Source organism: Pelobates fuscus, chromosome 4 (genome assembly GCF_036172605.1).
Source record: "Pelobates fuscus isolate aPelFus1 chromosome 4, aPelFus1.pri, whole genome shotgun sequence".
NCBI lineage: Eukaryota > Metazoa > Chordata > Amphibia > Anura > Pelobatidae > Pelobates > Pelobates fuscus.
This window is the reverse complement of record NC_086320.1, coordinates 58437924-58582102: the sequence shown is the minus strand read 5'-3', so window position 1 is coordinate 58582102 and position 144179 is coordinate 58437924. Positions and strand designations below refer to the sequence as shown.

Here is a 144179-nt window from a genome sequence, read left to right as displayed (position 1 = left end):
TGGCAGATTTGGATTGACACCTGTCCTCAAAACCCCTGATACACACTGACACAGAGCAGAATAGAGACTGTTCCCTGTCCACAGAGACCATGATACACACTGACACAGAGCAGAATAGAGACTGTTCCCCCTACATAGTGTCACTTGGCAGGTATGGATTGACACCTGTCCTCAAAGCCCCTGATACACACTGACACAGAGCAGAATAGAGACTGTTCCCTGTCCACAGAGTCCATGATACACACTGACACAGAGCAGAATAGAGACTGTTCCCCGTCCACAGAGACCATGATACACACTGACACAGAGCAGAATAGAGACTGTTCCCCCTACATAGGGTCACTTGGCAGGTATGGATTGACACCTGTCCTCAAAGCCCCTGATACACACTGACACAGAGCAGAATAGAGACTGTTCCCTGTCCACAGAGACCATGATACACACTGACACAGAGCAGAATAGAGACTGTTCCCCGTCCACAGAGACCATGATACACACTGACACAGAGCAGAATAGAGACTGTTCCCTGTCCACAGAGACCATGATACACACTGACACAGAGCAGAATAGAGACTGTTCCCCGTCCACAGAGACCATGATACACACTGACACAGAGCAGAATAGAGACTGTTCCCCGTCCACAGAGACCATGATACACACTGACACAGAGCAGAATAGGGACTGTTCCCCCTACATAGGGTCACTTGGCAGGTATGGATTGACACCTGTCCTCAAAGTCCCTGATACACACTGACACAGAGCAGAATAGAGACTGTTCCCTGTCCACAGAGTCCATGATACACACTGACACAGAGCAGAATAGAGACTGTTCCCCGTCCACAGAGACCATGATACACACTGACACAGAGCAGAATAGAGACTGTTCCCTGTCCACAGAGTCCATGATACACACTGACACAGAGCAGAATAGAGACTGTTCCCCGTCCACAGAGACCATGATACACACTGACACAGAGCAGAATAGAGACTGTTCCCCGTCCACAGAGACCATGATACACACTGACACAGAGCAGAATAGGGACTGTTACCCCTACATAGGGTCACTTGGCAGGTATGGATTGACACCTGTCCTCAAAGCCCATGATACACACTGGGGGGAGCTACTGTCCTCCCCCCCTCGGCCCCCACCCCTGCGCGGTGGGTGGGGGCCATAAATCACAATGGGGGGACCTACTGTCCTCCCCCCCTCGGCCCCCACCCCTGCGCGGTGGGTGGGGGCCATAAATCATAATGGGGGGCCTACTTTCCTCCCCCCGGCCCCCATCCCTGCGCGGTGGGTGGGGGGCATAAATCACAATGGGACGGACCTACTGATAGGAGTGGAGTATTGTTCATATCAGTTTAATACCTTCCGCGTCTCCTATCAGTGGACGTGTATATGGCAGCCATTTTAGGAACTGCACACCTGAGACCCGAGCAAGGTCACCTCTTTCAACAGGCGACATGATTTGGCCCTGTAAAACTATCCTGGATATTCTCTACACTTTCTATGGATATGGCATTGATTTATGTAACAGGGAGATGGAAGAAGATGCTTGGTCGGTCCTCTTACTTGAAATTTGGGGCACTGCGCGGGCAAGCTAATGTGCCACCAGATAGGAGTGGTGAGTTTAGTATTGTTCATATCAGTTTAATACCTTCCGCGTCTCCTATCAGAGGACATGTATATGGCAGCCATTTTAGGAACCGCACACCTGGGACCCGAGCAAGGTCACCTCTTTCAACAGGCGACATGATTTGGCCCTGTAAAACTATCCTGGATATTCTCTACAATTTCTATGGATATGGCATTGATTTATGTAACAGGGAGATGGAAGAAGATGCTTGGTCGGTCCTCTTACTTGAAATTTGGGGCATTGCGCGGGCAAGCTAATGTGCCACCCAGGGCCGGCCTTAGGCATTTAGACGCCCTGTGCGAAAAATCTTCACAGCGCCCCCCCCCGGTCATCCATGTATGCTGTTATGTTTGTGTTGTCTGTGTATGTAATAGTACGTGTGATGACTGTGTGTGATATGTATGCTATGTGTGATATTTGTAATGGGTATATTAACAGTGTGTGATATGCGTGTATTGGTTGTATGTGACACACACACACACACAGAGTCAGACGGCCATACACAAACAGGAAGACATCCACACACGCACAAGCAGACAGTCATACACACACACACAGGCAGACAGTCATACACACACACACACACGCAGTCATACACACAGACACACACAGACACACACAGGCAGACAGTCATACACACAGAGGCAGACAGTCATACACACAGAGGCAGACAGTCATACACACAGAGGCAGTCATACACACAGAGGCAGTCATACACAGTCACACACACAGAGGCAGACAGTAATACACACAGACACACACAGACACACACAGGCAGACAGTCATACACACAGAGGCAGACAGTCATACACACAGAGGCAGACAGTCATACACACAGAGGCAGTCATACACACAGAGGCAGTCATACACAGTCACACACACAGAGGCAGACAGTAATACACACAGACACACAGTGGCAGACAGTAATACACACAGACACACAGTGGCAGACAGTCATATACACACACACGCAGACAGTCATACACACACACACACGCAGACAGTCATACACACACACACACACAGACAAACACACAGGCAGATAGTCACACACACAGAGGCAGACAGTAATACACACAGACAAACACACACACAGAGGCAGACAGTAATACACACAGAGGCAGACAGTTATACACACACACACACGCAGACAGTCATACACACACACACACACACACAGACACACACAGGCAGATAGTCATACACACAGAGGCAGACAGTCATACACACAGACACACACACAGAGGCAGACAGTCATACACACAGACACACAGAGGCAGACAGTCATACACACACACACACAGACAGTAACACACACACACACACACACAGAGGCAGACAGTCATACACATAGGCAGAGAGTCACACTCACATGACAATCACACAGTTACCTGTGGAGTTAATTGTGGAGGCAGTGCAGCTCCTGGTGACTGGTGGGGAAGCAGGGACTCCTTCCTGCTTCCCCTGCAGCAGTTTTCCGGCGCTTTTAGCTCCGCCCCCGCCGCACGGTAAGCTCCGCCCCCGCTGCAAATTTAAAAACATTTTTTTTTTTTTTTTTTTTTTTTAAATCGGCTGTGCGGCCGCACGGCGCCCCCTGCTCCATGGCGCCCTGTGCGGCCGCACAGCTCGCACATCCCTAAGGCCGGCCCTGGTGCCACCAGATAGGAGTGGTGAGTTTAGTATTGTTCATATCATTTTAATACCTTCCGCGTCTCCTATCAGAGGACATGTATATGGCAGCCATTTTAGGAACCGCACACCTGGGACCCGAGCAAGGTCACCTCTTTCAACAGGCGACATGATTTGGCCCTGTAAAACTATCCTGGATATTCTCTACAATTTCTATGGATATGGCATTGATTTATGTAACAGGGAGATGGAAGAAGATGCTTGGTCGGTCCTCTTACTTGAAATTTGGGGCACTGCGCGGGCAAGCTAATGTGCCACCAGATAGGAGTGGTGAGTTTAGTATTGTTCATATCAGTTTAATACCTTCCGCGTCTCCTATCAGTGGACGTGTAAATGGCAGAGATTTTTAATTGTTGAATCACCTCCCCTTTTTAGGCCGAGGTGGGAAGATGCTTAGACCACTGGTATATTGGTGCCATCTTGGAGGATTTTTTTTTGGTTTGTTTTTTGAAGCCACAGTGCTGCACCAGTGGGCCTAAAAATTAGGCATGTACACATGCCTGAAAAATTTGGTATTGTTGCAGCCGCTGCTGTAGCAGCGGCCAGAAAAATGTTTGTGCCCTAAAACATGGCGGCTTGAACCCTAGTTGGTGGCGGATAAGTCACGCAAGTCAAACGTCATTCAGAGCTAAAATACAGCAGCGTGTGGACCATTTTTAGCCCAAGGCAGCTCATCTCATCAGGCCTTTTTTAATCGAATGTATCGCCCAGTGTCAGTCCCTTCGGGATCCATCCCTCATTCATCTTAATAAAGGTGAGGTAATCTAGACTTTTTTGACCTAGGCGACTTCTCTTCTCAGTGACAATACCTCCTGCTGCACTGAAGGTCCTTTCTGACAGGACACTTGAAGCGGGGTAGGCCAGAAGTTCTATCGCAAATTGGGATAGCTCAGGCCACAGGTCAAGCCTGCACACCCAGTAGTCAAGGGGTTCATCGCTCCTCAGAGTGTCGATATCTGCAGTTAAGGCGAGGTAGTCTGCTACCTGTCGGTCGAGTCGCTCTCTGAGGGTGGATCCCGAAGGGCTGTGGCGATGCATAGGACTTAAAAAGGTCCGCATGTCCTCCATCAACAACACGTCTTTAAAGCATCCTGTCCTTGCCGGCGTGGTCGTGGGAGGAGGAGGAGGATGACTTCCACCTCTCCCCCTGTTAGATTCCCGTTGTGCTGTGACATCACCCTTATACGCTGTGTAAAGCATACTTTTTAATTTATTTTGCAAATGCTGCATCCTTTCCGACTTGATGTAATTCGGTAACATTTCCGCCACTTTCTGCTTATACCGGGGGTCTAGTAGCGTGGACACCCAGTACAGGTCGTTCTCCTTCAGCCTTTTTATACGAGGGTCCCTCAACAGGCAGGACAGCATGAAAGACCCCATTGCACAAGGTTGGATGCCGAGCTACTCATTTCCCGTTCCTCCTCCTCACTGATGTCATTGAAGGTATGTTCTTCCCCCCAGCCACGTACAACACCACGGGTACCAGATAGGTGACAACGAGCACCCTGGGATGCCTGTTGTGTTTGGTCTTGCTCCTCCTCCTCCTCCTCAAAGCTACAATCCTCCTCTGACTCCTCTTCCTCACAATCCTCTTCCAGCGTTGCCGCAGGTCCAGCAAGCGATGCTGATAAGGCTGTTTCTAGTGGTGATGGTGACCACAACTCTTCCTCTTCCTCTTCACGCTCATCTACAGCCTGATCCAGCACTCTTTGCAGGGCACGCTCCAGGAAGAAAACAAATGGTATGATGTCGCTGATGGTGCCTTCGTTGCGACTGACTAGGTTTGTCACCTCCTCAAAAGGACGCATGAGCCTACAGGCATTGCGCATGAGCGTCCAGTAACGTGGCAAAAAAATTCCCAGCTCCCCAGAGGCTGTCCTAGCACCCCGGTCATACAAATATTCATTAACAGCTTTTTCTTGTTGGAGCAGGCGGTCGAACATTAGGAGTGTTGAATTCCAACGTGTAGGGCTGTCGCAAATCAAGCGCCTCACTGGCATGTTGTTTCGCCACTGGATATCGGCAAAGTGAGCCATGGCCGTGTAGGAACGCCTGAAATGGCCACACACCTTCCTGGCCTGCTTCAGGACGTCCTGTAAGCCTGTGTACTTATGCACAAAGCGTTGTACGATCAGATTATACACATGTGCCATGCACGGCACATGTGTCAACTTGCCCAACTTCAATGCCGCTATCAAATTTTTTCCGTTGTCACACACCACTTTGCCGATATCCAGTTGCTGCGGAGTCAGCCACTTTTCCACCTGTGCGTTCAGGGCGGACAGGAGTGCTTGTCCGGTGTGACTCTCTGCTTTCAAGCAAGTCAAACCCAAGACGGCGTGACACTGCCGTATCCGGGATGTGGAATAGTACCTGGGAGCTGGGGGGGTGCCGTTGATGTGGAGCAAGACGCAGCAGCACAAGAGGACTCAGCCGAGGAGGTTATGGAAGAGGATGGAGTAGGAGGAGTAGAGGAGGTGGCAGCAGGACTGCCTGCAATTCGTGGCGGTGTCACCAACTCCTCTGCAATGCCACGCATTCCTTGCTTGTCAGCCGTCAGCAGGTTTACCCAATGCACAGTGTAGGTGATATACCTGCCCTGACCATGCTTTGCAGACCAAGTATCAGTGGTCAGATGGACCCTTGCCCCAACACTGTGTGCCAGACATGCCATGACTTCCTTTTGCATTATTCCTGTGCATTATTCTAGGGCAAAAGGGAATCACAGCACCACGACCACGACGGCCCCTGCGGGGTGGCCTGCCTCTGCCTGTAATTTTTTTTGGGATTAGTGGTACTATGCGTGCAAGCTACTGTGAGACCAGATATGATTGGCAATGTGAACTGTAACAGTTCTGCAGAGCACACACTGTAGGCCTGACACACCCGCTTGAAGACAAGTAACTGCTATTCAATCTATAACAGTGAAAAACTAATTTTGGTTTTAAAAGCACGCTATAGAGACACCAGATATGATTGGCAATGTGCACTGGAACAGTTCTGGAGAGCACACGCTGAAGGAAGGACTGACAGAGCCGCTTGAAGGACACTGACTGGCTGCTATTAGCTTACACTAGAAACCTTTTTTCTTTGTAAAAGCACGCTATAGAGACACCAGATATGATTGGCAACTGTCAAAGCACGCTGGCAGTGTTGTGCAGGGCACACGCTGAAGGAAGGCCTGACAGAGCCGCTTGAAGGACACTGACTGGCTGCTATTAGCTTACACTGGAAACCTTTTTTCTTTGTAAAAGCACGCTAAAGAGACACCAGATATGATTGGCAACTGTCAAAGCACGCTGGCACAGGTCTGCAGAGCACACGCTGAAGAAGGCCTGACACCCAGACGCTTGCAGACAACTAACTGCTCTTCTATTACAGTGAAAAAAAATTATTTCTTTTAAATCTAAAGCTTAAGCTATTGTAAAAACAGATATGAGTGGTGGCACTGGGCAAGAGGGCACAGTATCCACTGTGAACCTCACACAGAAGCTGGCAGGCAGGCAACTGCTCTTCTATTACAGTGGAAACAAAATTTTGGTTTTAAAAGCACGCTATAGAGACACCAGATATGAGTGGCAACTGTCAAAGTACGCTGGCAGGGTTGTGCAGGGCACACGCTGAAGGAAGGCCTGACAGAGCCGCTTGAAGGACACTGACTGGCTGCTATTAGCTTACACTGGAAACCTTTTTTCTTTGTAAAAGCACGCTAAAGAGACACCAGATATGATTGGCAACTGTCAAAGCACGCTGGCAGTGTTGTGCAGGGCACACGCTGAAGGAAGGCCTGAAAGAGCCGCTTGTAGGACACTGACTGGCTGTTATTAGCTTACACTGGAAACCTTTTTTCTTTGTAAAAGCACGCTAAAGAGATACCAGATATGATTGGCAACTGTCAAAGCACGCTGGCACAGGTCTGCAGAGCACACGCTGAAGTAGGCCTGACACCCAGACGCTTGCAGACAACTAACTGCTCTTCTATTACAGTGAAAAAAAATTATTTATTTTAAATCTAAAGCTTAAGCTATTGTAAAAACAGATATGAGTGGTGGCACTGGGCAAGAGGGCACAGTATCCACTGTGAACCTCACACAGAAGCTGGCAGGCAGGCAACTGCTCTTCTACTACCAAGGAGCTTGTCCATGCTCTGGTAATTTCCCGCATGGATTACTGTAACCCTCTCCTGATTGGTCTTCCCAAAAGCCGTACTGCACCCCTACAGTCCGTAATGAACGCTGCTGCTAGACTGATTTTCCTCTCTAGTCGTTTCTCTCACACCTCACCCCTCTGCCAGTCCTTACATTGGCTTCCTGTATGCTATAGGAGTCAATTCAAGGTACTAACTCACACCTATAAAGCACTGAACAACTCTAGCCCCTCTTATATCTCCTCACAGATCCATAGGTATGTCCCTTCTCGGTCTCTCCGCTCTGCCCGTGACCACCTCCTGTCCGTTGTCCGCACTCGTACGGCCAACTCGCGCTTGCAGGACTTCTCACGGGCGGCTCCCTTCCTATGGAATAGCCTGCCTACCGCCATCAGACTCTCCCCTAGTCTTGCATCTTTTAAGAAGTGCCTTAAAACCCATCTCTTTAGGAAAGCATATGGCCTCAAGACTAACCTTTACCTCACATACCTGTCTCTTGCCCTCTCCTAAAGGGCAGTCCACCTTATTTGATTGCAAATTCCTGTCCTAATGTGTTTTACACCCACCTCCTATAGAATGTAAGCTCAATCGAGCAGGGTCCTCTTCAACCTATTGTTCCTGTAAGTTTATTTGTAATTGTCCTATTTATAGTTAAATCCCTTCTCATAGTATTGTAAAGCGCTACGGAATCTGTTGGCGCTATATAAATTGCTATAATAATAATAATAATAATAATATTACAGTGGAAACAAAATTTTGGTTTTAAAAGCACACTATAGAGACACCAGATATGAGTGGCAACTGTCAAAGTACGCTGGCAGGGTTGTGCAGGGCACACGCTGAAGAAAGGCCTGACAGAGCCGCTTGAAGGACACTGACTGGCTGCTATTTGCTTACGCTGGAAACCTTTTTTCTTTGTAAAAGCACGCTAAAGAGACACCAGATATGATTGGCAACTGTCAAAGCACGCTGGCAGTGTTGTGCAGGGCACACGCTGAAGGAAGGCCTGACAGAGCCGCTTGAAGGACACTGACTGGCTGCTATTAGCTTACACTGGAAACCTTTTTTCTTTGTAAAAGCATGCTATAGAGACACCAGATATGAGTGGCAACTGTCAAAGTACACTGGCAGGGTTGTGCAGGGCACACGCTGAAGGAAGGCCTGACAGAGCCGCTTGAAGGACACTGACTGGCTGCTATTAGCTTACACTGGAAACCTTTTTTCTTTGTAAAAGCACGCTAAAGAGACACCAGATATGATTGGCAACTGTCAAAGCACGCTGGCACAGGTCTGCAGAGCACACTCTGAAGTAGGCCTGACACCCAGACGCTTGCAGACAACTAACTGCTCTTCTATTACAGTGAAAAAAAATTATTTCTTTTAAATCTAAAGCTTAAGCTATTGTAAAAACAGATATGAGTGGTGGCACTGGGCAAGAGGGCACAGTATCCACTGTGAACCTCACACAGAAGCTGGCAGGCAGGCAACTGCTCTTCTATTACAGTGGAAACAAAATTTTGGTTTTAAAAGCACGCTATAGAGACACCAGATATGAGTGGCAACTGTCAAAGTACGCTGGCAGGGTTGTGCAGGGCACACGCTGAAGGAAGGCCTGACAGAGCCGCTTGAAGGACACTGACTGGCTGCTATTAGCTTACACTGGAAACCTTTTTTCTTTGTAAAAGCACGCTAAAGAGACACCAGATATGATTGGCAACTGTCAAAGCACGCTGGCAGTGTTGTGCAGGGCACACGCTGAAGGAAGGCCTGACAGAGCCGCTTGAAGGACACTGACTGGCTGCTATTAGCTTACACTGGAAACCTTTTTTCTTTGTAAAAGCACGATATAGAGACACCAGATATGAGTGGCAACTGTCAAAGTACGCTGGCAGGGTTGTGCAGGGCACACGCTGAAGGAAGGCCTGACAGAGCCGCTTGAAGGACACTGACTGGCTGCTATTAGCTTACACTGGAAACCTTTTGTCTTTGTAAAAGCATGCTAAAGAGACACCAGATATGATTGGCAACTGTCAAAGCACGCTGGCACAGGTCTGCAGAGCACACGCTGAAGGAGGCCTGACACCCAGACGCTTGCAGACAACTAACTGCTCTTCTATTACAGTGAAAAAAAATTATTTATTTTAAATCTAAAGCTTAACCTATTGTAAAAACAGATATGAGTGGTGGCACTGGGCAAGTGGGCACAGTATCCAATGTGAACCTCACACAGAAGCTGGCAGGCAGGCACCTGCAATTACATTACACAGGAAAAAAAAAGCAGCCTGATGTTATAGCCCTAAAAAGGGCTTTTTGGGGTGCTGTCCTTACAGCAGAGATCAGATGAGTCCTTCAGGATTGTAGTGGACACTGAATACCCTAGCCTAGCTATCAATTTCCCTATCTAATCAGCAGCAGCTAAACCTTCCCTCCTCTCACTAAGCATGCAGCTTCAGAATGAATCGAAAATGGATGCTGGGAGGGAGGTTGGAGGGTGTGGAAGGGAGGGAGTGCTGCTGATTGGCTGGAATGTGTCTGCTGACCGAGAGGCACAGGGTCAAAGTTTGCCCAATGATGACGAATAGGGAGCGGATCGAACTGCGCATGTGTCCGCCCGCCGCGGCGAACGCGAACACGCTAAGTTCGCCGGCGGACAGTTCGGTACATCACTATTTGTGTGTGATGAAAAAAAGTGCATTGAGCCAGTAAATGAGCCGGTAAATCTTATACTTTGTAAATCTACTGATAACTGAGATTATAAAAACTTCTAACAATTTTATTAAAAAAAGAGGAAAAGAGCAACACATTTATTCTTGGAATAAAATAACCTATACTTTTAAAGAAACGTGTTGCCATTTGGCTGTCAGCTTAAATCAGTTTGCATCTGCAAAGAAATACAACCTGGAATAATTGCTTATATTCTGGACAGTGTGCTTTTAACCTTTTCTACTATCATACAAAAAGATAATGCCACTTTGGTATAAAGATTGCAAGCACAATTAGCCTTTTTTTTTAGGAGGCGGCGAAATAATGTGCAATAATTCAACTTGCAATTCACTGCTCACTCCTGCCTCACTCTCAAGGTTAAAGGGCAGCATCCAGGCATCCCAGAATAAGCTGTTTTTAATTTAAACTTTATAGAACGTTGGTTAAATCACTTCCAACATCCCTTTCGACAGCTGTTCCAGAGTTTGTGGAGGTCATACCATACTAAAAACATGTTGAAAACATGGATCAGCTCGAGCCATGAGATCATCATCACATCAAGCTAATTGTATTTCTCTAGCAATAGGACCTAACAGCAACAAAGGTTAATTTAAGACCCCCATGGCTATCACAACAAAGAATGTCATTCTTATGACCTCACTAGGGTTATGAAGAGAGATCCCATTCGCACCATTCTAACCTATACTTTTGTTTTTAGATTCCGTGCAGCACGATGATTGCTATCAAATGATGTAAGTCATACCTGGTTGCACAGCAAGCAAGGAATGCATGTATCCCTGAACAGAGTCCTCAACTACCTGACAAACATACATATATCAAAGAAACAAAACATAAATGTTCTAAAGAAAAAATAATCACAAATACATATAAAAAACACCCAAACACACACAAACAAGGACACAGAGGAAAGTGGAAAAACTGTAATGTTCGGCCATAGAGATTTACTGTATTCAATGATTCTCTGTGGCAGAATTGTAGGCACATCACAGTAAGCACCACGCACACGCCTTAGGTCCCCAATGTTCCACTATGAGAAACATTGGATTGGCCCGTCATCCTGGACGAATTCACCAGAATGACGCAGCCCGAGGAGGAGGTCGCGACAGTACCAAGGGAGACTTGGCGCTGGAGAAAAGGGAAGTAATTCATTTTATTTTTATATTTCCTTTTTTTCTTTTATACAGGGGGGCTAAATGACAAGGGACATCTGGACTGTAGCCTTAGGGATACAGAGATGTATTTCTAAAGCTATTCCTTTAACCCTTTAAGGACCAAACTTCTGGAATAAAAGGGAATCATGACATGTCACACATGTCATGTGTCCTTAAGGGGTTAAGCAGGGCAATTAGATCAAACTATTAGTTGTAATTGGTTTATTCGTGAAAACCTCAACTAGCAAATTTGTTTAGTGATTCAGCTCATTTTAACCTGCAACCGAATGACCACTAAATAAAAATGCAAAAGTGTCTGATTTTGACTCACAGCAAACACTTAGTTAAAACTGCTTAAATTGGACAACCATATCCTATTCGACTATATTTTAACATTTAGTCCATACACCAGTCTTCTATCTTTCTGAGGTTAATAAAATAACTACTAATACGCTGGGTAATCATAACATCTAACTTCCAGGATGTACATGGAAACTAGTGAAAGCTAAATGTTTCCATTATTATCACTGATTATATGTTTTGATATTGTTATTAATATAATGGGGTCGTCAGTTGATCACTTGCCAGAGGGAGGGATGGCTCACAATCCAAGTTACAGTGTATCCAGTCAGTAGATAAAACTGTCAAATATCCTTTGATGTAGAATATTCACCAGCATGGCCCTGTACGCATGCATGATTGGACAGGGACAGGCAGCTATAGAACGATGAGTGTTTTGTAAAGAAATTAAAAAGTTTCATTATTTCGAGTTTTTAAAATGGTTTCCATGGGCACAGAAAAGAACCACTAATGACAGTGAAAATCCCAAACAATTTCCAAGATGTGCCAGTCTTAACAAACCATTATTTATAGACTATAGTCGCTCTCTAATATATTCAGAAAATATAGACATATACACTCTAATTCTACAATGAGAGAGCGCCATTATTTTAATTAAATTCTTTGCATTCTGAGTCTGATTCCTGGACCCAGGAGTTAACTTTTTAAACAGGCTGAAGCTATAAATCCGTGCCTTTAGCAAGCTGACGAGACATTGAAAACACATGTAATTATTTATATCGCTGAATAAATCCGTTTAAGTGCTTGTTATGACATACTGTTTCCTATGTAAGAATGATTTTATTGCAAATTCAAACTTGCCTATTCAGCTCTATAAAATGATATATGTTGCTTGTATAAGAAAAAATACATATTCCTAAAGTAAGAGAACATTACTAAAGCGTTTTGGTATGTTAACCACTTTTAGATTAAAATGTAAATATTAATATTGTTCTCAATCCAGTTCTAAGTTATTAATTCCCCCCCCCCCCCTAAAGCCATAGCGGAGCACAATAGGAAGATACATGATATTGGTGAAGATAATATTGTTTATTCAGTAAAAGTTAAATCATAATGAATTAAAAAAAACAAATTGTTAAATGTAGACTGTAAGAACTTGTAAATTCATTTGTAGCTATTTGAGCCTAAATGTCCCAATTTCATTTTCATTTCACTATGTTCTGATAATAATTGCATAGGCTCCTAATATAACTTGCTGTAGTGGTTATAGTGTATGGATGTGGTGTTATTCCTGAATTATGTTTTTAAAACTTCCACATTAACAATAACAAGTTTGAAAGGGTATCCATTGGTTAAAGGTGTCAGCTGATGGGCTCAGCCAATGAATGATATCCAAATACAGACAGAATTTATATTGCTATTGAGGAAGGGAAATGTCCACATTAGACATAGAACAGCATTCTAATTGTGGGCGGGTTCTTATCCGGGAGACCCTCAGGTTTGTATTAAACTGTTCGCAAATTATACAACACAGAACTTAAAGACAGCGCCAAGCAGGGCCGGCCTATCCCTTGGCTTTGCCCCTGATCTGCCTCACTGACTGTCTCCGAGTCATGCATTCATTCTATCTGCTTGGAATGCAACCCAAGCTTGCAAATATAATTAATTGTATTAATTTGTATTTATTTATTTAGCCATATACAACACAAATGTATAACCGTACCTCCCTGGTCTATCAATAAGGCCATATGTGTGTCTTTATCTAATAAGTTTAAAAAAAAAAAAAGTATAATATTAATTTGGGTATAGATTAATCTGTAATTTTGGGTAGATAAGTATCTGTGCAGTTGAAGAATTGTTTAATTTTATAATATAAGTCAAGTGACTGTAAGCTCGTTTGAGCAGGGCCCTCTTCAACCTATCGTTCCTGTAGGTTTTTTGCTATTGTCCAAGTTTATGGTTAAATCCCCACTCTAATAATATTGTTAAGTGCTACGGAATCTGTTGGCGCTATATAAATGGCAATAATCATAATAAGTGCTATGCAGCCATCTATACTGCACTATAAATAATTTACAAGCCCTGCTACACGTAGAAAGTGTACATTCAATACACACATTGTATACATTCACCATATGAAATGATGTCTGAAATATATATTTAACTGGGATAATAAAGAGAGGTTTCTTTAAAATTGGTGTAACTCTGTTCAAGGTATCAGTTCAGTGTCAAATGCTGTGTGTCTGGAAAAATGATTAAATGGACTCAACCAGCTTTCCAGAAACCAGCTCACTCAAAATGATTGGCAGACAGGACAGAGGTCTCAGTCTGGGGCTAGAGGTGGTCAAAGATTGGATCCACAGCTGTTCTAGAACTGTAAAACCCACAATGCTTTGTCAGACATAAAATTGGTAAGCTCAATTTTGATAGTCACTTAGTCAGCCATTCAAACCCCAATGTCACAGTTTAATGAAAGTTGGGTAATACAAAAAAGTAAATGCTACTTGCCTAGAAACTTGTTTTGGACAAGTTGTGGTGCCTTGAGAAGCTAGACTATGCTATTTGGGTATAATCTCAGGTTTGGCCAAATTGATGATTTTTTTTTTACAAGTGGTTTCTTAAAACTGCACATAATGATTTACTATGATGATGGGAATTAAAAGTGAATTTCAACTTAAATCGGCAGATCGGAAAATAGATATTTTTCAATTGGATATTTTGGCCTAAATAGTGCTCACTGTGATAAAACCAGAGGAGTGTATGAAATACTAAATGGTTACTCACATTTAATTGGGCAGACGAACTGCTCAATGATAGGGCGTAAGTGGTATAATCCACACCAAGGATGCTTTGGAGTAATATCTCTCTGGAACAAGTAAAACTCAGATGCCAGGTAGTAAAATAATAAAAATGGTAAAAAGATAAAGTGGCTAACTCACAACAAGGAAAGTGGCCAAAATACCATTATTAAAATACAGCTAGTTAAAATTTCCACAACGTGTTTCTCACCTTTTTTATCCACTCGAGAAAGCCCTAAGGGGAGAAACGAGTTGTGGAAATTTTAACTAACTGTATTTTAATAAAGGTATTTTGGCCACTTTCCTTGTTGTGAGTTAGCCACTTTATCTTTTTTACCATTTTTATTATTTTACTACCTGGCATCTGAGTTTTACTTTTTACTTTTCGTGAGTAGGACCATATAGACCTTTTTATTGGCTGCTACCTATTTGGGTCCGTTACAGGGTTTTATTGCACTATTAGATTTTCTTTTCTCTCTCATACGGATCCCACGAACCCCTTGATCCCACTACTCCATAGACGTCTCTACCTCAGATAGAACTGTAATTTTTCTCTCATCCTAAGGTTTTACTGGACTCTTTTTGGACTGTGCTTTATATATATATATAAATACTTTTGCACGATTTTCAAGACCTAGTGTGCTCCCTTCATTACCTATCTATATATATATATATATATATAAAGAATGAGGTAAGGGCTGCGCTAGTATACAAAGAATGATACTCAAAAAAACAAATTAGCCAGAATGAATAAACAGCAATACATAGACCTAGGTGTAATAGTCTCTATTAAAAAACCATAAAAAAGTAAGTAAAGCAAAGTTCATCCAAGTGTTAAAATGTTCAGTAGAAATTAAATAATAAAATGTTCAATAAAAATCGTAAAACCGTCTCACTGGTATATGGATAGGGTATGTGTACAATCCTCAGGAGTCGATCCGTCCGGGTTGTAGGTAATCCATATATGTGAAGATAAAAAACACGACAAACGTCCAATGGTGAAATATTGTAGCTCCAAAGGTAAAATAAATAAAAAGGAGGATAGTACACTCACATTTGGTGGAGCTAAGGCCAGCTCTGGGATGAAGGGCGCTTAGCGGTATAATCCCCGCTTAAGGATATACTGGAGAAGTGGGTCCGTCCGTCCGACTTTGGTTCCGTCGTACTCCACAGCAGGCCCGGACTGGCCATCGGGCACACCGGGCAAATGCCCGGTGGGCCGCGGTGGCCAGGGGCCGAGGCCGGCAGGGGAAGGTCCCATGATCTCCCCTGCCGGTCTATGCAGGGCCGGCACTATTCGAGCGCCGGCCCCGCTGTGTGCCATGGCGGGCCGGTGAGGAGATCAGAGATCTCCCTAACCGGCCCACTTAAAAAGACCTGCTGCTGGGGAGGAAGGGAGAGGACCCGGCGGAGCTCTATCATGCAGCTCCGCCGGGTTCCTCTCGCGAGATCGGGAGCGTTGCTATGGCAACGCCCCCGATCTCGCGAGAGTGAACTCTAGCCCTTAGGCTAGAGTTCACTCACCACTGGATCACCAGGGATCGTGTGCGACTGCCGGTCCCCCCCTCCCAGGTACCACCATGCCTGTCCCCCCTCCCAGGCTAAAGGTAAGAAGGGACGGGGGGGGATTTAATGCCTTCTTAGTTTTTTTTGTTTGTTTATTTACCCCCCCCCCTTAGTTTTTTGTATTTGTTTATTTACCCCCCTTAGTTTTATTATTTGTTTATTTACCCCCCCTAGTTTTGTTTTTATTTTATTTACCCCCCTTAGTTGTATTATTTGTTTATTTACCCCCTAGTTTTTTTTTATTTTATTTACCCCCCTTAGTTTTTTTATTTGTTTATTTACCCCCCCTTAGTTTTTTATTTTATTTACCCCCTTAGTTTTATTATTTGTTTATTTACCCCCCTAGTTTTTTTTAATTTTATTTACCCCCCATAGTTTTATTATTTGTTTATTTACCCCCCTAGTTTTTTTATTTGTTTATTTACCCCCCAGTTTTTTATTTGTTTATTTACCCCCCTTAGTTTTTTTGTTTATTTACCTCCCTTAGTTTTATTATTTGTTTATTTACCCCCCTTAGTTGTATTATTTGTTTATTTACCCCCCCTTAGTTTAATTATTTGTTTATTTACCCGCCCCCCCCCCCCCCGGTTTTATTATTTGTTTATTTACCCCCCTTAGTTTTTTATTTGTTTATTTACCCACACAACATTTACACACAGTACTCTCACACACATCACACTCAGCACTCTCACACACATCACTCACACACAGCACACTCACACACCACATCACTCACACACAGCACTCTCACACACATCACACATCATACACAGCACTCTCACACTCAGCACTCTCACACTCAGCACTCTCACACTCAGCACTCTCACACTCAGCACTCACACACAACACTATCACACTCAGCACTCACAACACTATCACACTCAGCACTCACACACATCACACTCAGCACTCACACACATCACACTTAGCACTCACACACATCACACTTAGCACTCTCACACATCACACTCAGCACTCTCACACATCACACTCAGCACTCACACACATCACACTTAGCACTCACACACATCACACTAAGCACTCTCACACATCACACTCAGCACTCTCACACATCACACTCAGCACTCACACACATCACACACAACACTCTCACACACAACACTCTCACACACATCACACAAAACACTCTCACACACATCATACACAGCACCCACACACACATCATACACCGCACCCACACACACACATCACACACAGCACTCTCACACACAGCACTCTCACACACAGCACCCTCACACACAGCACCCTCACACACACATCACACCTCACACACATCACACCTCACACACACATACTGCACCCTTCACATACACACACAACCCCCCTCCCCCGATACACTACATCACACACATACACAATACTCCAAACATATTTATATACATAGGCGTGCGCACGGGGTGTGCCGGGTGTGCCTGGGCACACCCTAATCCCCGCGGCACGCCTGTGAGTCCTGCAGGAACGCGTGGGAACAATGTTCCCACTGTTCCTGCAGGCACTCTGCCACCCCCAAATGCCCTCCTCATTCCCCCTGTCATGGGGGGTGAGGGGGAAGGCAAGAGGTAATGGACCTCCCCCTGCCGGTCTCCATCTCAGCCGCGGCGAGGGAGCTGTGTGCTGTCTGCTCCCTCTCGCCGCGCGCCGTTTGCTGATGCCGGAGCCGGAATATGACGTCATATTCCGGCTCCCAGCTACTGTAGACAGCTCGCGCGGCAAGAGGAAGCAGAGAGCACACAGCTCCCTCGCCGCGGCTGAGATGGAGACCGGCACCCGACCCACTGGACCCCAGGGACAAGTCCACGCCAGCTCTCCAGGTAGGGAGGCTGGGTGGACAATTTTTAATAAAAAAATTATAATTTGTGAGTGTCTGTGTGTGTGTATGTTTGTGTGTGTGTGTGTCTGTGTATGTCTGTGTGTGTGTGTCTGTGTCTGTCTGTGAGTGTGTGTGTGTCTAAGTATCTCTGTGTGTGTATGTGTCTGTGTGTGTGTGTGTGTGTGTGTCTGTGTATGTGTGAGTGTGTCTGTGAGTGTGTGTATGTGTCTAAGTATGTCTGTGTGTGTGTCTGTGAGTGTGTGTGTGTCTAAGTATGTGTGTGTCTGTGAGTGTGTGTGTGTCTAAGTATGTCTGTGTGTGTGTGTCTGTGAGTGAGTGTGTGTGTCTAAGTATGTCTGTGTGTGTCTGTGAGTGTGTGTGTGGCTAAGTATGTGTGTGTGTGTGTCTGTGAGTGAGTGTGTGTGTCTAAGTATGTCTGTGTGTGTCTTAGTATGTGAGTGTGTGTGTATGTCTGTGTGTCTGTGAGTGTGTGTGTGTCTAAGTATGTGTGTGTGTGTATGTCTGTGTGTCTGTGAGTGTGTGTGTGTGTCTAAGTATGTCTGTGTGTGTGTGTCAGAGTATGTGTGTGTCTGTGAGTGTATGTGTGTACGCGTATATATATGTGTGTGTCAGTTTGTGTGTGCACGTATATATACACGAGTGTATATTATTTTTTTTGGGGGGTGGGAATCTTGGGAGAGTTCTTACACTTTATTCCCCAGGACTCGACCCCTGCTGGCAGGAGAGATCTCCGGATCTCCCCTGTCGGCTCATGCAGAGCCTGTACTATTTGAGTGCCGGCTCTGCTCTAAGCCTCCATGGGCCGGCGGGGAGATCAAAGATCTACCTCACCGGCCCACAGCAGCATGGAGGGAGGCAGGAGAGGACCCGGGGAACTCTAGACAGAAGCTCTGCCAGGTTCCTCTCGAGATCTGAGCATTGCCGTGGCAATGCTCAGATCTCGCGAGAGTGAACTCTAGCCCCGCAGGCTAGAGTATACTCTACACTGGACCACCAGGGATGGCACATGGCAGCAAGGATCTCCCCTCCCTACATAAGGTAAGAAGGGAGGGGGGATATTTACCACCTTCACAATCCCTCCAAACATACAGCACACACACACACATACAGCACCCTCGCAGACACACAGCACCCACACACATAGCACACATACAGCACCCTCACACACACAGCACACATACAGCACCGTCACACACACACAGAACCCTCACAAACACACACACACAGCACCCTTACAAACACACAACACTCTCACACACAGTACACTAACAGCACCCTCACAAACACACAGCACCCTCACACAAACAGCACACTCACAAATACATGACACAAACAGCACCCTCACACACACAGCACCCTCACACACACATATCACACAAACAGCACCCTCACACAGCACACTAACAGGACCCTAACACACATACACAAACTCCCTCACACATGGCACACTACCAACACCCTCACACACAAACCGCACCCTCATCCACACACACAGCACCCTTACACACACAGCACCCTCACACAGCGCACTAACAGCACACACACACACAAACAGCAGTGTATGTGTGTGTGTATACATACATATATATAAATATACATACATACATACATGCGGCGTGTGTTTGTGCTTTAGGGAGCACACCCTAATGCAATAGGCTGCGCACGCCTATGTTTATATAATATAGCACCCCTCACACACACAGCACCCCTCACACACATACTGCTCCCCTAAACACATTACATTCCAGACACACACTACATCCTTTACCCAACTCTGGATCATCTACACACATACACACACTAGATCCCTATATACACTCTGAATCCGTTATATACGCACACTCACTAGATCTCCTATACACATTCTGGGTCCTTCAAACACACACTAGACTCCTATACATATATATATATATATATATATATATATATACACACACACTCTGGATCCCCTATACACACACCAGATTCCTTGTAAGCAAACACATACTACATCCCTAAACACACACTCTCTACAAACACTACATCACCTACCGTATATACTCGAGTATAAGCCGACCCGAATATAAGCCGAGGCCCCTAATTTTACCCCAAAAAACTGGGAAAACTTATTGACTCGAGTATAAGACTAGGGTGAGAAATGCAGCAGCTACTGGTAAATTTCTAAATAAAATTAGATCCTAAAAAAAATATATTAATTGAATATTTATTTACAGTGTGTGTATAATGAATGCAGTGTGTGTGTATGAATGCAGTGTGAGTGTATGAATGCAGTGTGAGTGTATGAATGCAGCGTGTGTATGAGTGCAGCGTGTGTATGAGTGCAGCGTGTGTATGAGTGCAGCGTGTGTATATGAATGCAGCGTGTGTATATGAATGCAGCGTGTGTATATGAATGCAGCGTGTGTATATGAATGCAGCGTGTGTATATGAATGCAGCGTGAGTGTATGAGTGCAGTGTGAGTGTATGAGTGCAGTGTGTGAGCGTATGAGTGCAGTGTGTGTGTGTGTGTGTGTGTTGCAGAGCCTTGGTGGGGGATGGGCAATTTTTTTTTATTATTATTATTTTAATATTTTTTTATTATTATTTAATATTTTTATTTATTTAATTTAATTTTTTATTATTTTTGTATTATTATTTAATTTCTTTTTTTTTATTACTACTAATTATTTTTTTTTTCGTCCCCCCTCCCTGCTTGATACATGGCAGGGAGGGGGGCTCTCCTTCCCTGGTGGTCCAGCATTGGCAGTTCAGTGGGGGGCTGTGGGGGCTGTGAGAGATGTTACTTACCTCTCCTGCAGCTCCTGTCAGCTCTCTCCTCCTCTGCGCCGTCCGTGCAGCTCCCTCTGACAGCTCCCAGTGTAAGTCTCGCGAGAGCCGCGGCTCTCGCGAGACTTACACTGGGAGCTGACCGAGGTGCTGAACGGACGGCGCGGAGGAGGAGAGAGCTGACAGGAGCTGCAGGAGAGGTAAGTAAACTCTCTTACAGCCCCCACAGCCCCAGTCTGTATTATGGCAATGCAAATTGCCATAATACAGACTATTGACTCGAGTATAAGCCGAGTTGGGGTTTTTTAGCACAAAAAATGTGCTAAAAAACTCGGCTTATACTCGAGTATATACGGTATACACACACTCTATAGCCTGTATGCACACACTTGCTACATCCCCTTTACATACATTCTCTACAGCCCCTAGCCACATATGCATTACATTACACCACAAACACAACATGACTAAAACCGACCTTATTACACAATACCACACCACAATCGGCTCACTCTACACACACGTAATACCACAAGCAGGCTCCAAACACATGCACAATACTCTTTCCTGGCATTTTTGTCTCCTGGCATCCATTTATAGAGACACCAGAGACAAGTTGCAAGGAAACACAGTGCAAGCATGTTATTAAATTTGCTTGCGCTGTGCAGAACAAATGCAGGGCTTTTTTCTCATGCTAGAGCTCTTTAGCAGAGTTATGCGTATGGTCTGCCCTGGAAGAGCATTGAACCAACATGCTCACTTTGAGAGGGGGCGTGTCTGTCATTAGTGATGACAAAACACACACCCTCTCTGCCCCGCCCCCTTCTTAGTGGGCCGCTGTGATTAAAAAATGCCCGGGCCGAATTTTCTTCCCAGTCCGGCCCTGTGTTCTATCAAAAAACCCTACCCCGTGAAAATTCCCTACCCTCGTCACTTCCGGTGACGCGGCCGCACCGGAAGTGACCTTCATCCAATGGAGGAGGAGGGTGTGCGCCGCCGCGCAAGCGCACACCAACTAGGTAGGGATTTTTCATGGGGTAGGGGAAATGAATGCAACAGTGCGCACGCGCGGCAAAGTACTCCCGTCGGAGGTACAGCGCGCGTGCGCACGAGTTGCAAGGGAGCGCTTCACAACCGCGCATGCGCAGTATAGGGGTAGGGAGATCTCACAGGGCTAATAGCCATCAAAATTCCCTACCCCTATACTGCGCACGCGCAAACTCTGATCGTCGGATTAAAGCCTCTCTCCCTTGCCACTAGTGCGCACGCGCGCTGTACCTCCGACGGGAGTACTTTGCCGCGCGTGCGCACTGTGGCGTTAATTTCCCCTACCCCGTGAAAAATCCCTACCTAGCCTAGTTGTTGTGCGCGTGCGCGGCGGCGCACACCCTCCTCCTCCATTGGATGAGGGTCACTTCCGGTGCGGCTGCGTCACCGGAAGTGACGAGGGTAGGGAATTTTCACGGGGTAGGGTTTTTTGATAGAACACCTGCTCCACAGAATATATATAAAACCAGCAATAGTGCTCTCAGTTGGAAAAGTAAAAGAATTAAAATAAAATAAAATATACTCACAATGGTAGAGCAGAAAATACTGCTCTATTGACACAGCACTGGTGCAATTATCCCCACCTATGGATTGCTTGAAACAGGATACAATAAAATGCCAGGGAAAAAAAAAAAAAAAAGTGTATATACAATAAAATAAGTATAAGATTAGTCCTATAAAAAAGGTAAACAAATAAAACTTGTTATTGCCTTAAAATACACAATTTAAAACCATTAACGCGTTTCACCTTTAAGGCTTTATCAAAAATAGTAATAGAACAGCATACCTGGCATGAAACAGTATTTATAACAATACACAGTGGTTAAAATTGGCACCAAAAAAACGATGCACCAATTGCAAACAAGTATTAAAACATATTTTTAAAACATACTTAAAACAAGTTGAAACTTAGAATATATTTACATGTTAAAAACGAGGCTTAAATATCGAAATATTTCAGTATTTTAAAGATCACGTGATCGGGGCATTGCTGCATGGGAAATGTAGTAACGAGCCGCGAGTGACACGCGGCTCGCTCGTAAGGATAGCACAGCCCCCCAGTAGCACGTGACCGGCATGTGGGAGCAGAGCTCCCAGGGAAATGTAGTCATGCCGTTCACTATGCACATTAGAAGGAGCGGTGAGCGGCTGACTAGGAACTACCAGTAGTCAGTCGCTCCCACCCCTTAGTGGCCAAACTATGGATGGTTTAAAGGACCAAAAAATATGTTTAATACCAAATACATGCAAAAAATAAGATCATGTGAATGGTGCCCCAAATGAGAAAAATAATTAATATATATATGAATACAACTTGTAAGAGGTATGAGAATAAAAAAAAAGAAATAGGGGGCGGAGCTAAGCAGGCAAACTGAATGGAAGCACATTTCATGAGCTCCTGCAGAATAGGCCCAAATTCTACAGATAACCGGCAACCGACTGTTACGATTCCCCTACAAACCTGCCAGTAGGCTGGGGGAAGCAACCGTGAACATGCCGGTACCAATCTTGAAGACAGACACGACCGGGAACCGTGGCAACGAACTGAGGCCTAGTGGAATTGGGGGGGGAGGGACGGCCGCCTTCCCGCCTGATCCCAACACTGACAAGCGAGTGCAAAACACGCACCCCCCCCCCCTATGGACCGGCGGGGGATATCCCGGTCCCCACCAGGCGGGCTGCCCCGAACCCTACACCAACAGAATGACACACTGACCACCATAAGAGACGAGGGGACGGGAGCGCCCAAGATGGCGGACAAGCGACGGCGGCCTCCGGATGCAGGGGACACCGGGCACTGCGCAAAAGACTCCATCACACTAATCTTCGAACGCTTCTGGGCCAAACTACAGGCACGCATACAGCCTGCGACACATGGCCAAACGCTACCCACAAGGGTAAGAGCCGATGGCGGACAGGAGAATGGGAGTCCTCCTCAGGGCAACTCTAAGAGCCCTGCATCTATCCCCCACATCCTGAGCCCTCCTGGGCTGAGAGCAAGTTGGGGAGTACCCCAGAGGCGCTGGCCACATAAGCGGAGAGGGGCAAGACGACACTACAAGCGACCGGATCTACCTCCCTGCAACAACCCGAAAGGGCCGATCCTGGACCACAAAGGTTCCCAGGCTCGTGGCCTACGAGCGCCAGCTCTCCCACAGCTCCAGGGCAAGAGGGGATTCCCACATCCGAGACACCATGGCACTACCCAGAAAAGACGGAACTCAAGCGAGAGGCCCAAACCTGGGAAGCAGCAGATAACCGGAGGTCACCAGGCCTGCAGCGAACAGACCAGCATTCTGGCACAAGCTCGAGGGATGAACCTCCTCATCGCCATCACAGCCCTAAGCGACTGTCTAGCTGTCTCCATCCACACCAGACAAGCAGGACTCTGCAAGGCAAGGCACCGAGGCCAGCATCTGATGAACCCCAGGGATAGCACGGACCTACCGAACCAAGGCATCGGCTAACAGTGCCACATGCCCCCGAGGGAGGTACTCGTGCCCCCCTCAGGACTTACTGCTACACTGCTATGTACTCACCCGTTGATACCCAGGCGGATGATCTTGATAAGCTAATGTATAACAAAGATTTCTAAAGGCATCCAGTGATATATTTTATCTATGTTATAACAGCAACCTTTATATATGTTGTATTGGTAACCAGCGATATCATACAAAATGTTAAAATTTAAATTTACACCAGTGATAACCCTCATGCGCTTTATATTGGCACCAGCGATATCTATCTGTATGCAACCTGTGACAACACATAACATGTCATGTTTTCAATTACGGCAGCCTTACCATCAGCCATAACATAGCCTACGTTTAACCATAGCTGCACGTTTAAGCCTGTAAACATACCAATTTGTAATTATTTTTGCCTAGAATTAATCTAAGTATAAACCTAACCAATGGAAGAGTACACTACACGTTAAGCAGGCTGCTAGCGTACAAGCGTGGCTCACTCCCCTGGTCGTACCTTTCACCCTTTCCAAGCTATCTTTAACTTGTACTAATGGAACACTGATCAGTCTGATCACCTTCACTGTTTATAACTTAGCTTGTTTCCTATTCTGACTCCTAAAACATAAAATGTGCAAAGTTTTTAAATGCCATACAAATGTTCAGCTATGTCTATATTTTTTGCTTGCACCAGCTATTGTGGCAGTGCAAACAAGTCTGTTATATCTGTGCACGAATAAAATAAAGATTTAAAAAAAAAAAAAAAAAAAATAATAATAGAATTATATAAATTAAAAAAAAAAATAGAATAGGATAAAATGAAGTAAAAATAATATAAAATATAATACATATCTATAGAGCATATGGTGTGTCATTAAAAATAAAAGTGTAATACATAATCTGGGAGAAAAGGAAAGAGGTAGATAAAAAGTACCATAACAACATGAATAATGTGCATATTTATAAAAAATGATACAGATCAAAATCTGCATTTAGACCTTGAGTTGCAAAGGTCTGTAACCTGTAGACCCATTCCATTTCTGTTTTTCCTAAAAAAAAATTATATCACCTCCCCTCCTGGGTAAGGTGCACTTTTTTTATCCCCATACATTTTAGCATTTTAGGATCTTTGTTGTGATTCAAGAAATGTTTGGATACAGAATGGTTTAAGTATCCATTTTTTATATTTCTGCAGTGCTCGCTTAGTCTAATTTCCAAGCACCTTGTGGTCATTCCAACATACTGGAAGCCACATGGGCATTCAAGCGGATAGATCACATTTTTCGTGTTACAGCTTATAAATTCCTTAACTTTGTAAGTGGTTTTGGTCCTATTTGAGGTGAATTCTGTAATTTTCGGTGGTAGTGTAGAGTCGGTGGTCTTACATACAATACATGTTTTGCATTTATAAAACCCTTTAGCTTTGGAAAAAATGATACTGAGTTTTTATATGGGATTGTTTTGGTAAAATTTTTAGTTAAAATTTATTTAAAATTAGGGGCTCCTCTAAAAACTATATTTGGCTTATCAGGAATAATTTTACTTTGTCGTCATGTTCTAAAATGTGCCAATGTTTTTTGATGATCTTTTTGATTTCTCTACTTTTGTTATTATAATTAAAGGTAATAGGGAGGGATATATAATTTTTTTTTAGTTTTTGTTTTATACTTTAGGAGTTTGTCCCTATTTCTGGTTTTTATCTCATTAATACTTTCTAATAGATCTGTTTCTAAATAATTTTTTTCCATAAATTTATTTTTGAAAATATCTGCTTGTTCATTAAAATTTTCTAAGTTTGTGCAATTTCTATGTAAGCGCAAAAATTGACTTTTTGGAGCACTATCAAGCCATGGTTTATAATGGCAACTGTTTTTGTCAATGGCTGTGTTAACACAGAGTTTTTTTTTTCTAAAGGTTAGTATGTATTTTTTCATTTTTTACAAATATGTTGAGATCTAAAAAATGTATTTGTTTTATACTGAATTCATGGGTTAAAATTATACCTCTGTTGTTAGTGTTAAGAACATTAAGAAAAGAAATAAGACTGTCTTCGGGCCCGTCCCAAATAAAAAAGAGGTCATCTATATATCTAAAATATGAGACCAGGTTCACCCTTAGATTATCTCCATCATAGATAGCTGAAGATTCCCAATCTGCCATGAATAAATTGGCATAGCTAGGGGCAAAACTGGTACCCATAGCATTCCCTCTTTTTTGGAGATAAAAAGAATCTAAAAACCAAAAATAGTTATTGTTTAAAATAACATTTATGCCTTCCAGTATAAAATCTATCTTTTTTTCAGAGATCCTATTTTCTTTGGTTAAAATGTTTCTAATGGCTTTGCATCCAATATTATGAGGTATAATTGTGTAGAGGGATTGGACATCACAAGTAACTAAAATAAAATTAGAATCCCATTTAAAATGATTTAAAAAGTTTAAAAGGGACATTGAGTCTTGTAAATATGATTTCATCTTTTTAACGGCAGGTTGGAGGGGAGTGTCTATGTATTGGGAAAGATTTCAGAGGAGCGAACCTATACCTGACACAATTGGTCTGCCAGGGGGATTTTTTTTGTTTTTATGTATTTTGGGAAGAAAGTAAATAACCGGGATTATTGGGAATTTTTTGTTCAAAAAGTTAAACTCGTGCTTGTTGAGAATACCTAAAGATACACCTTTATTTACAAAAACAGATAAAATATTTTGTATAGTCATGGTGGGATCTGATAGGAGTTTGTCATAGATGTCAGTATCGTTTAGTTGTCTATGTGCTTCTTCTATATACATAGCACTGGATAAAATAACCAAGCCTCCTCCTTTATCTGCTGGTTTTATAACAATATCATTATCTTCTTGTAATTCTTTAAGTGCTTTCCTTTCTGTATTTGTTACATTTTGTGAGTCATATTTATTTGTCTGTAGTTTGTCCAGATCTTTAGTAACCAATTTTGCAAATACTGTTAGTGGCAGGGCCGGACTGGGAAGAAAATTCGGCCCGGGCATTTTTTAATCACAGCGGCCCACTAAGAAGGGGGCGGGGCAGAGAGGGTGTGTGTTTTGTCATCACTAATGACAGACACGCCCCCTCTCAAAGTGAGCATGTTGGTTCAATGCTCTTCCAGGGCAGACCATACGCAGAACTCTGCTAAAGAGCTCTAGCATGAGAAAAAAGCCCTGCATTTGTTCTGCACAGCGCAAGCAAATTTAATAACATGCTTGCACTGTGTTTCCTTGCAACTTGTCTCTGGTGTCTCTATAAATGGATACCAGGAGACAAAAATGCCAGGAAAGAGTATTGTGCATGTGTTTGGAGCCTGCTTGTGGTATTACGTGTGTGTAGAGTGAGCTGATTGTGGTGTGGTATTGTGTAATAAGGTCGGTTTTAATCATGTTGTGTTTGTGGTGTAATGTAATGCATATGTGGCTAGGGGCTGTAGAGAATGTATGTAAAGGGGATGTAGCAAGTGTGTGCATACAGGCTATAGAGTGTGTGTATAGGTGATGTAGTGTTTGTAGAGAGTGTGTGTTTAGGGATGTAGTATGTGTTTGCTTACAAGGAATCTGGTGTGTGTATAGGGGATCCAGAGTGTGTGTGTATATATATATATATATATATATATATATATATATATGTATAGGAGGCTAGTGTGTGTTTGAAGGACCCAGAATGTGTATAGGAGATCTAGTGAGTGTGCGTATATAACGGATTCAGAGTGTATATAGGGATCTAGTGTGTGTATGTGTGTAGATGATCCAGAGTTGGGTAAAGGATGTAGTGTGTGTCTGGAATGTAATGTGTTTAGGGGTGCAGTATGTGTGTGAGGGGTCCTGTGTGTGTGAGGGGTGCTATATTATATAAATATGTTTGGAGTATTGTGTATGTGTGTGATGTAGTGTATCGGGGGAGGGGGGTTGTGTGTGTATGTGAAGGGTGCAGTATGTGTGTGTGAGGTGTGATGTGTGTGAGGTGTGATGTGTGTGTGAGGGTGCTGTGTGTGAGGGTGCTGTGTGTGAGGGTGCTGTGTGTGAGAGTGCTGTGTGTGATGTGTGTGTGTGGGTGCGGTGTATGATGTGTGTGTGGGTGCTGTCTATGATGTGTGTGAGAGTGTTTTGTGTGATGTGTGTGAGAGTGTTGTGTGTGAGAGTGTTGTGTGTGATGTGTGTGAGTGCTGAGTGTGATGTGTGAGAGTGCTGAGTGTGATGTGTGAGAGTGCTAAGTGTGATGTGTGTGAGTGCTAAGTGTGATGTGTGTGAGTGCTGAGTGTGATGTGTGAGAGTGCTGAGTGTGATGTGTGAGAGTGCTGAGTGTGATGTGTGCAGAGGCGGCTCTCTAATTAGGCAGTTTAGGCGGCCGCCTAAGGCCTCGCGCTGGCTGGGGCCTCGCGGCCGCCTAAACCGCCTGTTGGCAGAGTGTGTCAGGTCCTCGGTCAGTGACCGAGGACCTGACAGCAGGAGGGGGCCCGGCGGCTTGCCCGGTATGCTGCCGGGTGCGAGGCCCCTCCTGGCTGCCAGGCCGGCCACCGCAGACACTGGTCTGCTGCTCCGCAGTGTGCAGAGCTGCAGACCATGTGACTCGCGAGAATTGGCCAATCAGAGCGTTGCCGCGGGTTACCACGGCAACGCTCTGAAATCTCGCGAGATTACACGGTCTGCAGCTCTGCGGAGCTGCAGACCGGAAGTAATGGCCACCGGACCACAAGGGAGCCCACTGGACCACCAGGGAAAGGTAGGCTCTCCCTCCCCATCACCCCCCACCACCATCACCACCCCCAGCCGTACCCCCCACAGCCTCACCACCCCCATCACCAACCATCACCCTCAGCCTCACTCACCATCACCCCCCACCACCCTCAGCCTCACCCCCCCACCCTCACCCCCCACCACCCTCAGCCTCACCTCACCATCACCACTCTCACTCACCATCACCCCCCACCACCCTCAGCCTCACCCCCCCTACCCTCACCATCACCCCCCACCACCTTCAGCCTCACCCCCCGCCCTCACCATCACCCCCACCACCCTCAGCCTCACTCACCATCACCCCCCACCACCCTCAGCCTCACCCCCCCACCCTCACCATCACCCCCCACCACCCTCAGCATCACCCCCCCACCCTCTCAACCTCACACCCCACCACCCTCAGCCTCACCCCCCCACCCTCAGCCTCACCCCCCACCACCCTCAGCATCACCCCCCACCACTCTCAGCCTCACACCCCACCACCCTCAGCCTCACCCCCCCCACCCTCAGCATCACCCCCCACCACTCTCAGCCTCACACCCCACCCTCACCATCACCCCCACCACCCTCAGCCTCACCCCCCCCCACCATCACCACCCTCAGCCTCACTCACCATCACCCCCTCACCCTCAGCCTCACCCCCCCACCGTCACCATCACCCCCACCACCCTCAGCATCACCCCCCACCCTCAGCCTCACCCCCCACCACCCTCAGTCTCCCCCCCCCACCATCAGCCTCACCACCCTCAGCCTCACCCCCCACCACCCTCAGCCTCACCCCCCACCACCCTCAGCCTCACCACCCCCGACCACCCTCAGCCTCACCACCCCCCTCAGCCTCACCACCCCCCACCACCCTCAGCATCACCCCCCCGCCACCCTCAGCATCACCCCCCCGCCACCCTCAGCATCACCCCCCCGCCACCCTCAGCATCACCCCCCCACCACCCTCAGCATCACCCCCCACCACCCTCAGCATCACCCCCCCGCCACCCTCAGCATAACCCTCCGTCACCACCCTCAGCCTCACCCCACTCACCATCACCCCCTCCTTCTCACATCACCCCCTCTCACATTACCCCCTCTCACTCTCACATTTCTCACTCTCACTTTACCCCCCTCACTCTCACATTACCCCCCCTCACTCTCACATTACCCCCCCTCACTCTCACATTACCATCACCCCCCTCCCTCTCACATTACCATCACCCCCCGCTCCCTCTCACCATCGCACCCCCGCTCCCTCTCACCCCCGCACCCCCTCTCCCTCTCACCCCCGCACCCCCTCTCCCTCTCACCCCCTCACCCCCTCTCCCTCTCACCCCCTCACCCCCTCTCCCTCTCACCATCGCACCCCCTCTCCCTCTCACCATCGCACCCCTTCTCCCTCTCACCATCGCACCCCTTCTCCCTCTCATCATCGCACCCCTTCTCCCTCTCACCATCGCACCCCTTCTCCCTCTCACCATCACCCCCCTCTCATCATCATCACCCCCCCCCCTTATACACACACAACACACTTCAAGCAGCTACCCCATACACATAGGGTCTCAGACAAAAACGCAAACATGCTCACAGAGACATACATTCAGACACACAAGGATACTCTCTGTCAGACACACTCTCAGGCACATACACAGGTAGACAGCGCATCAATGTGTATATGTGACACTTTTTTGTTAGTGGGGCCTCATGTTTGCGTTTCGCCTAAGGCCTCATAAAGTCTAGAGCCGCCTCTGGATGTGTGAGAGTGCTAAGTGTGATGTGTGTGAGTGCTAAGTGTGATGTGTGTGAGTGCTGAGTGTGATGTGTGTGAGTGCTGAGTGTGATAGTGTTGTGAGTGCTGAGTGTGATAGTGTTGTGTGTGAGTGCTGAGTGTGAGAGTGCTGAGTGTGAGAGTGCTGAGTGTGAGAGTGCTGTGTATGATGTGTGATGTGTGTGAGAGTGCTGTGTGTGAGTGATGTGGTGTGTGAGTGTGCTGTGTGTGAGTGATGTGTGTGAGAGTGTGATGTGTGTGAGAGTACTGTGTGTAAATGTTGTGTGGGTAAATAAACAAATAAAAAACTAAGGGGGGTAAATAAACAAATAATAAAACCGGGGGGGGGGGGGGTAAATAAACAAATAATTAAACTAGGGGGGGGTAAATAAACAAATAAAACACTGGGGGGTAAATAAACAAATAAAAAAACTAGGGGGGTAAATAAACAAATAATAAAACTATAGGGGGTAAATAAAATAAAAAAAACTAAGGGGGTAAATAAACAAATAATAAAACTAAGGGGGGTAAATAAAATAAAAAAAACTAGGGGGGTAAATAAACAAATAATACAACTAAGGGGGGTAAATAAAATAAAAACAAAACTGGGGGGGTAAATAAACAAATAATAAAACTAAGGGGGGTAAATAAACAAATAAAAAAAACTAAGGGGGGGGTAAATAAACAAATAAAAAAACTAAGAAGGCATTAAATCCCCCCCCCCTCCCTTCTTACCTTTAGCCTGGGAGGGGGGACAGGCATGGTGGTACCTGGGAGGGGGGGACCGGCAGTCGCACACGATCCCTGGTGATCCAGTGGTGAGTGAACTCTAGCCTAAGGGCTAGAGTTCACTCTCGCGAGATCGGGGGCGTTGCCATAGCAACGCTCCCGATCTCGCGAGAGGAACCCGGCAGAGCTGCAAGATAGAGCTCCGCCGGGTCCTCTCCCTTCCTCCCCAGCAGCAGGTCTTTTTAAGTGGGCCGGTGAGGGAGATCTCTGATCTCCTCACCGGCCCGCCATGGCACACAGCGGGGCCGGCGCTCGAATAGTGCCGGCCCTGCATAGACCGGCAGGGGAGATCATGGGACCTTCCCCTGCCGGCCTCGGCCCCTGGCCACCGCGGCCCACCGGGCATTTGCCCGGTGTGCCCGATGGCCAGTCCGGGCCTGGTTAGTGGGGCTGTCTTCATAAAAGCAGGGTAAAATTTCGATTTTTCTTTAAAATGCGTATTTATAATATGATTGTCAAGAGAAGAAGAGGAAGGTAAAATTGGGCTATTTACAGTCTTGTCATTTAAAATTAAACTTTCTTCAGTTTTTTCACTAAAATATCGCTTTAAAGTGGCTTTTCGAACTAATTTATTGACATCAATAAAAGCTTTGAAAGATTTAAAAGGATTGGTAGGGGCAAATTTAAGGCCTTTACTTAAATTGACTTAAATGTATTTATTTATTTATTTTACCATTGGAGCTGCAATATTTCACCATTGGAAGTTTGTCGTGTTTTTTATCTTCACATATACGGATTACCTACAACCCGGACGGATCAGCTCCTGAGGATTGTACACATACCCTATCCATATACCAGTGAGACGGTTTTACGATTTTTATTGAACATTTTATTATTTAATTTCTACTGAACATTTTAACACTTGGATGGACTTTGCTTTACTTACTTTTTTATGGTGTTTTAATAGAGACTATTACACCTAGGTCTATCTATTGCTGTTTATTCATTCTGGCTAATTTGTTTTTTGAGTATCATTCTTTGTATACTAGCGCAGCCCTTACCTCCTTCTTTTTTCTTTTACCTTACCAAGGGTCTTGAGGGATTCCCTTTTAGGGTTGCAGCTTACATCCTTGTTACATAGCGCAGACTCTTCCCCCCTTTTTATATATATATATATATATACCTATTATTATTTTTATTGTTCTCTCTCTGTATGATATATCATTGTTTATTTCTATATTACTACTTGCTTATATTTAATTGTACATATTATCTCCGTGGTGCCATCTTTTTCTACTTCCTTATTGCTCACTTATAGTGAGTAGTGACTATAATTGGATCTATCTCTTATTTTCTTTTTTACATAGGCATGCCCCCTACCACCCCTAACCCCCCCTCCCCCCCCCAATATGGTCTTATTTGTGTTTGTGTGTGTGTGTGTGTGTGTGTGTTTTGGTTTTTAATTATGCATAATTTCAGTTATACATAAGGAAATGTAAGTACTACTTTTCCTTATGTAAAACGTGCAGGATCACAAAAGTTGACAAAAGGTGGCGCTTTAGTCAGGCTCCAGGGCCTTTTCCAATTTTGTCATTGACTGTTTCTTTCTGTACTTCCTAAAGTGGCACATCATGATCCTCATTACTGTCTCTCACGTGATCACGAGACTCAATGCTGAGGTCGGTGAAAGTTGCCAGATCCCCTGGGCATACGTGTGATTTCACTCACATGCCCAGGAAAGGGCACGGTATATAATTTCAGGATGCCGTCATCTTAGAATCTGTAAGTTGGTGGCACTGAGAAAGAGGAACCGGGTGGTTAGAGGGGGCGAATAGGGTGCTTAAGCAAGAGAACCCATCTCTCTATTGACAGTGCTGCTCTAAAGTCTAATAATCTTTCACATGAATCACCAAATGCTAGATATTATCTTTGCAGGTATTATTATTATTATTATTATTATTATTATTATTATTATTATTATTATTGGTATTTATATAGCGCCTGCTTATTCCGCAGCACTTTACAATAATGGGGAATATGTTGGTATATTGCATTTAAGAAGAGATGTAGTAATTTGGAAACTAAAAATTACTCATCAGCTTCCAATAATGCTCAGTAACTTTATTTCCCTGCAGCCACTTATTTTAATAAGCATTAGGATATATACAGAATGTATCCAGTACATGTACTTACACAATATCTCAAAACACAGCATCATCATAAAATAAAAACAATATGTTGTTTTTCCAAAAAAGTCATTTTTGATCACACAATACCTAATCTCAATGAAGTGGTTTGGGTGCCAGGTCCTTCTCGTTTATACGCCGTAATTTAAAACATTGTCATTCTGCAGGATGCATGAAGATCTTCCCTCTATAATATAATTTGGAGAAGCATTTGTTCTTTATGTAATGGAAATAATATGAACACACATTTTTTTTTTTAGAATTTGTATTTTGCCAGTTTCAGATATAAATATAAAGACAACTTTAATACACCAATACTGTACCCAATACATTGTTTGTGGTTCATCATTTGTCAAAGCCTTTAATTATCAGGAATCGTGTGCAGACTCCTGTTGTTCTGCGGTCTGGTACCCAGACTGTTTCTGTGTCTGTACTCAACCTGTCGGAGATGGAAGGAGGTATCTGCATACATGGTGGGATTTATGGCATCAAATGGCAGCACTCATATGAGAACAAATACTTCTTCCTGGATGCTTACCCACTCTTCCAATTAGCGGCTTTATTACCTGCTTCTTGATGGTGGTAGTGAGGTCCCTGGTGACACTCTATTAGAAATTCATGCACGTACCTTCCTTTTGGGAATGGGTTTGCAGGTGGAGGAGCAGCGTTATCTTGAGGACCTAATTCCTGCTTCTAGAAAGAGTATGGACGGGTATGCTAGCATATGCACGCAATAGATTCTAACCACCTCTTCGGAGATCCTTACCACGTCTTCAGAGGTTGAATTAGTAAAAAAATTAATGAAGCTACTTCCCTAGAGATTTCTCAAACAAAGGCTGGGTTATTAACTCCTCAGAATAAACTGAATTTGTACAATAATTGATGATAAAAATGTACCAATAGGTTATATCTAAGGAAGGGAAAATTAATCAAGGTGAAACAGTGTGGCTTATCTTAAAAATGAGTCTCTTGGCAATCATAAAAAAAACAACATGATAGATTTGCAGACTGGTTAATATGTACACTGATTAGCCACATCATTGAAACCACTGATAGGTGATGTAATAACAATGATTATATTCTTACAATGTCACCTGTCAGGGGGTGCAGTATATTAGGCAGCAAGTGAACAGTCAGTTCTTGGATTTAATGTGTTGGAAGCAGGACAAATGGGCAAGAGAAAGATCTGAGTGACTTTGACAAAGCCAAGTAGTGATGGCTAGACAACTGGGCCAAAACATCCCCAATACAGCAAGTCTTGTGGGGTGTTCCTAGTATGCAATGGTTGGTACCTACCAAAAGTAAAGTAAGGAAGGACAACCAGTGAACCGGCCTGAAAGTCATGGAAACTCAAGGCTCATGGATGCATGTGAAACGAAGGTTAGCCACACAGAAGAGCTACTGTAGCTCAAATTGGTGAAAAACTTAATGCTGGCCATGATAGAAAGTTGTCAAAACACACAGTACATTGCAGTTTGCGAAGTGTGGGGTTGCGTAGCCGCAGACTGGTAAGAGTGCCCATGATGACCCATGTCTACTGCTGAAAGCACCTTCAGCATCGGAACTGGACCATTGAACAGTGGAAGAAGGTTGTCTGATCTGAGTAAACCTTTATTTTTTTTTTTAATTCAGGTGCATGTGCGTTCTTTACCTGGGGAAGAGATGGCAGCTGGATGTACTATGGGAAAAAGGCAGTGTTATGCTCTGGGCAATGTTCTGCTGGGAAACCTTGGGTCCTGACATTCCTGAGGATTAGAAAGGTTAGTGCAGACATTGTACACCCCTTCATGACAATGGTGTTCCCTGATGGCAGTAACCTCTTTTAGCAGGATAACCTGCCACACTGCAAAAACTATTCAGGAACGATTTGAAGAACATGACAAAGAGTTCAAGGTGTTGCTTGGCCTCCAAATTTCCCAGATCTCAATCCAACTGAGCATCTGTTGGATGTGCTAAAAAAAACAACAAATCTGATTCATGGAAGCCCCATTTCACATCTTGCAAGAGTTACACGATCTGTGCTAATGTCTTGGTGCCAGATACCACAGGACATGTTCAGAGGTCTTGTGAAGTCCATACCTCAATGCATCACGAGGGGGACCTACACGATATTAGGCAGGTGATTGTGGCTGATCAGTGTATCTTGTAATATTTATGCATGACACCCAATAAATATAAAAGAGAGAGGATTTTTGAGTAAAAAATCTCTAGCTGACTTATTAAACCATTCTTAATAACAAGGTTTGTTCCAGATGATTGTAGAATTCCACATGTTGGTGTAACACTTTATAAAAGGGTGGTAAAATAAGCACTCAGGTAATTATAGACCAGTGAGTCTCACATCTGTATTGAGAATTCAAAGTGTATGTCAAATTTAAGGACAATAGCAGAACTGAAAACATAGTTGACAATTTTTTAAGGTCAGCAATTTTGATCTTAAATTTGAATTCTCACTTTAGTAAATAACCGTGTAGGTCATTCCTTTGGGGAGAATTCTGTTTACGAGTTTATGGCAGGAACTGTCTTTTAATCATCACTAAAATATAAATGTAGGATTTAATTTTTTTTTATATAGAGCTAAACTAGATGTTGTAATGAATTTGAAACCAAACTGCAAAATGAAAACACATAATGCAGTGACTATAGTGAGTTTGGGAATATTTTTTTAAATCAACACATTTGGTTTTCAGTTTGCAAAAATTTGGTGTTTGTCAATAAACCCTAAAATGCTAAAGGAATACTATAGCACTAGGAATACAAACATACAGTATCCCACAAAAGTGAGTACACCCCTCAGATTATTGTAAATATTTATTATGTATTTTCATGTGACAACACTGAAGAAATGACACTCTGCTACAATGTAAAGTAGTAAGTGTACAGCCTGTATAACAGTGTAAATTTGCTGTCCCTCAAAATAACTCAACACACAGCCATTAATGTCTAAACTGTTGGCAACAAAAGGGAGTGTTGATTTAAAAAAATATTCCCAAACTCAGCTATAGTCACTGCATTTTGTGCTTTCATTTTGCAGTTTGGTTAAAAATATTTACAAAATTGTGAGGGGCGTACTCACTTTTGTAAGATACTGTATATTCCTAACGCTCTAGTACTCTGTGAACCATTTAGATGTTCACCCCCACAAAGGTTACCTATGCCTGCGCTAGGGGAATGGATGGGGTGTTAGAGGAAATCTCAGTTAGGGGTAACCCTAATGCAGGCAAAAAGTGACTAGTTTGAAGTGTATGAAACACATCAGGTCCCTCACTTGTAATAAAAAAAATAAAAACAACCTTTATTGCTATAAACGCAAATGATTAAAGGACCCAGGAAGCTAGGGGTGGCCTTAATCAGCAATGTAAGCACTGTCTTTTCTCAGAAAAGGTAGCAACATACTGGGGGGCCTACAGGGACAGGCATGTCCCAGAACTACTACATTAAGCTCTAGTGGTTCTGTTGCTTTAAATGTTTTGTTTCTTTAAATAGAGGCAAAATAATATAAATTGTGTCCATGGAACTCTGGGAGATAGTTTTGCTAACGGTACTCATTTTTAAGCAGGTTCACCTGCGAAATAACTTAGGCTGGTTTATGGTAAACACAAACAAATCTGGCCAAATATTTTATATAAATATATATAAAGACATATTTTATATCCTTATCCTTTTCTGATTAAACTGCAAGAAAATCACATTCTTGTTTTCTATATTAGCAATAAGTTTAAAATACATCTAATCTATGTTTATAACAGATTTCATTGTAGCACTATGACAGTTTGAGAAAGTAAGCTTGTTTGAGCAGAGCCCTCAACATCCTCTGTTCCTAGGCATCCAACTCGTCTTGTTGAAAAAATAGTCCACCTATTATACAGCGCTATGGAATCTGTTGGCGCTTTATAAATAATAAAAATAATTATTGAGGTATGTCACATGTACCCTGTGCAACAAATCTGTCGATACACTATCTACGGGTTAGTTTGGAATTAAAACTAACTGGCCAGTCATTTCAACCAGTTTGTGCCGGCACCATCAGACACTAATGACAATCCTGAATGCATTCAGTACTTTTAAAATTAGTTCTGAGTTCAGTACGCAGAGACCGTGCCTTCTGATTTCCCTGTTTCTCTTCATCCAAAAATCATTGCTCTGGCTCTTACACTTCTTTTTATGGAGCATGGAAAAAAAGCTAACAAGCTTAGAGCAAAGCCAGGAATTTTAAAGGTCTCTGAAAAACCCTTCCTATGTGGCTTGCAGTACACCCATACAGAATCACTGCCCTGCACCTGACTGCATGCTGGTATAATCTGTGGGGTTAACCCTTTTATTGGCAGACACCTCTGTCCACAGCTGGCCCAATGGGCATTGTCACCTTAAGTGAACTTTAATTTCTGGTCACCATTCTTTAACCCCCTTTATAACTTAATTAAAATATTTGGAATGTTGAATGCACATGTATGGTGTTGCTAAGCATGGCAGGTTGCCCACACCTTCAGCTGAGTTCTAAGTACCCCTAAGCAACCAGTGAGCTGTGCACTGTAGATAGACTGTCGTTTGATGTTCCAAATGGATTCTCATGGCCAATATGATCCTGATCACCAGATTTTTGTCCAGAGTGATTGGTGTTTTTTTCGTTTGTTTTTTTCCAAAGGAAGTTGTAGATCTTTGCTTTAATCTTTATTTACAATGGGCACTACTTAAAATCCTGTACTCGATTTTATGGCTATAACATGGAGTGAAATCCACAATAAAACAACATTAACATTTGGCAGCATGTTATCTAAGCTTCTTTGGACAGCCATGGATTACATCACAGGATTTAGCCTCTCAGTGAATTTGACAAACAGCCCACCCCATTAAAAAGTTGGACAGCACAAATAAAATCTGAGTATTGTTTATTTTCTCATTTCTTGTTGTGTTAGCCATGTACAGTGTGTACACTGTAACATTGTACTTCTCAGATATTAGAAGCCATAGGTGACAATTGACAGTGCTGCTTCTGTGAACTTGAAATTCTGTCTGTATACCCAGTAACACCCCAGACTGAGGCAGGCTGGGCATACTAGGGGTGTCAGTCCACAGGAGCCAAACAAAGTATGATTTTAAGTCAATGCTTTTCTGCTCAGCTCATGATCCAATGGTACAGAAATCTATGATTTGCTCTGTTTTTTGCTGTATTGCACTGTATTCATATTACTGGGAGTGCTGAGTATACCAGAGGAATTTAAATGATTGGCAGAACATCTAAAAAAAACATTAAAAAAATAGGAACACACACACCCCTCTTTCTGGCACTCAAGGTTACAACGAATGCACAAAGGGGGAAAGTATCCACCTTGAATGGTTGCACATGTTTGATGCTGAATCATACAAAGTTAAAGAAGGGTTAACCCTTTATGTGCTGCTCTTTGCCATTCTGAAGGTATAGTGAAAGATCTTGATTCTCATTCCAAGCACTGTCAGGAAATCCATAGAGCAGAGGACAAGTTATGGTTAAGTTCTGGGTGATGGGAAGTTTTTGGAAGTTGCCGTTATTGAGCACTGTGCTTCCCATCACTCTGAGCAAGCATCCCATGGCATGCAGGGCAGTAATGCTATGATGGAGGCAGAGCCTGCAGCTCCTACCTATCAGCTTGGCAGAGCCTGTCCTGTGTGCCCTGGTCCTCATGGAGAGGAGGGCGGGTCTTCCCAAGCATGGACCTTCCCCAGGGGACAGTCCTCCTTCTCAGGAACCCTGGAAGTTAGCAAGCAGCTCCTTCCCATAGGCAGCATCCACAGCAGCAGCAGGTAAGGGTAAGGGGGTCTGAGCTCTACCAGGGTGGGCTCACTGCAACTTTTTATCAGCAGGGAGTGGATGGGGAGCTGCAGGGTCTGGAGGGAGAGTGAGTGTGCTGCACTGTGCGCTCCATGTTCAGGGGCACAGTGCGCTGCAGAGTCTGGAAAGTGAGTGTGCTGCATTTTGCGCTGCAGGGACTGGAGGGATAGTGAGTGTGCTGCACTTTGCGCTGCATGTTCAGGATGGCTATTACTGCCGTGGCACAGTGCGCTGCAGGGTCCTGGGGGATAGTGCGCTGCAATGTACAGTAAACGGACACAGTGCGCTGCAGGGTCCTGCAATGTAAATGGCCACAGTGCGCTGCAGGATCCTGGGCTGCAGGATTTGGATGGATAATGCGCTGCAGGATCTGGGTGCACAGTGCTCTGCTGGATATCCATAGGCAATGTGTTAGAAGGAGAGAATGAGCAGCGCGCTGCAGCTGGCTTGACGTTTGCAAACTTTATACAACAATAGGCTGGCTTACTGTGCGTGCTGGGAGTTATATATGGGGAATAGCTGTGACAATGCGTGCTGCATGTCATTGACTTTCATTTGGCGAATTGCGCTGCACTGAAAAACCTACTTCAGCTTAGTTTTGGAGAATATTTCCGGATAAGCACTTTTTGGATCAATGCAGTAACACTGTTTACAATTCATTGCAAATCGTGGTTTAATGAATACATCGTGTATAATAAAAGGTAAATATTCTTAACATAATTGTTCTGAGTACCCATGAGGGTACCAAGCATCACTCCTATCACACACAGGCATTAGAAGCACGTGCCCGATGTATTGCTGCATATATGTAAACTTAATTATCAAATGCAGACACTTATCTGGTGCATCTCACTATGTGCAGCTATTGCATTAACTGGGTCTGTGCTGAATCAACATCGAATTATATCTCTGCAAATTCTAACTTTATATCACCCTTAATGGGTGCATCAAGTAAAAATAGTATTTATGAGGGCAGAGTTCTAAGGGTAGAGCAATCACTATGGCAACCAGCTGTTTGCTCCAGTTGTGCAGTTTGTTTTATAATATACAGTCAGTGGCCCCTTCATTGGGCACCCCTACTCTGTAAGGTAAATAGGAAATAGTGAATCATGTGGTTACAGACACTGTTAATGTCTGGGCAAGGGAGGGGGGGGTAAGGGTCTTCTCTGTAACTCTGACAGTAATATGATTATTGATGCCTCATATGGCATTTTCAGCATCTCACAAACCGCAGGCCCCCAGGGAGTTTCACTCACTACAGTCTTAGAGTTTACAGAGAACGGTGTGATAAGCAAATAATGTCCAGTGAGTAACAGTTCTGTGCATGAAATGAACTTGTTAAGGAGAAATGATGTGATGAGAATAGTCTAACAACTTATTTAAATAAACACGGATAGATACTCAAATAGCTCCTCTTTACACTAGTGATAGACATTGCTGTATTCACAATAAAGGCCTGCGCAAGGGGTGTGCCCAATGAGGAGCCAAATTGGAAACCAATAGAATGTTGTGCAGAATTTAGCACTTTGGAGGTCTGCGGGATATTTATTGAAGTGACAGTCCGTCATTATTTGTTTGTATTATTAAATTGTTCTAAAAGGAGTCTAAACAGTAACCGTTTTCCTCACTGTAAATTCCAACAGTTTTTGCAGAAATTTCATTTTTAGAAGACTGCCAAATTTAGAATGGCGAAATAGAGAAGTGAACAGTCTTCTGTTGGTAAAAAAAAGTGGTGGAAAGGTTGATAAGTCTATTGCATTGCAGAAGAAATTGCATATATTAAAAGTGACGGTTATGGCGCCAAAGAAGCCACAGATGGAAAAAAAACGACAAATTTAAAACATTGCGCTAAAAATTAGATATAAGTGCAGGCGAAACTGATAAATCTCTTCCCTTTGAACCCAGAAACGCTCCTGTTTTACCTTTGTAAATCTAATCTCTTGTGTCAGATTAAATATATTCAATATCTAGTTGTAGATAAATTGTGAAAATTGCTTTCGTATAACTGTTATCAAAAGTTTGTAAAAAAAAATATTTTTTACTTTATTAATGGAGTTCACAATTTTTAAGTATGATTTAGTTGTCAGTTTAAAAAATGCTGATTCTGATTAAATATTAAAAATGTGCCCTTTGTTAAATGAATATATTCTTGGGTGCACACTCTAATGGAATGTGCTGTGTCCACCTATGATCATCATATGGAAAATATGGAAGAAACTGAGTTGAAGCAGAGGTCCATACTGCGTTCCTATCCGCAAGACTACAGTGGGCACATTATAAAGGAAAACTAGGAGAAAAAGTGAAAAATGTTACCTGGTCTAAAAAAAAATTACTTTTTTTGGCTATAAAGTGCTTAAAGGGACACTTCGGTCACCATAACAACTTCAACTAAATTAAGTTGTTATGGTGCCTAAACTGTTCCTTTAAGGATTTGGTGAAAATCTACCCAGATCTTTGGATACATCCTGCCTTCTGTCAGCGCTACAGGGTATGATGGTTTTGTAATACGTGGACAACAGTTTCCTGGCCCATATTAGCCTCTTTTTTTTTGCCAGCTGAGCATCATTTTGAAAGCCCCAGTGTAGCTAAGCATGATCACTGACTATTTTGAGGCTCTATATAATTGGATACTTGCAGTGGGATAATGAGTCATGTCACAAAGTATGTATCACCTCAGCTGGTATCATGAACGTGGCAAAGAGTTCAGTGTACCATTACCACTGCCAGATCTCCATCCAATAGAGCACCATTGGCATGATATGGACACTAGGGTCTGAAACATATGTTTTTGGTTTTTTTTAATGTACAAGAATAAAATAGCCATGAGTCCTTAAGCAACATTTTCTTTCACTTGTCAAATTCATTCTTCAAGAAATATAGGATTATTTAAAGGCAAAAGGGAACCTACCCTAGTACTAAATAGGTGTAAGGAGTAAAGCAGGAACTGTGACTTATTGTAATTAGATAAGAATATGGATATTAGACATGTCTCATTCAAATACTTTATAAGACCTGCAATGCACTGGCATGATGGTGAATTCTGTATTGTACTAAAAATGTCTTCAAACTTTTATTTGCTAAAAAGGTGAATCTGCCATTTGTGTTTTACATTCCAAGTACTAGCCAGTTGTGAAAACCATCAGGCATTGAACACTTTAACTAACACGTTAATTCACTAAGTTCCAGATTGCAGTGATCTGAAAACAGCTTATCGGTGACAGATCAGAGTTAGTGTAAACGTTTATATTCCGTGACACATTTGGACAAGGTATCAGATGGAACATTGGCCAATAACGGAACAGTCTGTCTGCTTTCTTTCTTATCCATCACTGACTTGCTCTGATATACTCTGTCACACATCAGTTAGTGCTACATTACTACAGTTAATTGCAGAATGTTCTCTCCATTGTACTTGCACAGCTTGTGATGAACAACTAAGGCATTATCAAATAGTTAAACGCAGAACCACAAAAATGTTAAAGATCGTAAGAAATTCAATTTTAAGGAACTGAGAATCCAATGTAAACAAGAGGTACAGATCAAGTTTCAGCTGATGTATGTAACTCACCCATTAACATGCAGTAGGATGTGCTCACCATTATGACATTCAAGGGGTGAACGAGTCACCCTTATTTGTTAGCTGGTTAGTTAGATTGTAAAGACATTATGTGTTTGTTTAGGGGCCCTTCCAAATGGGGTGAGGATGGTTCTGGTCCCAGAGATGCTCTAAGGGAATATAGTTTTGTATGTTTAATTACAACTTAGCAAATGGGACGGGGGAGAGGTTGGAGTGAAAAAAGATTGGAGAATCCCTGGCACTGATCCACCCAAATCCGCCTACAGGAAGAAATCTTTCCATTACATCGAGATACAATGAATGTTAGTGGCAGAGTGAATAAAACTGCTTATACATGCTTTTGTTACATTGCCCATGGCATTCCGGAGTCATGGTTTTAGTAGCAACCAATGAATCCATAAAATTTTTATTTGAAAATATTAGTTGTCATAGTTTGTTTTTTTTTTGTAAGTGATACTACTTTACCAACCAATTGTTAACTTATTTTTATTATTTTCTAGTAGTCTTCTCTAATGTAGCCTTCTGTAAAGTGTAGTTATCTACTAAATTGGATATAATGGTTTATTGCCAAAGGAAGTGCAAATATTGTGTATAATAGCTAAATATTAAAAAGTTTGGCTATTTTTCAGTTTGGCCTAAAATTTGCATTTGCCTTTGTCAGTTTTCTGCAATTTCTGTGCCTCTGCATCTCTGTAGAGAGACTTAAAATCTCCTCCATTCAACCACAGTAAATAGCAACTTTTGTTGGTTAAACTTAATGGTTGCATTATATCAACCAAGGAGAGGAAAGAGGCCAATCAGAGCATACTAATTGCACTATGGTGATTATTTGCAGTCTGCAAAGCTTTGTATCGTAGAGCTATTTAAATGAACTTACTGTATAAGCAGAATAATAATGTGTAAAGTCTAAACATTTATTTGTGTTTCATGATAATACGTGGGCCATGTTTTGAATACTTTACTATGTTTTTTGTTTGTTTGTTTTTAATTAAGAAATATGGCAGTGTAGGTTAAATATCCTATTCCTAACTATACATTACAGTCTGATTTACCATGATACCATGACTCCAAAAAAGTTTACTTCTGGTAACAAATACTTTGGTCTTTTTTTTTTTTTTTTTTTTTTTTACATAGAATGTCTGTTTTTCCCAAATATCAAGCTGACTTTTAAACTGATCTTCCCGATGCTTTAAATCTACAGAAGTTTGTCAGTCTCTTAGCATTATACAGTAGCTCAAAGTTTATTAAATTGGATCATGGGGGATTGCTTTTATTGGATGGTAACTTTCATCACTGGGATCTTGTGTTTGCATTCAAATATTAATATGTTAAACTAATTGGAAACAGTCATGTTTATCTTCTTTTAATGCATTCACATTATATATCCCACTTTCAGACTATAGCAGGCATGTAACCAACTTGTAAAATATGGGCAAAATTGCTGATTTGGAAAAATTCTACATTTCAACTTTATTCATAGCTTAATTTTAGCCTGCTTTTTCTAATGTGGTTTTCAATTCAATGCAGCTGTGTGTTGAGTTAATAAATACCTCATAGCCAAAAATCTTACAGTACCACTCAACTTTTCACCTTCACTTCCAGAGCAAAAATATATGTCTTATTTATAACCTGTTGGCCAATTAATTATTCTGACCCTCGTGTCTACCTAACCTATCAAATTGTTTTTCAGTATAAACTAACACTTCCCAAGTATGTTTATTTACCACTGGTTTGATTTATGTATCGCTAACCTACCTATCTCTTTGAGTTGTATAGTACATACCTGATACATGCACATAATTATGGCAAAACTTGATAGACAAGCAAGAACGGTAGGTGACCATAGTTCGGCTCAAACAAATAAATGTCAAACAGCAAGTTGTGGTGAGTCGAGTCCAACTTTAAAATTCATGCTTAAAAGCTCGGAAAAGCTGGGGTCTTGTTTTACCCTTTTTTTTAAATTCAGTTTTGCTCTGCCAGTCGTCAAAACTTCACATTTCTTTCTTCACTGGATTTTCACCTACATTTTCATGTCATAGTTTAGTTTTTAAGGGATATGTTACCTTCCCATCTAATATTCAGAAACCTTTGCTTCAGTGATTGTCTGGTAATGTAAATGTTACGGAGTTGGTCGATAGGTGGGGACTGGTCGATCATTTGAGAAATAGAAGAATGGGTGTCTCATTTTTTTTTATTTATAAAGCAGACGATCTACTAAAGAAAACAAGACTGTGTGCCAGTTCTTGATGTAAAAAACAGGCAGTGGATGTAATTGGCTGCCAGTTAGAACATATAATAAACATAGCATTATATTCTGAAGAATAAGTGTCTTGTATTTGGGTCCACAAAGACATCGCATTTTACCTTCTAGAAGTAGCTTGCATAACCACAGACAGTTTGGGGAATTAAAGACATACCACCACAGTTGCAACGTCCATTAATATTTCTTAATGGTTAATGAACAAAGACAGTGGTTTGAAAGTTCAGTTTGTTGAGAAGGCTGCCATTCCTTGAAAATGTATTGCAGTTGTTGGAAAAATGATCCTGCCAAGATTTTTGGATACGTTGCTATGTAAGGCTTGGATCAAGCATTAAATGCTCCAAGATCAAACAAACTCCTATTTTAAGTAAAGTTTTACAAAATGTCTATTTTTCTGCTTGTATTTTGTGTTGTCTGTTACTGCAGAATGTAAACAAACTCAACATTAGGATTGTTAAAAGGGACACCTCCAAGCTCCTTGACCCACACAAGTTTACTGTAGTGGACATGGTGCAAGGACGCCATGGGTGTAGCATATGTGTTGTTATTTGTCAAACCAAATAAATACAAGCTTTTTGATAAAGAATCCAAGTAGTCTCCAGCCCCCAAAGAGCGCCCCTCACCTTCAGACATCTGGAGGAATTTGTAAATTATTATCATGAGTCCATAATATTTATATCACAGAGAGCCAATATCAGTTTAATTACTCTAAAAGGGTTCCTGGTGATTCAGAATGATCAAATCCTGCGTATCTATTCAAACACAGTGGACGCATTATGAGGAAGGTAACATGTTCTTATACAATGCCCCATGATATGAGGGTGGGCTCTTTGTTGTCTTGAAATCATTTTAACAAAATACAATCTGACTGTCCCAACAGGCTCTTTGCACTATAACCACTTCAATAAATTATGTTGATTATTTTGCAAGAAGTATCACTTTACCTTAAAGTATTTTGGAAATTCAAATGCTTCTGTTGAAAAAGAGCCTGCTCTCATACATTTTAACGGAAAATGAATTGTGTATAAAGCACAGAGGAGTGCCGATAAAACCTTATCCTTTTCTCTGCTTTGTGAGATTTTAGCTTAGAGGTTTTGGATTGACAGTATAATTTGCTTAAATTTGAGATGACCCAATACAGAGAGCTGCATAATGTTTAATGCAGACAAAACCATATTCTTTATTCCAAGAACTGACTTTTATTACAATAATCCAATAAGAAAGTTATCATGCTTTCTTTTTATAGCTGTGACACGTGGTGTAAATGGTGTGGATTATATTGTATGGGGTATGAAACGGGGAAACCATTCCTTTCTCCCCTTTTACTTTTTGGGTGGTGTAGAGCATGTTGTACAGAGGTTGGCTATTGGCATCATTGAGTAGTGGATATCCTCAAAGAATCAAAACACCAGTTATTAGCTGACACTATGAAATCCGTCCAACTGGTCTTTGTTTAGAGGTATCCTGGGGACATGAGTGTGCCTAAAAGGTCTAGACTCTATGGCCGCATAGCTTTAATAATTAAAGGGACACTGTAGGCACCCAGACCACTTCTGGGTGCAGTGTCCCTATTGCACTTAGTGCTGCAGTGTTTACAGAGAAACTGCAATGTTTACATTGCAGCACTAAGTCTACCAGACAGCCACTAGAGGGCTTCATGGATCCTAACGGACCATTGGTCCGGTATCTGACGCTGGACGTCCTCAAGCTTTTTCCCCCATAGGAAAGCATTGATTCAATGCTTTCCTATGGGGAGGTGTAATGAGCACGGCATTTGCCGCACATGCCCATTAGCGCCCGCTTGTTGCAGGACGTCTGACGGGCAGAGCGGCGACCCAGCACCAAGGGACATCGAATCTGAGATCAGGTAAATAAATAAACGGAGGAGGGCGAGGAAGGGGGGAGGCAGGGGGAGCGATAGTGCCAGAAAAACAGCCTTGTATTTCTGGCACTATAGTATCCCTTTAAGGTTCAGTCAAAAATTGTACTTTGTGTGTTAGGATCCATAACTGTTTTCCACTATTATCAGTTAATGAATCTACAAAATGTCTTGTAAAACATGTACAATCTTCTAGTGCAGTGGTAGTGCAGTTGAGTACCAAGGGTCTTCATTTTTAACACTCTATCAGGAATGTCCATCTAATAAAGATAGATTAAAAGACTTTACCATAATATGTGTACTGGTAGGCTGGATCTTTCCAGACAGTGAACGTGTATAATTATTATCTAATGTGAGATTATTATTTTAGGTGAAAAGATCATTTTCACAACATTTACTTTATTGTCTTTTTTCCCCAGCCATGAAACTCATAAACAACTTCATCTTCCTTTCAACGCTACTATTTCTGGCTGCAGAGGCAATAGAAAAACGTCAATCAGCAACTAAAAATGAGTTAGAATTGCAATCCAATGTATTAAGTGAGTACAGATGATTAGAAGATCATTTACACTGTGTTTTCATTAACTTTCAGTATCTATTGCGATTGAAACCTTAATGGGTAATTACTATACATGTATGTTCTTCGTCCTTTAAGAGTATGGTAGTATTGTGTTTCTAAAAATATAAGTTCCAGGTTACGTTGTTTGTGATGTTGTTGATCTAGTAATCCAGGGTCCAATAATCATACCCATAAACCATTTCTATGTGGATGGTAGGACACTAGACTATGTGTGTCAACATTTGCTGGTCTACTATAGGGAACAATACAACATAGGAGCATACTAATGATGATATCTTACTCAAAAGCACAAATGGCTACAATATGTATTGTATTACTGTATTTCTTATATATATATATGTATATATACACACACACACACATAATACATCAATGTAATTAAAAAATTATACAGAACAGTTAGAAGAAAGTACAACAACACATTGAACTACATATTAGTCACTTGGATCTCAACAATGAGGTAAAAGAAAAAAAACTGATATCACAACAAAAAAGTACTTCCCAATGTTTTGCAAGGCCGTTCTCAAGGAAGGATAACCAGATATTGGAGAAATACTCTATATAACAATTTAAAGAGACAGTATAGGCACTCAGACAACTTCATATCATTGAAGTGCTCTAGGTGCAGTGTCCCATTTTCCTTACACCAGCAATCTAAAACATCGACTGACGTAGGCGGAGAAGAAACCCTACCCAGCACAAAGGACATCGGTGCTGGAATCAGGGTTGAAAGGGCTATTTAACCCGTGGGACTGGGGGGATGCACGGGATGAAGGACACTATCGTGTTAGGAATACAGCTATAGTGTTCCTTTAAATAGTGGTGTTATTCAACACCTGTGGGAGTGGGTGGTCACCAACTAATTGATGGGTACAATGTGTCCACAAACCAAAAGGCTGTGGTCACAGAGAATCCAAATCTCTCAGATGTCTACTACATGGACAAATGTAATCTTACCAACATTGATGCAAAATCCAGTTCATGGTTCATACCACAGGTACATCCAACCTTAGTGATATATGCCACAAAAAAATAAGATATCCAGAATATGCACGAATATGATCAAGGCAAATCCATTGAATAAGGTCAATACTGTTTCTTGTACATAACATCAATACCAAATTACAAAATCAAAACTAACAATCGAAAAAAAGATATATCCAAATCCAAGAGATTTTCGAATCCCTACAATGATATACTGGAGTCCAAGGAACCTGTGTGCTGGGCGTGCCAGACTCCAGCCTTTGTAGTCACAGCACTCAGTCCATCATAAGATTCAATTTCTTCGATGGATCAGTTTATGGTTATTCTTAAATCAGCAACAATATACAATCTACTTATTATTAAATTATATAAAATATGTCTAAAACTTGCAAGCAGTAGATTTATTCTTATTTTTTTTATATATATTTCTTTATAGAGTTTTCACGTTATAAAAATCAACAGTAAACAATTAACAGTTGACATAACATAGATATATAAACATACATTATGGACTTAGTTTATAGTAATTGCAATGCTTATGTGTTTGCATTAGTCCAACATACCTATGACAGACATACAAATAAGACTATGAGAACGTACGGAGAAGAAGATAAAAAAATAAAAAAAAATAATAATAATTTGCGTGTGTCAAAAAGCCTAAAAAAAAAGAATACGCAATGACTTAAATTATAAACCACACATAATAATACATTAAGTAGGTTCCCCCAATGGTTCTTAGCCTTTCAATAGATTTCGGCCATGTATCTATTTCAGTTTTTTTCCAGTTTCTCATTATGGCCATTTTAAAAACAATTAAAGCATGAATCAAAAAGATTTCTGTGAGTTTTGGTAATTTCAGGGAAATTTAAATGCAGAAGTGCCATCTCTGGGGGCCACTGCTGTGATACGCCAACTAAATTATTTATTTTATTTTGAAATGTCTCCCAAGCCTTTTTAATAATAGGACAATGCCACCAGATGTGCATTTCATCTGCCTTATCGTAGCCGCAACGCCAACATTTTTGATTGTCTGGAGAGGAGAACTTTGCCATCTTTTCTGGAGTCAGGTACCACCTATTCATAAACTTAAAATGTGCTTCCCTGATATTTAGACAGTGAAAAGCAGGATATACTGTCTGAAGTGCCCTCTTTCATTCTTTCAAGTCTATCTCCATTTGCAGATCTTTCTCCCAATTAACTTTCGCTTGGGGAATAGCCGGCCTAAGGAGGAATCTAACTATCGATGCACATTTGGATAATGATTTGAAATGTCTGTCATTTTTAATTAATTCATTAAACTTTAATACTGGAATTGAAGCATACCTGAAATGTAAATTAGACAGGAGAAAACTTTTAATTCTAATATAGGTGAATAGTTGCTCATTCGGAAGTTTATATAAACATTGCATTTGTTGAAACGACAATAATTTAGACTCTTTCACCAAATCAGAAAAATGTTTTATACCAAGAGATTGACAGACTTTTATATCTTTATTTTCTATCCATATGGTTAAATAATGAATAGAGAGAGTTGGAAGAATATCATTTTTTAAAAGTGCTTGTCTTTTAAATTTACCCCAGACGTTTAGGAGAGGTTTTAATATGAAATTGTTATTTTCTTCTAAATTTAGTCTATTTATCCTTAAATGTATTGGCCAGAACAAATTAATTTTGTTGTATGGGTTTAAAATATCTTTTTTTTTTTTTTGATCTCATACCAGTTTTGTGGATTTTTAAATTGCTTTAACGTTACCGTGGTATGCATTAATAGCGCAGCTTGATGATAAATAAAAATATTAGGGATGGCAATCCCTTCTTGCTTCTGATGTAGGTATAATATATTTATTCCTATTCTTGGCTTTTTATTAAGCCATATAAAATTACTATAAATATTATTTATGGTTTTCAACCATAAAAGGGGCCAAGCTACTGGAATCATTCTTAAAATATAGATAATCGGGAGTATAAATGCTTTTACCGTATTTACTCTGCCCCACCACGATATTTCCAATGTGCGCCATTGATTTAGGAGATGGGTAACCTCCTTGATTAAAGGAATTAAATTAGTCCTAACTATAATATGGGGGTTAAATGGTATATATATGCCCAGGTATTTAAGAGAGTTTTTTTCCTGTTAAAGCCATATTTGTCATCCAATAGTTTGAACTCTCTACCTGTGAGATACATAGGAACAGCCACTGTCTTTTGCACATTCAGTTTGTAATTAGGCAGGTGACTATATTGTTGTATTATATCCATAAGTTCATTGACAGAGGTGTAGGGGGTGGCTAGAGTTAAGAGTGTATCATCCGCATACTGACTGATTTTCAGTTCCTGATTATTGATTTCAAAACCTCTGATTTTCTTATTTAATCCAATCTCAGCAGCTAACGGTTCTGATACCAAAATATATTTTTTTTAAAAAAGGAGAAAGAGGGTACCCCTGTCGGGTGCCATTTGTAATGTCAAACCAGTCCGACTTAATACCTCCACCCACAATTCTGCTTGACGGTGCTGAATATAATGCCATAATTGCTGTTAATATATATCCGTAGAACATAAGCATCCAATTTACTCTGTCATAAGCTTTGTCCCCATGTAAAGCTAGAGTGATGAAATGAGATTTGGATAAAAAAATGTTTTTCGTATATATTCAGGCGCTTTCTAGTGTGATTAGATGCTGATCTTCCAGGAATAAATCCAACCTGGTCTTCTGATATCAGATTTGTAATGACTTCTTTAAGTCTATTTGAAAGTATAGAAGCATACATTTTGTAATCTATATTTACAAGCACGATAGGTCTGTAGTTATAGATTAATTTGGGGTATTAGGTTTTAGAATGGGGATAATATTTGCTATCAGCATTTCTTTTGGGGTTTCTCCCGATGTCATAAAAACATTGTAACAGTCTAATAATCTTTGAACGATCAGATCTTATCTGAAGATTTTATAAAATATATCAATAAATCCATCAGGCACGGCGGCCTTATTTTTATTCATCTTATTAATGATTTGTAGAATCTCATGAGGAGTTTTTTATTTTTTTATTTAATTGAGCTAATTGATGAGAATTTAGTTGGGGAAGATGTTTACTTGCAAGATATTTCATTATCTGGTCAGGACAGCTTTTCCCAGGCAAGTTGTAGAGATTTTGATAATAATTTATGAATACTGCTCCAATTGATTTAGGATTTGAAAGAATGTTGAACCTTGTCTTATTTTACTAATAGAGTTACTATTTTGCCGGGCTTTAATTTTATTAGTTAACATTTTGTTGGCCTTGTTTCCTTTATAGTTGTCACGTCCCCTGCGCCTGCATACAGTGTGGACGCATTTTGGCTTCTTTCCTCGTTGTGTCACTTTCTGTGTCCCTGACCTTGGCTAGTATTTTGACTATTCTTTATTTACGTTAAGTCCGGCCATTCTAAGGCCCGGTATACGTTATCCTTGTTCATTGTGTATTACATATTTCTGTGTGTTGGGTCATATAGTAATTGTGACAATCATATACTGTGGTTTTCAAAAGTTCCAAATTCCTATTCACTTTTAAGAGAAGCATATCATTAATTTTTATTTCTATCTCTTTAATTTTATTAGAAATAGACCTAGATGGAGATAAATGAGTCATCATGCTAAGATAATCTAATTTGATATATAATTTAGATAAAGATTTCGGTCTGTTTTTCATTGTTTGCGCATTTATACTAATTGGATATCCTCGGATAACGCTTTTAAAAGCGCACCATTTAACAATTGGTGATGTATCAAAATCTTCGTTTTCTTTCCAATATAATTCTATTATATCAGCAATTTGCTCCTTATTATTATTTGACATAAGGATTTTATCATCCATTAGTGTCCTCCACCCTTTCTCTTAGTTATTTATGTAAATCTGATCTATCTTATGTTTATAAAATTTCTCATGGAAAAAAAATCTGTGATCTCTTATTTCTTCAATGCTACTTCTATGAATCGTTGTACTAAAAATGTGTATTAATGTATTAAGCCCTTAAGCCCTTTATACCAATTTAGATTACAAAAAACATAGTGCAACGGCACATAAGAAGAGAATAACAGGAATGTTACTTAAACAAAAGTTAATGAGAGTTCTATTAAGTTTGAGGAAGCACTCAATATATAACCAGGATTATCTCTTTTCAATCCATAGCTTTCCCTCAGCTTCCTGATCTTTCTCTCCTTTTTTCTCCTTTTATATTTTCCTCCAAGCCAAGGTAGAGCCTACTTATCAATAGGGACGGTCTTTATAGATAATAAGCATAATCAGAATACCATGCCTCAGCCTTCCCCTTCACTGCGTTCCCCACTTGTCTCAGGTGAAGAATGACGTAGTTTCCAACCTGCTCAGCAGTCTGCCTGATTCCTTAGAATGTCTGCAAGCTGACTGCTCCTCCCCCTCCCCCTTTTATTGCAAGCAGGGCTCCACCCTTAGGATCCACCGAACCAACCCTGAGTCCCCTGGTCGTCTCCTCCGACGTCTTTCTTATCAACAGTTACCAGGGACTCGGGGCCTCTCAGGGCATCAGAGTTTCCAGACACTCCAGGCACTGTATAGTATGGCGGGTTCTTGCTCTTGCACCGCTAGTTGCTCAGCACCTCACGGTTCCACCAACAAAGTTCTGCGGATTCTTGCGCTGCACCACTAGTTGCTCAGCCCTTCTCACTGGACCACCAACAAGCCGCTTATTCACTCAGCCTCGCGATGTACTCCTCGTGGATTAGGTGTGCGTAGGCGTGCCTGCATCCTACGTCATTGTTCCTTCCCCCCAAATCTGCTCAGCAGATTTATCCTTAAATCAGTGAAAATAGTCAAAGATTTTCTTTTTGCTAGTCAATTACAAATATAAAAAAAACATTTTAGTGAACTAAACCAGTGGCTCAATCTTTGATGGATATTCATTCTACATTTTCATGGAGTCAGGCCATCTCCTGCATCATGGCGTCAACTCGTTCCCTCCTGGCCTATACAAAATGAATTTCACCATAAGGGTTTAGGTTGTTTTGATTCTGCTGTTCGAGTTTGGACATGATTGATGGGTTTCAGACATATAACTCCTTTCCCTAAAATGTACATGTCACTACTCCTATTGCCTATAACCTTTAGCTCTTATGCTAATTGTTAATCTAAACCAAAAAATTATGTTCTAACCCATCCTTCCACCATCAACAGTAGACCAGAGCTCCCAATGTGTTCTCATTCTTTTTGAAGGCAGAATTTTTTTATTCTAATACAAATATGTGTGAAACATTGTAATAATATATATATATATATATATATATATATATATATATATTACAGTGGTGCATTATTCCTCAAATGTTTCAATTTTGTTAAGACTCTAAATCAATTGAAAAAAATAGTAATATATTATTTGTTTCAGAGTCTTAACTAAAATGAAACATTTGAGGGATAATGCACCCATGGTTAATTTATATATTCAACACTGGAATCTCTAGTTTGTATTCTATTACCTTCTAAATCATGTCTTGTACTCTTGTTGAAACCAGGAGGTTGTTCTCGGGGAAACAGGTTGAAAACATATTAAACAGACTGTTGCTGATTTATTGCAATGGTCTTTATTATGTTTGAAGTGCACACTTTTTTTATTCAGTCCGGTATGTAAATACTAACCGAGCTGTCTTCTACTCAAGAAATCCTATCACAGTAAATGTAAATGTTGACTCCGGTTTTATTTCATGAAAGGACTCTTTCTAGCAATTGCAGATTCTTGCCAAATGTTTTTGTTTTTTTAAATCATCTTACATCCTATTGGTAATACAGGTGTCTTCTAATTTTGGAAATGCTGAGCAACGATTAGGCTGAAGATTTTTCCGTTAAGAATGACAAATGTTTATTTTATGAATTATGTAGGTAAAAGACATCATTAGGAGATGTTTTACAGTAATTACAAGTCACTAACAAATCTTTTTTTTTTTTTACTCTTTTAAGAAGAAGGAACATTTTTAGTACAGTAAATATATTTTTCATACATTAATTCTGCTACCAGTAGGTAGTGTATTGAACAGTATATTTTTTATTATACTGCATATTATAGGCATACCCAAGGGCTTGGTGTGCCCAGGAACACCCTAATTATTCCAGTCCTCTATTTTGCATATTTTAGATTGCTTATATTTATGAAGAAAACTAATATTTTTAACCCCTTAAGGGACACAACTTCAGAAATAAAAGGGAATCATGACGGAATATTTCCGTCATGTGTCCTTAAGGGGTTAAGTACAGTTCCAATGCACACCCTCATGCCATGCTGGCCTTTTCTGATAATGAAGTATATTCTCTTCTACAGACCCCCACTTGGAGTCAAATAGAACCTAAGCTTAGGCATAAAGAGTTTTTATAGCATGTCATAGTCCTCCTCTTCCATTCGGCACAGTATATATCTTTTATTTGAGTTAAAGGGACACTCCGCACACCTAAAGCACTTTAGCTTTAGGTGTGCGCTTATTTAAATCCATGCATGTTTTTTATTGGAGTTATATCTATTAAATTGTTTTCTTAAAAAAAAAAAAAAAAAGAGTTTTCATTGGAGTGTTCCTTTAAGCTCTGTCAGCCAGGTTCTACAAAATTGTATCCACATTGAAGTGCAATAATTGCAGCCAAGATTTCAATATGTCTTGGTAGACAAACAGAGCGCACCAAATGTGCTGGGAAAAGAACGATCAAGAGCAGATTGGCTCAATTTAACTTTGGATACAGATACAAAAGGTTCTTTATGTTGCCTAGATATTTAGACCCTTACTAGTTTAACTCGCTGTTGGCTGACTGATGATGGGAACTCAGCAAGCCACCCGGTATATATATCTTCTTTCTAGATTATTTTGTTGCTCACTTAGAATTCTTCTGTTGCTCTGCTCGTTGGAATAAGTTATATTTCCAACAGAACATCCAGCAATAGAGGAAGCATACTGGACAGAATATGATAAGCCCGTGTTATTTTATTTCTTAACCCTATTGTTCTCTTCTGCAGACAGAAATAATAGCCTACTGGACTGGTAACAGAGCATACCATGGTAACGGAGCTTGTCATAAACCATTAATTCTAGATATATAAGCTAGCCCTTCACTAGAACACTGACAGCTTATTTACTAAAGGCTCCCTTGATAAAGGCAGTTTTGCCGAAACGTTGGGGGCTTTTTTGGTTGATCCTTGTCCTTCTTCTCACTAGGTCTGGTATGCTTTTTTTCTTTGTATATATAATTTATTTTGGGGTTTATTATTACTACTGTTTGGTTTCTCATATGGCTATTTTGGATATCTGTATTCTGTGATTCATACATTGTGCAGTCTGCTTACAGGCTTTTCTAACACCTGTATGTGTTATATTGTACTTTTTATTTGACATTTTATGTCTTTTTCATTCATTGATATAGTTAATGGGAGCCTACTATTGTGACCCATTTAATAAAATATTTTTCATACACATTTTGTGGTTGTGCTCCTTGTCTAAGTGATAGATATAATTCCGTTGGCCTTTGGGAATATGGCCTTATACGAGTGAGCACCCAGGATTAGACTGTTTATTTTTGTCTGATTATTGTTTTATATCAGCACTTTTGAGTGTGCCTACCTGTCTTAATTTTGACTAGCTTATTTACTAAACACAGAATTGTGGTCAAGTGAAAACCAAATGGCAACATTTAGGCAACTATAGCTGATTAGGGGAAAAAAAAAAATATCTACGTCTGCCATAATCACAACTTGGATATTTTATAATCAGTTTTGTAGTTTTTTTTTGTTTTGTTTTTTATCATTCTTTATTTTTGCATTGACAGACAATACAGCTTGTAAGCAGTACTTGGGCTTGTGCAAAAGCCGAGCTTCAAAAGGTACAATGGCATTTCAATGATACAGAAAGAAGATGATGGTTTTGTTAGAAATACATTTGATGTTCGGAAGCCCCATCTTTTCTTTCTTTGTTATTTTTCTTGAGGCCGCAGTTCGTCAATGTTTTTTAATTTTTATACAAACAATAAAAATTCAAAACCGGAAAACACCGTAATAGGTGTATTCCTTGAGGTAAAAGGTAACTCTAGAATTTTGGTATGTAACCTGTTAATCTTTTTTTTTTTTTTTTTTATTAACATTCTTTATTTATCGGTTTTGTGGTTATATCAATAGTCAAGGGAAGGGATACAGAGAGTAATAGGGGTGGGGGGTGGGGTGGAGTACCACAGTTCCATCCACTCAGGTTTGTACCGACGTAGGGTTCGTTATGGATTGTTGTAGTACAGCGGTGAATGTTGAAAATTACAAAGATAGCCATCAATCATTGATACCTTATTTATTTGCAGTTGTGGGTCTACGGTTGTATTGTCCGGTGCACCTTCAGTGCGGTGGAGTTATTGAGGTAGGGGAGGAGGGTCTGTGCAAGTCGCGAGTGCGGCTGGGGGTGGGGGTGTATGGTCCAGTTGAAGTAGCCCTAGAGTCCCGGTCTAGTGTGTTAGTCCGAGTCGGTCTTTTCTGGTGTGAGTCTCCGGGTTGTTACTCAGTGGTCCCCGGGTTCGGTGGGGTGGTCTAGGGATATTGGGGTTGGGTTTCGAGAGCTATCCTGTTGTAGCTCCTAACTTCGGGCTCGTCATTCTTCCGTCGAGTGTGGGGAACCACTGCTGGTGTCCCTTATGCACCAGTGATTTTGTAGTTTTTTTTATATTCAGTACAATTAGTTTTTTTTAGTGAATTTCAGATTTTACGAGAAAACAAGAGAACATTTCCAATTTGTCTATTTTGGCCTAAAATTTCTAACTCTATTGTCATGTCTCCGGAATTTGTGGTTTAGTGAGTACACAAGACAGCATTTATGGCTCGTGCTTTAAACTTGGCAAGTTGAATTCAGGGAACTATGTCCAGCTTTACAACTTTTCAACTGGCGATTTTCCTGAAATAAGCATAAAAAGCAATAAACCTGACAGTTACCCCCAGTATATACATTTAAACACATATGATGTTAATGGAGTTAATCACCAGCTTACTTATCTTGAGAGGGAAACATTTTGTTCAACTCCTTTTTATAGGGGAAAGAAATGGGATCCAAACGCTTTGGGCGTTTTCTCGGAAGTTGTTAAAGAGCTTTTAGAGCCATACACCTTGAAAACTCATCCATAATAGTTACAATATCTGCTCAGGCATTTAAATTATGTACAGCCAAGATTTTCATGTGCCTTGGTAGACACACAGAACACACCAAATGTGCAGGGAAGAAAACGATTAAAAGCAGATTGGCTCAATTCAACTTTGGGTTCATAAGTATAAAACCCATCCTTAAATTCCTGCCTTGCAAACAATACTTATAGTTGATTTCAGGGCTTTGTGTAAAAATGTTTCATTGTGTGTTTCACTGTATTTCAATTTAATCAATAACACACATTTGGCTCAACTGACCAAAACATCCTTGATAAGTACCAATGAGTTCTATTATAGATCATTAAATTAATAAACCAAGAGTTAACAAATACACGATACATCTAATAATAGAATGCCAAAATAATAATAATTTTATAGTGATTATGTGTTCTGAGACATATGGTTTTGATTCTACACGAAACATGAGATAATAGTTCACCAATTACAAAATAATGTGAATCCTTCTGTGTATTTCACAAAACAACACTTAGCCAATTTGTTTTTTAAATGAATAATATCCATAAAGGGTACATGTAACCAGCAATACAATTTGAACCTTCAAGGATCCCCTTTAAGCTTGAAAAATGTTGAATGACTGATTAGGATCAGCAGAGCACAATCGCATGTAGACTTTGTTAGAATGAGCCTCGTATTTGGCGACATCCCAAAAAACATCTTACTGCTTCTTTATGGTGTGTGTCAATGTCCTTCAGTCATGGAAAATAAATTGTAGAAATGAAATGGTTTTACAAGTATAAGGCAAAACAGACAATCCTTATGTAGCATGTGTACATTTTGCAACAATCACTTTAATGGTTTTCATAATTTCTACGCAGAATGCATAATGATAAGTGCAATCTTTGTTTTTTCCTTGCAGAAGAGGCTTGCCAAAATAAACCACTGGACCTGGTCTTCATCATTGATAGTTCTCGTAGTGTTCGTCCATACGATTTTGAAAAAGTGAAAGAATTCCTTATCACTGTGTTAAAGTTTCTTGACATACGGCCAGAGGCAACCAGAGTGGGTCTAATACAGTATGGAAGTACAGTCAAAAATGAATTTTCATTAAAGACTTATAAGAAAAAATCTGATATTGAGCGAGCAGTCAAGAGGATGATGCACCTTGCCACGGGCACCATGACTGGATTGGCCATTCAGTATGCATTGAACATTGCCTTCTCTGAAGCTGAAGGTGCTCGACCTTCTAATCAGTATGTGCCAAGAATCGCCATGATAGTGACAGATGGGAGGCCGCAGGACCCAGTTTCTGAAATTTCAGCGAAAACTAGGAATTCCGGAATATTAATTTTTGCCATCGGCGTTGGCCGAGTAGACATGACCACCTTGAAATCTATTGGAAGTGAACCTCATGAAGAGCACGTCTTCTTGGTGGCAAACTTTAGCCAAATTGAAACATTGACTTCAGTTTTTCAGAATAAGCTATGTGGTAAGACCATATTTTTTTAAGCATTTTTCAGTAATCATTCAATTTGTGTATATTAGTAGGCTAAAAAATGCAAAACCCTTAATTTAATGTTCCATAAATAATCCATGTTTCTAAATATGTGTGTAAGAACTATTTAGAATGGTTACATTTCCACTTATCAAACTATTTTAACTTAAGTCGAACACTATCAAATAGACATGTGCAATTCGTTTCGTTGTGAATGTCGGGCAATTCGGACATTTGGATATTTCCAAATGTCTGAATAGCTGAATTGCCGAATTTGCGAAGTTCCGAATTTGTGAAGTTCTGAAGTGCCGAAGTTCTGAAGCACAGTATTGCCAAAGTACTAACATACCTACCCAGTGGAAGAAGAAGAATGTTACACTGTATACAAGTTAAAATAAAAAGTATACAAACATAGCCGGATTCAGCTGTAAGCATTTGCAACACTTACAACAATCAAGTTATACACATTCATATAAAATGTAAGTTACTTAGCCAGTCAATGGAATGACAGGATTGAATAAGTAGATAACTGCCTAATTCCCACGGTATTAGGGAGCTATCTACTAAAATGCTGAAAAACCTAAATTGGTCTTTCAGACAAATTTACTAATACTAAGTAAAGAGTACTTAGTATTAGTAAATTATGCCCTGTGGCTGCTCACTGTAAAAAACACACATAAAAAAAACACGAGTAGGGGCAGATTATTTACTAATACTAAGTAATTCTTACTTAGTATTAGTAAATTTAGCTGAACGACCAATTTAGGTCTTTCAGCCTTTTGTTAGATAACTCCCTAGTACCGTGGGAATTAGGGAGTTATCTACTAAGCGGCTGCAAGAGAAGTCCCGAAATGCCGAAGTTCTGAAGTTGACGAAGTACCAAGTGTTGAAGTGCCAAAATTCCGAAGTGCCGAACCGAATTGCCCGAGTTCTGAAATGCCGAACCAAACCGAATATTTTCCACATGCACAGTAATGGACTTTGGTCCATTTGGATAACTCTCATATACAGGTTTTTGTTACAACCACTTTGGTTGTAGAAGAACATTATTTTTCAAACATGGTTTCCTAGTAGTTTTTTTTTAACAAATTGGCACAAATGTCTTTGCCTAGTGTTCTAAAAGTACATTTTTTTTTGTTACTTTTTTTTTTACAAATCAGAAACCAATATACCGGTAATTTACCTTTCTAAAGGTGACCTGATAAGAAAAAAATAAAATTAAACAGTAGAGTTATAAAACGGGTATATAAAACCAAGTCTTTATGCAGTTTGTCCCTAAAAATAAAAACATACTTTAATATATTGAATTATAAATATCATATTAAAATGGAAACTGGAATGTTATAGCAATGCGACTGAAATTTTCAGCATGTGAACTCTATGATTAATATTAAGTAAATTGATGATGTCAGTGTAGGTTTAATATGTTAACAACTTGGACTGTTTGAAGTCAATATTTTTGGTAGGAAAATAATTTAATCTCAAGTTCAGGGACATTGTAATGCATGAATGTATGATTTTATCGCATGACAATTCTGCTTATACTTTCAGCTGACAAAATTGCTTTATTTATAGCTTGACAGATGTTTTAAAAAATATATATTTTTTTATGTTTATCTGTCTGTCTGTCTTTTTGTCTGCCTGTTTGTCTGTCATTTCTGCTAGTCTTTTACGTTGCTGAATTATTATCATTATCATTATCTTGATTTCTTTAATCCCAATAATAAAGACTTCTCTCATGGCAATCATCTATGCCTATTTTCATGTAGAGTGTTGAAACCATTCAATTACCTAATTGGGAAATGCTCCCAAAAGTCAACATTTTACTTAGAATGCTCTTCATTGCTCAAAATGTGAAGTTCTAAGCTATTAGCCTAGGCTAAATGTTACTCGCCACCATGAAAGCTTAGAAACAGGTTTTAGGTTTTGATCCAAGGTGTTTTGTTGTTGTCACTAGCTCTCTAACTCTCCCCATATCACCGCTAGTTCCACCATCCACAATATCATTAGCTGTTTATCTCCAAATTCATTTAAAAATACACCCGAAGCACACACAGGAACCAACACAATGTAAGCACATGTGATAGGTGATTCTCACATTCAAATCTCTGTAGTTTGTTCTAAAAAAAAAGAAGCCCTGCAGCTTTCTGCAGCATAACTCCACACCTTAGCCATACCCCCTTTTTCCACAAAGCAGATTTCCTTATTAGATGTACTCTGGGTACATACTCAGCTCAGCCAATGAGAGATCAGTGTGGGCTAAGTTGCTGACATGACCCCTCCTACAGCCAATCACTGCCATCTTATTGTGTTACCCTTTTCTCTTTAGCCTTTAGACTTTGACATACAATGCAAAAAGTAAGTGTCTGTGCGACTAAGTCAAGTCAGTAGTGGAGTCCATACAAATCTCTTATTGGCTGAGCTATAATGTTTAAGTTTCAATCAGGAAGGTGTTTTATGAAAAAGGGTGAAGAGGCTCAGGGGCAAAGTCATGCTGCAGAAAGCTGCAAAACATTTTTCTGTTTTAGTTTTTTTTTTTTTTTTAAAAACATAACCAGAGATTTAAAAAAGATTTAAACAGTGAAAAAAAGTCAGAGCATAATTATGAACCAAAAACTTATCAGTATCCAATGCGCTTAAGTTATGTTGGTGTCCATAGTGTTCCATTAAAGCGTGGTCTAAGTCCCATGACCACTATAGGACACTGTAGTAGTTATGGTGCCAAATGTCCCCTGACTCTCAGGCACTTCTTGCCTGAGTGCCTCTTCATATATCTCAAATGTGGATGTCCATACTTCTCCATTTAATAATTGAATTTATTGGCTGAGATTAATTCTGTCCAAACAGGGGTGACATTGATTTATCTAATGTGAAAGGTGAACTTCTGCTATAGCTAAACATGAAGAAAGGGCAGGAGGGCCAAACTGTTCCAATATGGTTTGAAAACTTACCATGGAATGGTGTCAGGGGACTCCTGGCACCATCACCACTACAGGGAACAGTATTGGTTATAGAGTGTAAAGTGTCAGTTTAAATCTTATGAAGGAGTCCTCATTTCAAAGATTGATTGGAAACTGAAGAAGCATATGACATTCTGCCCTATGTGTTTGCGCAGGCCTCTTGCATTGCACATTTGTGATCAGGCTCACAAGGGAAAGATATAGGATGCCATAATATGACATTCTATTCTACGCTGTGTCAGAATAAAGATGATATGCAAAACTGTAATTTGCCTAGTTGAGAATGTTTCACTAAGCCGACTAACCTGTAATCTTATTTAATTTAATTTTTCCCTTAATTTTCACTTACCTGCCAGTCAGCCAGGAATGTGCCACAAGTTAACAAGAGGACTAGAAAGAAAAGCTTTTACTCTGCCAAGAGTTAAAGTACAGATCTGGATACACAGAGTTTTTACCCAATTCAAAAAATGTCTTTCCCTATGTTCTGGGACAAGACTCACATGCAAATTAAGTGTAATACAGTATGCACTCCCCATCTTCCTGTATAATTTAGCACTAGGCTAGTTGTTCGATAAGTTCAATGGTCATGGAAGTCATGAACACATTGGGTTTTTTTTTCATGCAAAAATGTACTTTTGTTTTAGTAGAGCTAAATGTTTTCTGTGTTTCGTTTTTCTCTCTTACGTTCATAAGAAAACCTATACTGTAATTACTGAACCCGTAGAAAGATTAGAATCTTTAAATTCTAAACTCCTTTACATATGATGATGTAACACTGAAATTCAAAACAACTACAGCTGATTATTGTTCTGCTGGTTATTTTAGTATTTAATGAACATTTATATTTGACATTTATTGATGCAAGACCCAATCTGATCTTAATTAATAATCAGTTACCTAAAATACATAAACTGCTGATAAAACAAATCAGTCTAAGAAAGTACATCATACGTTTTCACAGGTATACCCGCAAATTACAATCATGTACAATCACCAAAAAAATCACAATAATAATAGAAACAAAACTGTTGTTGCAACAAACAGAGATATCCATTAAACTATGAATTTCCAAGTATTACAAATACCGAAGCAAAAAAAAGGCTAATCTGGAGAAATTATCAAGATTAGTCCCAACTTTCACTCAGTCTTGACATTTGGATTTCATTCACGTAAATTCATAGTTTAATGAAATACCATATATCTGTAACAGCAATTACCCTGTTTGAACTAATAATATAATTGTGGGAGGCGGGGGACTTATGTGTGTGGCCACCTCTTGATTCTTATTTCTTCCATTACTTTTTCTTTTCTTTCTGTGTCCTTTTCCTGGTGTGTCTGTGATCTCTAAATCTGCTAGAATAATTAAACCTGAAACCATCAGTTGATTGTAGTACGAGAAAAAAAAATCTCATTAGAGAAAATAATGTGGTAAGTGTTCGAAGATATTCTCATTGTAAAGTAATATTTTGCTAACCCAAAAGTGGGCTTGGGAGGTCCATCAGAAATGTGTGGCTGAATTCTGACCACAGGCACAGTAGCATAACCTGAGACAAGGAAAACCCTTGAAATAAAATCACAACAGGGACGTCCATCCCTCTGCGTAGCTTCATCGGAAAAAGTTACATCAATAAATAGGAATGGGTCCTTAGAGACGTGTGGTTGAGTTGTTCTCTGGCGATAGTCCAAAGATTGGAGAGGCGATATGAACTTCAAATTGAATTACAAACACGTATCCTTATTCAACTTCTGTGAAATACACAAAAAAATATACTTGAAGTTATTCATAATTAACAAAATATGGGAAACGTTAGGAAAACAATCTGTCAACCGTGTATTCAGCGTGTAACCTCATTTGAGTAAACGCAGGTTGATTCATTAACCGTTGACACAGTTATGTGAACATGGGTTACTGTTAAAGTTTTAGAGTTTTCTTTTTTTTTTAAACGTTTTGGGATGCGATTGAGAATGATTACAAGTTTAAGATTGTGGGTTTGCAATTAGTGTTAGGGTTTGGTGTAGCATTTAGGTGGATTTTGGATACATTTTTAAGGTGATGTGTAATATTTATGGATATTTTTTTTAGTAGTATTTATAGTAAGGCGTAGTATATTTAATTAGAAGATATAAGGTTTAGGGATAAGATAGAGGCTACTATTTAAAGTTAGGCATTTAGTTTTTTTTATTAGTGTTAAATTCTCAGTCAATATAGTACTATAATGTATAAAGCATTTATCACATGATGAGCTTTGATTGTGTTGTTCAAGCAGTCATTGTTAAAGGGACACCATAGGCACCCAGACCACATGCTTAGGTGCACTATCACTGTCCCCTTATCCCTGCAATGTAAAACATTGCCGTTTCAGAGAAAATGTAACGTTTACACTGCAGAGTTAAGACTGTCTCTAGTGGCTGTCTCTCAGACAGCCACTACAGGTGCTTTCTGCTTTTATACGGAATTTAACTATGTGAAACGATTCGGGACGTCATCACACTTTGCATGAGGATGTCCAGCGTCTTCGAAATCCCCATAGAACAGCATTGAGTCAATAGCCTTATAGCTGAAAAGGCCACCGATATTAGGGTACTGTGATGTAGTGATGTAGTAGTGGACCTACCACAATATGGCCATATAGTGTAACTACATCATCAGATTGGGCATTTTATGTAGCCTTGTAAAATGTAAAACTGTGTTTTTGTGTGTGCGCTGTTTGTTTTACTGTATTTAGCCTTATGGCTGAGGGAAACTATAGCGTTAGGAATACACTTTTGTTAATGATGACTTCAATCAAGCAGCAAAACTAGTATTTCTTTAATGACATGCTCTCACCAGCCCATCAATTCCCCTCTTGTTGCTCTGACGTCACACCCTGAACTAACATTCTTGTCCTTGTTCATTTCTAGTGTATATCTCGACTCCTTTCAATCTCCCAGTGCTAATACATTTTAAGAAGGGATACGTTTTTGCTTTCATTTCCATTATCTGCTCATATGATGTCTGTAATACTACTGTGCCAAATCTTAAAGGGACACTATAGGTAGGAAAACAACTTTAACTTAATAAAGCTGCTTTAGTGTATAGATCATGCCCCTGCAACCTCACCGCCCAATTCTCTGCCGTTTAAGAGTTAAATAAATGTTGTTTCTGTCCATGCAGCCCTCGTCACCTCTCCGCTGGCAGTGAATCACAAAGCCTGCATGTAAAAAAAAAGGTTTAATTTTCAATCAGATGTTAACTCACATTAGAGATTTTTATCCCCTGCTCTGTAAAAGTTACTTTAATTACACGCAAGAGTCTGCTGCAGATTCCAGAAGGCTATCAACAGAGCAGGAGATAAATTGAACAGCCTGTTCAATAAATAAAGTTCAATAAATAAAGTTTAACCCCTTAAGGACCAAACTTCTGGAATAAAAGGGAATCATGACATGTCACACATGTCATGTGTCCTTAAACATTAGATATCTTATTACAATAAGTGTTTATGAAGGCTGTGTAATTCACAGCCAGGGGTGGTTTGACTTGTGCTGTATAAACAAAGTTATTTAACTCCTAAATGGAAGAACATTAAGCAGTGAGACTCCAGGGGTATGATCTATGCACCAAAACTTAGCTTCATTAAGCTAAAGTTGTTTTGGTGACTATAGTGTCCCTTTAACTTACATTTTACTGGGAATTGAGCTATTGACTTTACTTCTGACTTTCAATCACATTATTAAATACAACAAGCATAGATCTAAGCTAACACTTGTTTTGGTGTATATTTGTCTATATGCAAATGATTGTTGCCATGTATTTTTTGTTGTACCACAGTTGAGATCAAACGAATAATACTGCTTTTCAAACTAGGTGTGATTAACTGGTATATTGTATCCCTTACTTTGAAGAGTACTAGACTATATTCTCTCTTCCAGCTCCCCATCTTTGTGCCACTACAAATCATGGCTGTGATCATTTTTGCATCAATACACCGGGTTCCTACATATGTAGATGCAAACAAGGATACATTCTGAACCCTGATCAGAAGACCTGCAAAAGTAAGTCACAAACTCTTACATTGCAAAGTGCTCGAGAACAACATATTGTAATGAACTGAGAGATGCAGACAAAGTAAATACATAATCCATAGTGTCTATACCCCTCGGAACTTATTGAAATGAAGATTAAACCTCAATGTAGCTTTGGAAAAGAAACAGGGAAAAAATAAGGAACACTGTCTTCCAAATTAAATTAGTTAATCTAAAAATGATTACACTACATATTGAATGAACACTTGTACAGACTCCCCGTTGAGTGACGGGCAACAACCCAAATGAGTGTTGGAACACACACTACTGTAGGCTGTATAACAATTTCATTGAATTGGTTGTAGTGCCTAGAGTCCACTGGCATTGTCCACCATTCAGTGCTAAACTATCTTTGAGCAGTTTAACTCTTAATGAAGGACCCAGGCCAACCACAGCCTGGCCCCTTCCTTATGACTAAGGAAGAAATTATACTCTTCTTTCTAACCATACCAATTCATACCAGCAAAGGGCGCTGTGATAGACTGAAAGTAGTAAGCTGTGACTCTCAGCCAATCACAACTGCCCCTTGCTGCTTAGGCTCATGAGTAACCCAAACAGCACAGAGGGGATGTGGGCTGCTGGATACTCTCCTTTAGCATTATAACATTTAAAAATGGTTTATTGTTGAATGGAAGAATGACACAATGGAAGTCCAGACACTATAACCACTTTAATAAGATGAAGCAGTTACAGTGCCTACAGTGTCTCTTTAATAATGAAAAAAAAATATTTACAAAGAGCTCAGTTAAATATGGGACCAAAGCAGCCTTAGTGTCAAAACTGGGGCTCAATAGCTTCAAAAAAGGAGGCAAATGAGTAATCATTTATTTGCTACAGTTACAAATGTAACTGATAGGGTTATATATACAAAATTCACACAAAAACTGAATATTTAAAGCTATAGTAGACAGATAGCTGGGTGGCATAAATATATCTTGTGTTTTGGAACAGCCTTAGTGATTAATTTAACCACAACTGGTTAACATATAGGTAAATTGCATATATAAAATATAATAGATTAGGTTATTCACATTAGAAATAAATAAATAGAAAATCGAGTATTGGTTTAGTTATACCTGCATGATGGATTACATTTTATCCAATAGTGTAAATTCCAGAGAAGTGATATTTAAATCTACAGTTACGATTATTCTTTCAAATTTTGAGCGTTCGGCGGGTCATCCTAATTCAGTAACTGTGAATTGCCATATGACCAATTCACAAAACAAACGAAATAGACAATGGTTTAGTCACTTTTTAATGTCGATATCCAAGGCTACGTTTGGGTAGCCAGGTAGGGGGGAAAGAGGAACTGCGATCTCTACAGGGCACATTATAGGGACTTTTTACATGCTGCAGAAACAGCTTGTAATGCCTCGCATTTTATATATGCTTGGGGTAAGTTGTTTTATCCAATTTTTATGTACTATTTATGTCATGTTTCAGATAAATACTCTACTATTTGTTAAACAAAAAGCACCTGTTGCTGAAGGGATGAAATACCAATATTAGTGCATGCTATCATACCAAGCTGGTATTTAAAGGTTCTAAAATGAATGTCTCACACTATGTTCTTGGTAGTCGGCCTCTGGAGTTTATGTTCTAAAAAAGCAGGATAGTCCAATATGACATGGATTTTCCTAATTTTATTTTCTAGTTACAATTCTTTACATTAATCGATTGATCAATAAAAACTGTCTATATGTTACGTTAAACTTGTTTTGAAACTGTTCAGAGGTTCTTAAAATACTTTTGCATAGTAAATTCTTAACAGCCTAAATTATGAACTAATTACTGAGTGATAAAATCTGGTCTCTTCAAGTTACCCCACCTCTAATTTGCAAATATTTCATGACCACTAATGAACTAGTTTGGTAAACAGTGAAAAAGAATATTACTGTGAGTGGAAACTGCTGTCCTGTTTTTCTCAAACTATTTCACATTAAGTGTAAAAAATTGCAGAATAGTTTTAGAGCAATCAAGATGCACATTTCATATGATTTTGTCTTTTGAATGCTGTTTCATTTAGAATTAGATACCAGACACACCCTATTCCAAATACACATTCCCAAACACTTTCACAACCACACTCCCAGCAACATACTTCCAGGCACAAAAATATATCTACATTCCTGGTGCACTCACATATATACACACTCATACACTCGGGTACACACTGCCAGACATACACACTCATATACATACTGTCAGACAGGTATATTGACACAAGGACGTTGACAATACACAGTTGCAGACACACACAAATCTCTAGTCACACGCACACAGATGCACACACAATACTAGACATACAAACACACTGCCAAATACATATGCTATTAGATGCACACTGCCATAAACACAAAAAGCTAGACACATACACATTACTACACACGCACACAAATAGTTCAATTTATACTTTAGCCACTCTTCCACTCTCCTTGTTGCTTGCCATTTTATTTATTTATTACTGGCATTTATAAAGCACCAACATATTCCACAGCGCTGTACAATTAGGAGAGAGCGTACACTATACACAGATAAATACCAAAGACAGAGAGGGCCCTGCCTGTAAACTAACATCTGGCCGTTGAAGCTCTTTTATACAAAGTGTTTAGCTAGATAGCCCGTGAGCTTACATTCTAAAGGATATAATGGGGACTTGAGACAAGAGGTTACAGGGGGAATTTGGAAGTGATGGCTAAAAGAAGTTAACAGAGAGTGGCAGCTATTGGTAAAATATAAAGGGAATGAGGAGGTAATTGAGACAGACTCTCAAACAGCTGGAGGAGCATGCTATATATTTAGTAGAAACGAAGGTGGGCTGGTAGTGGTGAGAAAAAATTGAGAGATTTAGTATTGTTGGTTATGGGAGTGTGAGGTGAGTGAGGCCTGGAGGTTGCTGAAAGTTGCTGGGAGATGAAAAAGGGAGAGATTTAGTATTGTTGGTTATGGGAGTGTGAGGTGAGGCCTAGGGGTTGCTGGGAGGTGGGAAATTGAGAGATTAAGTATTGTTGGTTCTGGGTGTATGATTTGAAATATACATAGCAGGAATAATTGTGGTAATTGGATATTGGGCTGTTTCAGGGCTGTGAGCTCTATGTCTCCTTTCATTTTGGCTTCCTATTCACAAGCACTGATAAAAGGACGTCTTCCGTCACATCCTCCTAGCATTGTTGGGGCAGGGGGCAGACTATATTGCTTGGTAAGTGGCCCACTAGCCTGGATTTATATAATGTGGGCTGTTTGGGAGACATATTTATATCTCCCAGCTGTACCTCCTTATGAAGGTCCTAAAAGGAACACTCAAGGAACATCACATGCAAGATTTTATATGTTAGGACACCATCGAAAAAATAAATAAAACTTTGCATGTTTTTTTTAATTTCATATAACCACGATAAAACAGCAGTAAACATACAGGCTTTCTATTGCAGAATGTACAGCACTCACTCACAGCTTCAAATTCATAGACAAGATCAGTGGGATTTTTGTTTGTCATTTGAAAGATAGTTTTTTTTTTTTTATTGTTCTGTTCATTGAAAATAAAATTCGATTGGATGGAAATTATCACCAAACTACGGTTTATCCACTGATAACGGTGGGAGGATAGGATTAGCTGGTGAAAGGGAATATCCCTGAGAAAACTGGGGTTGTCTGTAAACAATTACCTTTTAGAAATTATGTTATTATGATACTATATAGATTTCTGAGCGTAAATCAGAAAAAATGCTGGTAATCACAATATATATAAATAAATAAAAAATACAAGAAGTAGAACTCAACATGTCACAGTGATACAATAATCACGATAAGATTATACTATGGTTTGTGGAACAGAACATATGGACAGTTTTTATGATACGCTGATTAATGTAAAGTCTTTTTCATTGAACAGGTATACTTTTAAAAAATCCACGATGACCAGAAGTATTTTGGTAAGTAGACATTGCAGATATTGGCTTTAAATGTGAACGGATTGATTTTATCTCTTGGCATTTATATCCCAGCAAATAAAGTTTGTTCGGTTTTATTTACTAAAATACTGATTTGTGTTGACCCACCAGATCTGAGACTTTCTGTTTTACACTGATTTAACACAGAGAGCTATCTTGTGTGACACTTGTGCCAAAGCCAACAGATAACTCAAAGTTAGCTATTGCTTGTCCTATTATTTTTTTTATTAAAAAAAAAGTTACAAGTTTATTATTATTTTTTTTACAAATAAAGAATGTAAATTAGTTTAACAACAGCAGTGTATATACAGCACATGTGCATTGACAGCATTGTTGAAGAAATATCTGAGTGCATCATGTGATAGCAAAGTCACACTCAACATAGAAGTGTGATGGATGTAAGTGCATTTTTGAAAATATTTTTCCGCTGCGCTGTACTTTATTGTAAACACTGCAACAAGTATTTACTGTAGTTAAGGGAACAAAAAACGTTCAGAGAAGTGATAGTTTCTCTTAAAATTTTTGAGTCATAATTTAAAAGAAATTTATTGATATTTTCCGTATGGAATATTTGTCCAATATTTGCATTTAGCTAAAAAGGTGCCGTTTAATAATAGGCACCATTTTAGCCAGGGGGAGGTCCGCTTGCCCCCGATATAAATCCAAAAGTATAGAACCACAGGCTACATAGTGCAGGGTGAAGAATAAAATATATTTAATTATGGTCGAGGAGACAAAACAAAGATACAGCATTTCGGCCATGATTAAGGTCTCACGGCCGCAATGTCGTATCTTGTTTTTGTTTTGTCTCCTGGACCATAATTAAATATACTTTATTATTTATCCTGCACTTTGCAGCCTGTGGCTCTATACTTCTGGATCTAAAGCAAATCAATTGCCCCCTTATTCTGTCTATATTACACTGATGAGTAGATGAGTACACGTTTATATATATTGTCTAACTATCTAATGCTTGTATGTTTACTATTTCACAGCTCAAGACTTGTGTGCATCAGAAAATCATGGCTGTGAGCAAATTTGCGTCAATACACCAGGATCCTTTATGTGTCAGTGTTACGAAGCATATGAGCTGAATAAAGATGGGAAATCCTGTACTGGTACGTCTTTCTCAATAAATAAATACATAAAAATATTTCTGCTTTGATGGCTCCATTCTTCACACTTTTCTATTAAGTAGATATATGATATGTCAATATTTATTTAATTTTTTTCTATTTAAAAAAACGTTATCAGCTACAGTTTTAAACTTATAATCGTTGAGATGCAGTAAAACATTATAGATCAAGCAGATGCAATATTTTTGGTTTTCATACAAGGATCTCAATCAATTTGGAGACATGTACAGCCGTGAGCGGACGATAGCAGAACAGCAGATTAGAGTACATTCAGGGAGGATTCGAGTAAAATCGTTATAACGGTTAAAAAATGCAAATATAATATATATATGTTATAGTAAACCCTTGAAAGCTGGTGATAGGAATGCTTCATTCTGCACACAGTTTGAAAATTAACTAATTTTAATTTGTTCACAGTTGTCGACTACTGTGCTTTGGGTACACATGGGTGTCAACATGAGTGCCTTAATAGTGATGACTCCTATATCTGTCAGTGTCGTCCGGGATTTATTCTGAATCCAGATAAGAAAACCTGTAGAAGTAAGTACATCTTATCAATTTTAATTCAGTTTAATGTTTAAATTTCAATCACCTGCTTTACTGAACCTCGGCTTGGAATACACATGACTTTTAGGGATGATAAAAAAAAATGTGTATTAGTGATAGATACAGTTGCATCCAAAATTATTCAACCCCCATTGAAAATCAGGTTTAATGTCAAAATTTACAGCAAAATATGTTCACTGCAACTCAGCTGTTTGCAATGAACAAATCAAACAAAAGCAATTGAAATAGCTCAACACAATGAACGCCTCAAGTGATTCCCCAAATTCAACTGCAAATGCAACTTATAATGACCTTTTACTTAGCAACCAACCTTTTGCTGTTATGACCAGCTGCAAACGGGATGCTTAGCCAGACACCAGTTTCTGGCAGCATTCCTAAAGAATCTTAGCCCATTGCTCATAAGCAATGGCCTCCAGTTCAGTAATAATCTTGGGCTTGCGTGCTGCAACCACCTTCTTCAAATACCAACAGAGATTTTCTATGGGGTTCAAGTCAGATGACTGTGATGATCTCTGTAGAATTTTCCAGGACTTCTTCTGCAACCAAGCCTTGATGGAATTTGAGGTATGTCTTGTTGGATGGACCAATGATGCCCAAGCTTCAGCTTCCTCAGAGATGGCATGATGTTTTCTCATGGACTTCCTGATGCTTCAATGAATCCATCTTGCCTTGCCTTTCGGATTTGTGCTGCCCTAGGCACGACGGAACTAGGGCAACCCCTAATTTACATTTGCCCCACCCATTCCTGTGAAGGCCACACCTCTTCATGTTAAAGACCAGCACACGCTTTGACTGACAGACACACACTCTCAGATACACTGACATACACACACACTCACTGGCGAGGGAGCGCTGATTTATGAGCCCTTCCTGCTCAGCTCCCTGCTCAGCTCAACTGTGACATCATATTCCTGCTCCGGGAATCACCTGGATCTCAGCTAGCCGCCTGCCCTGAGGCTAACAAGGCATTTGCCTGGGCATTTGGAAAGTGCCGGCCAAGGCAAATGCCTTGTTTGCCTTACGGCACATACAGCACTGCTCCGACATGCTCCAGGTTTCCAGTGCCAGAGAATGCGGAGCCACCGCAATGCTTAACTGTAGGCAGAGTGTTCTTTTCAGCGTATGCTGAATTCTTCTTCCTCCAGACATACTGCTGATCCATTGGGCAGAAAAATTCCAGTTTTGTTTTATTGCTCTACAAAACAGAATGCCGGGGGCGGGGCCTGACCGTCATGGAGGAAGGTCGCATCTCTAACGAGCTCCTCCATGAGCCTGTTTTACACAGCCTTCTGTGACCTTCCTGATTCGTAGACCGACGACCCGAGGATAGATTAAAATTGCCTGATCTTCTTGGCACTCCGAGAGACAATATGAGGCACATTGAGGGCTCACACAACCCTCCAGAGAGCGTGAGGCCTATTGCGTACCAAACAGGAGTGGCAGCCGCTCTCCCAAGTTCGAAGCGCATGGAAGGAGCCACCACAAAGCACATGCCCCTTTACCCCCCCCCTTTGGACCATCGGGGGTGATCCCGGTCCACCCCAGGAGGGCAATCCAGACCCAGCAGCAGCCTCCCTACCTCAAGCGAAGATATGCTCGATTTTGAACACAGGCTGGAGAGACACTTTGAAGCTTTTTGGCATAAGCTAGAAAGAAGAATGCGCTAAAACGCCCCCACAGCTACAGAAAGCAGATTGCCCCTGCCAGCACCACATGCATGTCAGCAGTCATCCGGGCTCCCTGTGCACAAGGCCCAAACATGGCGGCAGGTCAAACTGGGAAGCTCACCTAAACACATTGCACCTTAGCAATGTACACTGCAACGAGCCACAGCTTGGCCTCCAGAACAGAAGGGGGCATTACAGGAAGCCCTGATCCAGGTGTATGTCCTGTTCCACTACCTTCCACATCAGCTTGTTGGCCTGAAGAATTCCTCTGCAATGCCGATCCGGGTTCTACCCATGGCTGGCATTGGGTGAACTGGGACACATGGACTGAGCTGTACAGCACTCCTGCTCCCTCATTTTAAGCTCCTTAAAGTGAGGGGACCACGCTGTTATGTGATACTATGGGTCATTACCCATAATGGTGCACTGTTACAAGCAGTTGTTATCCGTTATTTGCTTTTCATTACTTTCTTTTCTTGAATTCTGGTCTGTCCTGTCTGTACTTATTGCTTTATTAATAGGGTGGACCTCCTGGGGAATCGCTATCGCATGAGGTACCTCATACATATCCTGCTATATGCCTCTTAATTCAGCTTGTTTATCCTTAAATGGTGTTTAGTCCTAGTGGTATACGCATGTTGCTTAAGCTTGGGGACTACTTGCGATAGTTAGAATCAGTCTACATGTCTTTCCTTTTACCTCTTGTTCACACAATCTATGACCTACACGAAGGGCAGCTTGCCATGATTTTACTTAAAGGGAAACTCCAGTGCCAGAAAAACGATCCGTTTTTCTGGCACTGGAGGGTCCCTCTCCCTCCCACCCACCAATCCCCGGTTACTGAAGGGGTGAAAACCCCTTCAGTCACTTACCAGGGGCAGCGACAGGTCCCACGTCGCTGCTTCCTCCTCCCCCGCCACTCCTCCTTCTGGTTACGTCGGCCGGTGGGCGAGACTGATCTCGCCCGCCGGCCGAGGAGACCTAATGCGCATGCGCGGCAATGCCGCGCATGCGCATTAGCGCACCCCATAGGAAAGCATTGAAAATGAATTTCAATGCTTCCCTATGGGGAATAGAGCGACGCTGGAGGTCCTCACACAGCGTGAGGACGTCCAGCGACGCTCTAGCACAGAAAACCTGTGCTATGAAGCAGGAAGTGTCCTCTAGTGGCTGTCTAATAGACAGCCACTAGGGGAGGACTTAACCCTGCAAGGTAAATATTGCAGTTTTAAAAAAACTGCAATAATTACACTTGCAGGGTTAAGGGTAGTGGGAGTTGGCACCCAGACCACTCCAATGAGCTGAAGTGGTCTGGGTGCCTGGAGTGTCCCTTTAACTATACTTCACATGTCTAACAAACCTAACATACTTCTAACAGATGTATTAGTTTTTTGCATAAGTGGACCTCTATGGCCAGACTTAGCTTATCCTCAGTCCCAACTAATAACAAGACAAGCTCAAGCCTGTTTCTTATCTGTTAATTAAATATTTCTTCTCATTTACTAAAAAAAAAAACAAATGTGCAGTACATTCAACATTTTATGCTATTTCACTACCTTTTGCAACCATCTACGTCTTGTATAAAATGTACACATCCTTATGTCAGTTACACTGTGCACAATCAAAAATAAAGAATATAAAAAAAAACAGAATCCCAAAGCTTCTGTGGCTTTTTATAGCATATTGGAGCCAACTTTTCTTGTGCTTTTGGGTCAGTAGCGGTGCATATCTTGGAGTTCTGACATGGACACCTTCTGCGTTTAGTACAGGACTTACTGTGCTCTCTGAAGACCACAGTGCCTGTTGCCACCAATTATTGCTGCGGATCTTTTGCAGTCACTTGAGGGTTTTTCACAACCTGCCTTCTCAGAAATCTGGTTGCAGCTATTGATAACTTTTTTCTGCCCCGTCCAGGTAGTGTAACCACTGTTCCTTCAACTTTGAACTTGCAAATTATTCTTTTAACGGTGTCTCTAGGAGCATTCAGTGCCTTTGCTATCTTTTTGTATCCTGTTCCTTGTTTGTGAAAGGCAATGATATCTTCTATTAATTTTGTGGACAATTTTTTTGACCTAGGCATATTTCTAACAAGCAGACAAATGTGACACTCAACAGACCCCTAGCCAGTTCAGGTATTTCAAGTGTTCCAGCTCTAGCACACCAGGTGCCATAGGCGTGCGCACGGGGTGTGCCGGGTGTGCCTGGGCACACCCTAATCCCCGCGGCACGCCTATGGAGTGATACCGGCAGGGGAGATCTCAGGATCCCCCCTGTCGGTCCGTGCAGAGCCGGCGCTATCTGAGCGCCGGCTCTGCTCTCAGCCTCCCTCCCCACCGACCCACATGCAGGGAGCGAGGCAGGAGAGGACCGGCGGAGCTATTGCCAGCAGCTCCGCCGGGTTCCTCTCGCGAGATCTGAGCGTTGCCGCGGCAACGCTCAGATCTCGCGTGAGTGAACTCTAGCCCTGCGGGGCTAGAGTTCACTCTCCACTGGACCACCAGGGAAGGATGGCAGCAGCAGGATCCCCCCTCCCAGGCATAAGGTAAGAAGGGAGGGGGGATAACTGATCTGCCCCCACCTCCACTGGACCACCAGGGAATGTAGCAAGGAAGGATCCCCCCTCCCTACATAAAGTAAGAAGGGAGGGGGGATATTAAGTAATGTACCCCCACCTCCACCCCCCACAATCACACACACACACACACACACACATACACAGCACCAACACACATACAGCACCCACACAAATACACAGCACCCAAAGACATACACAGCACCTACACATATACACAGCACCTAAACACATACAGAGCACCCACAGACATACACAGCACCCACAGACATACACAGCACCAACACACATACAGCACTGACACACATACAGCACCCACACACATACACAGCACCAACACACATAAAGCACCCACACACATACACAGCACCCACAGACATACAGCACCCACAGACATACACAGCACCTACACACATACAGCACTCACAGACACATACAGCACTCACAGACACATACAGCACTCACAGACACATACAGCACCCACAGACATACAGCACCCACAGACATACAGCACCCATAGACATTCACAGCACCCATAGACATTCACAGCACCCACAGACATTCACAGCACCCACACACATACAGCACACACACACATACAGCACACACACACACACAGCACCCTCACAAACACACAGCACCCTCACACACATTACACAAACCGCACCCTCACACTCACACAGCACACTAACAGTACCCTCACAAACACAAACAGGACCCTAACAAACACACACACAGCACACTACCAGTACCCTCACACACAAACAGCACCCTCACACACAGTACATTTACAGCACCCTCACAAGTGCACACACACAAACAGCACCCTGACACACAGTACATTCACAGCACCCTCACAAGCACGCACACACAAACACCCTCACCCACATAGTACACTACCAGCACCCTCACATACACATCACACTAACAGCACACTCACACAGCTCACACACAGCAGTGTGTGTGTGTGTGTGTGTGTGTGTATATGTGTATGTGTATATGTGTATATATATATATATATATATATATATATACACATACATATATATATATGCGGCGTGTGCTTGTGCTTTAGGGTGCACACCCTAATGCAATAGGCTGCGCACGCCTATGCCAGGTGCAGATAATGAAGCCTTTGGTCAGTTGCATCAGGAGTGCTTGAGACAACACCTGTTTTGCACATTTGTGCAGTTGTGAGGGGTTCTATTTAGGGGTTGAATAATTTTGAGATTGGAGAAGTCATTATAGGTTGCATTTTCAGTTGAATTTGGGGTCTACCACTGGACTACTACAGTGTCAAATTTTATGTAACATAAAATACATATTATTTAATAATTATTGTAAAAATGGTAATATTACATTGTAATTCACAATTATTTTTTAGGCCGCATTGTGTCACAAAAACACAATTTGCTGGTTATCTATAACTTTATTTATCTTTCTCTCAAGTAGCTTTCAGTACCTGATAGGAAGCTTCTAAGTGAGGGTGAGTTTGTGTTTCACCCATTATAACGCCACCCATTATATTACATATAATCCTATTACAGTTTTAGTACAGGTTGGTGTCTCTGTTTCCCTCAGAATGGATGAATGGGCGTTCCTTAAGATTAAAAATGGCCAAATGGTATCTCCCCTCAGATTTTTAAAATTATTATTCACATGAGGAAATTCCAGCCTTTGGTTTTGGTTGAGACCTTTCTTGCCAATAATTCAGTGGAACATTTTTTAATTCTTGTTCCCTTCCTTTGCCTGTCTTATAATTAGATTATCTTAATAGCCCCCTACCTAACTTTGATATGGTATCTGGGTAATTAGGTCTTTGATTACTAAACCCCCAGCATTTTGCAACCATATTTATCATCCATTAAACTTCTTTATAGCATAACAAACAATCCTTCTTGATTTCTGAGATGATCTGTGTGTTATGAAAACGTTTTCTTTCTCTATGGCTCACTCAGGGAATGAAGTACCATTAGCATTCAAAGAAAAATCAATTTATACTTTGTAAACGAAAAAGACATTTCTATAAAATGTTCGTTCCATGACTTACTAATGATGAAAACATCTGACTTACGATAAAAAGTGATACAGGGAATCATTTAAGAACAGGAAGCTATCAATGCAGAAAACTGTCGATTTCTTCTTTCCCCGTTTGTAGGACCAGATTATTGTGCATTATCTAATCATGGATGCCAACACGAGTGTGTTAATACCGATGAATCCTATTACTGTAAATGCCGCAGTGGTTTCTCTCTCAATGCGGACAAGAAAACATGCAAAAGTAAGTTCTGTTGATTAAGTTTAAGGTGAGCACAATAAACTAAAATGTATGATATTATAAATGTGCAGATTATGTTAAATCGTTTTCCAGATAAGGTGTATGTGATACTTTTTATATCACTATTTGGGTTATGATCTGAGTGGACCAGGATGCCAGCCATGAATATCACATTTTCATCGTGGCACAGCTCTGGTCTCATGGAGGAACTCTCTCTAATGGCGTACATAATATGACTGTGTTGTGTTTATATATTATATATAGTTAGTTTAAAAAGCCCATGAGTGCCTATCCCATATTGGCTCAATTATACTGGACCCTATTTGTATTAGTGCCTTGTTATGTACAGCAAATATTGGGATTGGGGTTTTACCTATTGGTTGTATATATATTTTTCTAGAAGCCCCATGCTTTCTATAATGAAGTAGTTACATTTGGGAGAACCAAACACATGGGCAAGTGATGAAACATTCTCGTACTGCAAACTGCAAAAATGAATGTGTTAGCCCAGTTCACTGAGGATAGACCGTTGGACCATTTTTATAGTGATTAATTTTAACTTAAAAAAATTCTAGCTTGTTTCCTATCTGTTAAGTCAGCACCGTGGTTTCAGTCTAGTTATAGAAAACATGTGCTTATCTGTATCAAATTATATTTTCTCATCTAAAATATCAGAATTTGGCAAGACACGAGATGCATTTTTTTTTTAACTATGAGTAAGTCTAAGTAATTGTATTATGTCTGCAATCCGATGTTGGTTGTTTAGCCGGTATAAGCAGTTATTCATTGACCCGTTGTTTGTGGTAGGGAGGCATAAAAGAGCAATTCTGGGGAATGTTTTAAAAGTGGAACAATTAGCATGAGCAAGAGAAAGCAACGTTCTACATATCCTGGCAATCAGACAATCTAGCCACTGTTACTGGGAATGTCACCAAGAAGAGGATACACACACACAATAAAAATAAAACAAAAAAGTGTCAATGAGTTAGTATTCTGAATATCATGTATGGTATTGGTTCTAACATAGCTGTGTCTGTGTCTTTCACTACAAACTGGCTCCCTATATCTTCCAGGAACAAAACTCCCCGTAATACCTTAATAACACCTGCAACAACACCTTACTTAAACAGTTTTCCATATATCTCATCAGTAGTGATGTCCCGAACGGTTCGCTGGTGAATATATCCTGGCGAACATAGCGTGTTCGCGTTCGCCACGTACGGCGAACATATGCGATGTTCGGTCCGCCCCCTATTCGTCATCATCGAGTAAACTTTGACCCTGTACCTCACAGTCAGCAGACACATTTCAGCCAATCAGCAGCAGACCCTCCCTCCCAGACCCTCCCACCTCCTAGACAGCATACAATTTAGATGAATTCTGAAGCTGCATTAATTTTTTTTATTTTTTTATTATTTTTTTTGTGTGTTTGTGTTTATTATACATTATCCTCCATAGCCAGTAACCTGTGTTTATTATGCATTATCCTCCCATAGCCAGTAACCTGTGTTTATTATACATTATCCCTCCCATAGCCAGTAACCTGTGTTTATTATACATTATCCCCCCATAGCCAGTAACCTGTGTTTATTATACATTATCCTCCCCATAGCCAGTAACCTGTGTTTATTATACATTATCCCCACATAGCCAGTAACCTGTGTTTATTATACATTATCCTCCCATAGCCAGTAACCTGTGTTTATTATACATTATCCCTCCATAGCCAGTAACCTGTGTTTATTATATATTATCCCCCCATAGCCAGTAACCTGTGTTTATTATACATTATCCTCCCATAGCCAGTAACCTGTGTTTATTATACATTATCCCTCCCATAGCCAGTAACCTGTGTTTATTATACATTATCCTCCCATATGCAGTAACCTGTGCTTATTATACATTATTCCCCCATAGCCAGTAACCTGTGTTTATTATACATTATCCTCCCATAGCCAGTAACCTGTGTTTATTATACATTATCCTCCCATAGCCAGTAACCTGTGTTTATTATACATTATCCCTCCCATAGCCAGTAACCTGTGTTTATTATAAATTATCCTCCCTATAGCCAGTAACCTGTGTTTATTATACATTATCCTCCCATAGCCAGTAACCTGTGTTTATTATACATTATCCTCCCCATAGCCAGTAACCTGTGTTTATTATACATTATCCCCCATAGTCATTTATCGTTGGACCTAGGCAGCATGATGTCTTAGGCCGGCCCTGAGAGTGAGTGAGTGAGTGAATAATATAATATACCGTATATACTCGAGTATAAGCCGAGTTTTTCAGCACATTTTTTGTGCTGAAAAACCCCAACTCGGCTTATACTCGAGTCAATAGTCTGTATTATGGCAATTTGCATTGCCATAATACAGACTGGGGCTGTCAGAGAGTTTACTTACCTCTCCTGCAGCTCCTGTCAGCTCTCTCCTCCTCCGCGCCGTCCGTTCAGCACCTCGGTCAGCTCCCAGTGTAAATCTCGCGAGAGCCGCGGCTCTCGCGAGATTTACACTGGGAGCTGGCAGAAGAGCTGACCAGACGGCGCAGAGGAGGAGAGAGCTGACAGGAGCTGCAGGAGAGGTAAGTAAACTCTCTGCAGCCCCCACAGCCCCCCACTGAACTACCAATGCTGGACCAGCAGGGAAGGAGAGCCCCCCTCCCTGCCATGTATCAAGCAGGGAGGGGGGCCGAAAAAATATAATAATACAATTTTAAAAATAATAAAATAATGAAATGAAATAAAAAAATAATAAGAAAAAATAATAATAAAAAAATATTAACATAATTAAAAAAATAATAATAAAATTGCCCACCCCCCACCAAGGCTCTGCATCACACACACACACACACACCACATTCATACACACACCACATTCATACACACACTTCATACACACACACACTGCATTCATACACACACACACTGCACTCATACACACACACGGCACTCATACACACACTGCACTCATACACACATACTGCACTCATACACACACTGCATTCATACACACACTGCATTCATACACACACTGCACACATACACACACTGCACTCATACACACACACACTGCATTCATACACACACACTGCACTCATAGACACACTGCACTCATAGACACACTGCACTCATACACACACTGCACTCATACACACACTGCATTCATACACACTGCACACATACACATACTGCACTCATACACACACACTGCATTCATACACACACTGCACTCATACACACACACACACACTGCATTCATATACACACACACACTGCATTCATACACACACACACACACTGCACTCATACACACACACACTGCACACATACGCACACATACACACACTACTCATACACACACGCTGCACTCATACACACACGCTGCACTCATACACACACACTGCATTCATTATACACACACTGCATTCATTATACACACACTGTAAATAAATATTCAATTAATATATTTTTTTTAGGATCTAATTTTATTTAGAAATTTACCAGTAGCTGCTGCATTTCCCACCCTAGTCTTATACTCGAGTCAATAAGTTTTCCCAGTTTTTTGGGGTAAAATTAGGGGCCTCGGCTTATATTCGGGTCGGCTTATACTCGAGTATATACGGTATATGTTCAGAAACATATTAGTAATATATGTAAATCGAGTTCATGCAAAGAGGGTGAAAAAGTATTAAAGAAAAACACACTTATTGCATCAAATTTACAAAGCCAAACTTTTAAAAGCTTTCCTCATTTCTTTTTCGGGATGAGGAATATATCGGTTGTAGACTGAGGATTTCCATCTGCCCAATATTTTAATAATATGCACTGGAGTGTCAGTGTTGAAGGAGACCGAAGCTGCCCCTATTCTAAATGAAAGACCCGAGACATGGATACAACCCAATCTTAGGAGTAGTGTTCTGATGTAGAAGATGAATTTAGCCGTAGTCAGAGGGATTCAGTGAGAGTAGTGGTGAAATGTGTGTGGCATGACTGAGTGTGGGTAAGTAAGAGTCAAGTATTTTAACTGGGCACTAGTTCTAGGTGGGATAAAGTGGTATAGCAGATGGATGAGTAGTTTGGTTAGTTTAGAGGTTTGTAGAGAAAGTATATAGTGATTAGTGATGTACCGAACTGTCCGCTGGCGAACAGTTCCCGGCGAACTTAGCGTGTTCGCGTTCGCCGCGGCGGGCGGACACATGCGCAGTTCGATCCGCCCCCTATTCGTCATCATTGGGCAAACTTTGACCCTGTGCCTCTCGGTCAGCAGACACATTCCAGCCAATCAGCAGCACTCCCTCCCTTCCACACCCTCCAACCTCCCTCCCAGCATCCATTTTCGATTCATTCTGAAGCTGCATGCTTAGTGAGAGGAGGGAAAGTTTAGCTGCTGCTGATTAGATAGGGAAATTGATAGCTAGGCTAGGGTATTCAGTGTCCACTACAATCCCGAAGGACTCATCTGATCTCTGCTGTAAGGACAGCACCCCAAAAAGCCCTTTTTAGGGCTATAACATCAGGCTGCTTTTTTTTTCCTGTGTAATGTAATTGCAGGTGCCTGCCTGCCAGCTTCTGTGTGAGGTTCACATTGGATACTGTGCCTACTTGCCCAGTGCCACCACTCATATCTGTTTTAACAATAGGTTAAGCTTTACATTTAAAATTAATTTTTTTTTTCACTGTAATAGAAGAGCAGTTGCCTGCCTGCCAGCTTCTGTGTCAGGTTGGATGCCTTGCCCATTTGCACAGTCAGTGCCACCACTCATATCTGTTTTAACAATAGGTTAAGCTTTACATTTAAAAGAAATAATTTTTTTTCACTGTAATAGAAGAGCAGTTAGTTGTCTGCAAGCGTCTGGGTGTCAGGCCTACTTCAGCGTGTGCTCTGCAGACCTGTGCCAGCGTGCTTTGACAGTTGCCAATCATATCTGGTGTCTCTTTAGCGTGCTTTTACAAAGAAAAAAGGTTTCTAGTGTAAGCTAATAGCAGCCAGTCAGTGTCCTTCAAGTGGCTCTGTCAGTCCTTCCTTCAGCGTGTGCTCTGCAGAACTGTTCCAGTGCACATTGCCAATCATATCTGGTGTCTCTATAGCGTGCTTTTAAAACCAAAATTTATTTTTCACTGTTATAGATTGAATAGCAGTTACTTGTCTTCAAGCGGGTGTGTCAGGCCTACAGTGTGTGCTCTGCAGAACTGTTCAAGTGCACATTGCCAATCATATCTGGTGTCTCTATAGCGTGCTTTTACAAAGAAAAAAGGTTTCTAGTGTAAGCTAATAGCAGCCAGTCAGTGTCCTTCAAGCGGCTCTGTCAGTCCTTCCTTCAGCGTGTGCTCTGCAGAACTGTTCCAGTGCACATTGCCAATCATATCTGGTGTCTCTATAGCGTGCTTTTAAAACCAAAATTTATTTTTCACTGTTATAGATTGAATAGCAGTTACTTGTCTTCAAGCGGCTCTGTCAGTCCTTCCTTCAGCGTGTGCTCTGCAGAACTGTTCCAGTGCACATTGCCAATCATATCTGGTGTCTCTATAGCGTGCTTTTAAAACCAAAATTTATTTTTCACTGTTATAGATTGAATAGCAGTTACTTGTCTTCAAGCGGCTCTGTCAGTCCTTCCTTCAGCGTGTGCTCTGCAGAACTGTTCCAGTGCACATTGCCAATCATATCTGGTGTCTCTATAGCGTGCTTTTAAAACCAAAATTTATTTTTCACTGTTATAGATTGAATAGCAGTTACTTGTCTTCAAGCGGCTCTGTCAGTCCTTCCTTCAGCGTGTGCTCTGCAGAACTGTTCCAGTGCACATTGCCAATCATATCTGGTGTCTCTATAGCGTGCTTTTAAAACCAAAATTTATTTTTCACTGTTATAGATTGAATAGCAGTTAGTTGTCTTCAAGCGGCTGTCAGTCCTTCCTTCAGCGTGTGCTCTGCAGAACTGTTCCAGTGCACATTGCCAATCATATCTGTTGTCTCTATAGCGTGCTTTTAAAACCAAAATTTATTTTTCACTGTTATAGATTGAATAGCAGTTACTTGTCTTCAAGCGGCTCTGTCAGTCCTTCCTTCAGCGTGTGCTCTGCAGAACTGTTCCAGTGCACATTGCCAATCATATCTGGTGTCTCTATAGCATGCTTTTAAAACCAAAATTAATTTTTCACTGTTATAGATTGAATAGCAGTTACTTGTCTTCAAGCGGCTCTGTCAGTCCTTCCTTCAGCGTGTGCTCTGCAGAACTGTTCCAGTGCACATTGCCAATCATATCTGGTGTCTCTATAGCGTGCTTTTAAAACCAAAATTTATTTTTCACTGTTATAGATTGAATAGCAGTTACTTGTCTTCAAGCGGCTCTGTCAGTCCTTCCTTCAGCGTGTGCTCTGCAGAACTGTTCCAGTGCACATTGCCAATCATATCTGGTGTCTCTATAGCGTGCTTTTAAAACCAAAATTTATTTTTCACTGTTATAGATTGAATAGCAGTTACTTGTCTTCAAGCGGCTCTGTCAGTCCTTCCTTCAGCGTGTGCTCTGCAGAACTGTTCCAGTGCACATTGCCAATCATATCTGTTGTCTCTATAGCATGCTTTTAAAACCGAAATTTATTTTTCACTGTTATAGATTGAATAGCAGTTACTTGTCTTCAAGCGGGTGTGTCAGGCCTACAGTGTGTGCTCTGCAGAACTGTTCAAGTGCACATTGCCAATCATATCTGGTGTCTCTATAGCGTGCTTTTACAAAGAAAAAAGGTTTCTAGTGTAAGCTAATAGCAGCCAGTCAGTGTCCTTCAAGCGGCTCTGTCAGTCCTTCCTTCAGCGTGTGCTCTGCAGACCTGTGTCAGCGTGCTTTGACAGTTGCCAATCATATCTGGTGTCTCTATAGCGTGCTTTTACAAAGAAAAAAGGTTTCTAGTGTAAGCTAATAGCAGCCAGTCAGTGTCCTTCAAGCGGCTCTGTCAGTCCTTCCTTCAGCGTGTGCTCTGCAGAACTGTTCCAGTGCACATTGCCAATCATATCTGGTGTCTCTATAGCGTGCTTTTAAAACCAAAATTTATTTTTCACTGTTATAGATTGAATAGCAGTTACTTGTCTTCAAGCGGGTGTGTTAGGCCTACAGTGTGTGCTCTGCAGAACTGTTCAAGTGCACATTGCCAATCATATCTGGTGTCTCTATAGCGTGCTTTTAAAACCAAAATTTGTTTTTTCACTGTTATAGATTGAATAGCAGTTACTTGTCTTCAAGCGGGTGTGTCAGGCCTACAGTGTGTGCTCTGCAGAACTGTTACAGTTCACATTGCCAATCATATCTGGTCTCACAGTAGCTTGCACGCATAGTACCACTAATCCCAAAAAAAATGACAGGCAGAGGCAGGCCATCCCGCAGGGGCCGTCGTGGTCGTGGTGCTGTGATTCCCTTTTGCCCTAGAATAATGTTTTCAGAAGCCACGTACCCTGAACTTGAAAAGTTCTGAGGACATAGTTGACTGGCTAACACAGGACATCTTGTACAGCCTCCGCTCGGAACCTTGACGCACCATCCTCCTCCAGCTTAGCTTCAGGCACCTCTCAAGATACCACTCACCCGCGTGCCGCCACCACCAAAACTAGCACCACAGCCGCTTTACTTGGTATGTCAGAGGAGTTATTCACAAACCCGTTTGAAGAAATGAGTGATGCGCAACCATTATTGCTAGAGGATGTAGATAACAGGGATATGTCTCAGGCAGGCAGCATTAAACACATGGAGGTACGGTGTGATGATGATGATGTTGTACCCGCTGCTGCTTCCTTTTCTGAGCATTCAGATACAAGCGAAGCGGTTGATGATGACGATGCATCCATGGATGTCACATGGGTGCCCACTCGGCAAGAAGAAGAACAGGGCGAAAGTTCAGATGGGGAGACAGGGAGGAGGAGACGAGTTGGAAGCAGGGGGGGGTCGTCGCAAGGAGCTAGTGGCACAGTCAGACAGCATGCATCGGCACCCGGGGTCAGCCCGACAGCACGCCAATCAACGCATGCTGTGTCCACCACCAGAATGCCGTCATTGCAGAGCTCAGCAGTGTGGCATTTTTTTTGTGTGTCTGCCTCTGACAACAGCGATGCCATTTGCAACCTGTGCCAAAGGAAACTGAGTCGTGGGAGGTCCAACACCCACCTAGGTACAACTGCTTTGCGTAGGCACATGATCTCACATCACAAACGCCTATGGGATCAACACATGAGTACAAGCAGCACGCCTACTCTAAGCCGCCATCCTCCTCCTGGTCCAGCATCTTCAGCCACGTCAACCACTGCTGTCCTTCTTGCCCCCTCTCAACCATCCGCCACTCCGTCTCCCGCCTTGAGCAGTTCCCGCTCATCTGCCCACAGTCATGTGTCTGTCAAGGACATGTTTGAGCGTAAGAAGCCAATGTCACCAAGTCACCCCCTTGCCCAGCGTCTGACAGCTGGCTTGTCCGAACTATTAGCCCGTCAGCTTTTACCATACAATCTGGTTGAGTCTGAGGCGTTCAAAAAATTTGTAGCTATTGGGACACCGCAGTGGAAGGTACCCGGCCGGAATTTCTTTTCACAAAAGGCAATCCCCAACTTGTACTCGATTGTGCAAAAGGAAGTCATGGCATGTCTGGCACACAGTGTTGGGGCAAGGGTCCATCTGACCACTGATACCTGGTCTGCAAAGCATGGTCAGGGCAGGTATATCACCTACACTGCGCATTGGGTAAACCTGCTGACAGCTGACAAGCAAGGAATGCGTGGCATTGCAGAGGAGTTGGTGACACCGCCACGAATTGCAGGCAGTCCTGCTGCCACCTCCTCTACTCCTCCTACTCCATCCTCTTCCATAACCTCCTCGGCTGAGTCCTCTTGTGCCGCTGCTTCTTGCTCCACATCAACGGCACCCCCCCAGCTCCCCAGGTACTATTCCACATCCCGGATACGGCAGTGTCACGCCGTCTTGGGTTTGACTTGCTTGAAAGCAGAGAGTCACACCGGACAAGCACTCCTGTCCGCCCTGAACGCACAGGTGGAAAAGTGGCTGACTCCGCAGCAACTGGATATCGGCAAAGTGGTGTGTGACAACGGAAAAAATTTGATAGCGGCATTGAAGTTGGGCAAGTTGACACATGTGCCGTGCATGGCACATGTGTGTAATCTGATCGTACAACGCTTTGTGCATAAGTACACAGGCTTACAGGACGTCCTGAAGCAGGCCAGGAAGGTGTGTGGCCATTTCAGGCGTTCCTACATGGCCATGGCTCACTTTGCCGATATCCAGCGGCGCAACAACATGCCAGTGAGGCGCTTGATTTGCGACAACCCTACACGTTGGAATTCAACACTCCTAATGTTCGACCGCCTGCTCCAACAAGAAAAAGCTGTTAATGAATATTTGTATGACCGGGGTGCTAGGACAGCCTCTGGGGAGCTGGGAATTTTTTTGCCACGTTACTGGACGCTCATGCGCAATGCCTGTAGGCTCATTCGTCCTTTTGAGGAGGTGACAAACCTAGTCAGTCGCAACGAAGGCACCATCAGCGACATCATACCATTTGTTTTCTTCCTGGAGCGTGCCCTGCGAAGAGTGCTGGATCAGGCTGTAGATGAGCGTGAAGAGGAAGAGGAAGAGTTGTGGTCACCATCACCACCAGAAACAGCCTTATCAGCATCGCTTGCTGGACCTGCAGCAACGCTGGAAGAGGATTGTGAGGAAGAGGAGTCAGAGGAGGATTGTAGCTTTGAGGAGGAGGAGGAGGAGCAAGACCAAACACAACAGGCATCCCAGGGTGCTCGTTGTCACCTATCTGGTACCCGTGGTGTTGTACGTGGCTGGGGGGAAGAACATACCTTCAATGACATCAGTGAGGAGGAGGAACGGGAAATGAGTAGCTCGGCATCCAACCTTGTGCAAATGGGGTCTTTCATGCTGTCCTGCCTGTTGAGGGACCCTCGTATAAAAAGGCTGAAGGAGAACGACCTGTACTGGGTGTCCACGCTACTAGACCCCCGGTATAAGCAGAAAGTGGCGGAAATGTTACCGAATTACAACAAGTCGGAAAGGATGCAGCATTTGCAAAATAAATTAAAAAGTATGCTTTACACAGCGTATAAGGGTGATGTCACAGCACAACGGGAATCTAACAGGGGGAGAGGTGGAAGTCATCCTCCTCCTCCTCCTCCCACGACCACGCCGGCAAGGACAGGACGCTTTAAAGACGTGTTGTTGATGGAGGACATGCGGACCTTTTTAAGTCCTATGCATCGCCACAGCCCTTCGTGATCCACTCTCAGAGAGCGACTCGACCGACAGGTAGCAGACTACCTCGCCTTAACTGCAGATATCGACACTCTGAGGAGCGATGAACCCCTTGACTACTGGGTGTGCAGGCTTGACCTGTGGCCTGAGCTATCCCAATTTGCGATAGAACTTCTGGCCTGCCCCGCTTCAAGTGTCCTGTCAGAAAGGACCTTCAGTGCAGCAGGAGGTATTGTCACTGAGAAGAGAAGTCGCCTAGGTCAAAAAAGTCTAGATTACCTCACCTTTATTAAGATGAATGAGGGATGGATCCCGAAGGGACTGACACTGGGCGATACATTCGATTAAAAAAGGCCTGATGAGATGAGCTACCTTGGGCTAAAAATGGTCCACACGCGCTGTATTTTAGCTCTGAATGACGTTTGACTTGCGTGACTTATCCGCCACCAACTAGGGTTCAAGCCGCCATGTTTTAGGGCACTTTCTGCCTGTGAAACAAACATCAATTTTTCTGGCCGCTGCTACAGCAGCGGCTGCAACAATACCAAATTTTTCAGGCATGTGTACATGCCTAATTTTTAGGCCCACTGGTGCAGCACTGTGGCTTCAAAAACCAAACCAAAAAAAAATCCTCCAAGATGGCACCAATATACCAGTGGTCTAAGCATCTTCCCACCTTGGCCTAAAAAGGGGAGGTGATTCAACAATTAAAAATCTCTGCCATTTACACGTCCACTGATAGGAGACGCGGAAGGTATTAAACTGATATGAACAATACTAAACTCACCACTCCTATCTGGTGGCACATTAGCTTGCCCGCGCAGTGCCCCAAATTTCAAGTAAGAGGACCGACCAAGCATCTTCTTCCATCTCCCTGTTACATAAATCAATGCCATATCCATAGAAATTGTAGAGAATATCCAGGATAGTTTTACAGGGCCAAATCATGTCGCCTGTTGAAAGAGGTGACCTTGCTCGGGTCCCAGGTGTGCGGTTCCTAAAATGGCTGCCATATACATGTCCTCTGATAGGAGACGCGGAAGGTATTAAACTGATATGAACAATACTAAACTCACCACTCCTATCTGGTGGCACATTAGCTTGCCCGCGCAGTGCCCCAAATTTCAAGTAAGAGGACCGACCAAGCATCTTCTTCCATCTCCCTGTTACATAAATCAATGCCATATCCATAGAAATTGTAGAGAATATCCAGGATAGTTTTACAGGGCCAAATCATGTCGCCTGTTGAAAGAGGTGACCTTGCTCGGGTCCTCAAGTGACCATGCTGATCAAATTAAATAGTATGCTTTACACAGCGTATAAGGGTGATGTCACAGCACAACGGGAATGTAACAGGGGAAGAGGTGAAAGTCATCCTCCCCCTCCCACGACCCCGCCATATCTGCCAAGTGACCCTATGTAGGGTTAACAGTCTCTATTCTGCTCTGTGTCAGTGTGTATCATGGTCTCTGAGGACGGGGGAACAGTCTCTATTCTGCTCTGTGTCAGTGTGTATCAGGGGCTTTGAGGACAGGTGTCAATGTTAGGTGATTTCTGCCCTTTATGGATTAAAAGCAGACTCTGCATCAACTGTGCAATTTTCCATGGGAGTTTTGCCATGGATCCCCCTCCGGCATGCCACAGTCCAGGTGTTAGTCCCCTTGAAACAACTTTTCCATCACTTTTGTGGCCAGAAAGAGTCCCTGTTGGTTTTAAAATTCGCCTGCCCATTGAAGTCAATAGCGGTTCGCGCGGTTCGCCGGTTCGCGAACATTTGCGGAAGTTCGCGTTCGCCGTTCGCAAACTGAAAATTTCGGGTTTGCGACAACACTAATAGTGATCATGATTTTTAGCGATATCCAATATTTTTAAGGTGGTCCCAGTGCCACCACTCATATCTGGTGTCACAATAGCTTGCATTTAAAAAAAAAACTTTTTTGACTGTAATATAATAGCAGTCAATTTCCTTCACACGTGTGCGTTTCAGGGCCTGCCAGGGCACAGTGTCACACCAGTGCAACTCATATCTGGTGTAACAGTAGTGTACATTTAAAAAAAAAAAATACAGGGGGCTTGTTGTCACCTTTTGGGGACCCTTGGTGTTGTACGTGGCTGGGTAGAGGAAGAGACCTTCAATGACATCGGTGAGGACAAGGAACGGGACATGGCTAGCTTGGTATCCAATCTTTGCAAATGGGGAGTTTGCGGTTGTGCAAATGGACTGTTTGCGGTTGTTTGCGGTGCGTTAAACGGGGAGTTTGGTCTGTCACTATGAAGCGGGCGTAACCCTTACACTAACTGATCGATACAACATCATACCTGATGTTTTAAAGCACGTTATTCCAAACAATTTAGGAATGTTAGGTGATTTATGCCCTTTATGGATTACATCAACTATGTAATTTTCCATGGGAGTTTTGCCATGGATCCCCCTCCGGCATGCCACAGTCCAGGTGTTAATCCCCTTGAAACAACTTTTCCATCACTATTGTGGCCAGAAAGAGTCCCTGTGGGTTTTAAAATTCGCCTGCCAATTCAAGTCTATGGCGGTTCGCCAGGTTCGCCCGTTCGCGAACATTTGCGTAAGTTCGCGAACGGAAAATTTCATGTTCGCAACATCACAACTCATCAGTCCTCATCAAAAGTGGTCCCGCAAATACCTTCAGTTTCTCTACTGACACACACTTGCTTAATCTTATACTCCCACAAATGCCTTCAATTTCACTGTTTGCAAGAAAAAGGGAATAATGCACACTCTAAAAAGGGGGAATACTTCCTGCAAGGTGCTCCAGGAAGGGAAGACCAATCCCTGGAGACATCAAATGGAAGAAAAGCTACATATCCATGCACACCTGAGGTTTCCTCTAAAAGGCAGTCTTTTGTTAGGAACAAAAAAGTGGAAACGTTGTCTTAGAAGAAACCTCAGGTGTGCCTGGATATTTCTCTTTCCTTCCGTTCAACTTCACTTATGTCATACACTTCCCCCTCTAATAAATGCATAAGAAACTCACCAAATATACAGATACATCTTCAGTCAAATTAGCCTCTGTGTACTAGAACTAAACCTCACTCACCCACTTTCTGTATTTCTTTATATGGAACCTCAAATAATTATTTCTAGCAGGATTTAAACTAGGTGATGTTGTGGGCTGTTAAGAAACCAACATTAAGAAATCGTTGTGAGATTCAGATGGTATTAAATACAGCTCTCTATGTGTTTAGCCAAGTAGGAGCTGAGGTTAACTATTTCTGGAAAGCTTCCAGTTGAATAGCTCCAGTGTCCTTAAATAATTTTAGAGCAGATAGAATGCAGCTGAAACTGGAGTGATTCCATGAGGACTTGAATCCATGTGACCAGTGATGAAGTTATGACAATTCAATAGTATCCACATATCCTTGGGTCAAGCAAGGACCGTGTTTTGACTGAATGAACTCAGCACATGGTTCCCACCAGGCAGGTGCCAATAGTTTCAAGATGTTTGTGAACTACGTTTCCTTTAATTCTAGGCCAGCACCTGCTAGACCTCTAGTAATACAAACAAATTACGGTTTATTTAGAGAAAAGTCTGCTATTGTCAAGTACGCTGGTGCAGATTTCCCCATTTTATCTATGGGTCGTGTAATGTGATCATAATAACCCCTTCTTTCATTTGCATGATTCACCAAAGGTCCAAGACAAGCTAGATCATGTTTTCATCTTTTTTCAGAGATTAATTACTGTGCGTTGGGTAATCATGGGTGTGAACACGAATGTGTGAACTTGGACAACGAATTTGTATGCAAGTGTCGTAAAGGCTACTCTCTGAACCGTGATGAGAAGACATGCAGAAGTAAGTTTTCTATGGCCATGTTATAGTCTAAGATAAATGCACATAGACTGTCGACGAAGGATTAGTATACTATGCTCTTTGATTAGAGTAATAAAGTATTCACTATTCTCTCTTAGAATAGGGAGTTATAATGAATCAATACTCTCTTACAATACGGAGTTATACCGATCAAGTACTCTACAATAAGGAGTTATAATGATCCAGAACAATCTTACAATAGGGAGTTATACTGATCCAGTACTCTCTTACAACAAGTAGTTATAATGATTAGTGATGTCCCGAACGGTTCGCAGGCGAATAGTTCCGGGCGAACATAGCTTGTTCGCGTTCGCCACGGATGGCGAACATATGCGATGTTCGGTCCGCCCCCTATTCGTCATCATTGAGTAAACTTTGACCCTGTACCTCACAGTCAGCAGACACATTCCACCCAATCAGCAGCAGACCCTCCCTCCCAGACCCTCCCACCTCCTAGACAGCATACAATTTAGATTAATTCTGAAGCTGCATTCTTTTTTTTTTTTTATACAGAAGTGTGTTATATTTGAGCATGCTAGACTGAACGTGCGTATATCATGGCTAGTTGCACTGAGGGTATGAGTATATAGCAGTACATTGTTGTGAAAGATGGCTGTCATGTTTAGGGTGTAGCTTGCACGACCACGTTATCCACTGTGTATTTGTATCTGCAGCTCCACCACTAGTTATAAATCAAGTGTGAGTCGCCCCATGAGATGAGACTAGTGAATAACATAATACATGAACGGTTAAGGTAAAGGCATGTAAGGAACTACGACAATAAACTCTTTAGGAGGTGAAATAATGACATGTTTAAATGCTTGCTACTTTACGATTAGTTAATGTGCAGAGAGCAGTTCATGTGATCAAAGGCATGGTGTGGAGGATCGGCTATAGTGGGACATGCTTGGCAGGCTGCTGTTTACTGCTTGTGCTCATCCGATCCCTTCTGGGCACCAGGTGCAGACCCTGGGAGTCCCTGATACCTGGAACAACAAAGGCAAGTCTCTGGCTGAATGCCGGGTTCGCGGCTTGAGGTGGTGGAAGCTTGTTTTGTCGGGTGGTCGGATCTGTCCCGGTGGTGCTTCACGTCCGGTGCGGGATTGTGGTGGCTTAAGGTGGAGGCGAGTAATTGACGTGGGGCAGGCTCTGCATTTCTGTTTGTGCCTCCGGTCCCGTCTTCGACGCCTTTTGCGTTGGTGGATTTTAATGGGGACTGCTTCGCTTAGCTGTGGTGGAGCTTGTTGGGGCTGTGGTGGAGCTTGTTGGGGCTTCCTGCTTGTTATTTGCTTCCAAAATTGATTAAAGAGTCTATCCAGCTTAGAATAAATATCCTGCCATGCTTTGCTGGTACCAGGAGGACACGCGGCTGCCGCCATATTGGGAGAGTCGCAGATGAGTATGTCAGCCTGAGCGGCTGTGCTCTGTGCGTCCATTAGCTCCAGACAGCCTCTCAGGGGTGGACCGGGATAACCCCCCGGTCCGAGGGGGGGGGGGGGGGTAACGGAGCTCCTGCCGGGAAGTAGCTGCTCCTGGGCATCCCAGGATCGGGAGATCGGCCGCCTCTCCCGCCCGGTGAGCACCAGGCCACACTTGCCACGCGGAGGTAAGTAAGACTCTGTCGAGTTGCTGACCGCTATTAAGCATGTCGGGTCGGTCAGGTAGGAGCAGCATTGCTGGGTCATCCCTTTCTGGGGTGAAATTCGCTTGTTGATAGCTGCTTAAAGGGAGATATTGAGGGAGCTCACACGAAGTGCGTCTTTCCTCCATCACTGACCGAGGACCTGACACCAGGAGGGGGCCCGGCGGCTTGCCCGGTATGCCGCCGGGTGCGAGGCCCCTCCTGGCTGCCTGGCCAGCCACCGCAGACACCGGTCTGCAGCTCCGCAGTGAGCAGAGCTGCAGACCATGTGTCTCGCGAAAACCGGGCAATCAGAGCATTGCCGCGGGTTACCACGGCAACGCTCTGATGGTCTCGCGAGATTACATGGTCTGCAGCTCTGCGGAGCTGCAGACCGGGAGCAGTGGCCACCGGACCACCAGGGAGCCACAATCCTTAGCCCCAGCACCCCCCACCACCCTCAGCCTCAGCACCCCCCATGGTCTCGCGAGATTACATGGTCTGCAGCTCTGCGGAGCTGCAGACCGGGAGCAGTGGCCACCGGACCACCAGGGAGCCCACTGGACCACCAGGGACTAAAGGTAGGCTTTCTCACCCCCCACCACACTCAGCCTCCCTACCACCCTCCCCACCACCCTCAGCCTCATCACCCTCCCTACCACCCTCAGCCAGCCTCACCACCCTCCCCACCACCCTCAGCCTCACCACCCTCCCCACCACCCTCAGCCTCATCTCACTCCCTACCACCCTCAGCCTCCTCACCCTCCCCACCATCCACAGCCTCCCTACCACCCTCAGCCTCACCACCCTCAGCCACCCTACCACCTTCAACCTCCCCACCCTCCCCACCACCTTCAGCCTCACCACCCTCCCCACCACCCTCAGCCTCACCTGGACCACCAGGGACTAAAGGTAGGCTCTCTCACCCCCCACCACACTCAGCCTCCCTACCACCCTCAGCCTCATCACCCTCCCTACCACCCTCAGCCAGCCTCACCACCCTCCCCACCACCCTCAGCCTCCCCACCCTCCCCACCACCCTCAGCCTCATCTCACTCCCTACCACCCTCAGCCTCCTCACCCTCCCTACCACCCTCAGCCTCCCCACCACCCTCAGCCTCACCACCCTCCCCACCACCCTCAGCCTCATCACCCTCCCTACCACCCTCAGCCTCCCCACCCTCCCCACCATCCACAGCCTCCCTACCACCCTCAGCCTCACCACCCTCAGCCACCCTACCACCTTCAACCTCCCCACCCTCCCCACCACCTTCAGCCTCACCACCCTCCCCACCACCCTCAGCCTCACCACCCTCCCCACCACCCCCACCACCCTCAGCACCCCACAATCCTTAGCCCCAGCACCCCCCACCACCCTCAGCCTCAGCACCCCCCATGGTCTCGCGAGATTACATGGTCTGCAGCTCTGCGGAGCTGCAGACCGGGAGCAGTGGCCACCGGACCACCAGGGAGCCACAATCCTTAGCCCCAGCACCCCCCACCACCCTCAGCCTCAGCACCCCCCATGGTCTCGCGAGATTACATGGTCTGCAGCTCTGCGGAGCTGCAGACCGGGAGCAGTGGCCACCGGACCACCAGGGAGCCCACTGGACCACCAGGGACTAAAGGTAGGCTTTCTCACCCCCCACCACACTCAGCCTCCCTACCACCCTCCCCACCACCCTCAGCCTCATCACCCTCCCTACCACCCTCAGCCAGCCTCACCACCCTCCCCACCACCCTCAGCCTCACCACCCTCCCCACCACCCTCAGCCTCATCTCACTCCCTACCACCCTCAGCCTCCTCACCCTCCCCACCATCCACAGCCTCCCTACCACCCTCAGCCTCACCACCCTCAGCCACCCTACCACCTTCAACCTCCCCACCCTCCCCACCACCTTCAGCCTCACCACCCTCCCCACCACCCTCAGCCTCACCACCCTCCCCACCACCCCCACCACCCTCAGCACCCCACAATCCTTAGCTCCACCACTAGTTATAAATCAAGTGTGAGTCGCCCCATGAGATGAGACTAGTGAATAACATAATACATGAACGGTTAAGGTAAAGGCATGTAAGGAACTACGACAATAAACTCTTTAGGAGGTGAAATAATGACATGTTTAAACGCTTGCTACTTTACGATTAGTTAATGTGCAGAGAGCAGTTCATGTGATCAAAGGCATGGTGTGGAGGATCGGCTATAGTGGGACATGCTTGGCAGGCTGCTGTTTACTGCTTGTGCTCATCCGATCCCTTCTGGGTGCCAGGTGCAGACCCTGGGAGTCCCTGATACCTGGAACAACAAAGGCAAGTCTCTGGCTGAGTGCCGGGTTCGCGGCTTGAGGTGGTGGAAGCTTGTTTTGTCGGGTGGTCGGATCTGTTCCGGTGGTGCTTCACGTCCGGTGTGGGATTGTGGTGGCTTAAGGTGGAGGCGAGTGCTTGACGTGGGGCAGGCTCTGCATTTCTGTTTGTGCCTCTGGTCCCGTCTTCGACGCCTTTTGCGTTGGTGGATTTTAATCGGGACTGCTTCGCTTAGCTGTGGTGGAGGTTGTTGGGGCTGTGGTGGAGCTTGTTGGGGCTTCCTAAATTGATTAAAGAGTCTGTCCAGCTTAGACTCACTATCCTGCCATGCTTTGCTGGTACCAGGAGGACACGCGGCTGCCGCCATATTGGGAGAGTCGCAGATGAGTATGTCAGCCTGAGCGGCTGTGCTCTGTGCGTCCATTAGCTCCAGACAGCCTCTCAGGGGTGGACCGGGATAACCCCCCGGTCCGAGCGGGGGGGGTAATGGAGCTCCTGCCGGGAAGTAGCTGCTCCTGGGCATCCCAGGATCGGGAGATCGGCCGCCTCTCCCGCCCGGTGAGCACCAGGCCACACTTGCCACGCGGAGGTAAGTAAGACTCTGTCGAGTTGCTGACCGCTATTAAGCATGTCGGGTCGGTCAGGTAGGAGCAACATTGCTGGGTCATCCCTTTCTGGGGTGAAATTCGCTTGTTGATAGCTGCTTAAAGGGAGATATTGAGGGAGCTCACACGAAGTGCGTCTTTCCTCCATGACAGCTAGGCCCCGCCCTCCGGAAGCTGCATTCTTAGTGAGAGGAGGGACAGTGTAGCTGCTGCTGATTTAATAGGGAAATCGATAGCTAGGCTAGTGTATTCAGTGTCCACTAAAGTCCTGAAGGACTCATCTGATCTCTGCTGTAAGGACAGCACCCCAAAAAGCCCTTTTTAGGGCTAGAACATCAGTCTGCTTTTTTTTTTTTCCTGTGTAATCTAATTGCAGTTGCCTGCCTGCCAGCGTGTGTGTCAGGCTCACAGCGTATACTGTGCCCACTTGCCCAGTGCCACCACTCATATCTGGTGTCACAATAGCTTGCATTTAAAAAAAACAAAAAACTTTTTTGACTGTAATATAATAGCAGTCAGTTTCCTTCACACGTGTGCGTTTCAGGGCCTGCCAGGGCACAGTGTCACACCAGTGCAACTCATATCTGGTGTAACAGTAGTGTACATTTAAAAAAAAAAAATACAGGGGGCTTGTTGTCACCTTTCGGGGACCCTTGGTGTTGTACGTGGCTGGGTGGAGGAAGAGACCTTCAATGACATCAGTGAGGACAAGGAGCGGGACATGGCTAGCTTGGTATCCAACCTTGTGCAAATGGGGAGTTTGCGGTTGTTTGCGGTGCGTTAAACGGGGAGTTTGGTCTGTCACTGTGAAGCGGGGGTAACCCTTACACTACCTGATCAATACAACATCATACCTGATGTTTTAAAGCACGTTATTCCAAACAATTTAGGAATGTTAGGTGATTTATGCCCTTTATGGATTAAAACCAGACTCTGCATCAACTATGTAATTTTCAATGGGAGTTTTGCCATGGATCCCCCTCCGGCATGCCACAGTCCAGGTGTTAGTCCCCTTGCAACAACTTTTCCATCACTATTGTGGCCAGAAAGAGTCCCTGTGGGTTTTAAAATTCGCGGTGTGGACGCAGAGAAAGTTTTCGACAGGGTCTGGTGGGGTTATTTAGCAGAGTTGTTGACTGCTTTTGGCTTTAAAGGCTGGATATTTAATGCAATTATGGTTCTGTACTCCACCCCCTCTGCTAGAATGGTCGGACCCAATATAGTTGCAGGATGGTTTGATCTTCGTAATGGTAGGAGGCAGGGGTGTTCTTTATCCCCATTACTGTATATTCTGTCCCTTGAGCCTCTTGCTATCTATATTAGAAATAATCCTTTGATTAAGGGTGTTCCAATAAAAGATAATGATTTAAAAATGTATTTATACGCGGATGATTCATTAATTACTCTTACCTCTCCAGAAGTTTCGTTACAATATTTAATGCAGGAAATTGATAAATATTCTATGGTCTCAAATTTCAAGTTAAATATTATGAAATCTACTGCCCTGCATATGAACATAGATAATCATATTATAGAAAGCCTATCCCATATATACAATTTTATTTGGACTAAAAATGAATTGAATTATCTAGGTTTAATTATTCCTGCACATATAAATAACACAATGGAGAAGAATATTTTAAATCTTATGAAACACTCAAATTTGAAATTAAAAAAATGCAAAAATCTGGAAACGTCATGGTTGGGTAAAATAAATATCATTAATTCATATATTCTCCCAAAGTGGTCTTATCTTTTTTCTATGATTACGTTTAAAATTCCAAATTCATGGCTGACAATGATACAATCAGGTTTCTCAAAATTTATTTGGAAGAATAAAACCCCTAGGATTAGTCAAAAAGTTTTATCAAAAAAAGTATCGAAGGGTGGCTTAAATTTCCCAAATATTATCTATAATTATTACGCTAATATGATTAGACACATACATTTATTACAAGATCCTTTGATGACCCAAGAACCTTGGTATATTATCGAGTCTGAAGCCTCTCTTACCTCGAATTTACAATATATCATATGGATAGTTGATAGCAAAAAAATGAACAGGTCTCAAATAAATTCTAATATTTTGTTGCAATCTTTATAGGTCAGGGAGGAAATTTAGAAAATGTTGGGTTTTCACCAACTCATACCTAGATCGACTAGCCTTAAGCTATTAGAGATAAACATTGAAGATCTTTCATTAAGCCATTGGGCAGATACTGATAAGACAAGAATTTCCGATCTTATGGTAGGTGACAATATAATACCTTTCCAGCAGATTGTTGATACTTTACATATACCATGTAGGGAAATCTTTACCTATCTTCGAATTAAAAATTGTATTGATAAAAATGTCAGAAAAAGTTCTTCGCCACTTTCAACTCATATAGAGCATATTTTTAATTACAAGCCCTTAAACAAAGTTACTTTGGCTGCAAACCATATGGTAGATCTATTAAATATCATTCCCCATAAACGTATTAAAACATGGGAAAAAGAGTTAGACATTGAGATCTCTGAGGCAGATTGGTGTATTTCATTACCTCATATTGCTAAACATATTCATTGTTCAAATTTGGTGGAATGTCATTTTAAACTTCTTTGTAAATGGTATTTCACCCCAGTAAGAATTGCTAAGATGTATGAGAATTATGACCCCATATGCTGGAGATGTGGAAGTAACACAGTGTCTTATATACATATATGGTGGTCCTGTCCGCTAGCTCGTCTTTTATGGTCGTGGGCTTTTTCTATTTTTCAAACATTGTCTCACAGATCATTAGAGCAAAAGCCGTCAACAGCTCTTCTGCATTTAAATTGGAACTTTAAATTAACAAAAGATGTTTCGATAGCTACCCATTGTTTCGTGGCCGTTAAAATCTTAATTGCCAGAAATTGGAGATCCTCTATTCCTTTCCAAAAATCTCTCTTAATTAAGCAAATTAGGTTCCAGTTGACAATGGAAAAAGGTCTAATAAACAATACAAGACTTCGTTCAAAAAAGAAAGAAGATATGTATTCTGAACTATTATTAAAACTTTCCTAAATACAAGGCCAATTGGTTTTAGTTATAGTTATTTTTAGGAATTGAATAGGAAGGTAACTATTACAAATAATTATATTAATTCTCAGCCACATATATACTTATTAGGGATATATGTGATGTTAAAGATTCATGGTTGGTGGTGATGGTATATGAATTTCTTGTGAGTCTGTGGACAGAATCCTGATATGACATAATCAGCAATTTTCTCCTGCTCTGATGGGGTGTGGGTGTGTTTGTTTGTGTTAGTAACTTTCTGTTTTGTACAATTTTAATATTATTGTTATTTGCTATAACATAACTTTGTTGTATTTTTTTATTGAATACTGAAATCTGTATAATATTCACACTGTTATGATACTTATAATGAATATTTGTATATGTTTATGTGTAAAAAAAAAAAACCTAATAAACATTTATAAAAAAAAAAAAAAAAAAGAATTGTAGGTGAGCGGTTAATACACCAACTGCAGAGCCTTCCAAGACCTCAGTCTTTTTCCTTTACAGTGATGATACAATGAATAACACTGTACTGGGTAGTAGAATATATACCCACCGTTGTTCTAAAATGAGATAAAATCCCAATTCTTTATTCTTGTTAAAAATAAAATGAATTACAAATGCAATTTGTTCTGTCCTTTCAAAGTTAAACATGTTTCTTTCTCTATTCTAATTCACTGTAATAAAAGTATTCTGTTTTGCCAGTTGCAATAAAAACGATGAGCTAATTGATTGAAGAGATTGAATCGTTTGGAGACTGATTCTTCTTCCAACAGGATATCACATCTCTATTGTGCTATCAGAATAACTGAATCAAAATCAGAAACATGGCTAAGGAAAATTCTTTAAAAAATAAGTATGAGGACAGAAAGAATAATTGGTTACAATGTACTTTTGGCTAAGCCTCCCATTTTCCATGCTGTATGCGATTAGCACAATATTAAAACTCCCAGTAGTTTGCAGGACCGGACTTCTCATAGGCAAAATAGGAAAAAGGCAAAATCTATTTTTTAATACATTGTATTCAGTGCAGTAAAGCAATTCCATAGAATGAATGTGGATTTTATTTGTATGCATGCTTGGATACGCTTAGTGGAGTTAAGTCCTCCTCATACTTTCATAAAGCAATAGAATTACAAATATGGACACAGGGTAACCAATAATGGTTCTGCTACATTTTACCGTCTCTTTATTTGTGCAAGACAGGAATACAGAGTATATACTCATAATACATTATGCATATTAAAGGACTAAAGTCACCCACACCACTTCATCTCAATGTAGTAGTTAAAGGGACACTCCAAGCACCCAGACCAGTTCTGCCCATTGGAGTGGTCTGGGTGCCAACTCCCACTACCCTTAACCCTGCAAGTGTAATTATTGCAGTTTTCATAAACTGCAATATTTACCTTGCAGGGTTAAGTCCTCCTCTAGTGGCTGTCCATCAGACAGCCTCTAGAGGGACTTCTGTGTTCTTAGAACATGAAAAATATGTCATATGATGCTGGACGTCCTCACGCTATGTGAGGTCCTCCAGCGTCGCCGAAATCCCCATAGGAAAGCATTGAATAATGCTTGGGGCCCAGACTCATGTTCTGGTAGAGAGGTCTCCCTACTCGGCCAATATGGGGCTCAGTTGACATTTTTTAAAGTGTCAGAAGGTGTCACGTTTACATAGATTGATATGGAGCGCAACTGCAGATTTCTTAGGATTTAAATTGATGATTAGAAAATTAGAGAACAAAATAGGAATTGTCTATTCAATATAGGAAAATACAGGTACTGTATCTTTAAATACTTCGCTGTTGGTTTAATTGGAGTAGGCAGCTTCCTATATACATGCAATCTAGCACATTTGGTGTTTGCAATTTTTAGGGTAATGAAGAAACCTTTAAATGAAGTTGTAACAGCAGAGATTCGTTTTGGTTTTAGAGATAGCAGGTTAGGGAGCAGCTGGTGCCTGAATGCTTAACGGGCTTGAGAGCAGGCTGTAGCAGAAATGCTTGGAGAAACTTGAGAGCAGACTATGGAAGGAATGCTCAGCAGGCTTGAGAGAAGGAAGTTCTTATCACAGATGAAACAATTGACTTAGCTTCCAGAGGGTGAAATTCAGGTTCCGGAGTTCTCCTCCGGGGAGGTTCTTTCTGAGACAGGATGAGAGAAGTCCAGATACTAGCCGTGGTCGAGGAGAGGAGAAGGAGGTTAGTTCGAGTTCCAGTCCGGTTCGGTACACAGGTAGGGTTGCAGAGAAACTTTCAGCCGGTTTGATTTTGCGGTAACGCTGTTCATTAATCCAGCGTCTTGTATCTGGCGTGGTCGCATTATGTAGCGTGGCGAGACCGCGTCAGAGAGGGGGTGTGGCTAAACTCCGTCAACCCGGAAGAGACAAGGAATTACCGGTAGCTGGGGCATGACAGAAGGGTCCTTATGACATGGAACTCCCATATGCAAAATCCGTTGCATCCATGTTCTCGCCACTTCCTCATTCCAGTAGACGGCCACACTGGGCCCAGGTGCCAAAGATTGGCTCAATATTTACCTGGGAATCACAAATAGAACACACCCCAATGGGGGAGGGGGTGGCATAATAGTGGAACAGAACCATAAAGCTTATGGGGACCAGCTATTCCTCCAACCCCATCATAGGGGGTGGTGGGACAGACAAAATATTTCCTTAGTCGATGCAGAGTATGTAGAGATGCAGAAGAACAGAATGGAATCCTTTCACAGAAAAGTATTTAAATTTCCATACCAGTTCAAACCATCTGTTCAGCCCCTATTTTATGACAAATAGTGAAACTAAACTAAAATATGATTTCATTAAGCTAACTCTTTACAGGAACAGTCTTCTGTAGTGGTTATGGTGACAGCAGTGCCCCCATACCCTCCCAGAGTAAATTGAAAGTTTTTTGACATCTTACCTGGGTCCCAATCAGTACATCCATGGTCACAGCCCTGTTTAAAAAAAAAAAAAAAACAGCTTCCTAGACTCTGGTTACAGTCAGGGAAAGGGACGCTTTTAGTAAGTTGGTTTGCAGGGACCAGTGATGGGAGCCAGGGGAAGTGACTATAGTTTGTTGGGGACAACATAACAGGAAAACACGTGAAAAGTAACTGGTGGTTTGTCACAACTAAGATGCTGCCATTTTCTTTTATAACATTATGTCGCTCCCCCCTTTACATATTTTAGTTGTTCCTTACTAAGACACAGAATGAATAGGGCTGTAGTGGTTATATTTTACATGTAGCGGGTATTACAGGTAATAAATCCGACAGATCACGAGATGTGAGAATTGCGTCATTGCCTGGGCGGGTTCTATCTTTTCTAGATTCTTGCTGCAGTGTAGACATTAACCAGTGCCAGTAATAGGTTTAAAAAAAAAAAGAGTGATTCTAGGTTAAGCAGATGTTTAGCTTTCTCGAATAAAGATATTCTCTGTAAACAGATGTTAGTAATGTTTACAAGGTACGGTCCGTTTCCAGATTACACAGCTGGGGTCCTACCTGCAGTCACTGGAAAGCAGAGGATAAACTATTTGATTGTAATTGCTTTTCCTACAAACAATTTGTTAGCCACTAAAGTGAAATGTGGCTTGAAGTTGGACAATATAAAATCACTGTAAATTCCATTGCGAGTGGGATGAATCCAGCACATATGGTGTATAAAATGATTTGTGTCAAAACTAAAGCAGTAAAGATATTATCTGTAGGATTGCTCTCTGTTCTTTCTCGAAGAGACACCCACAGGGCTAGTTGAAGAGACAGACTGTGAGGTTTGTTCTTTCGGTATTTGTGAAACATAACCGCTTTGTGCAGTTAAGCAGAATATGCCGGTGGTTTGTAAAGAAAATGGTAACCATAAAAATATGTTATTATATCTCTAATAATGCGATTAAATAATCCTGGAATATAGAGAACTGAAGAGGGAGTTTTGGGACCAAAAAAGTCAATTGGAGACGATAAATGAGTTAAGAAGTTTCAGATCTGGCTATTTCTGTCTGACGTGTTCAAAACTCTGGCCAATTCTCCTTAATTCACAGCATAGTTAGTAACTGGTTGATAAAGGAGAACAGTTGAATAATTGAGCCACTTTATAAATATCTAAAAATAAATATTCTATTACAATAAAAACAATAGATTTTATCTAGTAAAAACAAAACGATATGTGGGGTAACAGCTTCTTGCTCCAAGGAGAGATCTGACTGCCATTCTTAGGATTTTTTTCCTAGTTTGTTTGAAATTGGAAAGCGCTATAAAGTGGGTTTTTTGCCTTCTTTTTGATCAACAAAAATTGATGTGAGAGAGGCTGAACTCGATGGAGCCTTTTTTCAGCTTATGTAAGTTTGTTATGGTGAAGGCTTTTATCTCTCAGCTTGGGAATGTGTTACATTTGTCGAAACAGTTTATAAATATTGTCATACATAGTTCAAATGACTATTAAAAGAAGCATATATATTTTTTTTTACTTTTCTTTCTCTTTAAGATAAAACAGTGTTTAATGTGCTTCCTTTGTGATTCATTTATTGTAAAATTATTAATTTTATCTATTATTGGTACATGCAGTATCACTTTGTATACAGGACGTTTGCAGTGCTAGCCCGTGCAAGCTTAGCAGCTGATGATTTAATCGGCTGATGGCGAGTTGGGAATTGAGTCTGTACAATGTATGACTCTATACATTAACTCCACGTCCAGATGTTAGATAATGTTTTTTAGGGTGTTTCCTCTGTGCATCATTTTATTCTATTACTGCACAGTTTTTTATAGTTTTCTAAGAGAGGGGTTGTCAAAAGATTTTTTTAAACCCTACACATCACAGTAAAGCGAGTACTGGAAACATGATATTGATCTATAGACTGTAAGCTCGTTTGAGCAGTGTCCTCTTCAACCGATCGTTCCTGTTTTCTTCTAATTGTCCTATTTATAGTTAAATCCCCCCCTATTGTAAAGCGCTGCGGAATCTGTTGGCGCTATGTAAATGGCAATAATAATAATAGTATATTAAGAATTGAAAGATCCTACGCTCATTTTTAGAGGAAAAACATCCATTGTGTTTATTGATTGCGTATCGCTGCGATGCATACATTTGTCTAAAGTGGCTGTCATTTATATTAACTACGGTATCCCAGAAAACATTGCTTTGACAAAAAATAACATCCAGGCCTTTTTTAAGGGCATTTCCTAGACTTGATAAAACATCTATCTAGGCAGATAACTGCATATCCTCATTCTTCTTCCAGTAAAGAACCATTGTCTCTAAATTATGTAGGCCTTTATCCACCATATTTTCCCAATATCTGGTTTGAAAAACAATGCCTAATACCCAATATTGATTGATAATGAGAGAGACGTTTCCATCATGTCAACTGATACCTTTTCTTTGCTGCTGCTGACGGATATTCATAATTTCATGAAATGCTGGTATTTTGTGTACCTTAGCTCTCAGCTTGTCCATTAGCATGGCGTCCCAATAAATAAGTTACTCACAGGTCACCAGAGTAATATTTTCTTAGAAGTTCAATATCTGTTACAAGCAGTCCTCCCACATACAGTAAGAAAAGAGGGCATTGGGTTATTTACCATTCCTTCCTAAAGGCTTACTCCAAGCACCATTGCCACTTCAGTCATTTGAAGTGGTCATGGTGCCTGGAGTATGTTTGCGCAGCGTTTCACTTTAAAACACTGCATATACGGAGATTAACCTGTTAGCTGCCAGACGTGTAATTCCACCTTTAGTCAGTGGGTTGTCATCAGCTAGCACGGATGTCTAATTTCAACTCTATGCAAATTTTGTTTTTGCACGGAATTGTATTCATTGGCAGAGAGCAGTCTGAAGACGTTTTCAGCCAATGAATGTTGACCGGATCGGCTTCCAGCTTCTGCATTGCTGCATAAGTTGGAAGTCCGTCACCTGATAGTTTGCCCCATTACTGGGGAACTGGGTCAGGTTCTTCCTGGCATCATAACCACTACAATACCACTTGGAGAAACTCTTTAATGTGTTGGTACTACTATACCTGCCTAAGGTACTACCCACTAGATGCTCATAAACGCTGCCCATATTGATCTGTGCTAGTTCTTATACCTTGTGTGAAGTAGGAAGCAGGACAAAGGAACTGATCAAATTTGAGGAATTTGTTTATCAGCCAGGTAGGAACCATTGCTGGATCCAAGATTAGAATAAGTGGCTTTTATTGTGGTATATTGTGTTCAATCTAAATGCAGAGCAAAATGAAGTTCCCTGTGTGTAAACATGTTGGTCACCAAAGGGTTCATTGAATCTGACATACATTAGGTAACAAAAAAGAATATTTATTCAAAAAAGAATACTTATAAGTAATAAGGCTTACTTCAGATAAAAGGTATGTTTTCAAAGTTATATCATAGAATCTTTAATCTTTTTGAGGTTGGGAGTATCTTTTGCCATTCATATGTTCATATTTCCATTACAGGAAAAATAAAAGTTCATAGGATTGTACTCAGTACACATTTTGCTTAATATAAACAAAGTTTCTGAGAAATATTGTGTATTTTTTTCTGACAACTCAAAAATTGGATGAGAGCCAGTGGACATGTTTTCATCGTCACACAGATATGTACTACATGCTACAACGAACAGTGGGCCCCTGATCTTCAAAAGATTGTACATCAGATTACCATACATGTGTATGTGTTGATTAGAGCTTGGCCTCATAGCCGATGTGGTAATTACCCTTTGTTTGACCTGCTTTAAGAATCCCTGGGAGAGTTCAGTTTTAGTCTTCCTTTACATTTATGGTCAGGATCTTGATTGTTGGATTTTCTTTTTGCAACCATGTAACAATATACTGATTATATCTGAACACATATTGTATCTGCAATAAATAAGCCAAATTCTTGTGAAGCAATCCGTAGTCATATCAATTTTCAGCTTTTAGTGAGTGCATTCAGTATGAAGTGTCTCCCACTGTTATACTCTAGCACCATCTGTTGGGGCGAAGGCTTACTCCAAGCACTATGACCTCTTCAGTGATTTGAAGTGGTCATTATACCTATTATACCTAGAGTCTGCATGTGCAGTATTTCACTATGAGACGCTTCACATACAGAGTTAGCCTTTATGGTAAAGAGTAACCCTACCTCCGGCAGCGTCAGTGGGGCACCTTTAACCAGCCAGGCCGGCTAATGTCAATTCTGTGCATATATCTATGTGCAGAATTTCATCCATTGGTTTAAAGTTATATAATCACTTTTAAATGAAATGGCACCCTGAAATGAGATAATCTGCGTTGAGTTAAAACGTATTAGAACCACCTTTGGCTGCAATTACAGATGTGAGTTTTTTGAGTAAGTCTCTACCAGCTTTGGACATCTGGATCCTGCATTATTTGTCCATCCATTTTGGCAAAATTGCGTGAAGTAGCTCTGTCACAAATTGTTTTCTGCCTCCAGCCTATGGATGCCTCTTTAAAGTCCCCCTACCCCCACGACTCACCCAGGACTGGTGCAACTTATCTTTTCCAATGTTGTGCCGGCAGTGGCCAGAAGTCAATATTCTGCTTCCTTGGACGTGCACATCAAATGATCCGCTTGCAAAACACAACCAATAGTCCTGTGTTGATTCTCACAATTACACGAGAGCCAACACAGAATGCCAGTGATGTGCGACTCCTGAAGTGACGCAACGCTGGCAGTAGGTGAGTACAGCCAATGACAATGTTGACGAAGGCTGTGGAACTTGACTAAAGCACCACCCTTTGTCAAGAGTTGACAACCTGAACTTATACATACAGAAAAGTAGACAGGTGTAGCTATTTTGATATCATTTGACATTTAGCTTGGACTCCTTTCCACTTATAATGTGACATATTTATTTAAAGATTGCACTAGAGATTATTTTGCGATAGATAGATTTACAGAAATCATATATTTAGAGCAACATTGAGAGAAATAACAATTAGTGAAGTTCTCAGTAAATTCTGATTGCTTGCCCAGCGTTCTCACCCTATCAGAATATAGTTTTAAATTGATATCGTGGTCAATAACCAAAAAATAGATGGACTATTAAGCCCTCAGTTTTAAAATACAATATTAATGAGCAATATAGATGAAAAGGGCACATTCCACAAGTGTATGTGTTTAACTTATGTTCTGTAATGTCCCTTTCTATAACATTGATCTGCCTTTCTTTTATGATAGTCTTATGATAAAGACTGGTCTTAGACCAAGTATACACATTTTTAAATGCTTTCTAAATCTTTATATCCCTATCTTACTAATTGTTTCCCTGCTTGAATGTCCTTTTTCAATTTAATTATACTATTTATTTATTGAGAGAAGCTGTGGTAAGTATGAGTATGTTTCCCTGTAGGAATGAATGGGGGACACATTGGTAAGGTCTTCCAATGAACAAACCAATGTACTATATACACTATTATTTATATTCAAGCAGGTCCCTTCGTCACTATGCTTCTCCTATCATGTCCCACCCAAGTGTATTAGATACAACATCACTCTCTATATTTGGATGTCCAAATATATGCCTCAAAAAGGAGTGACTATCAGAAGAATGAGCATTTCTAATATATAATTAACTCCACAGCTCTTGGCTTATGCAAGTTAGGAAGATTTGCTCCTCATTGCAGATACATCTTCAGTTATAATACAGTTCTCCACACCATGCATGCCTCACCATTGATGAATTCACCGAAAAATGTAAAGAGGTTTTAATAGGAGATTACAAATTGCTGTAATACCTAATATATACCGTATATTTCGCTCTATAAGACGCACCTGACCATAAGACGCACCTAGTTTTTAGAGTAGGAAAACAAGAAAAAAAAAAGTGTTCCTTACCACCCACTGTCTCATAGTGTTCCTTATCACCCACTCCCCCTCTGTCCAAAGTGTTCTTTCACCCACTCCCCTCCCTCCCCGTCCCACAGTGTTCTTTCACCCACTCCCCTCCTCCCCTGTCCCACAGAGTTCTTTCACCCACTCACCCCCCCTCCCCTGCCCCACAGTGTTCTTTCACCCACCACCCCCCCCCCCCCCCCTCTCCTGTCCCACAGTGTTCTTCCACCCACCCCCGTCCCATAGTGTTCCTTATCACCCCTCTCAGTTTCCTGTTCCCGGCCGGACTGAAAGGAAGTGAGCCAGGTACAGGAAACTGAATCTCCTGTACTGCGGTGCGCACTCCTCCGCTCGACCACGCTACATAAAGGTAGGAGACCTACCGGGGACCAAGAGGGGGAGAGAGAGGGGCACATTCGCTCCATAAGACGCACAGACATTTCCCCTCACTTTTGAGGAGGAAAAAAGTGCGTGTTATGGAGCGAAAAATACGGTATATCACATCCACATAATGGTAAAAGCAGGTGTTACCTGCAACCTCGGCATGTGTTTTAGGGAGAAACACTGAGTGATTGTCATGTTTTTATTTTTTTTAATAAATTTTTTCATTTATTATCTAATACAATGTTTTGTAGAGGATGGTAACTTCTATCCTGGGGTGCAGGAGCTCATTAATTCATTAATTATTTAATGTCAAATTGAGAAAAAGAAATATCGATGTATTGATTCTCGTAATCCACCATAATTTAATTTAAAAATACTCATATTTTATTATTGTTAATATCTTCTCAAATAAAAGCGTAAAAGCAATGGTTGTCATAATGCTTTAGTAGAAGGTCTCTGGCTTCAATGTATTTGTAGAATCTCTCTCTCTCTGTATATCTGTATAATACTCGGTCATGTTATCTTTTCAATGCAGAGGTGGACCACTGTGCTGAGAACAATCATGGATGCCAACATATTTGTGTTAATATGGATGAGTCGTATGTCTGTCAGTGCTATGAAGGTTTTCTAATAAATGAAGATTTAAAGACTTGCAGCCGTGAGTATGGCAGCTACCATGTTACCCATGACCCTTTCTTCAAATTCAGTAAGATACAAACTTAAAACGCAATGGACGTATCTAAGTATTACACTGAAAACTAGTCCAGTAAATCTGATTTATTGCTATTACTATTATAAGCATTTTTATAGTTCCAACACATTTTTGCAGCATTTTACAATTTTAAAATTGTGATATATAATAGCAGTAATGGACTCAAAAATTATAACATAACTATGACAAACAGATACAAGAATTTAAAAGGGAAACAAAAAAATGGTAACCTAATATTTTATTAAATGGTGTAATTTCCAGAGCACTGAGGCTTCCCCTGTAATCAATATAGGAATTATTCTCAGTGCACACATAATATGGGATTACTGAGAATGTTGACTGTCCTGCCAGGGAAGAGAAACAAACAACATATCTGTGGTTAGATTTAACTTTTTTAACTATAGGCACCTAGACCACTTTAGCTCAATGAAGTGGTCTGGGTGCCAGGTCCCCCTAGTTTTAACCCTACAGCTGAAAACATAGCAGTTTCAGAGAAACTGCTATGTTTACACTGCAGGGTTAATCCAGCCTCTCTTGGCTGTCTCCCTGACAGCCACTAAAGGCCGCTTCCGCGATTTACACGGCGTAAATCGCACTTTTTTAACGCTGGACATCCTCACCGGAGTCCAGCGTCAAAAAAGATCCCCTGAGGAAAGCATTGGGTAATACTTTCCTATGGGCAGATTTGAATGCATGCGCCCCTCTGGCCACACATGTGCATTCGGCTCCACTCGGGAGCTGACGTTGATGGAGGAGGAGAGGTCACCAATGCCGAGGGAGCCTGGAGCTGGATTAAGGTAAGCAAATAAATGGTAAATTTACCATTTATTTGCCGTGGAATGGGGCACTAGTCACCTAAATGGTGACACCTCTATAGTGTTCCTTTAAACAGACAACTATTTTTTGGCAGTTACTTTTCCATTTTTACTGAGGTGTTTAACTTCTCCACTGCCAGAAAGCTTACCTGGCAATGGGTTCTTGAATGCACGTAAAAAATAGATGAGCATCGACCGCCATATATCCTTAATATCAAATAAAAAGCTATAACAACCAAATTAAAAAGCTGTGGGCTGTTGTTATCATTAGCTAAATACAATATTTAAAAAATATATAATACAATAAATGTATGCAAAAAAATACATGAAATTAATGCAAGGGGACCGACATGACAAAAAAATGGATTTCTAGGGGTCACCAAAACTCTCAATATTAATAATGTTCCTAAGTCTTCTGTCACAGTATGAAAAGGGTAAGTTAGTTTTAGACGTCAGTGAGGCCAATGCGTCCAAGGCGAAGCGGCAAAGATAAATAATGCATTCAAAAATGCAGTAAATACATGAAAATAATCAACAACAAAAAAAGAATTTGAAGTTTATAAATTTGCAGAAAATACCCTGGATTTTCAGCATTTCTAGTGAGAGACCATTAAACTAGAAAACGGCTAAAAGCTATCAGCCAGTAATAATCCTCCCATAATTTTCTATGACCAGCCCTCAATCTAGCCAAAGTCATGTATAATTGCTGACTTGATTCAAAATTTTAGTGCAGACAATAAATCATATTTATGTTAAAAGTAATGAAAAGTGGTTGACCAGGAAAATACATTGAGATAAAAATGATCTTGCAGATGATTTTGCATCTAAAACGTGTATTACTGAGTGCCATGAATACAGCTGAATAAATATCGTATAATGCTCACATTAAAACAACGAATCGGTCACTGTTGGTCAATCAGCAATATTCAGGAGACAAAAGGACTTTTTGGATGAAAATCAAATCCTACCCAAGTTAACAGTAACTCTTGATAAATTCTTGATAAATTCCCAAATAAGAATAATTCTAGCCTTCCAATACATTCCATCCCTCCATAAATGTACAGATAAGCAATTTCTTCCAATCTCAAACACTTGGTGACCTGATGCAAGTTGACCATTGAGGTTTTTATTTTGTGGTATCCGTATAATAAATTGATTCCTTGACCAGTGTCCTCTTCCAGTAGTGGATTTATCTAAACACTTACCATAATGTCAAACTACACAGCTTTTATTGGATCCGTCTTCAGATGTGCTATGACTACTGTATGACACTCTGTGATAACAGATGGTAATAGTTATTCTCTTGGTACATTATTTAGGTCCACTAGACCACATTTCCCAAGTAGAATGTGTAAGTTATGAATTGCTGGTGTCTCCGCAGTGTTCTAATGATATTTCATTTCTAGGTGTCGACCACTGTGCCATTAATGACCATGGCTGTGAGCACTTGTGCATTAGTGCTGAAGATTCTTTTACTTGTCAGTGTTTTGAAGGATATGTTCTGCGTGATGATAAGAAGACGTGTCATAGTAAGTTTTCCAGATTTTTGTTGAGTCCACACATCTATATGGAAGACTACTTGCAGGACGATATGGAGTAGGGTTTTGCTTTGAGGCTGAATTGAACCGATAACAAGATTCTAACAACTGAAACTGATTTCATTAAATTTCTGTCATCAGGAAATCCTCTCCTGCTTATATCATGCTAGGTAATGATGCAATAGCCAGTACCAAACATTAAGGGATCTGTCATTGTTGAGATAAAAGTATTTTGAAATCAGCACATATTGCAGACATTAGTCATTTTCATACCACAATGCTCTGTTATAGAGAAATCAACTCAATATGTATCTTTTAAATAGTTTTGAGAGTTCAACATTGTTTAGCCTTCAGTTTTCTGCAAAATGTAATTTTTTCAGAGAGAAAAAAAATTGTATAAAAAATAACCACAAAAAATGCAGTAAGGCTCAATCGCTTTATGGACATTAGCCACCATAGGTCATGTGTGTCATTAGGGAAGTGATACCATTAGCACATCCAACTCAGACAGTGTAGGACTACAATTTCAGGGGGGGGGGCTCTGTTTCAGAGGCATAGGCAACCCAGACATGTGTTTTGCCCTCTCATAGGGCTCACCATGTATGGCTGATTCGAATTTCGGCCATGTGAGCAAGGAATCTACATGTAGCTTTCTATATAGATCTAAAAAGACTGTAAAATATACTAAATGCAAAAACGAAAAATAGAAAATACATCATAGTAGTATTTAATAGTTTAATCTAAAGGTTACATACACTGAGAAGGCTTCCCTTAGATGGAATAATATCTGGGAATGTTGTATCTGAGCCTGTCTGTTATGTTTGTTCTGGACTGCCCATGTATTTCAGATAACACATCTCTTATCCCAGAAGATAGATACGAAGATCTTGTCACTGCATCTCTGCCATTTCCTAAACAGTAAATCTTTGCAGATTTCTATGTTTTGGTAGGGTATTTGGGTTAAACATTGTCAGGGTTAGAGGCTGTTGATAGAATTGCGTTGTTAAGCTTGAAACTGTGTTTGGGTGAAACAATAGAATTACAGATGAATGATTAAATCTTATTACTATTACTAGCATTTATTTGGCGCCAACATATCTTACAGCGCTTTACAATTATATAATGGCGCATGAGGGCAAGGGTAGGCAAATGTTTGCACTCCAGACGTTACGGACTACATCTCCCCTGTTGCCTTTTCCAGCATTATGGCTATAATAGCATTATGGAAGATATAATTCACAACATCTGTAGTGCCGAAGGTTGCCTACCACGTCATTAGGGTTAGAGACTGTAATTACAGTTAGTGGTACTGATTAGGGCTAGAGGTAAGGTTCTGAGTTATAATTTGTATTTTTTTTAATTAAGGTGTAATTTTTAATGTTGGAGTTCAGGATAGTGGTGGGAAGGGCTAAGTTATTGCATAACAGGTATACGAAGAGGACAATGATGATTGTGGAGTTCTCACAAAAAATATATATATTTAAAAATTGAGTTCACCAATGCCAGAAAAATGCAATACTTGAAAATAATGTCACTTGTATATTGTATGAGCTTCTGTAACTGTAAGGAAATCAATGAGAATGTCTAGAAGGTTTTCTCGGATTCTGAAGATCAGGAGAATCTCAGCACGTGTATCGCTACAGTTACAATGTATGTTTTCACAGACAAAGATCTCTGCAAATCGATTGATCATGGCTGTGAACATATCTGTGAGAACAATGAGGATTCTTACATCTGCAAATGCTTTGAAGGCTATAACTTAGCAGACAACGGGAAAACATGTAAAAGTAAGTGATTTGATGTTGTCTGGGGACGTGTAACATCTTCATTACTCATAAATGGCTGTTTGAAAGTTCAGCAGATTTATTGTGCTTTTGAGTTTCTAATAAGAAAATCACATGAACTATTAAGCCAGCCCAGCCAGAATGTTTAGATTAGGAAGAGACTCCAGAACTATTAGCCATTGGAACGTACCAGGATTCACAATACACCGGTGTTATGCTCTCTTAAGCTTAAGTACCCCTTAACCAGGGGAGGGCTGGCAGCCTTAGGCCTGGGGGGCAAAACCAGTCAAGTGGCCCATTGCACCACCAAATCAGTTCACCATCCATGCCCACCTTTTCCTGGTTTTATAACGGATATTCATGTTATGCTAATCAGTAGCTCTTTGCCATACCCGCTCCTTCACGGCTCTGACTTTCAATGTTGTCAGAGCACAGGCTGAGAATCTCTGAGCCTGTGCTCTGACTCACTAACTGAGCGCCGGAACCACGAGGGAGAGGATATGATCTGACTGCACCTACTGCTGGTGCGTACCAGTGGACCACCAGCGAATCGTTTAAATTAAATATGCTGGTGTACCCAACTTGTGAGATGTGTTGGCCGCCGGTCGCCTCTGTTGTCATGGCACTCTGCGTGACCGCACAGCGTGCACACCCCAACGGCTGGCCCTGCTGACACACACTGACGTTACTACTTAGACATCCCTCAATATTAATACAGACATCAGAGTAAACACCAATAAACTGTGGAAACAGAGCTGATCCCCCCAAATTTATAAAGATTTGCTTAGAGGATTTATTGTAAGATTAAATCATGCCTCCTCCTCTCTCTCTCCCATGCGCTGCTCTGTAGGCTGGGAGGAAGTGAAGAGTAATCACATTCTCCCAGCACAGTGCCACCTGTGGCTGCATGTGGAACAGCTGTTTAATGTAATGCTTGCAGGACGGCCAGCTGCCGCAGAACCTCTTTGTTCCCGTCTCTGCAAAGGGCTCCAGGCACTGCTTGTTGTGAGTGTGAGCCACTGTAAATTAGGGGCAGAGGGCACTTGCACTGCGGTCAAGACGGGTCTGGGCAGGAGGAGAGTGCAGTGCAATCAGTGCACTCCCCTCCTGTGGGTCACCAGTAGACTGGTGCACGTGCCCAGGATCAGAGCCGGTGCAAGGATTTTTGCCGCCCTAGACAAAATAAAAATTTGCCGCCCCCCATGTGACATCACAATGCCCCACCCATATGATCTGCCATATGAACTAACGCCAGTGCTGCACACAGTGTGTGTTTACATTAAAAAGCCTGCAGGGACCAGCTATAGACACCAGAACCACTTCATTAAGCTATAGTGTCCCTTTAATGTGAGGTAAATTATAGATTAGTGTCACTAATAATATACTAGATTGCCTACTTACAATTAGATGAGGATGATGATGGGCTGCAGTTTGGCTCCACTGGTCTGGTGTAGAACAGGATCTCTGGAGGCTGTTTGTAACTGTGGTCACAAAATTCAATGTTCTGGGAGAATTGGAAGCAGCTCCATTTTTTGGGGGCCCCTTACACAGCTCAAGGTCTGGGCCCCAGGGCCCGACGGTGAGTATGCCCATAAGGCCCACTCATAAGTCCAATTATATGTTCCACCCACCCATGAGTTCGCTCACAGGGAGTGGAGTGTGTAGGGGATGTGTTATGTGTTTTTGTAGAGGATCTAATATGTGTGCTTATGGTATGTAGTGTATAGGGATACCAGTTTGTGCAGGTGATGCAGTGTGTTTGTGTGTAGTGGAAGCAGTGTGTATTTGAGTATAAGGGATGTATTGTGTGTTTCTGGTTGTGTGTAAGGGATGCATTGTGTGAATCTGTGTTTGTATGCATAAGGGATGCAAGGTGTGTGTATGTATGTGTGTGCATTGAGTGTAAGAGATGCATTGTGTTTCTGTGTGTATGTAAGAAAAGCAGTGTGTGTGTTTGCATGTGTGTGTAAGGGTTTGCATTGTCTGTTTCTGTGTATGTGTGCAAAGGATGCATTGTCTTTGTGTGTAAGGGTTGCATTGTGTGTGTGTGTAATGGATGCATTGTGTGTTTCTCTGTGTGTAAGGGAAGCATGTTGTTTTTCTCTGTGTGTATAGGGATGCATTGGTGTGAAAGAGCTCCCTGTCTTGCTCCCTGTCCTACAGAGCTGTCCCTTGGAGCTCTCCCCTGCCCCTTAGTGGTCTCTCCTCTCCCCCACCCTCCCCTAGCGGTCTTTTCTCATACTCACCCACCATCCCTGTGCTCTTCTCATCCCCCCCTCCACCCTCCCTGTGTTCTTCTCACTCCTCCCTCTGTGTGTTCTCCTCACCCCCCCCTGTGTTCTTCTTACCCCCCTCCTCCCTGTGTTCTTCTTACTTCCCCCCCTTGTTCTTCTTACTCCCCCCTTCTTCTTCTTACTCCCCCCTTCTTCTTCTTACTTCCCCCTTCTTCTTCTTCTTAACCCTCCTACTTCTTCTTACTCCCCCTTCTTCTTCTTACCTCTCTTCTTCTTCTTACCCCCACTTCTTCTTACCCCTTCTTCTTCTTACCCCCTTCTTCTTCTTCTTACCCCCTTCTTCTTCTTCTTACCCCATTCTTCTTCTTACCCCCTTCTTCTTCTTACACCCCCTTTCTTCTACTTACACCCCCCTTCTTCTTCTTCTTACACCCCCCTTCTTCTTCTTACACCCACCTTCTTCTTCTTACTCCCCCTCTTCTTCGTCTTACTTCCCCCTTCTTCTTCTTACCCCCATTCTTCTTCTTACTCCCCACTCTTTTACTTTCTCCCCCCTTCTTCTTCTTACCCCCCTTTTTCTTATCTCCCCTCCTTCTTACTCCCCCCCTCTTCTTAATCTCCCCCTCTTCTTACTCCCCCCTCTTTTTCTTACTCCCTCCTCTTCTTCTTCTTACTCCCCCCTCTTTTTCTTACTCCCTCCTCTTCTTCTTCTTACTCCCCCCTCTTTTTCTTACTCCCCCTTCTTCTTCTTACCCCCCTCTTTTTCTTATCTCCCCTCCTTCTTACTCCCCCCTCTCCCTCTTCTTCCCCCCTCTTTTTCTTTTCTCCCCTCCTTCTTACTCTCCCCCCTCTTCTTACTCCCCCTCCCCTTACTCCCCCTTCCCATCTTCTTACTACCCCCTCTTATTACCCCCTCCCCTCTTCTTACTCCCCCCTTCTTCTTACTCTCCCCCCTCCCCTCCTCTTCTTATTCCCCTCTCCCCCCTTACTCCCCCGTCTTCTTATTCCCTTCCCCTCTTCTTACTCCCCCCTCCCTTCTTCCTACTCCCCCCATCCCTCTTCTTACTCCCCCCTCCCCTCTTCTTATTTCCCTCCCCTCTTCTTACTCCCCCCTCCCTTCTTCCTACTCCCCCCCATCCCTCTTCTTACTCTCCCCCCCTCCCCTGTAGCGTGGCCGAGCTCCTCTCCGGTCCGCGGTGCCAGGCCGGAGTGATAGGAAGGTGCACGCTCAGTGTGCACTTCCTGTCAGTCCGGCCGGTTACAGGAAACAGAAACTCCGAATGCGTTCCTATAGGGATTTTACTGATGCTAGAGCTCCTCATGAAGAGCATGAGGAAAACCAGCGTCAGTTAGGCGTACAAAAGTCAGTTAGCCACCAGGAAGTGCCTCTAGTGTCTGTCTGATTGACAGCCACTAGAGGCAGTCTGAGTCCTGCAAAGTAATCATTGCAGTTATTCAAAAATGTGAGACAGGAACACTGCAATGAGATGGAGTGGTCTGTGTGACTATTGTGCTCGTTTAAGTTGATGTCAAAACCAGCAAACTATACACAAGAATCCATTAGGAGGTGAGTTTTTATAAAACTGTTATTATCAACTTTCACAGCAGATACTTTTCCACATGAATTGTGATACCCTGGGTACCCTCATAGTCCCTCACCTCTTGTCCATTTCCCCATTGATTTATTGGTGAGTTTGTGGTAGAAAACTTGAGTGCAAAGTAACACAATTTAACTATGTACTAGTCCAGGGATAGGCAACCTTCGGCTCTCCAGATGTTGTGGACTACATCCCCCATAATGCTCTTACACACATAATGCTGGCAAAGCATCATGGGAGGTGTAGTCCAAAACATCTGCAGAGCCGAAGGTTGCCTATGCCTGTACTAGCCGGTCTAACTCAGAGAGGTTTCAGTTTATAACATTCTCCATGCAAAGCAAAGGGGCTTTATATTCAAGCATATAACTAGCACTGTTCATTCTCTACTAATTGGCGTATGTTTGCTTAGATAATAATATATATATATATTTTTTTTTTGCTTAAATCCTGCAGTTGCAACGGTGTCTGCAAGGACACTAAGCCATGTGCCTTGTGAAAGAAACTCTTGCCGTGCCACAATGTGGTGTACCATAATTATCTTAATGCTGCAGACACTGTAGACATTTTATACTGTTTGCCATAGTAAATTGCTGCATGTGCCAGATTTGTAGATAGATATAGTGCTGCAATGTGCACCTACATAAGCCCATGGCGTTAAATGAAATAGGTCACATCTTTTTGCTCACTAGCGCGAATCATTTCATTCAGTGGTCTAAATTGTAATGTGGTTAGCAGCTAGGGCTGCCAGAAATGTGTTCATTTCCCCTCTGCAGCATTTGACATATGCAAACACAGGGCAGTACTTTTCTTGCGCAGCCCCTCAGTATGGACAGGTGATTTGTTTCCGTAAAAACATAGATATCATCAGTGTTTTGTCACTAAATTCCTATTTTTTTTTGTGTGCAGGGGGTTTCTTAACCCTTTAGTACCAGTGCTGTAAACACAGCATCTTCGTTTGTAATCTACTGAACATGGATTTGCAGTTCTCAGTACAATGAAATCGCCCGATACATGTTGTTTTAGAAATGAAAGAGTTAGGACAAAAGAGTAATCAAGCTCAAACTAAACGATAGGATTTGCCTGTGTAAGCAAATCAGTATTCAGGATGTTACAAATCAGGCTGGGACAGTCAGTGAGACATTTTCAGACATATAATCCCTTTATGCATCCAGTTTGAAATGAATTCTCTAATCGAGTAATATAATGCACTTTTTTTTAAATATAATAACGTATAAGGGAATAGCCAGATGGTTCGATCCATGGGGAAGTTTGCCAGCATTGCGTATACTCTATAAATAGGGCCTTTAAAGTGGCACTCCTGTCTAGATATTACATTAAATATATAGGCGAGAACAGTAACTTAAAATAATGAAAGATACTCATACATGATGCAAATCCTTTGCTGGGCTGACTCTGAAGAGGGATATGTGCTGACTTGGAGAATGCTCTAAAGGGACATTGTAGCCGGCACAGTAACTGCTTTGTCTCATTGAAGTGGTTATAGTGTCTGGAGTCCCCTGGTTCCATCCTGCCATTAAGCTGTAAACTGGTTTTAATATTTTAATGCTAAACAAGAGTCCATAGCAAATGTGGTAAATGAGGAAGCATTAACCTGAGTAGCAATGGGCAACTGTGATTGATTGTGGTTGAGATTGTCAGCTGACCATTTACAGCATATCAAAACACCCATCGCTGGTATTGTTAGAAGGAGGTGTGTAAACTCTGCCTTAACCACAGGTCCACTGGGTGTTGTTGGCCAGGGACCCTAATTTAGTGTTAAACTGCTAAAAATAATTGTTTGAATTGGGCCAATATACACACACTCATACACCTTATTACAGATCAAATCCCACACATTACACCCGAATTGTGTCTCCTGAAGAAATTACCAGAGGGTTTACCTAAGGTTAAAATTATTATGTTAGGTTATCTATTAATTTCAGCTTCTTCAGCTATTCCCAGAGGCCTTTCCGTGACAGAGGCCTTGCATAGCATATTCGAGTGAAAGTGTTGTGAACTAGCCTTTAGGACTCCCTCTGTGTTTTTAGAATCACTGAAACAAGATTGGACGAGCTGGGAAAGGGACGTCAAAGGCCATTTCACTGGTTTGCTGAGCTTATACCATAATCTATGCATATGGGCACAGCAATGGTTCTGCGAGCTGTAGTTTATCAAGGTTCTAAATTAGATGAGTAAAGAAATGTTTTTTTAACCTTTTATTGGCCAGGGGGCAGTAGAAGGGGAGGAAACCACAAAGGGGGAGGGAGAGGAGGCATAGGAAACTATAGTGTTACGAATACAGTTTTGTATTCGTAACACTATAGAAACCCTTTAATATCAACAAAAACAATGTGAGTGTGCTATACAATTCTTTCTGACATAGTGTGACATAGTTTCTCAGCAGCGCACTCTAGTGGAGAAAAATAGAATGATCCAAACTGACTTTAAAGGACCACTCTAGGCACCCAGACCACTTCAGCTTAATGAAGTGGTCTGGGTGCCAGGTCCAGCTAGGGTTAACTAATTTTTTTTATAAACATAGCAGTTTCAGAGAAACTGCTATGTTTATCAATTAGTTAAGCCTTCCCCTATTTCCTCTAGTGGCTGTCTCACTGACAGCCGCTAGAGGCGCTTGCGTGATTCTCACTGTGAAAATCACAGTGAGAGCACGCAAGCGTCCATAGGAAAGCATTATGAATGCTTTCCTATGTGACCAGCTGAATGCGCGCGCAGCTCTTGCCGCGCGTGCGCATTCAGCCGACGGGGAGGAACGGAGGCGGAGAGGAGGAGGAGAGCTCCCCGCCCAGCGCTGGAAAAAGGTAAGTTTTAACCCTTTTCCCCTTTCCAGAGCCGGGCGGGAGTGGGTCCCTGAGGGTGGGGGCACCCTCAGGGCACTCTAGTGCCAGGAAAACGAGTATGCTTTCCTGGCACTAGAGTGGTCCTTTAAATACAGGAACCATGTTATGAAATTAGTCAATAGCACTGATAGTTATTTCTGATGACTATGGCTGAGGATGATAGGAGGTATTGCCCAACAACAGTCTGAGTTGAAATGTTTAGCCATTGACTGATCATGGAATCACCTTGTTTGAGAGTTACAGTATGTGTATGTAGGCTCAGTGTACATCAATGGGTGAAATGGGTTAATCGTAGTATGAATTATCACATTGTTATTCACTAAATTAAGGCAAGAGTAGCTGAATGGAAAGCATAACTGACTTTTGACCTAAAGCGTGAAATTCTCACGTTTATGAATAATCCTGTCAGCCTTTTTCCAAGCTGTGTGTGACCAACCAGGAATGTTCCCAGCTAGGATTGGAGATGTTGGTGGTTCACATTGGCATTGGATAGATTTCTGGGCACCTCCTTGAAGCTCCCCAGTGCTCTAAATGTGAGGGAAGCAAGATCAGTGCTTGTGGCAAAACAGATCTCCACCATTGTATCCTTGTTGTAATGAGGTCCATTACGTCATCATAACCCAGAACTCTCCGAACTACTAATACTCTATTTAAATTGTCACGATTCAGGGAACCCAACACGCTAACACACACACACACACACACACAGAAAAGGTGCAGTACCGGACCTTAGAGTGGCCGGGCTAAGCACACACAGAATAATCAGGAGACAAGCCGAGTAAGGGGAACCAGAAGACAGAATAACGAGAAACAAGCCGAGGTCAAAGAGTAGGAGAAAGTCACAAAGTCAGATTAACAAGCCAGAGAGTACGTAACCAGAAACACAAGTTCAGTATCAATACTAGTAAGCAAAGACCACAACAGGGCAGGGAGGAACAGGAAAGGTAAGTATATAAACCATAAGGTTAATTCTGTTTGGATAATTTCCAATCAGAATTAACAATCACACGTGGGAGGTATCTAAACCTCCCACTGTGATTGAGGCACTGTGCCTTTAATGCCGGGTCAGGTGACTGACCCCGGCGTGTCATATATTGGGCGGTCTCCCAGCGTGCAGCGTCATGCATGCTGCCGCTGGGGGACGAGGCTGAAGGGATGCCGCTCGCCGAGCCCACGTGGAGGAGGGGATCGCGGACGGCTGGAGGGTGAGTACTGCGAGCGGAGTGCAGCCTCCCCTCGCAGCCGCCCGCGGGATCCCGACATAAATTACCAGACTGCTGGGGAGCTTAGCCACAGGTCTGCACAGAATCTCTCAGCTCCCAATCAACTACTGTCAGGGTTCAGAGAACCTTTAAAAGAAACATGGCCCATCATTATAGCCATTGGCTGTCTCAAGATAGCCATATTTATTCTGGTTCTTAACCCCAAATCTATCACAGAGAGCTGTTATCAGTGGGATTCATTTTGACTTATCAGGAGCGTTATATTCATCTGTCTCCTGGCTACCTCATCTATAATAATCTATATTGCTGCCGCACCACCATCCCCAGTATGATGGAGATATAATCTCTCCTTCAAAATAAATCTGATGAATGCATTGTGTAATTTATTTTTCTTATTTTTACATATATATTAAATTATTATTGGTATTTATATAACGCCAGATTATTCCGCAGCGCTTTACAATAAGAGGGGAATTTAACAAATGAGACAATAACAACATGTAGCAGGAACAATAGGTAGTTGAGGACCCTGCTCAAACGAGCTTACAGTCTAGAGGAGGTGGGGTATAAAAACACAATAGAAAGGTTATTGAGAGAGACAGCAAATAGACATGGTGGGAAAGTAGCAGAACTGGAGGTGAGAGTGGACTGTGGCCCTATAGGAGAGAGCGAGAGCAAGGTTTGAGATATAGAAGTTACTCTTGGAGGCCATAACCATTCCTGAAAAGATGGGCTTTGAGAGACTTCTTAAAGGATTACAGACTAGGGGAGTGTCTGACAGGGGTAGGCAGGCTGTTCAAAAGGAAAGAAGTCGCCCGTGAGAAGTCTTGCATTCGTGAATTTGCAGTAAGGGTGCGACAGGAGAAGGTCACCAGTAGAGCGGAGAGATCGAGAGGGGGCATACCTATGAATCGATGAAGAAATGTAAGAGGGGCTAGAGTTGGTTAGGGCTTTATAGGTAATGCTTAGTATTTTAAATTGACACCTGTAGGGTACAGGAAGCCAGTGTAAGGATCGACAGAGGGGTGAGTTGTGAGGAGCGACAGGAGAGAAAGATCAGCCTGGCATTCACCACAGATTGTAGGGGGGCAGTGTGGCTTCTGGGGAGACCAATTAGGAGGGAATTACAGTAATTCATTTCGTATCCTCTGCAAGAGATTACTAGAGCATGAAGAAGCTCCTTGGCAGCATCTTGCATAAGAAAGGGGCATACGCAGGCAATGTTTTTAAGTTGGAATCGACAGGTTTTAGCAACAGACTGGACATGAGGCGCAAAGGTGAGGCCAGGATCAAAAGTGACACCAAGACAACGAGCTTGAAAGGATGGAGTGAGGCAGGTACAGTCAACCTGCAGGGAGAGTGAAGGAGGAGGATCAGTGTTATGAGGAGGAAAAATAGGAAACTCAGTTTTAGAGAGATTGAGTTTCAGAAAGCGGGAGGACATCCAATCAGAGATAGAAGAGAGGCAATTGGTGACACATTGTACAGCAGGGGAGAGGTCAGGGGAGGAGACATATATCTAGGTGTCGTCAGCGTACAGGTGGTAGTGGAATCCAAATGAATTAATGAGTTTACCAAGAACTGAACCTTGAGGGACTCTGACTGAGACAGGACGCGGAGAGGAGGTGCTGTTGGTAAAAGAGGCACTAAAGGAGCATTGGGAGAGATAGGAGGAGAACCATGAGAGGGCTGTGTCACAGAGAGCAAGAGATTGAAGAGTTAGGAGAAGTAGTCCAGGATCAACGGTGTCAAAGGCAGCAGAGAGGTTAAATAAGCATTAACAAATGAGTGACAGATATAATTGTGCAGTTGAAGAATGGGTTTTGGTGTTAATAATGCCGTGTACCTAATCTGTACTAGGTCTAAAAAGGCTAAAAATCACTGATAGAAAAACCTGGGGTTATACTGTAGATCTGCTTTAAAATCAGGATTTTAGATGATATGAATGATTTACATGATGAGCTTAGATGGCCCACCTGGCCCTGCATCATTCAAATAATTAAAATAATAATAATAATATATAATTCAGTGTTTATTGAGCATCAATCACACAGGCAGGTCTGACAAACATTACAGCGCTGAATAGATCTATATAAACATTGCAGTACAATAAATGTAAAATTATTAGTATTTAAAAGAAAACATGATCACAGAAGGTGGAGTAAGAAAACAGAAGAAGAAACTAATTAAGTCCGAGGAGAGAGAAGAAAGAAAGGGAAAGGGAAACAGGTGGGATGGATGTAGGAGAAATGGTGGAAGGGAAGGGGTCTCAAATCAATTTTTTTTACCTTTCTGCACCTTATTGCTTAAAGTTTACATAGGCTTGAAGATAAAGCAATGCTGTCTAGAAGATGGAATAGTAAGTTAGTTAAAGGGACACTATAGTCACCTGAACAACTTTAGCTTAATGAAGCAGTTTTGGTGTATAGATCATGCCCCTGCAGTCTCACTGCTCAATCCTCTGCCATTTAGGAGTTAAATCCCTTTGTTTATGAACCCTAGTCACACCTCCCTGCATGTGACTTGCACAGCTTTCCATAAACACTTCCTGTAAAGAGAGCCCTATTTAGGCTTTCTTTATTGCAAGTTCTGTTTAATTAAGATTTTCTTATCCCCTGCTATGTTAATAGCTTTCTAGAACCTGCAAGAGCCTCCTGTATGTGATTAAAGTTCAATTTAGAGTTTGAGGTACACTTATTTAAGGTAAATTACATCTGTTTGAAAGTGAAACCAGTTTTTGTTTTTCATGCAGGCTCTGTCAATCAGACAGGGGAGGTGTGGCTAGGGCTGCATAAACAGAAACAAAGTGATTTAACTCCTAAATGACAGTGAATTGAGCAGTGGAATTGCAGGGGAATGATCTATACACTAAAACTGCTTTATTTAGCTAAAGTAATTTAGGTGACTATAGTGTTCCTTTAAGAAAAGAGCAGACACTGGGGCAATGTGACACGACTTGTAAGTAATGAAGGTTTGAGAAGAGTTCACATGAGAAGATTGTGCATGTAAGATGTCATTCATCAGATTGTCTGGCATATCCCACTAAAAGCCTCACTCTGATAAGGTTTAGAAGATCAAAGAAATCTGTCTGGCTGTGAATGCACCTCATTGGTTCATACATTTCCGCACATGTCATGCTGAAAAATCTGCCTTTTGAACAAAGAAGGGAATTCACAAAATTGCATATGGAATCTGAAAGCATCTGCCTAATTTGCATGTTTGTGTGTATAATTTTAACCCCTTTCCTCCCAGCTGCAGCTTTACACAGCCTAATTTTATTTTGCATTGCACAGTATTTCCAAACATTAAACCCGTTAGATTGCCCTCCCAGGCTTCACATGGGAGAGAATTGGTTTATCATAAGGGGCTCATGTAAGTCTATCTTTCTGGAGCAGAGGGACTATTTCAGTGTCTGCATGCAGAGGGTGGAGACACTGAATGGCAGTGCTGCTCACTGTGCACCACTGCCCCAGGAAGCACCTCTAGAAGCCATCTGAGGAGTGGCGAGTGGAGTTATCACTAGGCTCTAATGTAAACACTGCATTTTCTCTAAAAAGACAGTGTTATCAGCAAAAAGCCTGATGGGAATGCTTATACTCACCAGAACAAATGCAATAAGTTGTAGTTGTTCTGATGACTATAGTGTCCCTTTAATTAATGATGTAATATCTAACCATTGTGTAACATCTAACCATTGTCTTATCTGCTTATTTGTAGGGTGTGGAGAAGGGCCAGTTGACTTGGTATTTGTCATCGATGGTTCGAAAAGCCTTGGAGAAGACAATTTTGAACTTGTAAAGCAATTCGTCAACGGAATTCTAGATTCCCTGGAGATTTCTCAGAAGGCAGCTCGAGTTGGACTGGTACAGTACTCCACTCATGTCCGAACAGAATTTACGATGGCACAATACAGCTCTGCCAAAGACATGAAGAAAGCCGTTTCCCAAATAAAATACATGGGAAGAGGGTCTATGACTGGACTTGCATTGAAACTCATGTATGAAAAAAGTTTTTCTGAAGCTCAGGGTTCAAGACCACGTTCCATGGGTGTACCACGAGTTACGATTGTGTTCACTGATGGCAGGGCACAGGATGAAGTATCTGATTGGGCAAGCAGAGCCAAGCAAAATGGTAATCAATCACATTTGACTTTTTATTTTAGCATTCAAGTTTTTTTAAATAGAAGAAAAATGTAACATAGTACAGAAAGAAATAACTGTCACACAGCTAACATGGAACGCTGAAGTGTAGCATCACATAATCACAAAATGTACATATAATTATTTAAGGTAAGACAATCCCTATATATAGCTGATGCGCATATAACATGGATAGCTGCCTTAGACAATATAAGGTGAACTTGACTTTGTACATTGTTACCAGAAGTGATGATAAACTCTATCCATTATGAACAATAAATAAAAATGCTTAGAGCAATCATAAAAGTGTAACATTCTAGTTGATAATTCTAATGCAAAAAAACACATGAGGGCATCTGTTTAGGAGAACATTCGGGCAGAAACTGGAGAGAGCTCCAAAAAGCACAGCCTAGAGCAGGTGAGAAAGAATAGGTAGAGAGAGAAGTTATAGAAATAAGAGAGAGTCTAGAATAAAAAAAATGTAGAAGAGTAAATAAAGAAAAAAAAAAGAAGGGAATGGAGAGAGGTGAAAAAATGTAAGGTGACAATTTAAGGTTTCTCAATTTATTGACACTAAGAGCAAACTACTTGCACAGCTTTCAAAGCTAGCACAAATGATGTGAATGCCGCTCTCCTAAATATTCTCATGAGCAAACTTTAACTACCCCTACCACATAAGAAATGTGCATGGGAATTCAAAACAATAAAGTCCAGCATCAGAAATCCAGGAGAACAAGCCCAAAAGATGTTTGACAGCAGGATTCAACCTATTGCAGTGTGGTGAGACTCCGCAAAGAGGACAGACATAAAGTGGAGAGTAGACCACTGTGAACAGGAAATAGGCGTCGGGGTGAGATGCATTTAAGAGTTTATGGTTCCATCATTTGCTCAGAGAATAGAACAAGTGGCGTCTAAGAACAAACAGGTCCCCAGTTACTGGCCCATGTTTAGTATATTTAGTATTTTAGTATAGTAATATTTAGTTTTGTATAAATACATATAAAAAAATAATTAAACCTTAATTAAACATAATCATTGAAATCAAAGAACAAAGCTTTATATGCTAATTGCAACTTAGATATCACAGTTAATGAGAATGCCTCTTTTTGTTGTTCCTGAAAGTCTTACAGTAGATGTAAAATAATTGTGTCTAACAAAATGCTGGATCAGATGTCTTCTGACCGTTCGATGATGAGAAAACATTATCACAGAGCCCCGAAGCTAGGAAGGCAAATAACACGTCAGTCCGGCGGTTCACTGCTGAAAAAACATTACAAACTGCAACTTGATCCAGGGTTTTTATTATTGATGTAACCCTGGTAATTATAGACTGGTACTATCTGCCAAGTCTCAGCAGCGCACCGTCTAGCAGAAGGAACTCGCCACAGTCTAGAATATTTACATGTTAAAATACGTTACAGAAATGAAATACGTGTTTTGATCCATGCAGCATGCATAATACAATGTGCTAAATTATAACAGCCTACTACATTATGTCATAGAGCTGGGTGCTGTATAAAGGTGGGCATCAGGTGGGCATCATTCTACATGGATGCATGCATCTCGCTTGTTACATCACAGTGGGGTAGATTCTAATGAGACCCATTAGGTTGGTTCGGAATATTGAGGACCACCAAGAAGTAATCCACCAAAACATTCACGCAATACACCACGAAATTACATTTTAGATGTAGATTGTTGCTCTATGCTCGTTATTTTAGTGCTGAAAACGTTTTCTTGACTGTGCCTTTGAACATGCATGTGTTTATTTGCATTAACAGAATTTAAAACAAGCATTCCGATCCATCTCTCTTCTTATTGTCTGAAACACACTCTCCCCAGCCCAAAGTCTTGGCAATATAGCTAGCAATTAATTACACCTAAATAAAACACTTACAGGGCTATTTACTAAAGTGTGAATTCAAGTGAATTAGCAATTTATGGCCAGAGTAGCTGAATAGTCGAATTTTAAGTTTTGCTCTTCTGACCTTAAAGGGACACTATAGTCACCTAAACAACTTTAGCTTTATGAAGAAGTTTTAGTGTATAGATCATGCCTCTCAGGTTTCACTGCTCAATTCACTGCCATTTAGGAGTTAAATCACTTTGTTTCTGTTTATGCAGCCCTTGTCACACCTCCCCTGGCTATGATTGACACAGCCTGCTTGAAAAAAAACCCTAGTTTTACTTTCAATCAGATGTATTTCACCCTAATCAATTGTATCCCTTTCTCTGTAAATTGAACTTTAATCACATACAGGAGGCTATTGCAGGGTCTAGCAACCTATTAACATAGCAGAGGATAAGAAAATCTAAATTAATCAGAACTTGCAATAAAGGAAGGATAAACTTTAGATGACTCTTTACAGGAAGTGTTTAGGAAGGCTGTGCAAGTCATATGCAGGGAGGTGTGACTAGGGTTCATAAACAAAGTGATTTAACTCCTAAATTGCAGATAATTGAGCAGTGAGACTGCAGGGACATGATCTATACACCAAAACTGCTCATATGTCCCTTAATGTCCCTTTAAATTTGAAATTCACCTTGAAGTCTCCCTTTATTGAATAACTGTGTTTGTAAGTGGCTGACAAATTGATGACAAGTGTAGGATTTCTGTTGCTGTATAAGTGTCTCAAGATTGTAACTTGTTGGTTGATATATTATTCAGGAGGAGCAGAAAACACACAGCATTTCATTATTCATCCATACGGAAACAGACATAGCAATTTAGAAATGAATGAATGAATATGATGTCATTTATTTCTCAAAATCAAATCATTAGGAATCTCCGAACATTTCGAAATGCCAGGAAAATAAGTACTTTTTTCCCCAGACAGCCAGCACTAGATAAATCATTGTGTGCACTTCTGTGTCATCAATTGGCAGACTGGCATGATAATGATAGCATGTGCTGTGACTAATTAATACCGCTGCAGAACGTTGGGAGAGCTTCAGTTTGCATTTATGTAAGTGAATGTAAGTGCTAAAGATTTTTATAATGTGGTAGAAATTGCATGAAGAGCAATTGTCTGCCTTCCAGTAAGGGTCAACAAAAATGCCTTATAAATATAGAATTTAGAGAGTCTTGTGGTGAGACCACTTTTTTGGGCGTCTTTGCATAACACAGATACATCTCTGTGCAAGAACTTAAAGCGATACAGAGCACATTTTTTATTCAATCACAATATTAACAGATAAATATACTCATTTTAATAACTTTCTATATAGAAAGCCTCTCTCAGTAAAAATATTGTTAAATAGTTTTTCTCTAAGTTACTCGAAAGAGTTTTAGGAATTTTACCCCAAGTCAACAGTGAACGTTTGAAAATTCTGTTTGTGGTTTTCTATTTGTTGGTGTTCCATACTAAATGTAGATCATTTTAATATATTTTCATAGGTTGTTGCAGGGCCATTACACTGTATTGCAGTAAATTGCAATTTTGCTGCCTCTGTCTGTGATGTAAGTTCTTTGAGTCTTCAAGTACAGTCCTGACCTGATTACTCACAGCTACGGCCAGTAGAGGACTTTTGAAGGTCATTGTAGATACAATACATTGTAGTTGCAGTGTGATAATATTAGTTTCATTGTCTCTGCTTTCCAGGTATCACTATCTATGCTGTTGGCGTGGGAAAAGCAATTGACGAAGAGTTGCGGGAAATAGCCTCAGCTCCTCAAGATAAATATGTTATACATGCGGACGACTTCAGCTCGATGGGATACATTACTGAGAAATTAAAAACCAGCATCTGTGAAGGTACCACTTGTATAATGCATATTTCCTATCCTGCATGGGTTAACATTCACTGCATAATTTATATGATGTGAAATATGCATTAATGGCCCAACAGAATACTTATGCTGCAATGAAATGATTGGGATCATTATAAGCATACAATAATTTATAGAACACAGATGTACCCTGTGGTTATGTACAGCTGCGTACAGAGTGATAGTTCAGACAGGAGGCGAAATATTTGATACTGGGAACGCCCAGTATTTACTCTGGAATCTCATTTTATCCTTTTCGTAAATGAATTACATATTGTGATCAAACTGGGATGTAAACAGACAATTTACAATAATGTACACATATTGTCATGTAAACCATTATAAAGCATTTACACTAACTCCACCTTAAAGTTTATAATGGCACTAAAATATTTATAATAGCCCTAATCCTTTAAGGCACTACCCCAAGGCAATCGTCCTAACCCTCACCTTGATACTTTAACCCTAAATGTTTTGTCTTCATCAGCTGACACTCAACCAATGAATTCCATCCAAGTAGAGACAGAGTTGGATATGTGTAAAGCGGAATGAGAACTTGTGCTTTAGTGATAGCAACGAAGACCAAAAATACTGTGGGTGGTCAGAGGACCCTGGTCAGGGTCAAACCATTTGTTACGGTTTAACATCTTACCGTGGTATGGTGCCGGGGTTAGTCCTGGTATGGTAACCAGTACAATACACCAAGTTATGGTACTTATCCTAGCTCTAACCCTAATTTAAACAATATTGTAGTACATAAGATTACATAAGGCGGAAATATATTTTATGGGTAAATAGTGCCATCTCGAGGTTCTGGAAAGATTCATAAACACATTGTCTTCATTAATCCTCAATGGCTTGATTTTCCCATAATGCATTCCAGGTATCACTATCTACGGGGGAGCTGACGTCGGCAGGGGAGGAGAGGTCACCAGTGCCGAGGGAGCCCGGTGCTGGAATAAGGAAAGCTGCTAAAGGGGTTTTAACACCTTCAGCGCCACGGGAGGGGGACCCTGAGGGTGGGGGCACCCTCAGGCCACTATATTGTAAGGAAATCCGCTATGTTTTCCTAACACTATAGTGATCCTTTAACCCCTTAATGACACATTTTTCCCTTTTATTCCAGAAGTTTGGTCCTTAAGGGGTTAAAGTAAAAACTAGCGAGAATTTTAAAAAATAAATAGCACAACCTATAGCTAACTTTAGTTGAGCTATTGACTTGTGTATACGTTTTACTAGTGGCAATTCCGCTTTAACCCTTTCTATGTACCAACGGATTGTGTGAACACTAAAGAAAGGAGAATAGTTGTTACCTTAACCTAGACAACATGTAGGGGCACATTGCAAAGGATAAGCCTAGAATTGTGTAATGGGTAGTTACTTTTGCAGTTACAATATATATTTGTGCTGCCATCTAGTGGATTGCAGGAAATTCGCACTATCACAGTCTTCATTAGATTTGACTGTGTAGACAGAATGTCTTGAATGCTCAGTTAAGCTAAAAAATTATACAATTGGATAGGCAATGACTGGGTATTTCTCAGTGATGATCTCAGCCAGCAGAGTCTGGGCTGCCACACAGAGACAGAACGCCAGGGGAGTAAAGGCACACCAGGGGAGTAAAGGCACACCAGGGGAGTAAAGGTATGTAAAACCCTTAATTTAATGCATACGGTGCGCCCAATAATCAAAATTGTTAGTAGAACACACATGCTTGTATTCCTAACGCTATAGTGTTTCTTTAATAATTTTCATGAAATAGCTTCTGTATGGAACGTGAAATTATTGAAATAATTTTCTGAAATACATTTATTTTCAGGGTGGAGCAACTGGAAACGACCTACTGATCTCTCCGGTAAGTATTTAACAAGAAGATTTAGTCCACTTAATTCTATGTTTTGTTGTTTGTTTGTTTTTTTCAATAAAAGTGATCTTTAAACCCAAGTTACACAATGTTGTATGAATTTTCTACGGCAGTACTAACAAAAGGCTTATGCAAGCTCACCAACCTTCAGCACCATCTGGTTTGGTCGCTGAGCTAGGTTCAATCCAAATCAGTGTTCCAATGACTCCTGGTAAACCAGAGGACTATTTCTCTCCCACCTTTTCTACACAATGCTCAGTGGTGAAATGAGTGTGGGTCCCTTTGGTCCTCATTTTTTACAAATAGGTAGAGATTTGCACTAGTGAAAAAAATGTTTTGGTTTGTTTCATTTCCATTCGTTAATTTTCGTATTCCAGTTTGTCCAAGATTTGGAAATTATTGATAAAATGAAATTAAATTCAGAAAAAAATTGAAAGGGAAACAATATTCGGCTGATATTATTCAGCTTATTCCAAAGGATACCAAACTAGGGCACAGTCCTAATTTGGAAGTCTTAAAAATGGTAATCCTACCAAATTAGTGAGCTAGCTACTAAACAAAACTAAAAGACCAAAATTAATAAAAAGGGACTTTTTTGTTCTTGATATTTCAGTTGTTTAGTAGATAACTTACGACGTAGGATTGAAATATTTAAGGATAAAAAAAATACAGGAGCTATCTGCTATATAGCACCTTAATTTAATATTTTGATCATACAAATTAGTAGTATCATCAGTAATATCACTATATGGGAAAGTGCAATCCCATTTTGCTAAAGTTAGCAGTACGAATGAATTCTACCTATCATATCAAGGAATATGATGGTAGAACTCAAAACGTTTGTATCCATTAATAGGAACAGATCATCTCAGTAAAAAATGCTTTAGATTGTGACATTCTGATGAATAATTATGTCTTTTTTTTAGGTCAAACTTCTGAATTGACATCAGGAACTAGTGAAGTCACAGTCTCTTGTTCCATGTCTGCTATAAAGTTCATAAGCCAAGCAGAAGGTAAGAATTATTTATTTAACAGGTCTAATATAGCACTTTTTATCTATAGGGCTTTACAATTCATGCAAAACTACCTTTGGTAATTATACAAACTGGGCCATAATGAATTAAACACACAGGGAAATTGTAGATTGAGACAAAAAGTTGTGGGGAGAAAATATGATTGTTCCAATATAATGACTACTGCTTAGCAATCAGTATACGGTGCATAGTGAGAATGATGGAGATAGAATCTAGAAGCACTATGCATTGAATGAGGAGGAAAGAGAAGACAATGAGTATACAGTAAGTAAAGCATAGAATATACACAAAGAGGCTGAAAAGAAGAATGAAGTCAGAGGGGATCCTTGGTCAAGTGGACTTACAGAGAAAGGAAGGGGGTGTTGACCAGAAAAGTGTTTATTGTGGAAGACGATTGACCTAGTTGGTTCTTATGGCCCGAATCAATTTGAATTCTATATAATTATGGATTCAATTTAATATTTTTGTAAAGCTTTTCAAATGATTTTACATTTTTAGATAAACCCTTAAAATGATTTAGCATTTTGAAAGACATAGGCATACTCAAGCCAATTCAAAACCTGTTCCTTTCAACTGAAGACACTGATCAGAGGAGATAAAATAATCTGCAATTATGAACTGTTCCAGAAGAATTGTTTGAAGCACGAACACACACAAAATAAAGAGATTACAAACATGAATTCATTCAGAAGGAAGCCTCAGAGATGGCAGGTCCATTGCAGGCAATCTGAAGAACGGTTATCAACTTTCAGCAATACGTCTTCCGATCTATATTTATTCTGTGGAATAGTAAATGTCCTTGTTTGTGCACCATCTTGTATTGATACTTCTAATGGTATGCTTATGTACACTGGCAGTAAATTATACATAACCTCAAACCTTTCACATACACTACGCTTATAACTGTGTTGGGCATTTTGGACTCTAATAGCTGAATTTAAATGTGACTTATTTTATTCTTTAATTTTTTTTTCTAGAAAAATCTGCGGAAGAGCAGTGTAAGTGTAAAAATATAATGGATTTTCAGAACAACGCTAATGAGGAAGTCAAGAAGTTAACCCATCAATATATCCTTTTTGGGAACAACATAACCTAATGTATGTACATTACAGAGCGCTAACACGTGAAATAATGACAATACATAGATTGCTGCTGAGAGATACCTGTAAAATGAGTGAGTAAGAGGTTTCGAATTACTTGTAGTGGCAAACATAAGAGGCCTCTGCTTGTGAAACATCTGGTTTTAAAACTATGGCCATTAAAATCAGCATTGTCTCCCTTTTACTTTGGTCACTCCAGTCTCCATTGGGGAAGGCTATCTATAAATTATTGGGGAAACATTACTGTTAGCATTTGCTTTCATTTAGCCACCAGAGCTGTAATCCTGGCTCACAGTCTGCATCCATAATAATCTCAAATGTAATCTAATGGATTGTGGTCAGGGCTATGTGAAAGTCAATCAATTTCTTCAACTTCTGTATGGACCATTCTGTACAGGGGTTGTGTTGTTTTGAAACAAGAAAGGATGTTCCACAAACTAATGCCGCAAAGTTAAGAGTGCAGGATCATTCGGGACCTTCAAACTTACTTAAATCTCCGACTCTGAAACCTAAACCTTTTTGTCTTGATTATCGTTATCATTTTTTGGTTTAATTTCCATTATTTGAAGTGACAAAGATATATATATAAAAACATCAATGTTCTACAGTGCAGTTTATTTGCTAAACAGATGAATGTTGTCATGTTGACACAATGTTAGTCCAATAGTTACTGGAGAAATCCGGTGAATTGGACTTTCATAACACATAGCAATAATATATGATAATTCTCACCCAAAATTAATGATTTAATAAATAACTTCAGTTCACTAATGGTACATAAACAAAAATAACTTAAATACCAAGCTTTCACACACCCATTAATTGAAATACCTTAATAAATGCACTATGAGGGTAATCTGCCCCTACTCATCCCCTTCAAAATGATCTATGGGTATCTACCCCACGCTGACCCTCAACTTCCTACACCTAGCTTTACAGCTGGTATTATTCAGTCGGTTGCTACACTGCGATATGGTAAAGTATAATCCATTACTTTAAATGTGCATTCCCTTGCTTACCATTGCACAGTTTCCAGAGAAGCTGTTGGCCTAAATGTTGCAGTTCATTTTCAATTCCCTCCAATTCACTGTTTATAAATATACGCCTTGTGTGTCCCTGCTGATGCGTACAAACCCGTTTTATGAAGATTCCGGCAAAGAATGTGTGTGTTGGCATAGTGTCCAGAGGAACTGCCAACTTAGTAATGAGTGTCACAAATGGAGACAGAAAAACGGTATGCTACACACAGTCCACAGCCCTGTAGAATGAGTTTATGTGGATCACTCCATATACTGCTAATTATATATATATATATATATATATATAATATATTAACTAAAGGGGGCATCAACATACTACACCTACTACATAGTGTTGTATACAAAATAAAGGTAAGAATGTACAAAAGGGTCTGGATAGAGTTCCCAAAGAATATATCCTCAGGCTTTGGCTGCCAGGCACCTACGACAATTTGCCCTTCTTTTATTTTTCCTTTTGATTAAAACAGTGTTGATGATCTGTAGTGACACATTAATACTGAGTACTCTAGCTCTCCATTAGTTAAAATGAAATTCAGCTCACCTCCAGCAAATAAATTGGCTCTTGTTACCTCCCAAGTGTCCAAAATTCTCCTCTACCCCTCTACATGTGTAATAGCAAATTGTTCTGTGTTTAAAGAGCGATAGCTTCTGCTTCAGAATTAAGGATTTGAGTGGTGGGATCTCTGATGAGGCACACTTACTTGATTTAGGATTTTGGGCTGCATTGGATATAATCATACGGGAATATTCCTGGTATATTACGTCACAAAACATAAGTTACATATAAAAGAAGGATTAGAAGTTCATAGGTCAGCATTCTCCTGGGTAAAAAAAAATAGTCCTGAGTCAACAATATTGGCAGGTTTATACACTAAAGTGGGAATTTCACATTTTCCGTAAATTTAGATAAACTAGAAACAGCTGATTTGGGAGAATTTTATTTTTGGGGGGCTTACATGAAGTAAAATTAAGCTCACTTTTGATTCCATATGATTTTCACTTTCGTAAAAAACCCTGTGAATGTTAACAATTTTGTTTATAAAGCGTATAATGTACTCTTTTTGCTGTAGCTTTTTAAAAAAAGTATATTTGTAATGTACAAGTCTACTATATTTCCTTGACTTTAACTCACTGGAAGAAATAACACGACGGATGGAAATTCTTGAGAACCGCGTTGGGGGAAGATAAAATAGAATGGACTGTTCTTGGTGCTATCGGGAAAAGTCTTAAAAAACAAATGTTTCATTAAAGCAATCCAAACTGTGTAGGGTGGGTGGTTGTTTTTACAAGATGTCAGATCTTAAATATTTAAAAACAAAAAGGTATTCTATTTATGTTCTTTGGGAATAGCATGTTTCGAACCAAGGTGAGATATAGAGAAAAATATTTTGCTTTATATATATAGATTTTCTTAAAAAAATAAATAAAAAACGGGAACATGTCAGTGTATTTTAAATGTTTGTCAATGTTCTGGCCAAGTTTTCCAAGTCAAAGCTTAAGATGTCACATGTATGAGATATGAATATTAAATGATGAATATTTGTTATAAATGGTGTGGTTGTAGTGATTATTTATACTAGATTCTTAGACTCTTGTTGTAGCGTTAATGGATTTCAACTTTATCTTAAGAAAAAACTTCTACATTTGACACAATAATGAAGAAGATGCTCAATATTTGTAAAACACGTACTAAATACTAGATCTGTACACAAATCTTTCATGTGCACCAAATGAATCAACTGCATGTCAATCCATGGACAAACTAAACTATTCGCTTGGATTAGTTCGTCCATGAATCGACAAATACAAATGTTTAATTTACGTTCTTAAAGTGGCTCGCTCTGTCACATTCTTTCCTCCCTGTCCCCTAACCTTTCTTTTGGGTTCTAGTAGACCCCTATCCCTGGAAATGCTTGTAAGCAACCCCTACTGGGCTCGCCGGGTCTTTATTCAATGTGAAGCCACTCTGTTTTCAATTTGTTGCTTGCCGTAAGTCTCCAACTCTGCCCTTCCAAAAGTGTGCGTCAGACCTCGGGATCCCCTTAGAGATATCACAGACGGAAGGTGATGCAGCACTGCAGGAAGTGACGCGATATTGGACCTAATTAGGAGCTTGAAGATTGTAGATCTTGGCTAAACCTGCAGAACGTTTCGAATAATCATTAGTTTGCAAAAAATAAACAGCACTGGGAAGCCCATGGAGATAGAATGCACCACTAAGCACTGTCACTATTATACATAATTTAAATCAAAGGAACAGATATATTGGTAGGGCACGTGTACCCAGTTGCCCCATGACCCCATCATTCTAGCACACACCAACTATGTAGGATTCTTATGGTATTCCCAGGTGATGAGCAGCATTTGCAAGCACAAAGTTAGTCAGGCACAGACAAATGGCTCTGTATTTGCCAAAAAAAAATCATGTTGCTAATAACTATATAGTCTAAAGCGGCAGACAACAGTCTCTACCTAGGAGGAATTTGATCCAGTCAGATACCCAGTTAATTCAGTCCTGAACTGTTTCTTTAACTGACACAATCCCTGCCCACATCATATTTATATTAACACAATATAAAATCTCTTCTGTGAGATACCTGTCCCTCCTCCGCTCCTCGCACTAGTACACTCCCATAGGAAAGCATTATACAATGCTTTCCTGTGGGGTTTCGGGTGATGCTGGATCAGGGCCGGTGCAAGAAATTCTGCCTCCCTAGGCAAAGATCAATTTGGCGCCCCCTCTTGAGATTTCCATTGTGCCACAAGTGTATTCACTATATGCGAAAGGAAGCATTCCACTGATTTTTTATTCCACACTTCAGTAGATATACCCACAAAGAAAATATGCTTTTTTCCTGCATGCCCTCCAATCAGAGGCTTCTAATTGTGCATGCGCACAGTTGTGCTGGATCCATAATTGTGCGCATGCACACTCGATCAGAGCTTTGCTATATTTTCTATTGAGCTCTAGTTCAGCTCATTGAGAAAGGGAGAAGGCAGGCGCACGCTAGTACAGCATGTCTGCCTCTTCTGATAGCTCTGCTAAAGGTAGTGAAAGAAAATCTTCCTAGCTGTGTGACAGACAGGGAGGTGTTTTTGCCCCAATAATAAAAGGTACATTTTTTTTTTAAATCAGCATTTTTATAAACTGTCAAGAAAATTACAGACTCCAGACATATAAAGCACTTCAGCAAGCTGAAATACTGTATGTGTGTGGAGTATTCCTCTCTCTTACATACACAAACCCACAAACTGCCTTATACATAGAAACACACACACACACACACACACAGAAAGTGCCTTATACATTCATGCATACAAACTGCCGAATACATACATACACCAACACATACAAACTACCTCGTACTCACACACACTTCCTAATACATACACTCACACACTGGCAAATACATACACACACTGCCTTACCCACACACGTACACAAGCAGCTTTATCGATACATACAGGGGTATGGAATTTTTTTTCCAAGGGACTAAAGTAGACCCATACACAAACACACTGACCAATACACAAACTCACTGCACACTGAGCCATACACAATCACACTGACACACACTGACTAATACACACACAAAGTACACATTGTCTGACACTCACACACAGCACAGATTACCAGCAGCAGTCAGTCCCATACTCACCCTGGCCTTTACAGAGTGTTGGCCGCCGGGCATGACGTCTCGCTAAATCCCATGGTGGCCATGACTCCTGAGCATTGTAAGGAGCGGCTGGATGCTGCCGCTCCTCACACCTCCCTGTGAACTGCAGCCAGGTCCATTTACAGCATCCTGGTATGCCTGCCTGAGATGCACTCCCTGCCCGGATGTACACCAACTCCCCCAAGGCAGCCCTAAATAAATAAAAATTGCCTGATACATTGAAATATATGAAGATTACATACCTATAATACATACATATACCAACAGGCACACACACTGCCTAATAAACACACAAAATATCTAACAGACACACACACACTGCCTAATACACACACACACACACAATGTCTAACAGACACACAAACACCAAGCTGCCCTCCTCCATTCCTCACACACTCAGGTGCGCTGGAATTAGTCCAGTCACTCAGTGTAGAACCTCCTGTGCTTTCATACTTCCAGTCTTTCTGTGGTCCCTCCCACAGGCTAAGCAGGACAGGGGAGCAGCATGGGGAAACGCTGCCCTCCTCTTCAAAGGACATGATGACTGTTCTTGGAGGGAGGGGGCCGAGGCAGACTGGGGGCGGGGTAAAAATGTTTCAGACGGGAAGAGGCGGGGTTAGATAAGTAGGGGCGGGGTTAATGTTTTGTGGGAGATACCTTTGTTAGATAGATGCTGTGTTCAAAGCCTGTTACACAGCCGAGCAGCCGAGGAGAAGGGCAGGAGCAGTGAAGGGAGGGCGCTGCCGGCAGCTCTGTCACAGGGGGAGGCGGCACTTGCTCTGCATATTCTCACGGGGGTTCAGATGAGTATTACAGCCCCTGCGGGCGCCCCCTCCAGGAGAGCGCCCTAGGCCACTGCCTAATTGGCCTTATGGAAGCGCCGGCCCTGCGCTGGATGTCCTCATGCATAGCATGAGGACGTCCAGCATCAGTTAGGCGACCAAAAGTCGGCTAACGACCCTGAAGTCTCTCTAGTGGCTGTCTGATAGACAGCCACTAGAGGTGGAGTTAACCCACAAATGTAATTATTGCAGTTTATTTAAAATTGGGGATATGCACTGAGACCATTTCAATGAGCTGAAGTGGTATGGGTGCCTATAGAGTCCCTTTAATGAAGCAGTTTTGAAGTACAGGTCATGCCATTTAGGAGTTAAATCACTTTTGTTTCTGTTCATGTAGCCCTAGTCACACCTCTGGTGGCTGTGACTCATACAGCCTGCATGGAAAAGATGGTTTTAATTTCAGTGAGATGTTAACTTGCTTTAGAAATGTATATCCTGCTCTGTAAATTTAATTTTTGTCACACACAGTAAACTACTGCAGGGGCATGATCTGTACACTAAAACTGTAAAGTTGTTTTATAAAAATTAGTTAACGGCGGTAAATCTAGCTATTTGCTCTCTGTCATTCATAACCTCAACATGGTAAACAAAGTTATAATATCCATTATATGAAGCCATTATGACCTAGGAACGATTAACCACTACATTTATCTATTCCTCAATCCAAAACTGTAAAGTTGTTTTGGTGCCTATATTGTCAATTTAAGCCCAGATTCACACCAAAACCTTTAAGTGTTTATTGTCTTGCTATTTGTAATGGCATGCCTTTAAAATCTAATAACTATTTCTGCCTTGTCACATGGCCTTAACAACCATTTTTTGTGTGTGTATGTGTGTGTGTAAAGCTTTGTTTGCATTTGTTGCTCCCACCGTTACACCTGTGTTGGTAGCAATTACATTGTCTTCTTTGAGTATAGTGTTTTGTCACTTCTAAAACTGACAGGTCCCTGGTCACCAAATATGAGGAAGGTTAAACCGAATTATTTTAGTAAGGCAAAAGTCACTACCACCAGGCCTATAGATGACTCATTTATGTGTATTCAGAAGCTTATCCTATAACCACCACTAGGAGGCACCAGATTAGGTTCTAATTAGCTGTCCTCTATCTCGGATGGAATCTGAGTATCTAGTTTACAAAAACTTAACCTAATTTATTTATGTAACAGTTCTTGTACAGCACTCTTATCTAGAATGCATTAAAGTAGGTTTTTCATTTTGTACGACTAAATCAGTATTTCATAATATTGATATAACTGCAATGGAATCTCATTAAAATTCCAATGCAATGAAAATCTATTGCAGGGGTCCTCAAACTCCGGTCCCCCAGATGTTGTAGTTCAGCAACATCTGGGGGGCCGGAGTTTGAGGACCCCTGATCTATTGTAAGACAAAGTAGGGACTATTTACCCTAAATGGCCATTATGTTTTGTTGCAAAGAGGGGATGCTGAGTTAAAAGTGGAACTATCACGTGAAAGGGTTATCAATATTATGTTTACTTATCCCCTACATTTAACAAATGTGTATTTGTGAGCTTTGAATAATAATATTAAATGTAGAATTCAGCATTTTTTTTATCCTACAACTGGGTGCCTCCAATTTACCCCCCTGTCCTTTGCACCTTGCAGTTAGAGTAGAAATATCATACAGAGAATAGGAGAAATTAAATAAATGTTTCTATTCGTTCTTTTCATTTGAAATGTTTGCCCTGGGTTTGCCTTGTCTGAACTGGATTATAATGCCAATTACTAAAATTTTAATATAAATTAAAATTGAACGCATGTCATCAAAAATCTTAACATAAGTGACAGGGGATTTTTCAATGTTTAATTCAAGTAGTATAAACTTCAGGAAGGTGCAATTTACCTTTATAGGACCACTATAGTGCCAGGAAAACATACTCGTTTTCCAGGCTCTATAGAGTCCTTGGGTCCCCTCACCCTCTGGGCCCCCCTCCCGCCAGGCTCTAGGGTTAGGAAGGAGTTAATCCCTTACCTTATTTCCTGCGCCGGGCTCCCTCGGCGTCGGGGACTCTCCTCCTCCTTTCCCGTCATCGGCTGAATGCGCATGCACGGCACAAGCTTTGAGTTTAGATCCTTACTGCAAAACTGCTATATAAATATTCCCTAAAATGAATGGTTTTTTTTGTTTGTTTTTACGTTTCTGGTCTAAATTTCCCAAATCAGTTTTCAACCTTCACAACACGTTATGGAGAATAAATCCTGCAAATGTAATGATTTGCTTTCTGTATTGAATTATATCTACAAACAAAGAGAAGACTAAAATGGCACAGGTTATAGACATCAGAACCACAACATTAAGCTGTAGTGGTTCTGGTGACTATAGAGTCCCTTTAAGTTAGTTAATTTAACCTTGAACCAGAAGGATGACTTTTTTTTTTTTTTAAATGAATTGTTGAACAATTAATTCAGGTGGGAGCTTGAATTATTTTATATTTTTAATTTGCTGCAAAGTGTAAGTAAAACTGTCAGTATGCAGTTACCAACTGCAATAAAGTTCAGAAACATAAGAACATTTTTGCAGTGCCTTAATTTGGTTTCTTTGCTTATGAGACCTGTTTACTGCTACAAATAAATGTGATTTGGACGCAGACAGGACTTATCAATAATAGCAGGATGTCATGCAGCATTGTGCGTGCAAAGTTCAAGGATAATTTGTACACACTGAGGGACCTGGGACCTATTAACCCCTTAAGGACCAAGCTTCTGGAATAAAAGGGAATCATGACATGTCACACATGTCATGTGTCCTTAAGGGATTAATAGGGGCATTGGGACCTACTATTAATAGAACAAGCGGATATTGATGACGTATATGTCAAAAAGCAGAATTATATATTTAAACTAATACAGCTCTCAATAAGACCCTATGCAGATCACAAATATGTATTTCCCAAACAAAGCAATGTTTAGCTCAATGTAACTAATATATGTTAAAATGTAATGAATGCATCACAAACGAGCCACGACGGACAGAACCATCAATGATGGTATTATTTGCTCTTAATACACAGTTTACTATGATGTATTCTCAATATACTTTCCAGCATTCAAAAATCAGTCAATTGCGTCCTCCCATGGCCTGATACCTTCAATGCAAAAGCCATGCATAGGAGTCAAGTTTAGCCGATCAATGGATGCATAATGTTGGCCTCGATTTTAAATTTTTGGATAATCTTTTAAAAACATTTTATTTAAAGCATTAAAATATCAAAAGATTAAATATCAATCAATCCCTTATTGGCCAGTCCATTCTCCTGCTGTGTGGCTGGGGCCACCAGGAGAGATTTTCCCAGCCGGTCACTGTAGGGCTAGAACTCAAATAGAGGGAGGCTCTCTCTCACTTGTATTATAGCGGAGAATTGCCGCTGGTTACTGATACATTTGGTACAGATGGTACAGACATGCTGCATCTCCTACGGACCACCATGGATCAGGATTCCCCCTGCCTGCCCTAGGTAAGCCTCAGGGAGCGGGGAATAAACTTTTATAAAGCCCCTGTTACCCCACCACAGCCTCAATATAGCCCCTGTCAACCCATTATAGCCTTTTTACCCCACTACAGCCCAGTGGGGTACACAAAATCCATGGCAAAACCGATCCGTGGGCCCCCCCTATTCCCTCCACTCCTCTGCCCCTACAGACAGACAGACACACACACACACACACACACACCTAGATACATACATACAGACAGATACATACAGGCACATATACACAGACAGACATACACACACACATACAAACAGACAGGCACACATATATACATACAGACAGACACACACACACACAGACACATACATACAGACCGACACACACACAGACACATACATACAAACAGACAGGCACACATATATACATACAGACAGACACACACACACACAGACACATACATACAGACAGACACACACACACACACACACATACTGGCACATACAGACAGACACAAGACACACATACATACAAAGACACATACATACATACAGACAGACAGACAGACACACACACACACACACACACAGACAGGCATACATACATACAGACACACATACATACACATACATACATGCATACAGACACACACACACACACACAAGACACACATACATACAAAGGCACATACATACAAACACACACACACACACACATACAGGCAGACACACACACGCAGTCATACAGACAGACACACACACATACAGACAGACATGCACACATAGAGACACACACATACAGACAGACACACACACACACACACAAAATGTTTAAGTCACCCTCCTGTCTCCTACCTTTTAGGTGCAGGAGGGTGACTTTTCCTGGGGTCCAGTGGTCGCTCAGGTGGATGGGAGTCAGTTCTTACTCTGACTCCCTGTTCTTCCTCCCGCGCGGGCTCTGTCTGATTGCTGGGAGGAGTGACATGCGGTCACTTGTTCCCAGCTCTGTGTGATCTCATCACAGGGGGTCCGGTCTCGCTGTTAAAGCGCCCAGCGCTGACCGGGCCCCGTGACAATCCATATCCTAGGGTGGCCCCGACAGCATGGGACACCCGATGGACCCCTTGGACGGCGGCTCTGGCTGTTTGCTGCA

The 144179-nt window shown here is 41.5% G+C and overlaps 1 protein-coding gene across 2 annotated transcripts; it reads left to right on the top strand.

Annotated features, from left to right (window-relative positions):
* Nucleotides 1-38883: 38883 nt before the first annotated feature.
* On the top strand, nt 38884-134460 carry MATN2 (matrilin 2). Of its 2 annotated transcripts, none has more exons than XM_063451216.1 (16): nt 38884-38973; nt 47502-47621; nt 58686-59255; nt 66131-66253; nt 71232-71354; nt 71790-71912; nt 78337-78459; nt 92420-92542; nt 109886-110008; nt 112284-112406; nt 114080-114202; nt 125830-126243; nt 129854-130006; nt 131840-131875; nt 132811-132897; nt 133896-134460. In XM_063451216.1, the coding sequence occupies exons 2-16, from the start codon at nt 47504-47506 to the stop codon at nt 134012-134014; spliced, it is 2481 nt and encodes an 826-aa protein (XP_063307286.1). In that variant the 5' UTR covers nt 38884-38973; nt 47502-47503; the 3' UTR covers nt 134015-134460. The 2 variants fall into 2 exon arrangements, with proteins under 2 accessions (XP_063307286.1, XP_063307285.1); XM_063451215.1 differs by lacking the exon at nt 38884-38973 and adding an exon at nt 39234-39338.
* The last annotated feature ends 9719 nt before the right edge of the window (nt 134461-144179 follow it).

What these genes read in the sequence shown, in the direction of transcription:
- MATN2 (XM_063451216.1), top strand. Translation starts at nt 47,504, where the DNA reads ATGAAACTCATAAACAACTTCATCTTCCTTTCAACGCTACTATTTCTG. An exon ending in TGATAAGAAGACGTGTCATA is followed by an intron (nt 112,407 to 114,079) that starts GTAAGTTTTCCA and finishes ATGTTTTCACAG; the next exon opens with ACAAAGATCTCTGCAAATCG. An exon ending in GTTCATAAGCCAAGCAGAAG is followed by an intron (nt 132,898 to 133,895) that starts GTAAGAATTATT and finishes TTTTTTTTCTAG; the next exon opens with AAAAATCTGCGGAAGAGCAG.